Source organism: Harpia harpyja, chromosome 23 (assembly GCF_026419915.1).
Source record: "Harpia harpyja isolate bHarHar1 chromosome 23, bHarHar1 primary haplotype, whole genome shotgun sequence".
Classification (NCBI taxonomy): Eukaryota; Metazoa; Chordata; class Aves; order Accipitriformes; family Accipitridae; genus Harpia; species Harpia harpyja.
This window is the reverse complement of record NC_068962.1, coordinates 5,950,912-6,072,168: the sequence shown is the minus strand read 5'-3', so window position 1 is coordinate 6,072,168 and position 121,257 is coordinate 5,950,912. Positions and strand designations below refer to the sequence as shown.

At 38.0% G+C, this 121,257-nt stretch overlaps 2 protein-coding genes across 2 annotated transcripts; both read right to left on the bottom strand.

Annotated features, from left to right (window-relative positions):
* Positions 1-18,157: 18,157 nt before the first annotated feature.
* On the bottom strand, positions 18,158-51,425 carry KERA (keratocan). The gene is made up of 5 exons (XM_052774165.1): positions 51,151-51,425; positions 47,177-48,073; positions 40,751-40,901; positions 25,483-26,375; positions 18,158-20,128 (listed from the first exon to the last, which is right to left on the bottom strand). Exons 2-5 carry the CDS (start codon positions 48,051-48,053, stop codon positions 19,956-19,958), a joined length of 2,094 nt encoding a protein of 697 aa, XP_052630125.1. The 5' UTR covers positions 48,054-48,073; positions 51,151-51,425; the 3' UTR covers positions 18,158-19,955.
* Positions 51,426-69,116: 17,691 nt separating this feature from the next.
* Positions 69,117-109,325, bottom strand: DCN (decorin). The gene is made up of 8 exons (XM_052774596.1): positions 109,117-109,325; positions 104,805-105,037; positions 87,882-87,994; positions 77,673-77,886; positions 77,371-77,484; positions 76,065-76,158; positions 71,362-71,500; positions 69,117-70,623 (listed from the first exon to the last, which is right to left on the bottom strand). The coding sequence occupies exons 2-8, from the start codon at positions 105,007-105,009 to the stop codon at positions 70,429-70,431; spliced, it is 1,074 nt and encodes a 357-aa protein (XP_052630556.1). The 5' UTR covers positions 105,010-105,037; positions 109,117-109,325; the 3' UTR covers positions 69,117-70,428.
* Positions 109,326-121,257: the final 11,932 nt, after the last annotated feature.

The following is a 121,257-nucleotide window of genomic DNA, read 5'->3' as shown; positions in this document are numbered from 1 at the left end:
CAGTGGGTATAGAAAACATTGGTCTTAAACTTCAAAATTGCTATTTTTGGCAGATCCCTTATGTATTTAAACCTATGAAGGATTATTTCTAGAAAAAGCAAGTTTGTGTCGTTGCCCTAAAAGCCCTGTATGTAGTTTATTGTAGTTTATTTTTCAAATGGTAGGAGAGAATTCATAGTTGAAGTACTAAAATGTCATACATTGTGTCACTTTGGTTACAGATCTATATATATTATTCAATTTTTGAGATTTTTGGTCCTTTTTAAACGACTATAAGCTGTTATATATTTAGGTCAGGTTTCAGATTATTTGGTGGCACACATGTACCCTTTATTAATAAAATGCCCACAATGAATGCTTGTTTTCTTTGACTTTACTGCAGAGAATAGACTGTAACTCCATCTACAGACATTCTAAACTATTTGGAAAGACACCTATTATTGTGAACTTGTAAAAATTTTATTTTAGAATTTAAAATATGATCTTTCAACCAGTACCCTCTAACCTGCATATATGTACCTCAATCTAATCCAATTGGATAGTCTTTAGCTTTCTAAATAAAAGTGGTGTTTAGCGCTCCAAACTATTTCCACTGAATGTTCATGAAGAAATTTACTAAGGCACATAGCAAAGAGCTTTCCCTTTTTGCACCTGGATCCATCTTCTTTGACATCCTACTTCCCTCAGGCCTTTAACGCTAGAATCCTCCAACATTTTCCTGAATGTTATATACTGTACCAGAGAGTCTGCTTCATGTCCAATCAAATGTTTTTCTCAGCTTGTTCTTGGTATGTGACATTATTATTTACTGAATCATTTTTATTTATTTTCCAATTTTAAATATGTGGTCAGAATTCTATTGATAAAGAGAAGCCACGATGGGAAATCCCAGAATCACTGAAGTTAGCTACAATCAATTTCAGGGCTAAAATTCAGGCCAGTATTTTAGAGTGTTTCCTTCTGAGATACTGAACACGCCGACTCTTCTTTCTGTTTGTTTGTTTGTTCTAAAGGCATATTGAGAGGGTGGAGAGGTAGGAAGCTGCTTTGATAGATCCCTTGCCTGTCTCAGTATCACTTGTATTTCATGAATTGCTGGATTGTGGACCCTCGTTCACCCTAGGACCTTGGGAAAAGGAGTGCATCATATGAACCTCGCTGGGACTAGGGAACAAAGGCTGAAGAACAGAAAAACAAATGTCTCAGAGAGAAGGAGAAAGGAAGGAAATCATGTGTCTGCAGAAGGGATTAGCATTTCCATTTTGCTCATCAAAGTTAAACAAAGTACAAAAGAAGGATTTAGAGTGCTCCAACTGTTCCATCCCTTGTGCAAATCACCATAAATAGGAGGAAAAAGAGAGTGAAACAGAAAATGCGAGATAGCTACAATTGTTTTTACTAGTAAAGTCTTGTTTAGGTTTAATTATTTCTGTGTAAACAGTGAATGCAAGGAGGAAAAAAAAGCTTTTTAATGAGTCACAGAAATAACTAAAAACCCATTACATATGGATCAACTCAAGTGCCTTATTTCTTACCTCAGTTTGCCTGATTTTTGGTTCTCGATGGCGAATTCCCTTTCAATTCACATACCCTTAGATACTATTATTCTTTTCCTTTAAAGTTACTTTTATTGTCACCTCTTACTTCCATGGTTGATGTAAACTGTCAGATCTTGTAGTATAAAACTTTTTTCCTGTCATTCAAATATTAATTTTTGCTTTTTTGTTCTGCCTGTCCAGCTGCCTTTTTTTTTTTTAATCTTCCAGAAAAAAAAATAACATGCCGTTTAAAATTTGTCAGATGTATGCTGGATCTGGTTAATATTGATTACTAACAGTGTAATCTCAGAATATTTTAATGCAGTCTGGTCTACCAAACTATGATGCTTTTCTAAATGAGCACCCAGAGTATTGTTTTCTTGCATAAGTAAAGCCCATATCTATTTAGACTCTGATTCATCATTGCATTCAGTATACCTGGAATTTCTTAGTTGTTACGAATAAAGCATTAACTTTAGCAAGGACCATGCATATTTACAGTAAAATCAAACAACAAATCCATATTTACAACAGCAAGAATGGATGGTTCCCACTTTTCTTTTGGAAAGGATGGTTTAGAACCTGTATTATCTGCTTCTGAAATTATTAAACTTTGTTTCAAACTATGAGCATGATCCAAAAACTATTACTTTTAATCATCTTTAGCCAGGCTTGCTTGCATGACTGTCCTGTAAAATTCAAAGATTCTCCTTAAATACATTTCCAATTTTACCTCTCTAACATTTGTTTGTATAATCAGCCCATAAGTTAAATCCATCACAGCATGCTGTTCACTCTTTCTGTATAAGTTTTCAAGCAGATGAAAAGCTTGTCAGATTATTACTATATATTATATACAAATAAACCGTATGGTTAGCTTAGAAAAGCACTTGGAAAATCAGAGAACTCTAATTATTCAAACTCTGCTAAAACAGGTCTGAAATAGCTTTATAATAAATTATATTCCTTGCACCACTTCTTTTTATTTGATTCAAAAGTCTCAAGAGAATGTATTTTTCTCAGGATATTTACTAATTTTGGTTTGGCCACAACTGGCACGTAATACTGAAATATAATCTAAATTGAGGTTGGTGCTTAAGATAACATTTTTCCTTATTCCATGTAAACATGCATAGGAGACATGGAGAGATGTATTTTCTGAAGATTTTGATGAAGAAATCATAACGGGTCAGGTTTTTTCTACCTTGTTACTAATGCTTTCAAACTTTTGAAATTAATTGGGTGACAACAAATGTGCATTTTGTGCTTCACTGGTCTATCAGCTATGTGCACGCAGACAGATATATGCAGGTTATACTGTAGCTCGTTAATGAAGGCAGTCTCAGGAATTCCCACTGAGGCCGAAAACAGGAGTCAGAGCTTCAGACTCACATACTTGGGTTATATTCCACTCACATTAGACAGACTGCCATTCTTCTAAAACCAAATTTACAGTTTGCTGTTTAAGAGGTATAATTTGCATCAGTTTTGAGAAGGAGTTGGGAAAGAAATCTCTGTTCTTTCTTTAATCATAGTTGAACATAAGATAGCACTGCTGAGTATGCAAGCATGTGGTGTCACAGAATGGTTTTTATTAACATCCAGAGCTATTGTCTGCTGTTCCAGCCCAGCCTGTGGACTGGTGGTGTTAGACCCTTTCAGGAAAAAGCAGTTCCTGGCCCCAGAGATGGAAAACTTCAGAGTGTTTTTGCTTAGCTAAACAAGTACAGTTCAGAGCTGGGTTATCATATTTATCACTAAAAGATCTATGATGTTTTGCTTGGGATGGAAAAATAAACCAGAAACAAGGTCCAATAAGACAAGGATTTGGAATTCACTAGAGCACAGGCTTTGTATCATATATTGTATGTTGACATACCCATTTATTCAAAAGAAATAGTGAAGACTATTACTCTATATTTATTTCATGGATAGAGACTGTAAAAGATTATATGTGGCATAATGAGGGCCATAATGTCCTGAACATCCTGAGTAAATTTGAAATTGAGGTCATGAATTAAAGTTGTTTTTCTCATTGGCATAAATTTTACCCAGTTTCCTATGATGTTTGAATATGAAATTGTATGTGTGTTCTTAGGTGTACATTTTGTACTGCATATATTACAGTGGTTTATGCCCTCTGAATGTGCTTCTAAAATGTTAAAAAAATGCTTATAAAGAGGATAGCATGATTGTTTGCATTTGAATGCCTTCATTTAATCCTACAGTTGTAACATAAAAATGACCCCTGTTTTTCTTGAATTTGTTTCAAAATGCATGAAAATTAATTACTTGTAGTATCTTAAATTTTACAACGTCAGTAAAACTCGCTAGAAAATAATTCTCACCTACAGTGATCCAAAGAAGTTATAATTATTCCAACCTGCAGAACATAATCTGGGAATTATTAGTGCAGTGTATAAACCAGTCATTATCATACTTTGCTTAGGCACCAGTGTGTCAGACATGCAGTTGGCATTCATGTTCTCATAGTGCAAGGGCCATCTTTCAGTGGCATTTATGCATTGTCTCCTTTTGATTGTTTCTTCTAGCAAGTTAGTGACTCTGAGGGCATTGATCTCAAGGGAAGATCTCCTGGCATTAACCTACGTTGCTCTGGTCTGGTGTTTGGGAAATATATTCATTCCCTTAATCTCTTATGGAATCAAGGATTGAATGTGACTGTCTTCCCCTGGAAGAAAAAAACTAGAAAAATGTTCTTTATAAAGCTGGGATATGAACGGTAAAATAGTTCCCTTTTTTCCCCCCAACTATTTTTACAGGTGTTTTGAAACAAAAAAATTGGGTTTCATCTTAAAAGTTATTTTAATATTTTTTTAAAAAGTATTGTTATCCCATTGCAAAAACCAGAAATAAAATGTATATAGTATTGGAATATATTTCATAGGATTTCATAAAATATAAAACTTGTAACCCTACATTTAGGATTTTCAAAATATGCAGGTCTGCAAAGCAGATTCTTTTTCTAATTAATTTAATTAAATACATACACTGTAAAATAGAGCTGCAGGTGATAGCTGAAAGTGATTGTAGCAAAATAGATGTGTTTCTATATCCAGAGCTGAGCTGAACTTCAGCCGGATTGCTATTGCCAGTCCTCCTGACTGTCTACATTTTGTTTTCTTGCCATTACTCTAATAACATGGAAATAATTTTTTGAAATTACATATGTTTTCATAGAGTCAGTTGTTGGAGGGTTTTTAATAAAAGTCTTTTTTTTTTCCCGTAACACTCTCCATTCTATGGAAGTTTTCTTTTCTGTTAACGAGCAGTTTCTGACTTTGAAATATTTGATATAAAAAAAAAAAAAAGGCCATGGTCTACACTTGCTTCGCAGTGGCAGGAACAGCACCAAGAGTTTTAGATAAGCTGTAGAGGAGGGGAGCAGCTTCACCATGGTGGCCCACAGGATGACTCGTGGTAGCAGGGAGTGGGAAGAGGGGGAAGGGAGAAGGTACACCAACTTTACTAGCCCTCCTTACTACTCCAAGCAAAAGACAACATTCACAGCTTAGTTCATGTGCCAGAGGAAAGACCATCCTGCTTCACAGATGCATGCAGGTAGCTTGAGTGATACAATGGCTATATCCACACCAGCACTAGGTCATCTGATGGGGGGGTGACCAGGCTAAAACCGGGCTAAAAAGATGTATTTCCCAGTAGAGCTTCTGAGAGCGTATAGGTCCCGTTAGATGATCCAACCCCGACTACAACAGCGCTTTTCAGGCTTTCTCCAGCCTTTGGGTGCCTGGTTCCAGTTGATAGCAGCCAGTCAGCTCCGACTGGCACAGCTGAGAGGTACGGGAGGAACCGTGGCACTCGGCAGGGAGGGTGGGAGGTGGATGCTGCGCTCAGGGAACGCGGGGCAGAAGTGACTGAACTGGTGTCACGGAGCGAGACAGACAGAGCTGGTCTGTGCCATGGCTAACCACAGCCTGACTCCAGGACCTCTGACACTGTAAATAAGAGACACACCACCCTTCAGCCAATATTTCTGTTTATTTGTTTTGAATTTCTGCTTTAAACTGTTTCTTTTGTGAGTAGACTTAGGAACATGTCCTTTGAGACACTAATGCACAAAGAATGTGAGAATCTAGATTTTTCTCGCAGGCTTTAAGGAAAAATACTGATTTTCTTTAGCTGTTAGAATTACTATGTTGTTTTATCTGTTATCTATAAAATAATGTGACTGTAAACAGGAGTGAAATACAATGTTAGCCAGATCTCCATTTCTATCAGTTGAATATTTGGAAACATCTTTAAAAAAATATTAGCTTGTAGAAAATGTCAACCCAGATAGCAGTTCAGCAAAAGTGCAGAATGCTGTTAGCATGACAATAAAGGAAACTATTACTGGTTGAAGAGCAATATGTGAATTTCTCTACCATTTTACAGGTCAGACATTAGCCATATTTTTAAAGGCAAGTATCCAAGAAAAATACCTAAATTAATACTTTGTGATTAATTTTGGTTGAACTGAAGTATTAAAATGTTGCTTTTCAGTTTCTATTTGAAATGTATGTGGTGTTTTCCAAAAGTGTTTTTATAATTTATGCACACACACATACACACACACACACACAGAGACACAGACAGATCCTGGTAGCTTCACAGAACTTCAAGGTAGTGTAAGCAAATGGCCTTTAAAACATCCGATTTGCAGGACAGTCTTTTAGGGGGGTTTGTTTGTTTTGCTTCCTTGCCTGCACAACCTGTCACTCTTGCTGCTTAAAATTAAACTGCAGTCAGCATTTGCTCATCTTATCTCTGTGTTGCCATTAACAGAAATAGGTTCAGAGTTAGCTGATGAAAGACCTTTAATCTAGCACAGCCTATATAGCAAAAATACGGGTAAAATTCTTTGTTGAGTGAAAATTCGCTACTGTATGTCATCCAGAAGAGATAAACTAAAACTTAAGCACCAGATCTAAGCAAGTGTTGGGAAAATACACAAGGACTTGATGAGACATGGAAAGGAAAAGGAAAGTTTTAGGGTTCAAAGTAACTGCAGATGTAATGTGTCTCAGTGCTACTTCAAGTTTGCTAATGTCCCATTTTCACACAAAGCTGTGCTGGTGAATGTGTGAGGGAATCATTCAAGGGGAAGTTTCAGTTTGTGCAAGTTTCCTGAAGTCAGGAAACCCAAATTAATCCAGATTCATCCAGTTTTATACTGAGGGAATTACTCCAGCTCTGGTGCAGAGGAAAATTCTCCATCCAAGCACAAGAGCAACAGTGTTAAATTTCATTGTATAAATGGTGCTTTTTTCTGTTTCTGTCCTTTGATGAGCAATGTGGTGATTATAGTGCTGTTTGCCCAGATGCCCACAGTTATTTTGCTGATTCCTTTTGGTAGTCAGTTGGTCCACTGTAAGAAACCAGAAAAAAAAAATCTGCTGGCACCACGGCAAAAGGGCCTACATCAGCCACATATAGATTCGGGTGGGAACTTAAAAGTTTTCTAACTGTAAGAGCAATAGATTCTGGAGCAGTGATGGTGAAAATCCTTTGGTAGTTTTGGTGTGAAATCACAGAAATGTATGAACTGGATTGTGTGATAACAAGTAACTGAGATTTTTGCTCCAAAAATGAACAAGTCCTACATGAAGATCAGAAGCTTGATTTTCATCAGCTGGGGAAAGGGAGTAAGTGGAAATGTTCAGCTATAGCCTGATGTGGTCAAAATGATAGGCATGGAAGACGATTTGAAACTGTACATTTTTAATGTATGAAGTGTGTCTGAATGATCACATGTGAGGAGAAAAAAGGAAAAAAATAGGAATTGCTGTACTGGAGACCAGAAGTAAGAGATTTTAATAACGGAGCTTTATAAAAATACTGACAAAAGCCATGCATAGGAATAATAGTTCAGGCATAGGAAACAGTATAGCGTGTAGTGACAAAATTCAGACCACAGCAGGAAGAAGGAGGGGTCCAAAAGAAGAGTGGGGGAGAAATTAATAGCAGCAAGGAAGACACATAGATAGAATAGTGGAGAATTACAGAAGAAAAAGAGTAAGCTCCGTGTTTTCCCATTCCAAATTCTAGTTTCTTTAATATAGCCTGCAGCAGGAGATTGGGGAACCCTCACCACAGATGTTAAAGATCAAGTAATGTGAATAAATCAACTTGTCTAAGGAAAATGAGCAGTGGGAGATCAGCAGGGCATGGAATAGAGTGAGGGAAGGACTAAGACCTACTGACGAATGACCTGAGATGTAAGAGGGATACCCAGGAATGGATGTTGCTGCTAAACCCATAAGTAAGATGCTGAGCCACCAGTTGCTCACATGATCATTTTTTGGAAGGAAAATAGAAACATCAGTGTATCTCTGTTATGCAGACATGTAAGTGTGCATCTCATTTGTAATCTCTAGTATTCACAGATTATGTCTTCTCCTTAATGAGGTCTGAGGGACGCAGCCTCATCTGGTGAAAATCATCAGATTTTCACATCAGAGTGCAGATTAAATGAAAGTTGAGCCCTGAAAATTTTATGGTGGTTTAATGATAGCTAATACACAACCACGATATGCCAAAACTAAATATAAATTAAAGAACAGTGCACTGTGACTTGTAAAACTCCATTACTGAACTAAAGCCATCTCTGAGGTAAATCATTTGGAGCCCATGGTGAGCTTGGTCTGCTGGAGAAAGTCCTAGCTTTCATTTACACCTCTGAAACACCATTAACAAAGGCAGATTTTGGCCCATATGCTACTTTAAACAGAACTTGAGGGCAGTAAAAAAGCCAGACAGTTCTATCATTAAAAAGCATCCTGCTGAGGGGACCGGTCTGTTTTGGTTGCTACTGTATAGTGCCAATGACTGTCACTGTATCAGCTGCTAGAAAGAAAAGTTTGTTCCAGTAGGACTTTCTGCGATAGAGTTTGAAATGGTTTCATTTAAATAACTCTGGGTACTGTGTCTGCAACTTTAGATCATTGAATAAAGATAATAAAAGGGAGCAGAGGAAAACTCCATAATATATTGTCTGAGAAGAAGAATAACCAAAGGCAACAAAAACTTTCCCTTTGGCAGTTATTTTTTTCCTTTTACTCCATGAAACATGAGAACTTTTATTATATAAAACTGTGCTTTCTTGTGAATTTTTCCTTTAGGCTTGCCAATGAGAGATGATGATTTAATTCTTTCCAGATATTCAGTTGATTTAATATAATTTCTTTCATGTGGAACAGAATGGGATAAATGGGCACAGGTCCTAGAATATCTATTCTTTTTCACAAATCCTTAAGGGTACATTTCATGGAATCACAACATATTTTTGGCATTCAATTCTTGCACTAATTATATGGTGTTTGATTATAAGGCTGTTTATTGAAGATCATATGGCGTTTGTCCTGTGTGCTCTGCCCTGGATTTTTTCTTTGTTTTAATGGACAGAGATGTATGCTTAAATTGAAAATACCTTTTAAAACAGACATATTTGAATAACAAACCCCCTTGCCCAGGTTCTCTAGACACAGCTGTTACTATTGCAAACCCAGAAGCTTTCATGTGCCTCATTCTCATTTCATTTCTCTTGGATTATTTCCGGAATAGCTTGAAGCATTGATTATGGTTAAAAGCTTCATTTTTTGTCTAACTAAAACCAGTTTCATGAAAGTCTTCATTTCATAATATATTTTATTCACTCTTGTGACTCTTCCTCTACCCTGTGTCTTATGTGTATGCAGTATGTTTCTTTTGTGTGCTATACATATATTTAATTGGAAAACAACATACTGAAACGAGCAGACGTATCACTCAATCATGTGCTATTGACACAAAGAACAACCCTACCACTGTGGGATTCTGGCAAGAAGATGTGTAGATGTGGAGAGGGAATGCATGATCCAGAACAACATTTTTTTTCCTTAACTAGATTATGTTTTGAAATAAATATGCTGTTGTGTTAAGGTTGAGCCAAAAAGCAATACTGTGGGTAGAGGGGTTTGATACGAGAGCTACTGAGTCCTTTCTTCTCAGCTTTCCCCCCTGTTTGTCACTGAAATTCAGCCCTCAAAGTTAGTCTCTTTTAGCAGTGTTCTAGATATTGTTAAAGCAGAAAAGGACTTAGTGAAATTCATGCATTTTCCTTTCACCCCTTTCTTTTCTCTTCATTTTTTAATAGGAGCCCATAAGGTCACCCTCACTGTCTGGGAATGACTCTTGCACTGACTTCATAGTCCAGGGTGAGGGAACAGCTGAATTTTGTTGCTATTGCTGTCATGGCCATTTCAAAACAGTGCTGCTGTTTTCACTGTCAATTTGTTGGCCAGAATGCATTTGGGACCAAAGTAACCCAATCTATCCATGTAATAAACAATTCACTCTTAGATTCCTGGAACCCCAAAGGATGTAAGATCAGATGTTTATTTGCCATTAAAAAAAAAAAAAGCCTGAAAAAAAGGTAACCTGTTCTCCAGTGAAAAAATTCCTGCGAGTTGGATTTCTGATATTCTGCAATCTGAATTTAAATTTGAATTTGGTTCATATTAATCAAGATTAAGTATCCAGTTGTCTACTTGTCATGAATAAGATGAATTTACAAAGCCGTCCAATTTACAAGAGTTGAGATGTCAAAGATTTTATGATTAATCAGTGTTGGGACTGTACTTAGAACTTCTTTAAACATTCTTTCTATAACCATCCAATGTTGACTTTTATCCTTCAGCATGGACACTCTTTTTTTCTGGTATTCCTAGAAAAAATTAGGACTTTTTCATTGCGTGGTGTTAAGTGGAAGCTAATAAGAAGCAAAACTTTGCTTTTGAGCTTGTAGTACATCTAAGCCATGATTCAGCACCTGAAAGTATTTAAGGGGCCGTAGCAGTTCTGAAAAAAACAACAACTTAGCGTGCCACTGAAAATTAGTAGACCATGGATCTTATATCAGCCAGTGTCTGAAACATTAGCTGATAAAACTAAGCACATGGAGAAGCATATGGTTTACAGGATAAAGGTTAAGCCTGAGAACACTGCAGAGTTGATTTGCCAGCTGACATTGCCTCTTCATGTGGTTTCCAACAAATCTTTAACGAAATTCATGGTTGTGGTGTATTACCATATTCCTTCTGGAATTCATTCTAAAAGGCAACTCCACATCAGCATGAAACAGTGCACAGAATACAGTAATGCATGATCTGAAGAAAGCTCATGGGTGTTATTTTCACATCGGCACAGTTTCTTTGTGTTTGGACAGGGCTCAAATATTGGATTACGTATTAATCACAGCGCTTTAGACAGCATTACAAATATTAAACACTTACTATTAGCTGTTGCTGTCCTGCCAGTTCCCAAAAGAAGTAACGCTAGACTAGGCTGAGACATTATAAGTCTCAGGTTTTAGAAAAGACCACAGCACTGCTACAAGAGGGCATTGTGGACCAGTAGTTTCCAAGCTTCCAGGCTTTCTGTTTTCCTCCCAAAAAGCATCTGAGCTCTTTGTGTCTCCTTTCCCCTCCTTCTACTCTCAAGCTTCCTTCTTCTCTAAATTAGTCCTATTTTCCTTCTTCCTCTTTTATCCCCCCATCTCAAATTCCTTCTCTTCTTTTCCCTCCCTAGTCTTCTCTTTCACATCTCTCATCCTCTCTCTTCTAGTATTTGACTGCCTTTGTCTCCTTCCTTATCAAGTTGTGCTTACCTTAGTGACATGACAAATACACTTGTTTTGTTACTTGGCCAGATACTGGCCGCAACAAAAGCCTTTTCATATATCTGGGAGTACTGGGTAAAATTGATACCAACTACAGCTGAAGCTCCTGCACAGATTTTTGAGATCTCTAAGAATTCTCCCTAAACAGGCAGTTTTTCCACAATTACAATACTGTAAAAGGGCATTTTTTTCAAGTGAAAAAGACCCTCATTGTGGCAAGAACTAATACACCTTTCTAAGTAAAGAATACCATCCACAGCCACTTCGGCTGTAATCTGTTAACTGATTTTGTTCATACAACTGGGCTTTATCCCATCACTTCCCTTTCCACACTGTATCTGCTCACGGTTCAGGAACAACTAACAACATAACTCCATGATCTTGTGATGCAGAGGGGGAAGCACCACCAAATCCTGGTCAAGGGCTGAATGAGCTAGCTAATTTGCAGTGCTTTCAGGTTTTTTTTATCTGTAGGAAGCACGGGGCTTCAGCATGTCCCACTCACCTTTAGACAAGCTGGAAGGCTTTGGTCTGAGGGCTTACTCCATTCCCAGCAAGCAAGTAGACTGCAGTCACCAGCTTAGGAGATACCCAGTTCTTCAGGCATTTTGTTGAATTTGAAAATAGTCTTAAAATGTGTGCCTCTACACACACAGAGCAGGGACAATTTAGAAATTTTAAGTGTTTTCACTTCAATGGGATGCAAATATTCAGTACAAAATGTGTCTTCTAGCAGATCAATATGAAAAGATTTATCTAAAACATTTCAAATTTTCTGCTAATGATAAGATATGCTTGTTGAAAGTTTATTATCTTTTAAATAAGGCGCATGAATTCATCAGAACTGTTATGGAAATGGTTTCTGAAATGATGAAAAAGTTAATGAAAACTGTGGGAGTATTTAACATATTCTCCCTGAAAACAGTATCAGCTTTCAAAAGAAAGATGCTTTTTTTTAAAAACAAAGGATATGTTTACATGAGCCTTCAGCAGCACTTATAACTGCTGGGTTGTGCCTGAACTGCTATGTTTAAAGAGTTTCTGGAGACTTGGAAGAGCTGACCAACGACTGCTTAGAACTGATCACAATGGTCAGTATGGAAAAGAAATAATGTCACAAACCCATCCACGTCACCAAACTACTGTTTACCTCTGAGAAGGTAAACAAGAAGAGACAAATCATTACCCATTATCAGAAAACTCTGCAAATGTTAAGTCAGTCAGTGCAATCAAAAAAGCCAGTTTTGGGGGACAGAAAAGTTTCCATTTCTGCATTTACAGCTTTCCACTGTTTCTTCTCTCTGAAGTCCCTCTGGTTTTATGCCTTAACAGCAAACTGCCCAAGCTTCATGCATAGGTTTCCAAAGACGTCTCTCCCATCTGCGCTGATGAATTGAGCTGGCATGACTCAAGAGGCAGGTGCAGCAGATCATCACATGGACTCAGTGACAAATGGCACTGAACCAGGTGAGGCTGAGGTAGTGATGATGTTAAAATTCTGTTCCTGAAGTCACTGATTATAGAGAATTTCAGCTTTGGTTAAAAAACAGTGACATTTTTAGTCCAGTTGCACACAGATAAAGTACAATTTTATAAACCCTATGAATGCTTAAAATCCAGAAGTTCATTAAGAAGAATCCCCTATTTTTAGGTTGCCTTTTTTTCCCCACCTTTTGTTTAGACATCCCAATCTAGGAGGCCTGGCTCATGTCTCCAGTCACCAGGGGCTGCCGTGAAAATTTCCCCAGCCAAACCAGGATCCTTCCTTCCCTTGGCCCTCATTCAACCTCCAGACTCCCTTGTGGGAAAGAAAGTGCAAGAACTGGGCTGTCTTTTCTCCAGGTAGTTTATGGACATTATGATACTTCAATCTATGTGGATGGCTGCTTGAAGGAAACATGACAAGGAGTAAGGCAATTACTTTAGAAGTATATTTGTCCTCCAGAGTACATGCAGCTCCCACCTAAAGGGGACTGTTTGCTGACATTTATATAGACGAGGCTGTGGACTTGTCTCCTGATTTCTTCTTGACACATTTGAGGTTAAGGTCTGCTGTAAAATAAAATGTATTTCAGGGAACAGTCCTGTATGACTGCTGACAGAAAGCATGGCTGATATACCAAGGATTTAGGGTTTTTTTTCTAAATTTGATAGAATTTTTATAGGGGTCTAATGTGCCAAACAGAATGCATCAGGTGGGCTTTTGGACTTCAGTCAGTAATATGATCCTCCAAGGCTGAAACAAATTTTTCATCATTGTTGATCCTTGGCCAGACAGAGCTAATTGTTACTTCTCTCTGTTTCTCACCTATACAAGTATTAGCACGTACTTGTAAGTCTGACAGTTTGCCCCAATTACATCTTCAACTCTGTCTGTCTTGTGCTGATTTTCTGCTCTGCATGTTTGTGATAAAACAGACTTCATTGAGTTGTTGAAGCCCTTTCTTGCCTTGATTCCTACCACTCGATTCAACCTCTTCATAAGCCTGAGCTGCTGGGCACCTACTTCAGCTCCTCAGACACAAGGCCCACAGTTTGCCATTCCTCCATCAGCCCAGCAGCAATGGGACTTATCCTGCTCCATCCTTCATAGTACCAACATTGGGAAAAATCCCAGTATCGTGGTAGTATTAAACTGCCAGGAATAAGCCCCATGAGAACTTCAGGAGGTAGGCAGTGGATGTCTACATATGAGGAAAGCAGGCACTACAGAAAGCCTTGAATCCCTGGGAGCGCTGTGTTTCCCGCACAGGCACAAACTGCGACAATTGCGGTTGAAACAGCAGGAAAAAGGGGGCCTGTACACAGAGCTCGCAAAAGGAAGAAAATACAGGCACAAGTTTTCTTAATGCTTTGAGGAGAATAAGAAGCATGCATAATATTGCAGCTGAAATCGTTCTCAATGTTCTTCCATACCTGATAAGTCTGTTACACGATCCCAGATAGAATGCAAATGTAAAAAAAGAAAAACAGAGGAAAAAAAGGAAAGCATGGAAATCTTGGCTCAAGAACAGAAAATTGGCTTTTCTGTTTGTTTGTTTGATGGTCAGATGAATATAAAAATATTTATGTTTATTTGACTAAGAATTAAATATTTTCATCTTCTTATTGGAATGGAAAATAAACTTCACACCATGTTTATATGTTGTATTTTAAATTGAATGTTAAAGAACTTACATCAAACCAAAACAAACACATAAATGACTAGCTTTTTAAAAGATCCAAACCACAATGACCTTCAGAGAAAATCTTCACCAACAGCTTTAACTTCCCCATTTGGCCAGTAATTCAGAGGCAGGGAATTTGGGGGGCCTGTGCCTGGCACCTTTCTCAGAGAAGACATTTTAGGTGTAACTCCTGCCTATTCTGCTGCTAAGCAGTGTTGAGAAGGGTTGTTATCAGTCTTTTTTGTTTGAAACAGTTCCAGTCATTAAAAGAAACAAATCTTAGGATTCACAGAACAGTGAACCTCTAGTCTGGTGCTCAAAACACCCTCTTCAGAGAAAAAAAATCTATACTCCAATTCACTCTGCTTCTGATTCAGACAAGGATTTGAGCCTAGATCCTATAATACCATGAAGGCTATCCTCACTGCCACGATAGAGAATCAGTGATAATTTCAAGTCCTGAAACAAAGCAGAGCATCACAAGGAGATTACCCTCCTTGAAATAGGCTTCCTAGTAGTAGGAGTATGATTTCAGACAAATTCCAGTGTTTCATTAGCTGGAGCAGAGCATATCATGCTACATGGATGTCTTAGCAACAGGGTTATTAAATAAGAAGCATGAGTACTGTTTTAATTTTTATTTTTTCTTTCCCATGGCTGAAACTATTTGCATATTTTTTCTGAATTCACTGATAATTCATAAAAACTGTTATGGAGCATTTTAATTAATAAATGATTTACTGAAAAAGCCTAGCTTCACTGAGAGCTGCTGATTCCACATGTAACTTTTATTGCCCCAGCCCATAATTAGGAACAGCTTTTGTTTGTGGAAGATGTGAATCCAGTTTCTTCACTAATTTTCCTACAAAAAAGGCTGGGGGTGGGGAGGAGAAGCCTTGGAAAAGAGATTTCCAGCTATACCCTATCTACATGACAGCGTCAGCCTGGGTCCCTGCATGTGCGTAGGCGGAGGTGTGAATGCTGTGAGCAACAGGGCAGGCTGTTCTGCTGCGGGACGTGTGCGGCAGTCAGGACGGTGCTTCCCCTGGAGAAACCCAGCTGTGGCTGAACCGCCAGGAAACAGATGAAATCAGAACAGCCATTAGCACAACGTGCAGAAACATGCGTAAGCTAAAAAACACTGAAGAAACAAAAGTAAATCAAGCTGATTGATAGGCAGATAGGTTGGTCAAATGTATATGCTAAAGAAATCAAGACAAAAGCAGTAAGAAGAGTACCCAGGCTGTTGGCAACAGTGCAAGGGGTGTGAGAAATAACTGTATTGGGAAAGGTTTCAAATTCATTACAGTATAGATTTGTTTGAACTAGCACTGACAGAGCAAGCACAGGACTCAGAAGCAATATTACCTCTACTAATGGAGAAGCAGGTAAATTAGCTAAGGCAGAACATGACGCAAACGATGCATATTACTTCCTACACTTGACCTGAAGTGGTTAGTACTACTCCTAAGTATCGTTACACAGACAGTGTGGTGCCTTGTAGAGCTACCCTTTATGTTTAAACGGGTAAGCAATTCTGGGGAAAAAAATGCAATTATGGAGGAGACTTTCAGTCAAGAGGAGGAAGTCTACTTGCTGGCTTCCACATTGTCAAAGATTCTCTGCCACACAAGGCAGAAGTGGGATATTAGCTGTTTAACAACCAACACAGCAGTTTAGGTGTTACAGTAATCTGATTCCAGATAGATGACAAAACTAGCTGCAATATAATATCAGCAAATAGTTTTTCTAGGCTGGAAAAATGTCGGCAAGTATTTGTGGCAAACATTGGAAACCATTTGGGTGCAGCAAGGGTGGATGAAAATCCCTTCAGTGACACAGGATATGTGTTGGAGTTAGTAATTACAAACATGCAAATTGGCTTTCTAGTTGTCTTCCAAATTTTTACCTCTTAGTCTTTGTGTTTCTTCCTTCAAGTGTCATACAAGCTGCTGTGGTCACAGGCATCTCTGCAGGTGATTGTTGTGGTGGTGTTTTTCATTAAAAAATTTGAAGAAGAAAGTGGTAGCAAACTGTTTGGAATATTGAGAAAGAAACAGAAAATTCCAGGGAAGAGTATGGAGCAGGGAGATTCATGCATATGGCTGAATTTTCAACTATGCTGGCAGCATCTATAAAGGACTTTTCTTCCTACAGAGCCAGCTGCATTATAAAACCACACAGTCTTTTGATAGATCCAGCATCCAGCCTCCAATCAAGCTGGCAGACGTGTCAGAAATGTCTGGCTATTTCTCAGTTCTTGAGCCTCTCACTTTGTTTTAACAGTTTTCTTTCCAGAGCAACTGTCTGTACCCTGGGCTGAGGTGATAGCACATCTGTGTTAACAGCCATAATTTCAAAATTAACTCATACATAATAAGCATTTCTGGCAAAGCACTTGGTGTTTGTGGTTTGGTTAGTGATTGACCACAACTGCAGTGTGCTTAAGGTGACCTGCTTTGTTCTCAGCTTCTCATACTTGTAAATGTCTTTGTTTCTGTACATGATATTCTATTCAAAACTGTTTGTGATGTGCTCTGACAATTAAGTGAAACAAATGTCAGCTTTATGAAGGCAGCTGTGGGTTCAGACAGGACAGCTGAGCTGTCTGCTCCTCCCTCCTTGCAGTGGAAAAGACTGCAATTTTTTCTGAACCAGGAAATATCAGTGGGGAGTCTTAGATCAATCTTGGATTAGGAAGAATTAACATCAGACTTTCAAGCACAGTGATGCTTTTTACATTGTTTTAGGGACTCTCTTCATAGGCAAAAGGACATTGTGTTTTACATTTTCCTTTATAGTCTTCTGGCATAAGGAATGGATTGAATGAGGTGTGGCTGAAAGCCTACATTGTTTAGTTCCACATAATAATGTAACTGAGGCCTGCTATTGTCATCTAAGGGGAAATTTCACCAACTTCCCAGAATGTTTAAGCACATTAAGACTGTTGCAAATAGAGACATGCATGCAGTAAAGCAGCTCAAACCCCAACCAGAGCTGACTTCTCTTGTGAAGGTCACTGCAGTAACAGAACTTTTTTCAATCATCTACTTCATACTGCTGGTTCTAGGAGAGGGAATCAAGATGGGACAAATTAGCCTAAATGAGGATACTTAGGATTTTCCTTTTATTAAACAATTCCCAGATGTGGAGTCAGCGGGTGGCATCAAAGGTGTGGAACACAGAGCACTTGGTGGCAGCAGCCAATAAAAGTTTGCCCAAGGATGTATCATGAATTTTTATCTTCACTCAGATTAACTGGGATTTGACAGGGACAAGTCTTGAGGATCAATCTGCATGTGTCCAAAAATTGTTCCATAAGATAGTACTGACTTTTGAAGAACTAATTTATAAGGCTTTCCACCCTCCACTGGATTGGAAAAATCAATTAATATCAGGCCAGCTGGTGGAAAATAACTGCTAAAAGTGTTTTCATCAGATTACGTGCCCCTGATTTCATCACATAATGCCCCTATCAAGAAAACTGAGTACACTGATGCTCCACTGTCCCTATATGATTTTATATATCATCCCTTCTCATATATAAGCTTGACATCTCTTTGGGGAAGGGTTAGTCTTTTCTGTTTTAATATGTATATAATGCCTGAAAGGGTCATAATTTTTGGCTGGAACTTCGAGATGCTTTGCTGTATGATCAGTTAGGACTGTAAATAATGTTGGTAATATACATATACACCTGTGAATATTCACTTTGGAGTATGTATATTTGTTCTTTGTTTAAAATAGAAATTAATTTCCCAGTACAAGCACAAAATTATTGTTATAATTTAATTAGTAGTATTGTCACATAATTTTTTTTTTTTCAAAAAAATAAATTATTATGCTATTATTGAGTAAAGAACATAGGTAAACATGCATACATATTGTAGAGACTTTTAAAATCTGTATTTTTTCATATAGGCTGAACACAGAGGTACAGAAAATATTTTGCTAGAAGGGCAGGAGTTTCTCAGCAATCACATAAAAAGAACTGCAAAAATAAATGTTTTTGTGGTGGGATTTTGAATGGGTTATTTCTATGCTGGGTTTCTATACTGGGTTATTTCCACAAGTGCATTGGAGCAGAATAAGGCCTGATTTTCAGATAAAAAGAGATTGAATGTTAGAAATTGCAGTTCTCAACCCTTTTTAAAATCTACTTTTAAGAAAATGCTTCATCTTCAAAGAAAAAAATTATTCTGCATGCATAGTCTTTAAATGTTTGTTACTAAGACCAGTCTTAAAATGTTAGAAATAGATGCAAGCTATCAAAGAGCAACTAATTGCTTCTATCTACAAATACAAGAAGACTAAAATAATATGACTGATGGATAGTCTGTTGTGCTGGCTATCAGAAATAAAAATGTCATCCTCTCCCAGTGAATAGTTGAGTCTAATATTCAAGTTGTGTATTGAAATCCCAATACTATCTTATAAAAATAGAAAAAAAGCAACCAGATTTCATAAAAAGATGCCTGCTGATATCTCCCTTGTTAGTGAATTGTGAATGTGCTGTATTCTAAATATCTGGACTTCTCTAAAATCCAGTGTTACTATGTGTGTGTATATGAGTCAGCAGATAGCTAAATACTGCTCTAGTTGATTGTATTTGCTTAAACCAATAAAATTCCTATGCAAATATTTGGCTAGTTCAGTAAATAATTGGGAAGGGATGTATTTCTTAATTTCTTAATTTTCTCTTTATCACTATTATATTAACTAGCTATTCCAATTTTTGTGAAGTACCTAGTGTGTGAAATACTGTTCCATTACTGTTCTTGGTTTTATCTGTATAGAAACTAAAATAAACCAAATATTCAATTACTATCCCAAAGCTACAGAAAGAAATGGTGTCAAAACTAGAAATGGAATACTGAGGAATGAAACAGCAGAAAATTGGCACTTTGATAGACCAAGATTTCATCTCATGTTCCCTTGTCCCTGGATTTGAGTTGGATCAGTGTATTCCAATTCTGAAATCATACACTGAATGAATCCATACAACAGTATATATTCAGTATATTGCTTTGGTTTCTAAGCCTCATATACGCCATGCCTTAAAAGTATCAGTCTTCAAAGGATGACAGCAATTTATGAGTTATTTACATGTTAAGTGGTTGTTCACGATTAGTCACTATCTTAAAAAAGATAGTGGCAGTTCTGATGTTTAACCAACTGCACCCAAATTCATTGTGTTAGTTACTATGTAACAACATAAGGAAATATAATTTGTCTGTAGCAATGATGTTAACAGGATAGACATTGTAGCATTTGACAAGAGAGAGAGTAGCCAAAAATTTGCTTTGGAATATTTGGAATCTTACACAGCTGATTTTCAATATATTCGCATTAGGAATTCTTAGGTAAAGTGTTAAGCACATGTTTCATGTCCATCCAAAATCTCTTCTGAAAGAAGAACAATCTTTTCAGACATAAAAAAAATGCAAGAAAAGAAAAAATTAAAGTCAAAATAAAGCTGTTACTTCTTGATTTATGAGTTAGAACAAGTTTCATTCCAGCAAAACTTGTGTCTTAGCACTCTCACAGTACAAGAGTGACACTGCAATATCTTTATATAACAACAGCTTGAAGTAATCGGAAACATATCATGATGTCCAATGGGATTGGAGGTTGAATTTCATTTCCATCCAGGCGAAGGTATCGGAGGCGAGGGGTGTTGCCATAAAAACCATAGTCTTCTGCTATGGCAATTGAGACTGGGCATATTTGAGTACCATTGACACCTGAAAATGTAGATCAACATGTTAGGTAATTTCCATGGGAAAGGTTCATGAAGATAAAATTCATTTAGAAAACAAAACAGGCTTCCACTGATACTTGCATGGGAGACACTCCTATTAGAGTTGGAAAATGCTGATTTAACAATTAACTGCTTTTTTGATCAAGCAAAAAAGCATCTTAACATAATGTAATCTAAATCGGTGAATCGTGTATTTAATGTGCTGCAGTTATGAATAAAGGCCACTAGATGCATAGTTTTACCTTGGACAGAGAGGAAACCAATTTAGACAACTACTGGGTAACTATTCATTGAGAAATAGCACTCTGCCCTCAGAGAGAGAAGAACAAAGTTAATGCTGAGGGGTTTTGAACATCTTACTTCAATGACAGTACATTAATTTTAGCTGATAATATTCCCCAATGAGGATCTTACATTCAAAATGATAACAGTATTGAATCAGAGGAGCTTTTCGTATAGTGCCTGTAACTTTTAACATCTGTACTTTCCTGTTCTCTCAAATTCTTCAGTACAGTTGGTTTTAATTGCAAGAATAAAACTTGTGAAATGGGATATTTTTCTTCCTAATCTGAAAGCCAACGAGTCCTTAAAATTCTTTATAAATCACATGTAACTTGTTTCAGTTCAGCTAAAATTTAAAATTATGGCTTAAATCATTACTCATTTTCATAAGAGTTGAATAGATTGGGTTCTTCACATTGTCTCCCCTAAGTTACCTTTGCACTGTCACTGGGCTAAAATGCTTTCCATATTTTGTCTTCAGTTGTTGAATAGTGTGGCTGCCACTGCCCTACTTCAGCCTCAAAATGGCCTTATTCTAGAAAACATTGAAGTGGTGTTTGTTTATCAAGGATGTCAAATTCCTTTGATAAAATTATGGTATTTACTGATTGGTCTGACTGCTTGAGGATCTTGTTGGCCCCAGACCACCTGCAAAAAGTGGATGAATGGAGAATGTGTGTGTAACAGATTTTTTTTAGCATAGTTTTTTTAGCAGCCCAGAAATAGGAAAAGAAAAGCTTTCTACCAAAATTTTTCTCCCTTATATTTAGCACACATCTTTTGATTACAATCCCCCAAACTGGCTAAATGCTATGATGAAAAAAAAACCATTATTTTTTTTCCCAAAAGAAAAAAACCCACCCTATTTTGAAGAACTGCCCAGATGTTTGCAACATCTTGGAAATGGACTTTATGTTTGTCATGGAAACTAGATAAATACATCCAATTGGCCAAGGCCTAAAACTTCTGTCATATCCATTATTTCAAAATGTCTTTGCTTATATTGTGAAACTTGATTAATGTTTGTAGAGCATTTGATATTCTTGGAAGAAACAAGCTACAACTTATTTTTATGTGTGAAGCTACAAAGCAGGAAGCTTGAGAGCAAGTTTTCGTTATGAAAGCAGTTATTAAAAGTTTTACAAGTGAATCAACACTATGTAGCAGAAAATATCTGCCTTTTCAGGTCAGCACTATTGTCCTTAGGAGACAGGATGGCTTCAAGTGTGTTCTAAATCTCTGTGTTCTCTGACCTAGAAACTATCCCACTGCACTAGTTTTCACTGGGTTAATTACTCCAGTCTGAAAGTGAGGCAGCAGTTATCTAATCATAGACCACCTATGAAGAAGTTATTTCCTGATGATGTGTGGTATGAAGTGGTTTGGGTTTTTATAGTTCTCTTCCCATGAACAGTAAATCCTACCCAAACTTTCAGAGGAGTAAAAGCCTCTCTCTCTCCTCTTCTCTTGCAATCCTGTTCATGGGTATATTGCTGAATTTTGTTCAAGCAGGAGGGGCAGGGCAGTCCATCTATATGGGTACAATTCACCCTACCTAAACTGATCCTTGTAGAGGGTAAGTGTCAGTCTAAGTAAACCATTTAGACTCTGTTTATAAACTCTGGAGAGAGATTAATACTTCCAAAAGGTGATTCACAGCTCCTTAAGATGAGATGATTTTCCCTCTGCAATGGTGTATCTCTTTCCATTAACTGAGTAGGTGGTCAGTATGACTAACCCAAACTAGATACAAAAATCTAGGATGGTTAATTCAAATAAGATGAATTCCACCTGTTGTAAACAGTATTGTTAAGTGGTGTAATATTTTAAAATGAGATTCTGGAGCTGCTGTAGGAGAAAACTGCAGAAGAGCTTCTCATTAATGGCTAATATTGTATGTCTGCTGAAGAACCGCCGAAGATCCTGTTTCTTGTCCAGTAAAACTCATAATTTAGAAACATTCAAAAAGTAAGTTGATCTAGAAGATAGATGTGTTCTGACATACACAATTGTGAGGGTATTTCTGTTCTATTCTTGTAACCTCTAGCTGCACTCACAGTACTCGAACTTGAATGGTTGCACTCCCTTTCTCCTTTTCACATAATATTTAACAGCAGCAGCCATGGATCACCCTGCAAATCTGTACCTTTCTGGACTTTTCCAGCAAAGAAGCCAGTACCAGCTATAGCACAGAGGTCTGACAGTAAGTCAGGATCTGTAACTTCAACCATTTCTTTCCAAATATCCTATAATGGATTCTGATAGACTGGCATTGCTACTTGGCCCAAGGACTTCTCCCTTTCTCTACATAGGGAATAATATTAGCTCAGAGGAGCTATCACAATCTCCTGGTGTTCCTTTAGGGGAACTTACTGTTTGCTCCCTTTTATCGCTCCTTTGATAGCACTGTAATACCACCTGCTTACCCTTGCTCCCTCGCAACATCATCCTTTCATGCCTTGTCCTCTTTTTGCTTCCTCTAACACTCCCTTTTCCATCATTTGACATCTCCCCAGAGCCTTGCATGTGTATCTCATAAATAAATATGTAACCGTGTGTTTTAAAATGCCACGGAACAAGTGTGGTGCGTATCTGTTGTAGCCATAATTAGTTTTGGTTTTATGTTGACTTAGCTTCAAGTATGTTTTTTCCTCTGTGCATTGAGATCCTTGGGGAAGGGACCACAGGTGAAATCCTGGTTCCACTGAGACCAGTGATGAGGCTATCATTGATTTCACTGGGCTTCAGGATATTGCCTTATATCTTCATAAATTGTCGCTGGAGAAATAAGGCTTTGGACCATTTTGATATCTGAGCTCTTGCAATGCCAACAGTGTAACTATGAACCACCAAGAGAAGATAAAGCAGCAATTGGCAGGTGTGCAGGGGTATCTGAGAATTAATATTATAAAAAGGGCTTGTACTGCACACGTGAAAGTAAACTATCAGGAGGACTCTTTTGTGGAGAAACCAGATCCAGGTTTTTACAGTTATTTTTCTTTCAAATCTTTTACATTTTTTATCTTAAAGTAATGACTGATCATCAACTTTCTGGGTTTAAGAAGACAAAAACAATCTGCAGAACTAATGCCATATCTTATTACTCCCGCCCGATGGAATTACATTCCTTGTTTACAATCCTAAAGGCCCTTTGAGATATCGTCTATGAAAGCAGTGTCTCATAAAGACTATGTCGTTATCCCTTACCTCTTGAACAACTATGCTATGTGGTAGAATGTGCCTTACATAATACCCGCATTCCACTTAAGGTGTCAGGTTGCGTATTTAAATATATTTTTGACTACTTTATATGTACTTACTAAAAAGAAAAACTTTTTTTTTTAATTAAAAGCAGTGTTGTGCTTAAGTTAGTAATGAATTTTGAAAAGTGGTAAAGGCAACAAGGAATAAGGGCTTGTAGAAAACTATTGTGATTTAGGCTCATGGGCATCCATGTGTCATTGGAAAATGTGACTTGAGTTTGCATATACTACACAGGTTGATTTTCGTGCGTTTAACCTTTTTTAAACTTATTTAGGAAAGGAAGATAGTTTGGCAGCTCTTTAAATACTACCTAGACACAAAACACTTCTTAAACTGGACAGGTTACATTCCATTGATTTCAATTTAGTGTCCACTTAAAGTGACAGGATTCTGTTCCTGAGGCCCTGCAGTGAAGCAATTAAAATAAATCCCTTTGTAACCAGGGGGCAATGAAATAAGTTCAGTAACAACATATGTCATAAGCCCTAACTCTAATTAACTGTTAGACTTCTCACAGGCCACTTAAATATGTGCCAGTTATACAAAATTGATTTCTTTTTACAAGGTTTCATACATTTGTTTTGTAAAATGCAGTGAATTAACCTGAACTATTGATAGGTATCTTCCTTTGATATGTCCTTGTTTCATACAGAAGCCAAACCATTATTTTTAGTGTATTTGTGAACTACAGTGACACAAAACAGGAGTATAGAAGCATTTATTCAATTAAATCACCATGACAGGAAGACAAATGTAGAGACTTAGTTACCTTCTGTGCAGTGATAAATAGAAAGTCATCACTTTGATTTTGGCTTTTGGCATGAAACGAAGGATTTAAGGTCTGTAGGACGTACTGAGCAGATACTTTACCCAGTGTCCCTAATCACCACGTCCCTGCTGTACCTGGATGAACCTGGAAGCAGTGCTAGAAGCAGAACTATGACATGACAATGGGCTTCTTTTGCCTTGGGTACAAAACCTTGTCTCATTCATACAAAGTGGAAAATGTTAGCAGACATTTGAGGAGATAAACCGTAATAGGACAAGGCTTCTGTAAAGTCAGTGAGAAGATTTTTCTTGAAGACTAAACCCAAGTGTCAGCATTTTGTGCACAGTAAACAAAAGATGGGAAGGATATTCAAGACTGAAATATTCAATATCCACATTCTCATTAGTCGTATTTGAATTAGATTGTGTTGACTACAGCCAACATTTTATTCTGTTTTAAGGGCGCCTCGCCTTAAGCTCCTACTACATAATTTGGGTGGGCAGAGAGATACTCAGAAGAAGTGAGCATACAGAAATTCTGTTAGTTTAGGGAAGTCCCTAAGGTGCTCAGGGACTTTGAAAAGCTAACAGTCATACAGATGCGGTTTGAATATCGTAACTTGGTGCACCCACTTTTTTATTGTCGTTTCTTGGTTATTTACTCCTAGCCTTTCTGTGGGAAGCTTAATTTGTTCCTACAAAATGGTTACTGGCATAGATATAGTGAAATATGAATGCACAAATTCTCCGTAATCCACTCATACTTCTGATCTGCTTGCAAAGTGTTTTTTCTGTATGCATATGAACATTTTTCACATGTGGTATTACTTCCATGCACATATTTGGTTGTCATATTTTAGACGTGACTTGAAAACTGGCCTGTGGGAGGTCCTCTTGCTCATCTCCCTATAATCTACAGCACATTTTTAATCTCTTTATTTCAAAGAGCATTTTTTGTAGTTAAGTAGACATTTTAAAATAATTATGTCTTGCTAGGATCCCCCACTGACGATACACACTTACTTTTGATTCTGTTGTGATCAAGGTGAAGGTGCTCAAGGTGAGCATTGAACGGTGGAATTTTAGTGAGCTGGTTGTGAGACAGCTGTAGATCTAGAATGGATGAAACATTAAACCCATTTGGGGGAATACCGTCGTCAGATAATTTATTGTAGTTCAGCCTGAGGAAAGTCACTTTGGGTATTGTACTGAAGTAGTTTTCTGGTATCACTTCAATGGAGTTGTTGTCCAAAAATAGCTGCAGGGTGTTAGCTGGAATGCTTGAAGGCATTTTCTTGAGTGAATTTTTTGCTATGTTGAGTTGCATAAGATTGTTGAGTCCTTGGAAGGTGTCACTTTGAAGAGCGCTGTCCAACAAACTGTTATGGTGCAGATCTAACATAGTAAGGTTTTCCAAATTGCTGAAGACTCCTTCTGGGATTCTGGAGATTTTGTTTCTAGCCAGTCTTAGCTGTTCCAGGCCCACTGGTAATGGGGCAGGCACCTCTTCCAATTCGTTATCTTCAAGGAATAAGTAAAGCAACCTTTTCAGCTTGCTCAGCACACCACTTTCAATTCCACTGTTGGTGATCTTATTCTTGTTCAGATTTATCCATCTCAGATGAGTGGCATTCACAAAAGGCTTCTCTGAAACTGTTTCAATTAGATTGTTTTGAAGATAGAGGTACCAAATTCTTGCTGGGATTACAGGTATTTCTGTAAGTCCCTTGTTATCGCAGTATAATGCATTGGGGAAACTAGGAGGACAAAAGCACTCTCGTGGACACTCGGAAGTGTAGTGAGACCAATGCTCAGGATCCAGCTCATCATAAACTTGTCTTACAGTTCGAGTCCACACAGAATTGACCAAGAATAAGAGCAAAAGGCTTGTATAGACTTTTAGAGTCATTGTTTGCCTTGGAAGGGGAGAAAAACAATTAGCTGCCTCTCAACAGAACTCTCTAACAGCATATTAGATTAACAAAGCAGTATTACATAGAAAATAATATTTCCTCTATAAATAGCCAAATTCTGTCCTCTGGCATGTTAAGGAAAAACTGAACGGTAATATAAGAGGTATAAAGAATTCAGTGCTATATGTTGAAGAACATTTTCCTGATTCATCTCAGACTCCACATTGGCTACCAGTTTAACTGATGTTCGTGTAAGTGTCATTTCAAAGAACCTGAAAACACAGATCGTTTTTCTGACATTAAATCAGTGCTTATAAATTTGTTTAAGTTTTCCTGTACAGAGCTATAAACTACTTTATGTAATGTACCCTCTTCAGTAAAACTATCAATACCATGATGATATAAATACTATTGTAGTTAGTGTTCCTCCTTTTAAAATTAATCATACCCTATTTTCTGTTTTTCCTGTCTCTTAAATTACAATGGCATCTGGATCAGATTTTCCAGGGTCTTTTCTCATCACAGAAAAGTGAAAGATCAAAGAATGTTTTAACAGCTGTTTGTTGGGCATGTTCTTAAAAACCTTGGAGAGAATATGTTTGAGTAATCCATTCCCCTCCCTCATTCACTCTCTCATATCCAAAGTAATGACTTTCCTTCTCTAAAGCAAACAGCCAAAACAAATGCCTGATCTAAATGACACAAAAAATAAGTCCTAACCAAATTATATCATATACACTCATGCATCTTGTATCTATTTTACCTACTTAATATTTGCTTTGTTTAGCCTCTTCCACCATTAAACGATGAACAAAATCATCAATGATAATTTACTCCTAAAGGAAAGATTTGTGTAGCACAAAAACAGTGCTTCACAAACTCTTTATCTTGCTTGCTTTCTGATAAAGATTAGCAAGCATTTTGCAATGCAGAGGCAAGAGACTGATAGCTGTAATTTCTGGTCAAATTTAGGAGGTTAGTTTTGGCAAAAACAGTGTTTAAATAAAAAGTAAATTCTCTCATAGAGTTAAAGTACCAGTAAGGTTAAGAACTCAGTTGAGTTGCTGCATATGATATGTAGTCATTTAATAGTTTTCAACATTGTTATTAGCAGTAACAAGTGCAGTATCCTACAAATCTTCCAGTCTCAGAAACTGCTATCTGGAAGCATTCCAAGAAAGGACAAATAAAATATTTCTAACGAATAACATCTCTAATTTACACAGTGAAATGGCACCTTCTCACTCTGTAAGTATTCATAACCTTAATAACACTTTTTAAAAGAAATATAAAGTAATTTACCTTGTTAGTCAAGTTCCTGGAGCTATCAGAAGCCAGTTAGAAATCACTGTAAATTCACAGCCTTTGGCTGCTAACCACTGTGTTTTCTTCCTGTCCTCCCAAGAATTAATAGCATATAAAACTTGACGTACATGCTGGTATTCCCAGATGTGTTACCATACACACCTTATTAGCTATTGTTTCTAATTTGACATTGCTTCAGAGTTTGGGCTTACCTCAGCTTTCTTGGATCTTCTTCTCTTTCTATTGGTCACTGTTGTTAGACTGTAATAGCTTGAGTCAGGCTACAAGCCGTGTTCTATGAATACAGCCTAATATATACGCATCAGTGGCTACAGCTTTTAACCCCTAAAATAACTAAGGCACCTCAGCACCTAGGCAGGAAAAGACAGGAAATCCTGACTTTAATATCAAGCAGCCACATTGCTGAAGGCATTTGATTTCTACATTTTAGCAGATGAGAGGAACTGGTCTAGATGAAACAGGTAACACAAAATGTACCTTTATTCAAAATTTTTGTCAGAAGATACTTTACACGCAAAGCTCACTTACATCATAATTCATTCTCATAATACCTGAACTGGCCATAAAGAATTAAAAACAGTGACATCTGTTTCTACGGAAATGTTTTATTTGATTTTTATCAAATGCAGATGCTGCCATGCCATTTAAAGACATAAGTCTTGATTAGGAGAAGAAGATAGCAAAAGCATTTGCTAAGAATTTTTTAATAACATATTTTCATTTCTTTAAAGATTAAACCATACCTTCTCCTTTTTGTTCAGAGAGATATTTCCATAAATTTCTACAAAGTTATCCTACTCTCCAGTGCCTCCTGCAGTGAGGTCTGCTTTTAATTATCAAGGCACCAATTAATTATCTTGTTTTATCATTGATCTAAAGTAAACTCTTCCCAGCCAGCCAACTTGCTATCCAGGGCATAGACACATATTTCTTGCATTAAGTATTTTGGAGGATTTTTGTTTTCTTTTTTAGTTCAAACTTAAAGTAAAAACTTAATATGAGGAAAACTCCACATTCAAAGCCAGAACAATGGCGTAAGTATTTTAAGGAAAAAGCTAATGAAAATACTGAAAACATAAAATATATCCTGGTAGCTTTTATGAGTTTATATTAGTTTTAAAGTTTATTTATATAATTATTTTAATTCAGTTTAATCTAATTTATTTTAACAATAAAACCTCTAACAACTTATTTCATAATGTTTAATGCTTTGCTTCCTAAACTAAGAAGGTCTCAAAAGAAGTTTAGAAGTAGAGTAGACAAACAGATAAGTAATCAAAAATAGGAAAGCAACCCTTAAGTACACAGGCAGCTTCCACTGACTTAAGCAAGGCTAATGTTAAACATGTCATAAATTTTTTTTCAGAAGTGTATGTTTATACTACCTTGTTTTTTGTTTAGGGAAAAATACATCCTTACTACCAGTAATTTTTACATTGCTTAAGTATGTGCTTGAAAATAAAACAAGTGCTTAAGTGTTTCACTCTGCTAGAACTCCAGACTCTTCAACATCTCTTAGAGATTGTTAGGGCTTTCTTATAAGGCAGTTATAACGTTGATTCCTTCATGCATGCTAAGCTGAATCTTTCAAAAGTTTAAATTAGATGAAAATAATTTACATCTATACCTAAAAATAAAGGCTCTAGCTTTAAGCAAGATGTACTAATCATAAGCACAGAAATTAGATGTAAATTATTAACCTTTTCATTACGGGTGTCACTTTGAACATCTAGGCCTTAAAACATTTCCTTTGACCTCCCGCAGCAGACGTGGTACCACACGTTAATGATGAGGAGGCTTGTCAGCTGGAGTCCACGGAAGGGAAGTGGTGCGAGGCAGAGGCACCGCTGTGTGAAGGTTAAAATAGTTCTGTGTTCAGCTGTGAGTGATTTAAAGAGGCTTAAAGAATGAGCCGAGACCTTCACGAATGTTGTGCTGAAGGGTTTAAAATAGCGAGTCCTGGTGGCAGATATCTGGTGTGACACACTTACTTAAATGCAAGTCGCCAGATGTTGCACATTTAACAAAAAAAGATTGATTTATCTTATGCTTCATGGGGGTCTGAATTTACCCTTTAACCTGCTAATCACGTACAGATGTTCATTAAGTTGTCACAGAAATCACTGGCAGAGGGACTTGCTGGTTATCTGGTGACAGGCAGTGTGACTATTTGTATGAACTGCTGCTCAACAAGGGAGAGGCACATCACAGTCTGCCCTTTGTGGATTTGGAGGCCAGGTATTTGATCCTTAGCAAATACATACGCTGACACCCCATTCAGAGAAGCAGTTCTTCACTAGGAGAAGAAAACAGCAAAAACATATGCTGAGACTTTCTCAGTAACGTGAATTTTCATTCCTTCTGATGCAAACAAAGAGAAAAAAAAAAAAAAACAAACCAAGAAATGTCCTCAAAATCAGGGAGAAGGGGTGTGATGACTGTAATGTGTATTCTCACATGCACTCAAAAATTTTGGAAAGATCTCTTCAGGAACAAGTGATTGCTGGGATGTCCAAGCAGGTTTTGCAGAAAGGCCTGCTTTCCATGAAACCTTCAAGATTGCACACATACTGTCTGTCATGCGTTTGTTTTGTTCAGTCCTTCATCATCTGGTGTTACTATTTATTGTTTAAAGGGTGCAACATATGGTGAGAAAGTTTTACAGACTAATAAAAGACCACAGCCAAGATTTAAAAAAATGACTAATGGTTTGGGAGACTTTTTGTTTTGAGTATCCAACTTGAGACACTTTCCAGGGCCTTATTTTCAGTAAGAGGGGGCTAAGAATTTTGTGTTAAGGAGGTCATTTTTAACTTGCGAAGCTGAGCAGTCAGAGGCAAATATCAGTGAAACACAAACTGTTCCTGAGATCATGAACAATCTCCCAAAAAGTAACAGTATGCAAGGTATTTGCATGACAATAAAAGGAAGAGGAAAAATTACTACACTAAAAATACTATGAATGCCCACTCTGAATTTTGGAGACCTTTTAAAAGATACTTTTGGGGGTATTCTAGTTTGAGGAAGGTGTCTCCAGTTATTACAGGATTTTTTGCTCCATATGTTTCCTGGCAATCCACATTGTTAATCAATGTAATAAGAGAATGTGTATTAAAAAAAAAAAAATTCGAAATGTGAGGAGCACCAACAACCACAGAGGGTAGTAACAACTCCTTGAGCAGAGTGATGTACATGCTTGAGACTAGAACAGCCCACAAGCTTGAGAAAGACTAGAAGGGCTAAAAAGATAGATTGGAAAGACCCATCGGGAGGAGATATGGACAACTGGGAGTGCTGTAAGAGCTGTTGTTCTGTTTCAGCATCGAAGTTGCTGATGGTGAAAAAATGCATTGCTTTCTTTCAGTAATGGCTGCCATATGTCTCTGATTTAATATGAAGCAAGGTCTGTTAAACATCAAGCATGTGTATAGTTCATCACCAGCAAACCCAGGAGTGTACTGCAAGCAGAGCTAATTCACCAGCCCTGTGGATTGCTCCATTTAGCAAAGGCTGCAATCCAGTGTGCTTAATTTGGGTACTACTTTACTAAAATGCTAGGTGTCTTGCTCCAAAGGACAATCAGTTATCTGAAACATGCTCTTAAATTCCCTTCATGAGGACTAGAGAAAAGGTGATGCTTCAAAACCTGAAGAAGAGAGTAAGTCCAGTCTATGTACCCTTCACCATATACTTTTCTGGTAGCTCCAGACAGCTATGCAAACCACTTAAGGCAGGTGCTTACATTTACTCAGGGTTCAGTCTGCCTCTTTTACTTCTGAAGATTGGCATGTACCAGTGATCGATCTCTCTTTTTTGCATTGCTGCTTGAAATGGAGAGTAGGAATCTCTGAGTTTTACTCAGAGGCAGAAAGACAAAACTTCTATTTCCAAACAGTTCCCTGAACACCAGACAGTGATATATCCCAATTAATAATATCTGCTACTCCTTTTAAAAAGGAGCCACAAAAGGCTGGCAAGACCAAAGACTCTAAAATAAAGCAGATGAGTGAGCCCTTCAGGCTAGCCCAAGGGACAGTGCAGGCAGATCAAAGGGGCCGGCACAGATGTTCCAGACCCTGCTCCTACAGATGCATTTTACTCTATGATGTCATTCCTGGTGAAAACACCAAAACCAGAACAGACTTAGGAGCAGGAACTCTGCACCTCTCCTAGAAGCCTAAAATTGCCTGCCTAGACCTCTCAGTGGGAGAGATTGCATCTCTTATTTAAATAGGTATTTCTGTGCATATGCAGGCAGCTAAAGTATAGAGAATTTACCATGGGAGCTTTCGGGTTTGGTTAGGAGGAACCCTGGAAAATAGTTGAGCTGGCTTAATTTGTGAGATGTAAATGTCACCTGATCCCTTGTTTATATAGGGTTTAGTATGATGGGATCCTATTCTAAAAGTCCAGAAACAAAATTCTAGCAGTTTACTTTCTGCACACCTTCACTCCCTTGTAAAAAACCACAGTGAGAACTGAGTAGTTCAGCTTAAAGAGGTCCTTGCAGAGCAACACATTTCGGAGCAGAATAACTATGGAAAAGGGCTCAGCTTTTATAGGAAATATAGTGCTCTCCTGAATATGCTTCATTAAGGAATTTTTTGGCTGTCTGTTCCCTTTTTCTTTCTATTTTGAGCTTTTTACCACACTGACACCATAAAGGTTCCATGACCCAATGCCAAGATCTGGTATTTATCTTGGATAGCTAGGTTTAGTTTACCTACTATGTAAATGTGGCTGTCAATCTCTTACCTTAATTTGTTATCATGGTTTCAACAATTTTGACACTGAAACAAATCTATCCTATGCAGGGACCCAATTTTTAAAATGCTAGATGTACAACCATATGTGCTAAATGTATCATAAATTAAATATCTAACATGCATTTATCAATTACACACTTGGGCCTGCATGTGGCTATTTAGATGATTAATATTTTCCAGGCAACTAATGGTAAATTAAAAGATGAGTTAGTCATCCGATGCCCATTCTGTAAATCTGCAGTTTTGAAAAGTAAACTATCACGGATTAAATATTCTAAGATAGTATAAAGATCGTGAAAACAGGCTGTGAGGTGTTAGTGTTACTTTTGTTCTCTTACTTTGCTCTGTTGTTAAAGAAGTCCAAAAATATTTGAACTCATCTTCATTTTAGATTCTTACAATAGGATAATGAATTCCAAGAAGCTTAGACTTATAGAAAGACCTGTCTTCTAAAATAAATGACAAGGATTTCTTAAAAGAGTACTCCCACAACTTAATGAAAACAATATTTTAGTCCCCTTATAATAAAGCTCTGCTATAGTGATTCTGCCAGATGAGAAATTCAAGGTTCAGGTGCTTTTTTAATATTTAAAAAGAAAAGCCAAATGGCATAAGCTATATGAAAACCCAGCCCTTATTTTATTTTCCATTAATTGTAGTATTTTTTGGTCTAATTTTTAATGCAGATACTCTTGGGAAAAACTGAAATTAAACATTAAAATATGGGGTTTTTTTTTTCTTAAACTGTCATGTTGGTCATAATTTTTGAGAGTTGGCATTTCCCAAAGCACTCAAGTTTTCTTCCAGAGCCCTGACTTGAAGCTAGAATCTCACTCACCATGAATACTCCAGTCACTAATTATCCTTTCAGATGGAACATGTTGAAACTAAGTCTTTATACTACAGATGATATTCCTCAACACCCAGCACTTTGGTGCCAACTGACACCACCTTTTTCTTTGAAGACAGCCTGGAACCCAGCTCCAGGGAGAATTCATACATCCTTCCCTATCCAAGCACCGTGCAGCACTCCAGAGGCCCTAAACCATCAGGGTTGCGTTCCAGTCTTAGATGATTCCGCTCATCTCGGTGGCTGCTGTGAATCCCAGCATTAAATGCCTAGTTCTTTTCTGCATTCTGTGTATTATATACAGCTCATCTCAGGGCTGTGGTTTTTATTAAGAACAACATACCTGTCATCCTTTGGAGTCTACGGTGGGAATGAAAATACTTCAGGGGATGACTTTTCTTACCCAAACTTAGGAACCTGAATAAAAACATCTCATTTTTACACATGGAATCACAAATTCTTCTTGAAATCAATGCAACGTTGCACATAATTTTGAGTACTTATTAGTCTTACTGTTTACTTTTTTGGCAGCAAAATGGTTGTAATGATGAAGTCTAAATGTGAAGTTCAGGAAACATTTGTTTATCTAGTTTGAAAACCAGTCTACAGAGTAAGATGGATGGCAGATGCACATGATGAGATACTGGAAAGTTGATGAAAACAGGAATTTTGAAAGACAACACTTGGCCTTGTTTATCTTGAGGACAGCTTATTATTAAATTGATTTATAAGGTATGAAATTCCCAAAGACTTCCAGTACTTCTGTCTGAACTCTTATGCTTGTTTCAATAAAAACATTATCTTCAATAGAAATATATTTTTACAGATATTATTCAATATATTCCGACGTGTCTTTGTAATTTTTGGAATATGTGCTCTAGTCAGGTTGACCAGATAACACCATCGTCTTGCACGCTTTACCTCACACTAGGAGACAAGGGATAAAGACAAAAATGCTCTTTTGCACAGCGTAGCTGCCCGTATAGTTAAATCTAACAGCCATCTCTTTGTAGGTCCAAAGGCTACATGTTAACTCGGTCACCTCCATAGCCACAAACCCTTGTACTAACTGAGCAATACAAGAAATGATCAAGCTGCAGTGGGAAAGATAACAGGGGCAGCAACCTCCATACTAGCGTGGAACTCCTGGCATGGAAGCTCTCCAGGTCAGTGATACAGTAGTATCTTTCTCTGCTGAGTGCTGGTGCATCAACCCCAGCAAGGAGTCCATCTATCTCTTAAGAAAATGCATATTACCTGCCTTGCAGGCAGTGCAGCTATGTCACGGTGGACTTAGCAAGCAGCTCCTCAAGAGATATGAGATGTGTGAGATTTTGCATGTCTGGTGAAGGATAGAAGCCTAAAGTCAGCAAATTCTGTATTATTAAGCAGCTAGATATGTTTTCTGGCAAAGAAATGTGCTACAATTCACATTGATATCCCAGACGTAGTTTGCTTTCTCTCACCAACGTTCATGCCTGTCCCTTGGGAAACAAAAAAACCCCACTGATTCTGAGAAAATATTTGGGTGATTTTTCCCACCTCCGCTGCTGAGATACTATAGTAGGGATCTCTCTGCAACTATGAAAACATGGTCTATATGCTTATCAGAATGATCTTATGGTGGTTTAACTGTTACAACCAGATCTGACAGAAGGTATAGGCAGCACTTATAAACCATTTTAAACAATGTGGGATTTTTTTCATGAACATTTAAAAATACTTTTAAACACCTTATAACAATAGATTTAGACACTGTTGTTCGAAATGTCACTGAAGACTGCTTTCTTGGAGGGAATAAAAAACTCCATGATCCTTTATATCTTCCCTTGTGAGGTGGGTTTGATTTGTGCTCTTTTGCCAGAACAGTAGTACTTCTTCCAAAATAAAGCTTTCATCTTGTTCACAAGTCAGATGCATTTGACCAAATCCCTGTGCTTCAACACTGTCATCTGGACTGTAAATAACATTTCTCCTTTCATGTATTTGCCTCATTTCTTCACTGCCTTCTAATTAAGACTTTTTTTTTTGCTTTTCTTTAACAATTTCAGAATAAAAAAGCATGCTGTACCAGAAAGGTACTGCATAAGGGGGATTATACTTAAATAATAATTATTCAGGTAATCAAGACTTGTTATATATTATATATATGTGTTTTCTGATCTGCAGATTAAGATTTCAAATTCTGAAAAGGAAGATAACTCCCCCCCCAGACATGTAGATGGAGATACATGTACAAAGAGTTATGGTTTATAACACCAAAGAGTGGCAATACATAATTTTTTACATATGCTACCGCCCCCTGAAATCCTCAGCTCCTGATTATATACCTATACCTTCATATACATTGGGGGGGGATATAGATGCCGACAAAAAAATAAAAGCTAGAACCTTAAGGGTCCACAAAAGCTATCAAACTGACGACAACTTAAAGTGTCCAAACTGAAATCTTCAGGGCAAAGCATTTACGCGATTCAGTGAGCACAGCCTTGAGGGATTCAGTCTCAGCCTTGAGCGATTCAGTGTCACCTCTGAACTCGTTCGAGCTGGGCGCTTAAGGCAGGTCACCTCTCAGAGAGGACTGGTGGGATCCTTCTTGTGATTCCAACATGTGGAGATATGGGCACAATTATTTCCTGTCTAGCCCACAACCACAGCTTTATCTCAGAAGCTGCAGAGTATAGTGTGACTAAAAGTGCTTCAGCTTCTTCTTTTAAGGCTGTTTTGCTTTGCATAATGAAGCGATCATTTGTCCAGGCACTTGAAATAGGCACCACTCCTACATTCAAGGTGAGTGTCCAGAAGTACAGAGTGAGCACTCCTTTTCTTTCTCTGAGCTAACTGATGTTGAACTGTTCACACTAGAAAATATTTAAGAGATATTTATCCATGAAAGCTATATAGCCTACCAATTAAGTTATTTTCTTACGGACTAAGTGTCTTTTATCCAATATCTAAATCTGCAAAAAAGTTCAGAATCAAAATGTCCTCCATGAGCACTCTGTCCACTGGGCTGGTAGCTCATAGACGGTTTCCCTTATTTTGTGTAGCCATCTAAGCATGTTTGCCAGTGCTGTACCACATGGGAGAGTGAGATGAGATGGATCTCTGACTTCACTACCAGCACTCAGTAGCTCACAAGTGTCGAAATGGGAGCAGCTTTGCATAAGCCAGCTGCAGATATCTGGGCATTGAAGGAAAGTTTCCACAGTTTTTACCTATGGAATCTAATGTTAGCTGAGTTATGATTTTGTGAGTATCATGGGAGTCTGAGTTATGGACTAGAACCTGAAGAAATAAATTTTCCATGTGAATTTAATACAAAACTCTTCAGCTGTAGAGTTGGCTATTAAAATTGGATATTGTCCCCCGTTGGTAACGAGTATTCTTAGAACCACAGATTCACAGAAATTATAAAGAAGTTTGAAGGAACATCTGAAGGTCATTTAGTTCAACCTCCTTCTAAAAATAAGGCTAACTTCAAAGCCAGATCAGTTCCTCAGGGTACTGCCCATGCAAGTTCTGAAAATCTCCAGGCACGGAGAGTCCACAGTCTCCTTTGGCAATCTGTGTCAGTGCTTTACATGCTCAGTGTGAAGAATTTGTATGTCCAGCCTGAATTTCTCTGTTTGGAACTTTTTCTTTGCCTTCTTGTCCTTTCATTGTGCACCCCTGAATCTGGCCCCTTTTTCTGTAGTGCTCTTTTAGGCAGTGGAAGCCTGCAATAAATCATGGATCTGAGGCATCTGGTATATGCGGAGAGGCTAAGGCAAGTGACTTGGCATAGCCTGGAAAGGAGAAGGCTGAGGAAAGTTCTCTTTGCAGCCTTCCATCTTAGTTGCTCTCCACTGAACTCCATTTTGCTTTATAACCTCAGTTTCTACCACCTTCAGTCTATGCTTGTTGCAGCTGTACATATAACAATTCAGACTGCCTTTCTTAATGATGTTTTGCCTTCTTGTTCCCAGTTTTCAAAACTGGTTTATGCTAAATAACTACCTATTTATTCCCTTTCAGTAAAACTGAAGGTTTGCGAGTAGGGATGGGACCCTGCCAGGTTCTTTGCACTAGAAGGACAGCTGTAATCAACCCCTGCTCACTCCTTTCTTGAACCATTTGACAATGCTGGACTCTGTAAAACAGTAGAGGGCATGTAGGATTTATGCTTCCAGTGAATGTGAGTCACTGCCTGTTCCTTCCAGGGAACTTCTGTAATTTAATCTAATATGAAAAATGCCTTTTAAATCAGACAATACTTGTTTATTTGAAAAGTGACTCTATCTTTCTGAATGGCTGTGCAACATACTTGCAGACCAGTTCCTGAAATTTCATGCGTAGTTTTTTGTCTGTTGATATTGTATATTGTCATTGCAATACTGCTTTTCATGACATTAGTAGCAAACTTTCCTTTTTATGTCTGTTTTCAAATTCATGTCTTTCCAAAAGATCTTGATTTTTGTAAATTCTTCCGTATGAAGCTTCACATGAAAGTGTCATGACAAATTTACCCATTTTAACCTGAAAGAAGGAGGGACGCATATTGGAAGTGAATTGTATAGCTATACTATAGGCTGCATATTATGTGGCCCTAAACAGACTTTAGTTCAGGCTGATATACCCACTCCACTGTCTCTATGCTACTGCAGCTGTGTTATTATCTCTTCATGTCTACCTACTTCTAAGTAACATGTTTGCACTTGTATAGATAAGTATTTTATAATATGATCAGGTTAGGTGGGAACAGGGATGCATGCATCATGTTTTTCAGTATCCAGAATGCTGAGGGCTTTATAACCAAGATCCATCACCTTCCCTTCCAGGAAGGGCAGAAATTGCAAGTTACGGTGATTCAGTTGCCAAGGCTCTGGTAAGTAGGGTTAAGTATTCCCAAACACCTACATTTCTGCCTAGTGCCTAGAAAACAACTCATCTGGCTTTCCTAAACTGAGAACTAAGGTACATCACTATTGTGGCTATTTGTTTCTGTAAGATATGTAGAATTTGGGAACTTAAACAGTCTTTGTAGTGATTTAGACCAATTCATTAATGCAGAAGCAGAAACCTGTGCTTCTGGGTCTCACAATATGAAAGGAAAGAGGTACAGTGTCTCATTTCTCCTTTAGCAGAAGGACCTCATGTTCTAGTTTTTTCACAGACAGTGTGAATAGCAAGCTGTACACTGTTATCTCTCCCCAGCTAACTGGGAATTTCTGAACCACAGGAAAGAGGTGTTCAAGATAAAAATGTACTGCCAAATGCCATTTTCTCTTAGTTGTCCAAGTGCTCGTTGCAAGGTGAAGGTTCCCTAGTTTCCGAGGGAGGTCATTGGTACTGTTCGCTATTTTGACAGAGGACTTCCTTCTACTGTATTCCTTGAACAGAACTTCAAAATGCCTTGTGAACATCTGTAGATGCTTTATTTCCAACATACAGGTATGAAGAAAATACCCTCATCAACAGGTTTTAATCTATCCTGAGGTGGACTGTTCTCAGTCTCGACTGTTCACATTGTTTCATTTTGCATAAAGATAACTAGTTTGCTGAAACAAACTGAAAAGAAGAATACACTTCTGTCCTGTTTGCTAGATCACAGCTATGTGGTGACACATGTCAGCACCAGTTTGTGCTCTAGAGGTCTTAGAGTTTAATGTATTTCCCTGTGAAGGGGGCAGTTAGGTTAAAATCTCTCTGGTAATGATTGAATGCTGTTTCCCATATCTTTTTCTGTTCTTTGGGGGGTTTTGCATGGAATTCTTTCTTCTTCTCCTATGTTATAATGCCTAGGTGCTATTCCACAGTGATTCCCACTCTGATGTGTTCAGAAAGCCCCAGCTTTAGATTTTATTCTTCTATGAAAATTCTAGCTTACTTGTAAGAAAGGTTACTTCCAATCCTTCCTGTAAGTGGATAAAAAAAGCAATAACACTTACAAATTCCAAAATGACAAAAATGAGGAGGGAAATACTTCTATTGTCTCCTGCATCTCTCCTTTTGTTTTAGTCCCAGGTTTCTTTGTGAATTGTGTATTGATTCTGAACATCTGGAATTGGCAATGTACCAACTAAATGGTTTGGTATGTTGTTTGGGGGTTGGTTGTTTTTTTTTTTCAGAAGTGATAGTTTCTGCTTTTGCTATAGAAACTATCAGAGTTTCTGTGTGAGTGTTTAATAGCCTAGTAGTTGAAAGGAAAATAGTACCTGTCGGATGATCTATGTTTGCAGGCAAGCAATTTGTGCTGCTCCGTTACCAACACATTTATTTTAGTGTGTGTTCCAGGATGCTGACAATATTTGGACTATTCATTCCCAGATAAAAGGCAGTACCAGTTCTCTATCATGAGTAGCTAAGGCTGCATTTTAATCATTGCCTGTGGCTTCTGAGAGATTTCATTGTTCTTTTGACAATACCAAGAAATTAATTTCACTATTTCATAGTGCTGTGACTCCCATACTGCAAACTCCATAAAGCATCAACTTAATGGCCAACACAAGTGCAGTGGAGTATGTTAAATTATATGTTTACAAACATATTGAAACTTGAAAGTAGAGAAAACAGTTTATTTAACCTTACAATAAATTTTAATAATAATAGAATAGCTTAGATATCTTGTCTTAACCTGAATTTTTTTTTCAATTTATAAAAGACTGAAACATAGTTGACAATGATATGGACACAAAAATACTATTTGCTATGTTTTATTTTCTACAATCTGGTTAAAAGTAGCATGCAAGTAATTGAATAAAAATACTTGTATATATGACTTATTTTGAAATAACAATTATACCAGCAATGGATAAAAGTCTTACCATGAAAGTTTAAATGAAAATACGACAAAAAGAAGAGTAAACAATTTTTTAACCTGAAAAATGTTTGTTTCCCTGTTAGCTTTCACATATTCCTTTAATTTAATAATGTCATGGGCTCTGAAAACATTTTCATACATTTTAAATTGTTCTTAGATTGTTAAATCATTTTTTCCTTTGTAATTGATAACAATATGAAAAAGGCATGAATAATTAAGAAAGTTGGATTGGTTGGAGAGGAATCTTGTATTTACACAGGCTAGCCCATACTGGTCAGCACTCTGATGAAACCCACCTGACATCCATGTAAGTCTGGTACCAGCTGGCATGTATTGCATGCATGGACATAGATTTCTACAAAGTCGAATGCTTTTCATCAACTTACCTAGCCAGATGAAGGCACATTGTGCGCCACATTTGGTCATTCTTGTGCTTTCTAAATACAACCATTTGTAAAAATATGCACACATTTCCTTAAGGTTGCCAAGTGCATGCTAAATATTAACAAACAGAATGGATAATAGGCAGATCGACACTTTTTTAAAGGCATATCCTAATTTTAAAGAGCTATCATGGTGTAATTCCTGAAGTTACTGCCCCTAGAAGCGAACTGGATGCTCCCAGGTATCTCACTCCAGTGAAACCTCAGCAGCCACCCGAAGGCAGTTGTACATCTCCTGTGGCAGATCAGCCCGAGTAAGATTGTTTCCATCCAGGCGCAAATGTGTGATCTTGGAATAGGTCATTGGCCCAACAACCTTACAGAAGCTGCTCAATGGGAACTCTGAAACAAAGGGAACATGAATAAGAGAAAGCATGAATAGTTAGGACAAATAGGACAAAACCATTATTTTTCTGCTTTTTTAGTTTTAATTTGAAATTGTGACCTTAAATTTATTTTACTATTTTTCCATGTCGTGCATGTCCACTGATGTAATTCCCCATAAATTTACTGGAACTGGAGGGGCTTGTGTTACGAGAGGTTCTTTCCATTAGTTGTGAGAGGTTCAGAATTTCAAGAATGAGTTTTTCAAGAGCTATGTGCTCCCAGTACCTATTTGATTTTTAAGACTTCAGATGTTATATAGAGGTCTAATCTGGCATTTAGAAAAAAAGGAAAAAAAAGAATCTCCAGTAAAACTGGAGATGCAGAGAGAGGAATCAGTTATGCTGGGTACATTACGATGGAAGGGTAAAACAGTGCTACATAAGATATTGAAGGAAGCAAAAAGCTTCTGGAGAAATTGAAACCATGGTACAGCTTTACCCTTAAGAACAGGCAGTCCAATGGGTGTCTGTGTCAAATATTGGTTTGGATGTGCCATTTTGATTTACGAGTTTCAAAATGAAATTTGGGGCTGGGGTTGGGAAGGAGTTTTACATTTAAATTGTATAGTTGAACATTTCCAGAACAGCAGGATTAGAACGTGAGTATAAATGTAAAATATATTTATAAAAATATTTCTATTTATTTTAATTTATATATCATGATATATATAGCCTCTCTTCAGTTGCAGTATTATTTGGTAACACCAGACAGGTCTTGAATGGAGAACTATGTCTTGTATCTTGTAAGCAGTATTAACCGTAAGCTAGAAATTCCATGAAGCAGAGAAATTCTGTGCTCAGTATACGTAAGCACACACATATACATATTATACAGATCTGTCATGCAGAGAAGATCTATCTTCAAGAGAGAATGTATGTGAATAAACCTGGTGTCCCCTGCATACCACATTGTGGTATTCTGTGAAGATGGTCCTTCATTCTCACCTGTTTCCTTTGAGTCACAGAGGATTAGTCAACTGAAAAGCTCCAACACTACTAAAGAAGCAGTCTGTGAGGCTTGTTCTTCTTCAGGCCATTGACATCAATTGAATTCACACAGAAAATATTTTAAAGGGACTCCTTCAATGAACCCATTCACCAGTATGCAGACAAATTCCATATCTTTAGTTGCTTTTAGGTGCAAAGAACTAGCACTCATAATTTCTGAGAAATCAAGGTAGTCATGGACTTTTGAAAACACCACTGTATATATCTTTTCTGCATGACTATTTAATTCATCTAAGAAAATGTGATGACCTACATTATGTTGTAGTACTAAGGGAAGTGGGGGAGTTATCTTTCATATCTCCACTTTAACTTCAGTTGGATTCTTTCAGAACTGGCATTACAATAACCTGCTATCATTGATAAGACACGGCTTGTCTAAACTAAGTATAGATGTACATCCATCTGTTCAGGCAGCTTTTTAAAGCATGAGAGCTCAGGTAATTTTTTGGACAAAGAAATATGATGTTGGAGAATGGGTAAAGATTTTTGTATCTTTCACAAAATAAGTTGTCTTGAATAGGGATTAAGGAAATGTATTTCAAATGTTAGATCTTGATCACCGATTTGATTAAAGCAAATCAAAACAATTTCCCAGATTTAGTATATTGTACAACCTTGTTTTGGAAGGGTGAGAGATAAAATGCATCCTTAATGGCACATTTATTGGGCAGTCCATATTGCAATATAGTACAATTTTAAGACTGCAGACCAATTCTGTTACTCTTCCGATTCAGAAAGTACCAGCTGAAGTGAACTGATGATTCCTGTGAGTTAGGTTCATATAATCTCAGAAATGTTTATAAGATTAGATCTGTGTGGAATTTTGCTGAATGAAAACATAAGTTCCTGAGACTTTGAACTCATTTGTTGGCCTACAGGCTATACCATTAACTATTTAGGTCCAGTTTTCTGTGGATAGTTTGGGTGTAATTTGTAAACATTAAAATAAACATGAATTCCAATACAAGTTTTTTTTCCAGTTTCTTGTCATTCAGGAATGACGTGGTAAGTATAGTTCTGTTGAAGGCAGACATTTAAAAACTTTCTAAATTTACTTATTTGTTTTTTCTATATTGTTACTTTTAAGCATAAATACTAAATTTGGATGCAAAACAAGGGATGCTTATAGAAGTTGGGTAGATGCTCAACTACTGAAAGGATGTAGACTTCATGCATGTAAACCACAAAATTTATCTGTGTTGCCAAAACACTCATCTGTGCTGATTATTTATGAGACTGAAACCCCTTTGGAAGTGGGTGCAAATCTAGTCCTCACAGAACTCAAAGGAACTGTGCCATGGACTTCAATGGTGCACACTGTTTGCATTTGGGTATTAACTTTTTATACAGTTCATATAATTTTCAGTTGTTAGAAGCATATTAAAAATATTTGTTGTCTAATTGCAGTCTCCACTAGTGAAAAATAAGGTAAGTGGGTCTCGTGAATGCACTTGATGTGCTGTTACCTATATGATCTGTATGGGAACTGCAATCAGGGAGACCAGAGCACTGTTGCAAAAAATATGTCAGTAGCTTACTTCCTTCTTTATTACACTTATTAATGTTGCAGGTGTTAAAATATCTTCCTGAATTTATAATATACAGGTTCAGAGGCAGTGTACCTGGAATTTTGCCACTACTGTGGCATTCATATTCTCCCAGCACAGAATTCCTGCATGACCCAGACACAGAGAGAATAAGAAGGATTGGATGAAAATTGGATTTTCATCTGAACAATTATTTTCTCACTAAAAGTGTCTGTCGCCATAAGAAATTCTGATATTCTAACAAACTACCTGAATATTTGAAATATCTGGGAAAAAAAAAACCAAACAGGAACAGGCATCTCCTCTCCTCTCCTCTCCCTGTAAAGCAAAATGGGAGCATAGAAACACTTATTTTTTAGACAGAATTAATTTTTTACTATATGCTAGGTGAGAGTATATTCCTTGTACATCAGGAGTGTAAGCAGCCTTTAACTAAGGGGAAGATTAACGTGCAAAGATTCCTTGTTCAGGTGTGCAATACAGTGGGCAATCCTAATGGGATCTGAAGTCCCGTAGTCATCCCTGGTGGTCTGTGGTCCCACAGTAATTGTATGATGTGAGTCATTTCTGCACAGGCCATTGTAAAAAAATCCTTTGGAGATTGGTGGAGTGAGCCAGATAAAAGACCATAAAGCACCTCCACAAATAACTCTGTTTAGAATAAGTACAATTATGGTACAGGTACTGATCCAGCCGATGGACTGGAGCAGATTATGTGGCCCCTTAACTGTCTTCTGGAACATCTTCACATTCCCCCTTGTTATACTCCATTCGCATGGTATCTTCTTCCTTGGGTTTCATGTGGAAGCAGTAACTCTCTCCTTAATCCTTTACAAGTACAAATGAAAGATGGAGAAGTCTACCTATACATACATACATACATACATATACATATATATATATATATATAATCCTAAGAGCATCTTAAAGCATGGTAGCAAACCACTGCTCTTATTAAACAGAAAATTCCACCCTTAAATTACTACTAATAAGAAATATTAAAAAAAAAATGTTGTTTCAATTTAGAAGTTACAGTTTAGGTTTGAGATATGGAGAAAGCAAAGGCTTTTATAAACCTTCCATGGTCCTGTGCTACCTTGGAGATCCAACTAGCATCAAGTACAGTAGATGGAATATACAGCTGATACCTAACTTACATTCAATATTATGGATGTGCTTCAATTTCTTAGTTAGACATAGGAGTTAGAGAGGAGTTACTCTGAATTTGTCTTCATTCCAGTTTGCTATCCGCTTTGCTCACTGCTCCTCACATCACAGATGAAGACGGAACACACTGAAGTGAAGCCAATTCTGCTACAATTTTTTGTATGTGTATATTCATCAATTCTTGTTCAAAAAGCTCAGAGTCACTTAAATGAGGGTATTTCTCAAACAGGTAATTTTTTATGTATGGTAATGCATAATGATAGTAGCAAGCCCAGGATGAAACTCATGGATAATAATTTAGAGAAATATTTCCTTTCTTTGTGGTAATATCAAAAGGGTTGGACCCAGATTACTCTTTCTTAGACAAATGTAAACTTTAATTGCCAGCCTAAAGGTACCTGTGAAAAAGGGAGACAGTAACAAATTAAGAACTCTGGAGAAATATATTTATGTTAGGTTTCAGTATAAGTGAAAACTTTAAGCTATGTAAGCATAACCTGAAAGATTATACCTTTTGTACATTTTAGGATAAATTGTCATTACCCCGAATACAGAAGTCTCTCTCTCTCTCACAGTATATGTGTACCATAGGCCATGGTATGGAAGGGAAGCTCCCTTGTTTACAGTCATCCTTACACAAATCTCTAGCAAATTGTAATATTTTATTAAAAAAAGAAATTGGTCATTTGTTTGAGGTTTAAATACTCAAAGGTCAATCAACTCAATTTTTAGAAAGACTAAGCCCTCACAGCTGTAGGCCAGGTGTAATGAATAATGAACTGCAAAGGCTTTGATCACCATGTGTCTGGTACTCCATTAAACTGAAATGCTTACTGTTAACTAAATTTTGTCCCACATTGTCAGTTAGCATCTTAGGGAACACCATATTATGCCTGTGAAATCAGATAGTCAAGAAAATTTATTATTGAAGTCTGCTAGATTTTATGGTTAAGCAAAAAACAGTAAATCAGAATTCTCTTTCATCAGTCCATAGGGTAGCGATGACAGTGCAGCAGTAGCCGGTGCACACCCACTCCTCACACCATCCCCCTCTGCTGCTGACCGGTACTCTGGAAATACAGCTTTCATTGCAAAATTAAATTGTTGTCACAGCCCTTGACTCGGAAGTCCTTGGAAATGTGAATGGAAAGCAAACTCAGTACCTGGGTATCTTGCAGAAGGCTCAGAACAACCACTCTAAGCAGGGAAAATTGCCTCATATATCTCATGATAAATTAAACATCATCATTGTTAGCTCTTTTAGGAGAGGAAGAGTATCTGACAGAGCTCTACAGGTGGCTGTATGTGGTGCCTCAGGTGGGTAGCATTAACTCATTGTCTTCCCTCATCAAAACAAGGAACTGAGATGTAATAGGAAAAACAAAATCATAACATTGAGGAAAACGTGAAGGACAGTAAATACAAAACATTTCAAAAGGTCTTGCCCTCTGTCTGGTAAGATCTGCACTAAAACATTTGGCTTTAAAGGCTATATCTGTATGGAGTTAGCTATGTATGGAATAACTAACAGTGATATCCTAAACCCCTGATGGATACAAGCAGGCAAACAGAAGAGAGGGTTTTATGGTTTATGCCAGCTAGCAAGATGATGTAAGTCCTCCTGCAGAAACACTGTTATATTTGACAGAACTGCCTCTCCATCAGGGACCACCACCTGACAATGGTGCAGCTGGAAAGCTTCTGACGTGATGGTGAGGCCTCTCCAGCTCTCCAACACCTCTTTGCCACCCCAGGATTAGGACAGCCTCGTAAAAGCCCTGTCTCACTAGAAACCTCCATGATCTCATGCAAGGTGTGACATTTATTGACTTCAGAAGGAACATTTTTTCAAATCACGATTGAATGGAGGCAAGCTTGCCACATGATCATACGATGTGGGAAATGGGAATGAAAAGAAAAAACAACAGAGGCAGCTCTTTGGATTTCAAGGTGGGTTTGGAGGGATACTGCATGAGAGAAGGGAGGAAAGAGAAAAATTAGTCACTGTGCCTTGTGCCTAATACCTGGTGAATTTGTTTTCTTCTCCCTCTCTCCTCCCTCCAGCACTTTCACTACCAGCCTCCTGAAAGGTTACACATACCATAGTCAGATCCTCAGCTGATATCTGTCTCTTTTTGCTGACTTATGAATTCTGAACATCTTCCATACTGATCAAAGTTTTCCCACTGTTTTTTCTTCAGTTGTATAAGGCAACTCCATTGGTTTCTATGGAGGTATTCCAATTTGCATGAGATGAGAATTTAACCAATAACACCCCCATTAGTATGAAAACAGAAATTTCTCTCTTTAAGGTTAATTTGAGTAGCTATCAGATAAATGTCTACCTTTTAACATTAGTGTGGACAACAGTCAGAGAAATGTCAGTGTACTACCAGTCTAACTAGTACCGTTTCTTCAGACTGGCTGATCTACCCTGCCACATATTTGCATTGACCATCAGTGTCTAGACTGAGGTAAATATTAATGAAAGTACACAAATTTAACTCACTGTTAATTTTGTTGACTTGGAGGTAGAAGTTTTCAAGGTTCTCACTGACGGTTGGAATGCTCTTCAGCTGATTGAAGGAGAGATCCAACTCAACCAGTGATGTGATATTGAAGACATTGCCTGGTATTCCAGAATCTGTTAATTTATTGTGGGATAAACGTAAATATTGCAGGGTTTTAAAACCTTGGAAATACTCATCGGGAACATTGGAGATCTGGTTGTTATCAAAATACAGCATGAGTAAGGAGTGAGGCAGTCCTGTCGGTAGCTTTGTAAGTCGATTGAAGCTTAAGTCAAGATACAAAAGTGAATTCAGGCCTTTAAAAGCCCCAGAAATAGAATCTGCTTTCAGCTGGTTGTTCTGGAGGTGGATGACAGTCAGATTCACCAGCCCCTCAAGTGCACTGGGATTGACTTTTGTGATCTTGTTGTGACTTAATTGCAGGTCATCCAGAGTTTTAGGGAGTGGTCCAACAGCTTCAGTCAAATTGTTGTAGTTAATGTGAAGTTTCTTCAGATTCTTTAGTTTAGAGAAGACTCTTCCCTTAATTTTTGAATTTTCCAAATGGTTGTGATCTAGGATCAGCCACTGTAGGTCTGTTACATTATCAAACGTGTTCTCTTCAATGCCGTCAATCATATTGTTTCGAAGATAAAGGTATTTTATTCCACTTGGTACAATCGGAATGGTTTTCAGTTTAAGATTGTCACAATACATGGCAGTAGGGTAGCTTAAAGGACAATTACATTCTGGGGCGCAGACTGCTGCTGATGGCCCAAAAGGATCATAACCATAATCATCTGCAGGACCATAGTCATATTGGCAAAAAATGCCACTAATCAATAACAGAAAGACAGGTAGGGAGTTTAAAGTCATCTTTGTAATGTGTCTTGTCCCTGTATGGTGAAAGGGAATAAAAAAGTTATAACTTCAATTTTTTCTCTCTTTCAGTGACATTTAAAATTTTACCATGTAAAGATTATAATTAAAAACTAATTAATTTAGGCTTCTTGCTTAAAGCTATTAATTAAGAAAAAATATATTAGTTTGTTAGTATTGTATTGTTACTACTATAAACTTACAGTCCCTGTCTTGTTATAATCTGCCTTTGCATTGCAAAACTGCAGGCCATTCTGCTGTTGTAAGTAAAACATTTGTTATATCTTCCTGCATTCATTCATTAAGTCACAAGAAGGATGATAAAGTCCAAGTTCTTTAAACTTGGCACAGAAGAGTTTTCAGTTCTGCTGAAAGCCATGTTCAGAGGCAGTTCTGCCATTTAAATTCCATCAAGCATTCTTGATATACTGAATTGCCTCATATCTAAATAAGATGTGGCAATTTGATTTAAGTTTGAAAGAGCCAAGAAAGTTACAAACTGAGGGTAATGATCTGCTGTATAGTGATTGTTAAGATGCCTGTAGCTTGAAATACCTTCTTCTCATAGATCGTGTCCAGCAAAGCATGGTCCACTAAGTTTCATATTCACCTAAAGAACAAACTAGTAGAAATATATAGCATATTCTCCTGGACCTGTCTAACAACCAGCACTGCATATGTGTGCAGGAGTATACTCTATCTAATATAGATATACAGTAGATCTGAAATGACTGAATTTCAGATAGTCCAAATGTTCTTGTAAATTCTATATATAACAGTAAATGTGTTGATTACATTGTATGACCATTCTAAATCAATAGAACAAAAAAGCACTAGCTTCACATAGTTGGTCTTCCAGTTCACATACAGCAAAAGGACATTCAGCGTCCTTGGGGATGTTCTGCTGTGATCTAATATGAGTGGTCTCACCTTACTTTTTAAGGGCATATTTTTCTCATCAGATACTCCACAAGATGCTAATCTGTGAAGATCAGTATCTTGCTTTTATTTCTTACTGCCTAGACAGATGTTGTGTTGGCAAAGTGGGTCTAGCATCACTGAAGTCAGTGAGCTTACTTTGATTTTCACCAATAAAAGACAAGGCTTAGTGTACTCAACTACTCTTCAGACAGTAAGATGATTAAGAAAATCCTTAGAACCTTCTGTTCTCAAGTAATTTCAGAAAGTATGTGAAGTCTGTAAACAGACCACCAGACATTCATCTCAGATCTGGGCGATCTTCCAGCAGAGTAAGTTAATCTTGCTATTGGCATCGTTTAGTGTAACACAGAGTACATAGTATTAAAATGCAGGGCCGTAGTTAGAAAGTCTGCCCTAATGCTAAATAATCTTAACTAAATTACCTCTAGGCAAGGCCTATTGATCTCATGCAGTACAGCACAAATTTTTTAAAAAAAATGTTCTCATGTTATCTCAAGTCAATCACCCACAAAGTCCCCCTGCTAGATATTAAGCTGCTGGTCCCTGAATAAGGACAATTGCATATCTCTTCCATGGTTTTGGTCCCATCACATTTACCTAATTACAAACCATAGGATAGAGCAATCATTGAAATATGATTTATCAGTGTAATTTCCTTTGTCTGTTCTTCATTACTGCATGATAACATGCAAACTCAACCTTCAGTCCCCTGCTGGTATAAATAAGTACAGCTCCTCTGAAAGCCAAGACACTACAGTGACAATTCAGCTCAAAATCTGGTCCTATTTAGGTACTAAACATTAAGGATGGGGGACTAACTGCTTCTGTATTCAAAGTATTCGAGAGTGTAATGAACTTCTGGGACTACATTCTTTGGCCTTATAGTGACATTTTTACACATCTGCATCATTTTATAGTCTTACTGATAAAGTAGCATAAACATCCTATTTGAAATTCAAATTCTATTGTTCTTCTAGTTTCAAATTGTATTCGTAATGCTAAATTTTATTACTGATATCATAGGCTGACGGTTCTTTTAAACAGTATACAATGTTTAACTGCTCTGCAGAACCCTGGAAGTAATTTAAAAAGTTAGATAGCAAGTGTTTTGAATTATTTTATTAACAACATTTTAAAATGTAGGTGACAATTCTGTAGTGCAAGGGCATATGAGCATCTGTGTGACAAAATAGCACAGTAAACTACATATGTAGTGGAGTTAACTTGTTGTATTAATGGATTTCTCATCCATGTATCTAAATGTTTCTGTCAGAAGTGTAAGAGGTAAATAGATGGTGTACACATGCTTGTTTGTTGCACTGAACTATATGAATCCAAAAGATAAAATCAGAATACATTCTTAGACGTTTATCTTATAACATAAGCATGCTTGAACTAATTGCCTGTGTTTGTTCTAACCGGTTGTGTTGTAAAATAACTGTGAAAATATTTGTGAAGTTGCACAGGCAACTTGCCAAAACATACTAAATGGCAAATCAGTGATTTTGGAAAATTGCTTACTACAGTAGAGCAGACAAACTATTCAAACTATTTTGGAGCTAGTCTATACTACCTTAATTCTAAAGTTGTTGTGAAACAAAATAAATATAATCTTATCCAGTCAGTCTTAAACTAAATATACCTTAATTCTGCAGCATAACATCTTACACAGTTTGCAAAAGATTTAATTTTAAAAAGTTTCAAAGGTATATTTAAAATGTGCTTTAAAATTAACTAAAAATTTCAAAATACTTATAATTTCCCTCTCATTGTTTACTTCATTATTTAAATATCAGGATACCTTGTCTTTTTGTAAAATGAAGCAAGGTGATTGAACAAATGGAGTCTGGGGAGCTCTTACTAATAGATTATGAATGAATAAGTAAGCAGTGAGTAGTCTTACAAATTTCTTTGTACTGTACATCAACTCTTCTTTTGAAGTAGAACAAAACAGGCTGCAAAAAAGTGCAACACTGATGCACAAAATATGTGAGGTTGTTTTAAGGAAACTGAGAAAGCGAATCCACTAAGCAACTGTTGATTTGTGTTCAATTTACAAATTGGCAAACTTATCCTGACATGTTTTCATGTTCCCATTACAGCTACATTTAAAGAGCTGAACATTACCGTTAAAACATGCAGCAGCACTTACCTTACTGCCTTGAAGCTGCTTTCCTTAATTCCCAGAGCAGATGCAATAAGGGACTGTATCGACCAATATATGCTGTAAACAGTGTCAGGAGGTAAAAGTCTGCCAGATCCTCTGTGTTACAAGAGAAAAAAAAAAAAAAAAAGCCCTAGTCACGCTGTTCTCTGAAGCTGCTATGTCATCATGGTGATCCTGTGGTGTGGCATGTACAAAAATGCAGCTCTCTCTAATGAAGTGCAGGTGGATACCATATTTTGTACAAGGACAACCCATCTGTTATTCCTGTGGGATGAGAGAATGATCAGTGTTTCACAAACCTGAGAAAGTTTAGACCAATAGCATAGCCTTATACAAGGAATTTTTGTATTTTAGAGGGAAAACATTTTAGATTGTAAAACAAATTACAAACAGACTTTTGTTTTCCAACTTATTTTATACTGCTAGACATGAGCTAACAAATAGCACTCAGACCTCAATGCTGCTGTGCTTCTTCAGCCAAATGACTCATTCATTTTTCTGCCTTTTTCTTTAACTATCTTATGTCCACAGTAAAATATCATTAATAAAAGTTTTAGCTTAAGGATCAGAACCCAAGATGCAGGAATATCTTTTAATTATAACCTTTTCCACAACATTAAATGCCGAGTTCAAAGTTTCTTCTGCAAAGCATTGGAATTTATTTGGTCTGGAGATTTTCTTTGGTGATTGAATGTATGTTTGTTTAATAAAAACACATCCCAGGAACGGTTTTTCAGCAGTTAGTGTAAACCCACTTTATACATTTGCGCATTTTTGCACTTAGAGCTTTATTCTGCTTTTCAGAATCTGGAACTACTCAGCTTTACGTTGTCTGTTTCTTATTCCATGGAAGTAGTTCAAGAATGCATCTTAAGGCTTGGATGAGATGTTATTTTCACCAGGCAATGCCAAAAAATAACAGACTAAGACAGTAACTGTTTAAAGTGGGTCTTAATGTTTCCATAAGAACCTTCCCTTATCTCTAAATGGTGGATGTCTTCCCTTTTTGTGGGACGCAAGCTTTTTCTTCTAAAGTTGGATGGGGACAAATGTGAAATGTGCCTATAGAAAGCATGCACAAGCCATTTTAAAGTACCTTGTGTGTTTAATTGTATTTGACTCTTGTGGGTACAGATCACGGGGGTTTTGTCTGTTATCAACTGGCTATCTCTATGAAAAGTCATGGTAGAGGATGTGGCTGGGCTGGAGAACCCTAGCAGCTTCCTGAAGAAGAGGAGCCTGGATGTGGGCTTCCCCCAAATCTGCTGCCGATCTGGGCCTCCCTGTCAGTGCAGGTTCCTGGGAGCAGAAAGAAGCCTGGCATAATTCAGTGCCCTTCACAGAGAACAGGAGGGACACCAAACAATTACAGACCTCTGTGCTTCTGCAATAGCACAATTAGCAGACGAAGTTGCTCAAGGCAGAGTGCCAAGTGCCAGGGCAGCCCATAGGGAGGGCATGTTACTCTTGTGATGTTCTGACATCACGCCTGTCCTCCTGGTGTGGGAGAACCATTTACACTTTAGGAAACATGCTGATGACAGACCATAACTACACAGCTATTTGAGTGATGCAAATATGTGAACGTGAAGCAGTGGGATTACGATAGTGAATTCAGTGAAGTTGGTGAAGGAGTGTGCGTGGTATCAGAACTAGAAATGTAGACGTGGACAAAGCTGCGGTTGTTCTGTGTGTGGACAAAAGGAGACCAGGCGGAGTTTCTCATGCACAGTATGATACTTATCTGACAATTACTTCATTAGTTTCAGCTGACCAAGGAAAACCTAAACTGTAACCTTGACTGCAAATGGGACAACAAGCAGGAGCATTCAGCAAAAGATAAATTGGAGTAAAGAAAAGAGTTTTAATACAGAAAAAAGATGCCCGTTAAGGCAATATTGAGGTTTGCTCTGTTGAAGAAGGTACGGCAAGCTGAGCAATGGAGCATAATGTTTGTAAAGAGAATTTTAAAAATCACAGGAAAGGCACTAGTTGTGTTTTCTCTGGTTAAAGATTTGTTTTGAAGGACAAGCTCAAGATTATAATAAATTAATACATATTTTGATCTTGCAGTAAGAGATGTAGTTTTACATTTGCAGTACAAATAGAATTGTACATTGGCTGCAAATACAGCATAGCGCAGGCTTAATATGATTTTGGCACAGTTATATTTATGCACCAATTGTTTATTACATTGAGTTCTGTAGGTCCAGTATACATCTTTTTCTCATTCTCTTAACAGAAATACAAAGCATGCATATCTTTATAACTTGTAGAAAAATCTTATTAAACAAACGTGATGATATTTTGCAATTAACATATGGTAAAAGCTTGGGTCACATAGAGTTCAGCTGAAACTTTTTCATTCATATAGCTGCTGTCTTGCTGACTGTTTTAAATTAGCTATATAGATTGCACAGTCAAGATGAAGAATCACACATCTTCCAAGGATAAGATATAAACCAATAGATTTTCCCATTTCTTTAATAAGATTTTTGCCATCTCTCCACTCTGTTATTTGACACTGTCTCTTCAGCATCATTTTATATGCTTTCCTAATCTTACTGTTCTGACTCATGGAACACTCACCTCATAAAACTCTGTTTGGGAGAGCAGGTAGGGACTAAAGCCCAGCAAATGGAGGTATGGCTTCTTCTGCCATGAAGGGTGGGAAAGGGGGTGGGTGATTTCTTCTTTCTGGCCCTATTTTGGTTTGGTTTGGTTTGGTTTTTTGTGTGTGTGTGTGGGGTAGCTCTCAGAAGTCATTAAATGACATGTGAACATAGTCTAGCTAATTTCCAAGGAATCACAAAATAATGTGTAAATTCACCTATGACATCTAAGTTGAAAACCAGTTATGAATATGCTTCATGCTTGATAATGTCAGGACATACTGATATTTCACCTTGACAGCAACTGTGTTCCTAATTAAGCCATCTCAGTTTGTTTTCTCCAAAATTAATTTTCTTCTTATTCCTTATTTATTCATTTTTCTTTGATGGGAAGTGTGATCAAAACCTATTCTCATCTAGTTTTCTTCAGCTTGTGATACATGAACAGAAATATTCTTTTTATTTGATTCCAAGCTCCTTTCCTGTTCATAGTTTCATGGCTGGAGATGGCCAAGTAGCCTGGTAGATTGTAGTGGAAGTATCTGAAAGCAGAGCTCACTGCAAGTATATCGCTTTGCAGTGGGTGAGATCTAGCCTTCAAATATTGTCGAGTTACGTGTCACTGTTTTCTCTCTTCACTCCTCAGTGGTATCCTTGCTGCCTTTTCTCTCGTGTAAAATTATCTTCGTTATAACTTCTACACACTTCTGCATAAATGGAGCCCACCCTCCCCCCAATCTATTTGCTTTTATTCCCCTTTTTCCCAAAAGACTCAAGTTACTAAAACCTAATAGTTTATCTAAACCAATAGTTATCTAAACCAACTGCTTCCTTTTAGTCTTAAACCTGTGTACACATCTGGTAGACAGATGTGTACCCTAAGAACCAAGAGATTTGGGTACCCAAAATTAAGAGTAGGATAACTGGGTCACAGGAGCATATAGCCCCAGAAAAAGTGCTCGTGGAACTTTTCACATTGCCACATAAAATGAGTAGCGAGTTTTTTCACTGTTCACTTTAAATTAAATATTACTCTCAAGATGAAATGAAGGCTAGTTCGTTTTAATTGGCTACTTGCAGCAGAAGGTAAAGAAATCTCCATTAAGGGAAAAGGCCATTCCAAGGGCACAATACAGCAAGCCACTTAATTATAAAGAGGTAGTATAGTGTTTATACGTGATGTTTTCCGTATCTCCAAATAGTGAATATATAGCCTGTTAGCCTATATGTAGTGAATAAACAAAAATATGATATTGACTCAAATCTCCAGTAATAATTAGTTAAATGTTTTTATGAAGTCCTGCAGCTTTTTGAAAATATTACTTAAGGCTGACTCATATCAAATGAGTTCCACTAAAAACAATTCAGTTCCAGATTCTGAACGCTGTAGGTGCTTATTATTTTTTCATCTGAAAACTTCCATTCCTCCAAATTGAAATTTTATTTGTTCAGCCTCTACACTGCACTTACATGTTAAATGGAAAGTGTTAGAGCACATACTATAAGCATTACAAAATTTGTGGTGATCCAAATCCTTTTTTTCCTTTCTCCTAAAAAGGAAATAACAGCTTTGGAAATTTACAAAAATGGTAATAGTGGTACAACCTATTAGCAGACCGCAACAGATATTTTAGTTGAGCATGAATCTTTGTTTTTGTCATTCTGAAAAACTGCTCACTGTTTTGCTTCAAACTTGACAGTGTCTATATTCTAGTACAGTCAGCCTCCTCTCCATTGCTTTTCAGACTGTTTTTGTACTAGACTGCGCTTACTTTGATTCAAGTTGTCAATGGCAAAATTCCTTTGAGTTGATTCAAAGCTTGATCAAACCGTTTTTATGATAAGAACTGCACAAATGAAGGCAAGATGCTGTTCTTAAAAGAGATTCCTGTATATATATACTGTACTTTGTGTTATGGCATTTAAAATGCGCTGATCTACGTATAAAAGAAAGTCAGGTGTCCCTGGAACATGAAACAATTGAAATGATTCCTAATGTAAAGAATGTAAGAGAATCTCAAGGAGTTGTTGAATTTGTGCAAAAGTTGTGGTTACAGGTAAAAATCACAGTAGCAGCTCTGTGTTTTAAACAGTACAGTTAATTTATAGGAAAAGAAAGAGGTGGACATGGCAAACTTAGCTAGCTCACTGCCTATTGTTTGTGTGTATTAACACTGTATCAATGTAGACCTCCTTTGAAAATCATTGGGTGCTAAAAATCTTCCCCCAATCTAAGCATTAGCAATGTCTGTCTGCTGTCAGATCACTACTGTTTAAGGTCAGAAGGGATGTTGCATCATCTACCCTGACCTGCTGTATAACACAAACCATTAAACTTCATCCTGTTACTGCTGTACTGAATACAACAAAACACCTTTGCCTGCTGATGCTCCAGACAACATATAACCATGTTCTAAGACATGAAAAGTTTGGGAGTTTTCTAGTTTGGTGCAAAAATCTGTCGGGTTTTGCCCAGGCGGATTTCAGGATCTCGCAGGTTATGACGGGCACTCAGCACTTTCCCGTCTGCGGGCAGAGGGTTACATCTTGGGGTAGCAGCTGATATAATTTAGACTGCCAATTGAGCAAGGCTTATTTATCACAGTTTTCATCCTTGTGTCTGCTACTGTGTACTTGCAGGCAGCACCCAGAAGCAGAGAGCTGGTTCCCAGGCTGCTAGGAAGGAGGATCTGCTCACTTAACGCAGACCCAGGGCATTCCCTCTCAGTACATTAGTCGTCTTCTGTTTCTCCTTGAAGCACAAGCACCAGAAAACTTTAGGCTTACGAACTCGGTGGGGTTGCCAGCTGGGACAGGAACAGTAGCTTGCAGCTCGCAGGGTGTATGGTGAGGTCCTGGGCAGTTGGCCGCTTCTGTTTGTGCTGGGACGGTCTGCTCTACGAGACCTCGGTGAGAGTGGGAACTGCTGCCTCCTGCAAAGCTGATTTACTGCATCATGCTTTTTCTCCATGAGACGCTGTCTCCCAGTGAGTTCCTATAACTGCAACCCTTCGCCTAAAGTAATACAGCAGTGTGGTGCTATATGGTTTAGTTTTAAGTAGCCCTGCAAGGAGCAGGGAGTTGGACTTGATGATGCTTATGGGTCCTTTCCAACTCGAGGTATTCCTTGATTCTTCTCTGTAGAAAGGAGCAGTCTGGTGTGCAACCACATCCCCCTTAGCTGTGAACATGATGTCCAGAGACCCAGCACATAGCATTTGGCCTTCTGCCAGCCGATGTGACCCTCTGCTGGAACTTGGTGATAAATTGTCTTCGCCATGAAGACAGGACAGTTTGGGAGCCACTTAATGTGCAGTTTTTTAAAGTACCGCTCGTTGTCATTCTTAAAATGAAACGCCTTGGAAAAATCTACTGCTACTACAGAAGACCTTGCTCTCCACCAAGTTTACAACCTCATGAGGAAGTAAAAGCTTGCTAGATAATATCTATTATATCATTAGTTATCTATTAGTATCTATTAGTATCTATTCTGACATTTGTTGTCACTTTATTCATTACCAACTGAAGGCTGTATCAGATTTTTACATTATTTTTGCTGGGACTGATGTCAGGTCAATAGCCTTGAGGTATAGTATTTACCTATTTGTAGTCCATGAACAGTAACAATGCACTGGTGTTCTGGTATTCCCAGACTCATGAAAATGGACTGTAAATGAACCAAAGATCTCTTACATGGCTTTCTAAGACATTTAAGCACAAATCATTATGACAAGCCAATTTAAAAGTATTTATCACTAACAAATATTATTTAGTTTTTTCCCTTTAGAAAGAACATGATAGTCCTCATATGATAAAAGTACATCAGCCTGATGAAAGTACCTCAGTCGTCTACTCTCCAAATGCAGAGAAACAATGTTTACTGATATTTTTTTACGTATTTAATTTCTACCCATTGTCTTGTGTCTGTTTAGTTGTGGTTCTATAACATTACTAGAATTTATTATCCTCGTCATAAACTTCAGCTTCTTCAACTATCTTCAGCCGTGCTACCTGTGGTTCTGTCACTGATATCGTCAGTGGAACTCAGTTTTATTTTTGCCTTATTAGTAGTATGTACAGAGGCACTATTATATATACTTTGTATTTCCTCATTCTTCATGTCTCATACTTTTTATTTTTTTTTCACTTCTAATTGCATTTCATTTTTCTACTGAAACAAGCAAGTTATGGCTAAGATTGGCCTTTTTTGCTTGTCAAATCAGGGGAGGAAAGGTATTTGAGGACAATCTTTTTAAGTCTAGATATTCTTATTTTTCTTCTAATTTTTTCCACAAAGACAAATTTGCTCATCCTTTTCCTGTTTGGGGACATTGAGCTCCTCTGAAATACTGGCTAGAAATATGCTTTTGACCATATTAAATGGTCAGCTTTGGTAACCACCAGATTCCAATCCAGTGATTAACTTGCCTTTATTCATCATAAGGAGGTCCAGAGTGGATTTACCTCATGTTGTACTCAATACCTTTTGTCTTAGGAATTGTGCAGTGTTGAGAAACTCTACTAATGCTTTATTACAGGCTGCATGGCACTGCTAGCAACATCTTACAAAATAAAATTTCCCATTAAAGAAGCTATTTATTCCATAAGTTACTCCATTTTATACCTCATTAAGATTACCTCCACTTCCCTGTGAGATGCAGACCACCTTTTTTATAAATGGTCTCAGATGCTGTGTCTTACACTTTGGTCCTCAGAGACAGCAAACATAGGTGTCTACATGTGTGCTAGGAGTCCAGGCATTCCTCCTGGTCAGTGGGAGTCTAGTAAATAGAGTTATGGAGCCTGGGGAGTGATTCAGCTCTCTAACACAGACACCATAACAGTATTCAGTTACCTAAGTTAGGCATCTAGCATTGGCTGAGATGCTCTAACGTATCCAGCTCATCTGTATAGGTTATGAAAAAGGACTTAAAGACCTGTCCCCTTTCCAAGTGGCAGCTGATGCCAAAGCACAGTACTCCACAGTGCCTGATACACAGCATCTGCATTCAGGCAACTGCCTGTTGTCAAGCGGCTTCAGTCGGCTGGTGATGCAAAGGCATCTCCTGCTGTCTGCCATGCCCTGGGCTGCACAGCACATCCAAGCTGGGCTGGCTGCTACGACGCAGGATCTTGAGGAGACCTGTCCTGTCCTGAAGAAGTGGCAGGGGGCCAGGCACATCTAAGCAATCCAGAATGACATTAGACACTTATGTTTTGGTACCTGAATTGTGCCCTTGGAGCTCCAGTCCAGGAGATAGCCAGTCTCCTAAGTGAGGTAATATCCTCACTTTGTGTAAACTGTCTGAACGGTATTTTCTGCAACAATTTTCTCTGTAGACTTCTCTTAGCTTAGTGAGTATTCAACACAATGCCTGCAAAGAAATGTCACAGAAATAGAGCCAAGCAAAATGAGATGTACAAGCCTGGAGACAGTCATGATCTATTCCCCCACAGGTATTTTCCATTTTCTTACCACCTCTGAAAAACATAATAATAATAAACCCAAAATAGGGAATGTTTTGAAAGGTCAAATAAAAATTTAGATGACAGTCGTCTGCTTCCATTAGACATCACCTGACTCCTCATTTAACAGTTTTCTTTTGTTTTAGTCAAGCAAAGCTTTTCTACAGATTTCATATATAATTATGTAAGTTATACACATCAGAAAGGACCAAAATAATTTAAGAGATTTTGTATCACAAGCTTTCATAGGCTTATTTTGAGTTGACACAAGAGGGCCTAAGGTCTAATTTGCTCTCCAGCCAACCCAAGAAGGGACAAGCTGTACCAACGTTTCCCTCATCCTGTGTTGATTAAGGAGAATACACCACTTTCCGTGTATTCTTGTTTGCCTCCCATAGATTTTAGACTTCTGTCTACTTAGCCTGACTCTTTCTTCTTTACCTCTTTGTATTTTGGGGACTTCAGTAAGCACTTAGCAATTGTATTTGGATAATTATGTATCTGTATATTTATACACATGTATGTTTGTTTGCTAAATGGCAAACTGATTTGGACCAAAAACTGGAAACAACATCTATCCCTTTAGTTTCCCAGTAGTCTTTTTCATGTTTTCTTAATATTTAAAATTACTTTTGCTTATATAGATATGTTATGCTACAAAACAGGATAACATTTTCAAAGGTGCTGAACCTTTTCAGAATAGTGCTATGAAGCTAACCTAGAGGGAATTTCTTTCCTTCTCTCTTCAAATGCTGGGTTGTAATTTCTTTTGGATTGTAGGTATGGAAAGTAAAACATTGCAATCAAATATTCTAACTCCTCCAACCTCTCAGTCAGATCAGAACTCCATGTTATCAGCTGTTCAAAGATTTAACAAGAATGAGATATAAACTTTGCCATGAAGGACTGAAGAAAGCGTTACAGCTGACTGAGAAGAAAACATAGGAAAGCATTCAGATAGAAAGCAGGTAACAGCATTGTCAATATTTGGGTAGAGAAATGCAAAATATTAATGTTACCATACTTAAAATTATTGTATACAAGCAAACGGCTGACTTACCTCCCCTTTAGGCTCTACCTACACTAGTAAATCACATAGTGACCCTGACACTGGCAAGTCATTTTTTAAGTATTAATTTTTTAGAATGGTCATTTCCATTATTCTAGCCTGAACTGAACAACTCCTAGCCATGGTCTGGGACTTACCACTCTCAACAGAGAGTTTAAATGAAGCCACCCCGTTTCATGGGGTAAGGTAACCTTACAGTGGAGGTGGGGCTAAGTCATGGTAGTTGAGACCATGCAAAATGGCCTGATTTCATTTAATAATACAGATGCATCTTTACACTCTGGAATATAACCTGGGCCATCAACAAGAAAATAGACATTCAGGTCCTAAGGTCTGCTGACTTTAGCTGAGCCGGAATTTGAATTTTATCAAATTATATTTTCATTGTTTTCACCATTTTCTCAAAATATATGTGTGTTTGCATGTGTGTGTGTGCATGTCACTCTTGCTTTAGACTTTGAAGAAGATACATGGATTATTTTTAATTTTCAAAAGAGAAACAAATATGTTCCAGAAATAAGATCTGATTCCAAGATTTAGCAGAGCAATAATTTTTAAGTGGAAAAGCTGGTTTTGCATAGAACTGCTGACACGAACTTAGCTATAGCAGTACCGGTGAGCGACACTATAATTTAGGTCATGTTCCTATCCCATAGATAACTTCAATAATATGGCTAGCCAGTTGCGGTATAACAAAATCCATTGCTCCTATTCCTATCTCATGAAAGCAGAATGAGACCTTCTTGTTTCCAGAGCTGAGCATCACACATTTGTAATAACTTTGCTCATGAATGGAAGGGTTTTACACTGTGTTTCAGCAGTTAAATCTTTGCATTTATTATGGAACTTTTAGCACAAAAATAATTGAATAACCCTGAGAGTACCTGGTGTCAGAAAACAATATAAACAGGGCAATCATATTAGAAAGACCCACACCTTCAGTAAAAGAGGTTTGGTGAGGCTTTCCTGCTTTGCTCCTACCCTACTGAGGTTTATTCTTCCCTCTTTTTGGCACTTGAGTAAGAGGGGTTTCTGAGGCATGCAAATGTTGATGAATGAGCAAGGCTGGTTCTGAGCACACGTGTGAGCCTGCGTCCTCATGTCCCCTACATCCAGACCCATCAGATGTTTGTGTTGGCTCAGACTGGTGACTTTTCTAGGGAACCCACATGAGGGTTATTCTTTCAAGCATGTGGAGAATAGATGTGTAGGTGATAGCCCACGACATTTTGATTCAAAGCACGGTGAAGGGAAGAAGGTGTTTGCTTTACCAGTGAGCATGATATCCTTCTTCTGAAAGCCACCACTAATGACTTGTCACATATTCACATGTCAAAACGTTTTCAGAAATGTGCCTTCCAAGGTCTTGGAAAACAGCATTTGGGCTCCTAATTCACTCAGGTGATGTTGAACATTTTACCCCATGCCTATGTGCTTCTCAGCCTAGTAAAGGTCATCTTGTCTACGTCTGAACTGCCTGTTAATCTTGGAGCCGAGAGCGTCCTCAGGTAAGAACTCATTTATTTCCTGCATTTCAAGCCTGCAAACAAAGCTCTATATGTGACAACACACCACGTTCCGAGCCCTGAGCACTCTAGCAGGCTTTGATTACCCTGACCAGCCTCATCCACGTTCTCCAGCCACACTGCCTCTGCCTCCACCCATTGGCCCAGCAGCTTTATTTAAGCTGAACCCCCAGCCCTAGCTGTGTTGCAGGTATGTTGTGGTTATGCTATGCCTGGTTTTGTACCTGGCATTATCTTATTGACTTGATACCTGAGCTTGACCTTGGATCTGCACTCCTCAGTGCCTCCTCCATCTCTCACTGGATGGTTGGCCAGCCCCTGTTGCAGTCACCAAACCAGCTCTGCTCTTCTTCATTAGGTGCTGTGGGACCATGCACCTTGCTCATGAGATTGCTGCCCTGCCTTGTGTAACCACTGGCTCCCAGCTTGCCTTCCCTTGTATAGCTGCCCTCTCTTGCTGAACCCCGACAATAAGCTCAGGGAAAGGACAAGGACCTGAGCTTAAATGTAGCTCCAGGGGCAATGAGTGGTAGGTGTCTAGGTAGGCAGAGGCTCTGGAAGAGTATGGTCATGGCAGCAAGAGCCTCCTGGTGTACTCAGGGCCCTGGTACTGCATAGGGAATCACAGACCTTTAAAAATCATCTAGTGCAATCCCCCTGCTGTGAACAGAGACATCTTTCACTAGATCAGGTTGCTCAAAGCCCCATCCAACCTGATCTTGAACACTTCCAGGGATGGGTCATCCACAACTTCTCTGAGCAACCTGTTCCAGTGCCTCACCACCTTTGATGTAAAGAACGTTTTCATTATATCCAACCTAATTCTACCCTCTTTCATTTTAAATCCATTGCCCCTTGTCCTGTCACTACAGGCCCTGGTAAAAAGTCTTTCTCCATCTTTCTTATAAGCTTCCTTTATATATTGAAAGGCTGCAATAAGGTCTCCCTGGAGCCTTCTCTTCTCCAGGCTGAACAACCCAAGTTCTCTCAGACTTTCATCGTAGGAGAGGTGCTCCAGCTCTCTGACCATTTTCATGGCTTTCCTCTGGACCCACTCTAACAGGTCCATGTCTGTCTTGTGCTGGGGATCCCAGAACGGGATGCATAACTCCAGGTGAGGTTCTCACAAGAGCTGAGTAGGGGGCGAGAATCACCCCTCTTGATCTGCTGGCCACGGTCCTATTTATGCAGCTCAGGATATGATTGGCTTTCTGGGTTGCAAGCGCACATTGCCAGCTCATATCCAATTTTTCATCCACTAGTACCCCAAAGTCCTCCTCTGCAGGGCTGATCTCAATCCATTCATCACCCAGTCTGTACTGATATTGGAATTGCCTTGACCTTCGTGAGGTTCACATATGTTCATGTACTACCACACGTGCTCTCATACCAGCCCAGAAGCTGTCCGTGAGGTAGCCAAGTGGCTAGAAAGCTTTTATCTCCTCTCTCTCACTTGAACTGAGGGAGGGTGGGAGGCATCCTCAGCTTCCTGCTCTGTAGGGCAGAGCTTTGGTAAATGGGACGTGTCTCCTCCAATTGATAGTCCTGCTGTCTTTGTCTTTTTCAGCTCTGCAGAATAATCTAAAATCATTGCGCAGTTGTATTTTTCCATAGTGTGAGCACATTCCCGCTGACTAAGATGTAGGGAACAAAACAATCCTGTGGGTCAGAATTCTGACAAGGAAGTTCAAAGGGAATATTACCATTTCACAGTAATTTAGTCCTTTGACAGCAGTAAGGAGCCTAACTGCTTAACTTTTTTCCATAACAATCCAATTATCTGCATCTGTTGAACAGAATTTCACACAATCTTCTCTATCTCCCTGTAACCTACACATGTAGTGGCTCTTACTAGATATCAAAAATGATTGGCATGTCTTTAAAGAACTTGGTGCTGGAAATGAGCAGCAAGGGATAGAAGAGAAAAAAATACCCAAAAGGTTAATCTTTTTGTTTAATTTTGGTGATGGCACGATGAAATATTAAGTCGCCTGAGGTTTAGGATCTCTCAATCGCTCTCTGTTAGCCAACACTTCAAAGACAGTGCCTTGTTTCAAGACTTCATTGCAACATAGCCACTTTCTCCTTCCACATTAGAATGATGTGTATGGACAAACCTCTGAAGGATTATTCTCAGAAGTGAATAAGCCTTTTGAAGCATTTCAGTTGTCTGGAGTTTCTAACATAGCCAAGCAATATTTAGAATGATTCTGTCTTTCATGTCAAGATTATTTTATGCATTTTGAAATTCCCTTTTTTTTTTTTCTGCACTCTGGAATTTGGTTTATTCTCTGTAATCTTTTGATTCCTGCTAAGATTCAATACCTTGAAATTAGAAGATGAAAGGATTCATCAGCAGAATACTACATGATTAGCTTAATTGGTTCTGAGTTTTCCTGTTGAAAGGGCTTTCTAACATGCATTTAGTAGCAGACACATGGTCCCTATTTTCCATGCCTTTATATTGGGATTTGAACACTTTAAAAAAATTACTGTGCGGAGAAGCACTAGCCTAATTCATCTCAATTAAAGTCTTCATCTGGAAGCAATAATGTAAGTAACTCATCCAAACCTGAAGTTTGCAAAACTAGTAGCAAAATCCTTAAGGCTTTTTCATTCAAATGTAATATGTAGTTTAATATATTATTTGAAAATGAATAGAAGGTGTAAGTATGATTTATCATAAAATATATACTTCAATGCTGTTGAGTCAATAACATAAAGAGCTGAAAAAAGCCCCAACCTGGAATTTTGCTTGATTTCATGTTAGATATGAAAATAGAAAGTTTTGTATACTGTAACCATTTCTACAGAATAAAGCAGTACATATTCTACTGTCCATTCTGCCAAATGCTAGGAGCAACAAAAACTACTGATTAATATTTGTGCATACGAGCAAAATATCATGCCATTTATCACCAGAAATCATAATTTGCAAGTATTTGTCTTCTCTCCATCTGGGTGTGAGCCAAAGACAGTACCTAGGACAATTGGATGAAACTTCTTCTGGATGGAGGTAGTTTAGACAGTTTTTTGCTTGTTTGTTTAAAGACTGCCTTTTGTATTTAGACAGTGGATGGCATCTTTTGTTTAATTTCCCTTCAAAATTGAGCACCCATCTCTAGCTTTCAGTTCCTCTGACTGAAAACTTTGGAACTATTCTTGTGGGGAAATACTTGCAGATGCAAGGCCTACAATATTTGTTATTTTCCAAAAACTTCTTCACTGTGTTGCCTGCTGCAGCTGATTCAGAAACACAACTATCACTGTGTCTCATTACACTGCAGATTCTCTGATTTTGTTATTAGTTCCCTTTATTTCTTTTTTTTTAATACTAATTTATAATCTAAAAAGAGGTGTACATACATCTATATGAATGATTAAAACGATACCATTTTTCATAGTTTTGTCCATTCTTTCTCCCACAGATTTAAGTCCCAGTTTAAGCAGGCAGTAACAGAGCATTAACATTCTTCTGGTCTGCTGATTTAAGACACCCACATAGAGGTAATCTCCAAAGCTTTCAAGCGGCATAACGTACACACTGAGTAAGAGAACAGCCTGACAAAGCAGTTTTGAAGAAACCACATCTTTGTATCTCAGAAAGGGAAGTGTGGAGTTTAACAGGCAGGGCGAGCAGCCCTCCGTAGTGCCTGCATCCAGACTGGTCCTCAGGCACTTGTGGGACACTAACCAACAGCCCTGAGCTTCCAGAGCAGGAAGCAGGGCAGGAGACCAAAGCCTGGTTTATGTCACTTTATGTATCCATTGCTGAGTCTAGCTGCTTGAGTGTTTGTGTTGAGTTTAATTCAAACACTAAAACAGTTTTTGTGCCTTTTCAGGAGATGCACAGAGACTTTGTTCTATTGCAGCTGGAGCTGCTAGAGCACTGTTAGGGTAATGGTTTATGCTAAAATTTATCCACTATTTTTAGTTCCACTTTTTCAGTTTGGAGATGATGCACTTAATATTGACCATCTCACAGCCCACGCTTCTCCTTCAGTGCTGTGCAAGCTTGTCACTAACAAGCTCCTTAATTTCTTTTTATTGAATAAACTACTTCCAACTAAATTAGTACTGACTAAACCCCTTTGGTGGTTTAAAAACCCAACCACCTAGCAGTAGCTTGGAAATGACCATGGAAAATAAGACCACCTCTTCTGACAAAAAATTACAGAGATGTAGGCCAGTCCCTGTAGCAAAATTGACTTCAGAGCAATGTGTACATTTAGAGAGGATGAGCAAAAGCACATCCATGTGCAAAGCAAGAATATTTGACTGTGGACGTACAAATAGGCTATTGATTTCACAGCTATGCACTCTGACTTAAAAAAAAAAGAAAAAAGAAAATCAAAACAGCAGAATAAGTATGTGAATTTGTGTAGCCTCTTTTCATAAAGCCTTATAAATATCTTTCCTCCTGGTTTTCACCATTAACAGTAACTTTGTTACTGTCCCTCAGTGACACTAGATGGCACTTCAGAGTAGTGGTGGGATCAGAAAGTCTTTTGTAATCTTTTCTAGTTATTTTGCATATGATATTATAGATGCATGAAATTCATGCTTGCATCGAACAAAAGCAATTTCTCAGCTTTCTGTTAATTTGTATGTATGACTGCGAGGTAGATAATACTATCTGTGTTAAAAAAGTAACAAACATAAGCAGAAAGAGGTTATAACAGCGTGGTTCACTAGTAGGTCAAAAAAAACAGGTTATGGGCCAAAAAGCTGTTGCCAGACATTGAGTTTAGAGGATTTGAAAAGTGTTTTGTGGAGGCAACTAAAAAAAATCTATAGGTCTGGAAATCAGAGCAATGCGTTGATGTCAGGGATTTAAGAGTTGATCCCTTCCTGGAAATGAAATTAGATTTTATGTCATTTATACATCAGCAATCAAATATATGATGACTGTCCATAATCTGGTGCACTTTAGGAGAAACCTTTCAGCTCCCTTCTGGCCTTGAAAGACAAGCATATATGAAGGAGCTAATTGATTTGTAGTCAAGTTTTGAAAAATAACATTCTTTAGCAATGTATGGTTTTGCTAACAACAAATGTGTATGTACTTTTGGAAAGCCTAAGCCTGAGGGATATCATTAATTAAAAAAAAAAGGAAAAAAAAAGTGGGAAGGATACTACTAAAGCAAAAGTTTACAGTATTGCCATGAAACTGCAGTAAAAACTTAAAGGAACATTGCTGCTTCAGTACATCAATTTCATTTCCAACTTGTTTAGTCAATTCAGTAGAAAACAGAAGGGACTATTTTCTTTAGTTAAAAACCTCTTACAGGGATTTTAATTAACACTTTAGTAAGATTCATGACTGGGGGAAAAAAGATACATCTAGATATCAAAAAGTAGCAGAAAATATTGGCCATAATTCTGAAAAGCTCTTTAAATAAGAAAAAGGGAAGTCCAAACATTTACTCAAGCATGTTCCTAAGTAGTGTGATGAATCATAGACATTATTAATTTAAGATGGCAGAAAATGCATGGTTGTCTCTAATTGTATTATTCTGTCTTCTTTATCATAAAAAGATATAATTTTGCAAATATTGTTAGAAAACTGGTTTTAAAAGCAAAGGCAAGCAAGTGTTATTATTTTAGTTTGGATTTTTTATAATTTTATATTCAGTGGAAGAAATAAGAAGCCTCAGTATGTCAGTTAAATTCCTCCATCATTCTTGCAGCTGAGGATCTGTCACTACACCTTCTTATTCTCATATCTCTTGTTTCCACCAGCCTGAATTTTCCGATTACTAGGCTATGTTTAGTTCCAGGATCCCTAGGAGGGTCTATTCCCACACCCCAGAGATGCTCACAGCCTTGCCTGCAGTGACCCCTCTGTGGCCCAGGGGTGCAGGAGGGGACGCGATGCCTTAGGCTGCACCAGGAAACAAGGGGTTTATTCCTTTATGTGTTTGAGTCCTACAGTTGTGACTGTTTACCATCTTCATACTTTATGGAGGGATCGGAGACGCACTGTTGGGCCTAAAAGCTTTCTACTCTAGTTCTCTTATTTCTTTCTGCCCAACTGTTTATGGTTTGTTTGGGTTTGTTGTGTTTTTCTTTCTTTCTTTCCTTTCTTTTTTTTTTTTCCTTTTTAAGTGGAAGAGCCATCTGTTCTGTATTTATATGAAAAGCAGTTTTAAAAGTATTAGGCTTCCCGCTGCTTTGAAGTCTTTGCAGATGCTGTGTGTGGATAGGGTCCCGTCAGTCAGATATTGTAGGTATGGCTGCCCAATTTGTGGAAAACCTGTGTTTATCATTTGAATTTGTCATGATCTTGCTGAGGTCACATGTTATAGGATTTGCTTATTCTGTTTTATTGAGCAGGACTGGGAATCAGGAAAGTCCTGTTATCTTTGCAGCCCTTGGTTGTTAGTGGGGAATGTGTTTTATGAGGAATAGCTTGTGCTTTAGCACAAAGGGCAGCAAGTTTGATATGGGACATACCATGGGTATTACAGAGGAGTACCAGGCTCAGCTGTTTTCTTCTGGACTTAAAGTTGTTTCTGATCTGAAAGAAAAGCCATAGTATGGAGAGATTTTAAAGCCATGGAGGGAGAAATGGGAAGTTTGTGTATATGTTTATATGCAGTTTTATGTAGCCAGTAATTGTTATTATTTATTGCATAAATCTCTTCCTGTAAGTTGTATCTGTATCTGCTAATTTGAACCGTGTACATACAAACCCTGTGGAGTTGGTCGAGCTAAGACAATGCCTTTGTTCTCTATTGAAGTGCCAGTGCTCAGCTTTCTGCATGAAGTCTCTCTCTGAATAATAGCATATATCCAACCAAGAACCAAAAGGAAAAAATCTACCTGCTGGTTTTCTGGAGGGTTTTCCTTCCAGTGACTGAAGGATATCATGTACTGTTAGTTTTATTTAAAAATAACACTCAGAAAATGTGAAACCCAGAAGAAAAAGCTGATTCAAATGGGCAAAATCATTGGCTACCATATGAAGAAGATAGCTAACAAGAGTGCAAACCCAATTTTTCTGTGTAATAGCTTTAGTAATTCATAATAGTTTCTAATTATTTACTACTTGAATAAATGACAGCTATAAAGAGAATATATTCATTTTCTAGAAAAAATGCCTGTGAGTGTTAGGCATGAAAAAGTTTCTTGAGGCAAGAGAATTTGACACAGCTTGCTCTTACTTTAGCTATCACCATGCCAAAGATGTTTAGTTTTCAAGACTTGATCATAATTAAAGTTCTAACACACTATGTTATGCTATCAAACCAGAAAATAAAGACAAACACTTTGGAGTTTGCCTGTATTACATTATTCTTTAATATAAATGACATATAAGTTTTACAAATTAGAGAGATTGACCTTGGAGTATTAAGAGGCTGCAGAAGATTCTTTTAAGGTGACATTTTTATTGAGTATATGTTTAGCTTTGTAGATTGACAGTAGAAATGTGCAGCCTACCTTTGATGTGCTTGCTACCTACTGGTATGGGTTGAAGAATCCCAGTTTGCAGAGGGCTTCAAATCACTCTAAGAAGATAATTCTATGAATGATGTCCCAGCAATGTCCAGCTAGGCCTTGCAGTTATTTCACTTCATATTTTGCTATACGTATGATTTTGCTTATAATCTAAATTCCACAAATTCATCAGACGGGGAGCCTGCATATCTCTACTTGACAATTAAAAACATTGTTTAAAAAACAAAAACAGTAAAGGATGCTGACAAATGTACAATGCAGAGCAAGTGAACAGTGAACTGCTATTATTTTTGGTTTAGATATATACATGGATTGATACCAATGACTAAACCCTAATACCATACTCTGCAAGGCAGTCTCACTGAAGTCATTAAAACTGCTCTTGTGACTAAGGTGAGAGGGATTTGCCCTAGAGAAATTTAGTCATTGAGCTCCAGACATAGGTTACAAGTTTTGTACTGCAGTCTACTCATTATTTTGTTCAATAGGATTATGTTAGGCTAATCCTGAATAGCATTGCTCTAGAAGAATGGCAAACTTTAAAGAACTATGTGTACAATATGAATTTATTTTATTTTTCCCAAAATAATGACATTAGCAACAACTTTATTTGCCTCTGCTAAATAGATACATTCAGAATTAGCTTACTGTTATAGTGGATATTTTTAAACCTCCAGGGCTTGAAATAAATTTAAAGGAGGTGACTCTCACCTTCTCAAGGCTCAAGATGATTTGAGAGTCTTTTTTCCCTCTACTATTTTTCTGTGTATGTGTGGCTATAAAAATAACCTCAATCACTATCTTTTTTTTTTTTTATATCATAGCTTGACAAATATTTACTCCGAATCTCATATACAGTGGAATCTGAAAACCTGTAGCATTCAGCAAACTGAAAAATACCACAGAAAGCATGCTGGAAAAGAAGGCTGAAATAAGTCAGTTTAAAGCACAGTTGGCAATTCTTTTTGATGGTATGCTTGATCTTGTACATCTGTAATGATTCATTTATTCTACATCAATGGATCATCTCCACTTTAAAGTGAAGTTTCTGGTATTTGACATTAATTGTTAGCAACAATTTTGTGAACAGGCCTATTACGAAACACAACCGAACCCCATCTTTAGACATCTATTTGTAATTTCCAATCTGTACTGCAGAGCGTTCATGGATACATCGGAAAGCAGAGGGCTGGATCTCCCAGTACTGCACAGGGTTGCTGAAGAGACTCACACCGGAATAGCTAGCCTTTTTGGTGTTGTAGCCAAGAGGGCAAAAGTCGTTGATACCAACTGAAGCAATTTTGTTGTTATGAAGATAGACCACCTGAAAAGCATGGAAGTACAGAAGTGAGAAATACAGCTACCGTGGCAAATAAGATAAATGATTTTATGTCAAATACTAGGTGCGTGTTGTGCAATGTTATACAGAGTAACAATATATCCTTTTTTCCAAACGGATGCTTGATTCTGCTTACCTTTTGAAATACCTAGAGTATACCCAATTAGAAATAATTTCTACAGAATGAGCAGAAACTGTGCAAGGCAATCTAATAACATTACTATCATTTGATCATACTGTAACCAAAACAGGAGTCAAAGATGTGGAATTATTAATACAGTGCTGAGGTTCAGAAGCATGTGCTCTATATAAAGAATGTATTTGGTGCTAATTGGTTTCTCTCTAGCTCTAATGCTTTCACTCTCATGAGTGCAGCTGTACAGGACTCACAGCCAAAGTAAACACTAACCATGATTTAAAATAGCTAATGAATATTACCTTGCTCCAGAGTCACCATTTCTGATGAATTTTCCCAAGCTACATGCAAGTGGTGATTTACATTGGGGAGTCTTCATTCTTTGGGAGGTTTCTTTCCCGTAAAATCTTAGTCCAAGTGAAGACAGATTTTAACTGGTTCCAAGAGGCCATGTTTCTAGCTACCCAGCCACACAGACCTCAAAAATGCAGCTGATGTGAAATGCATATTGCATCTCTTTGCAATATGCGCAAATACTACTGGAATCTTTCAACTATTGCTCTCTGAGGCAGTATGATAAACTTTACCTGGATATATTTGTGTTCACCCAGCCCACCAGGTACTCTGACAAGTTCATTGTTGTTCAAATGGAGCTCTCTCAGGTGAGGTACATTGTTAAGAGAGCCATTTTCAACTGAAGAAATACTGTTGAAGCTGAGACCCAATCTGAAAAAAAAACAAATTAAAAAATATGTTAAACTTGCCCACATAACCATCTTTCTTGGGTTAATTACTTCTCCACACTAGTGTTGTAGAACAGACCGGTCTAATTTTCAGAATTATGCATGAGGTGCAGAGTCACCATGGAGAACTAGTTTAGATAAACATATTTAAATAACTTTGACATCTGATGTGAACTATCATAATTATCATGATATCATTCAACTTGTGCCTATCGTACTGCATACTTTCATGAACTATATGACTAATCCCACTGTAAATATGTACTGTGTATCGCCATAGGCACCAGTCTTTCTTTAAAAGCTGATTAAGTTTCTTACATGACTGTAGGAGCACTGGCTGTAACTTTCTTTGTCAAACTACATAACCCAAGGTGACCAGAACTGTTAAGTTTAAATCTTCACCACATCCTCCTAAGATACTTATGTAGTTAGAGCTGTGTTACAGACTGGAAACGGGAGCTGAGTCATACATAATGATCTGCTAAGCAGGACACAGAAATGGGACGTACGCATTTCTCCTAGGTTCCTGTGCAGAGCTTTCATCACAAAATCATCCTTCCTGCTTTATACATCCACATTCTGCGTTTACTAGCTCAACCTATGTCCAATTTGGAAAATCTGGTCCTAGCTGTGTATTTCTGTGTTAATGCTATTTTGGTTTGCAATTACCAAACCACAGAATTTTTTCAAGAGACTCTCATAGGTTACAATGCTCTGTGTTGCAGTGAGGAATTCAGTGGTAATTCTGCAGGAGTTATCATCATCAGGAGTGTTGTCCTTTGAGAAAATTATTTGTATAAAGGCTAAACCTACTTCATCTAGTTTGCCTTATATTTTTTCTTTAAGCAATCTTTTTTAATTTTGAGGGAAAAATGCTCTGAGGTTTATTAATAACTGAATCAATTAAAGAATTTAATATAGGTGTCCTGGTTTCAGCTGGGATAGAGTTAATTGTCTTCCATTTGCTATGGATGAGTACTTTTAAAGAAAGTCTTATTCACAGTAATCTACTACCTGTAATTCTCTGTAGTTTATGCCAACTTCAAAAGTAAGAATCTGGACCTAGCATAAAATCACAGAACTAAAAATTCTTGTTTGATCTTTATAGCAGAGATGTTTCCAGAAATAATGCTGTTCAAGAATAGAAGCACATTTTATACTTCTCCTTTTAATAATAAACAAAGATGTTGCTAACCGGTGTTATATATAATACAAATAGTCATATCATAGTTATTTAAACATTGCAATGTTGTCAAACTATTAAATGACAAAGGAGAGGTTAATGAGATCTCCCACTGACATCAACAGGGATTTATTTCACTCAGAAATCAGTTCACAGTATCCCATATCTTTGCCAGAATTTGATCAGGAAGAATTTTCATTCAAAAGGTATTAGAACAAAATTCCTTTTGAGCAGAGTACATTAAGATTTAGCAAAGTGTGGGGGATTTGATACTACAGAGCAATTTGGTCTGAAGTTCTACAGAATGTCTTCAAAGGACTTCAGTGATGGGTGCTCATAGTGAATGTCTTTAAAAGGATTGGGGAAAAAAAACCCAAAACCTTTTGGCAGAAGGCTATAAATTCTTGGTTGACACATATCTAAATATATGCTTGCTACATATGCAGGTCTACAATTTGATGTGTCAAACCTGGGGAGACTAGCATGAAAAAGAGCAGGTCTGGCTTTCATATTGGTCTGTTGAAGTAAAAGTAACCCCTTTACACACCATAGGGATGGACAAGATCCAACTCTGCATTAGCTCATGCGGGGAGAGTCTTTCAGGGAAAGAGTGAAATTGGAGGAGTCTGTAGAAAAGTGGATCTAACTCCCACAAGCAGTGAAATTATATGTAATTACATCTCATCTAAATGTGTTACTAACAAACTCTCAGTAACTCGGGGCTATGTTTACAAATGAAGTAAGTCAATATTAGTGTGTAAAATACAGGGTGATTAAGAACGTTAGGAAGGAATATGGTCTTCATCTCTCTTTTTCCCATGGGAAAAAAAAAAAGGGAAGAAGTTGAAAAATCACTTGCTTAATATATTGCCATATTACTTCCTTTTATATTAGCGAATAGGTAACATTTTTCCATCATTTTAGCTGATCTAGTCACAGTGTTCTAAATCATTGAAGAGCATCATCAAAAACATATCTAAAAATTGAAGAAATTCTCAAATATTTTTTCACCTTCTTTTGTCTCCAACTTCCCTGCTGGCCCATTTCCACTTTGTTTTTAACAAACTTCATGCTGCTCAACATCATTGTTATTCTGGGCTTGATGCAACTTCCACTGTATGGAGCTAGATCTTTTCAGTAAACTTTAATGGGATATAGACATTAGTAACATCAGTTGTGTAATGCATATATCCTCCTGTGGAACTCATTCCTGCACATAACCAGCAAAGTCTTTGTTCGGTTTACATTCATGAGATTATTTTTTTTCCACTTTTTTTTCCCCACTGCAGCACTATATGAAGACTTTTGAAAGACTTAAGAGTAATTTTACAGGGAAAACAAACAAACAAAAAGGACAAATATTGGCGGTCAGCTAGAACTCAAGAATTCAAAAGAGAATGAGCAGTAGATGTACACTGAGCTCTTGCGTGGAACATTTTACAATTCAAAACACCTTAACACAGTCAGAAAAATAACCTGTTTCTCAAAGTCTAACTGCGCTTTAGAACAGCTGTTGGGCTGTTGAGCATGAGTTGACACGATCCAGGAGGACAGTGGTCTGACCCCGTACGGATGTTCCTGAAGACTTAGATGTGTAAATAAAAGCTGGTTTGGGGTAGCTTGTTTCTGTGACATAAGGGGCACGCTGCTCCTTAGGTTTATGCCATATGCTGCCCTGGAGCTCTCCCATCGCTCCCTCCTTTCTTCATCAGTCTGCTCTGTTATGTCCAATGCGCTCCTTTTTCACCAATCTGTATTCTGCCTTACTTTTCAACTTTACAAAAGAGGATTTCTGACTATGCTTATGTTGCCTGCTTAAGCACAAGCCAGAGAGCAGTTTAAAACTTGGTGCCTACTCTGAGCAGCTCCACATTTCCACACCACCGTCAACAGAGTATCTTGTTTCTCCGTACAGTACAGCCACAACAGAAGCAGCCCAAGGTTAGATATTTTTAGCAGTTGACCAGCACTTGCTGCATAAAACTTTATGTCTTAAGAAGGACTTCCAACAACATTGTCCATGTGATGTTGACTGTAGTGTTTTCTGAGTGTGAATGTGAAAAAGCAGAAAAACTCTGTCATCTGCAGGACAGCTCGCCCACCTCCCGCTATCCCTCCTCCAGTAAATTACTTTCTACCTGAGTAGTTATGACCTTGTTTTGGTTTTGGAAGTTTTCTTTATCTTTTCTCTGGAGGATGTTATATTTTATACTAAGCCTCTATCATAAACAGTAACAGCTTCATAGTCCCTTAACCCATAATTATGGTATTTTTATTTTTTTATTAAAATCCAGGAGCAGACTCTTTTTACGCAGGGATGAATATGTGATCAAATATGAACATCAAACATGAGCTGAAATGTCTTATTTTACAAGCTCTAGAAAGCTGTCCTAAGCTTTATCACTTGGAATTGTCAGATTCAAAATATGTGTTAAGTTACTACATACTTCATTGCACTAAATTGCTGTCCAAGCTACTATAAACAGCAGTAAACTTAACTCCTGTTGCTCAGTAATCTTTCTTTGATTTCTGTTTTCTGCCTTCATTATGACAAGAAGAATTATTAAGATGAAGATCCAGGAATTAGATCAGTAATCTGATTAACAGTCTTTCAGATCAATTACACTTCTATTTTCATACAAAAGTTTTAAAGTATCATAGCATTAAAATACCTTGTAGTAAAGGCCCATTTTACTGTTTTAGCATGTTATCTAATGTGAACTAATTCACAAATAATTCTGTATGTCTATAACTCTTCTTTGGGAATTCTCCTTACATTTTCCTACAGTTAGAGAAACTTATTCAACAACATATTCACAGATTAGCAAGGTACAATCAGTCTGAAAAAATGACACTTTTTGGTTTATATTGTATGATTATTTTTTTGTCATGTTCTTGAACTCATTGCAGACTTGCCTTTCTTGAGAAACAAAAGAAACATTGGGGCAGGGAGTTTTGGTTCCCATATGCTTTTTTCCTCAGTTTCCAGGGCAAATTGCACGAGCAAGGCAGTGCCCAAGAAAACTGCATAAACTGAAGATCAAAATACAATGAAAGAAGCATGACATAAATAAAAAATCTAATTGCTCTTTTTATCTTTTTTTTTTTTTTTAAATCAAAGAAACATTTGTCCTGCGCATACATCACTCATAATTGGAAACAGCTGGAAAGTGTTGTTAGAAAAAAAAAAGTGTTTTGTTCCCTTAAGTCAGTACACAAGTCCTTAGAAGCTTTTCCTGCTAAGTTACGTACTTCTTCAATGGTGATAACATTCATGAAGCCCAGAATGATGTTTTCTAATTGTGTGTGTGGTGGTTAGAATTTCAACTAGTATTTTATGTGAAAAGAAGAAATTAATTCTTACTTTGCCAAGTTGGTGAGTCCAGACAGACCGTCAGCATCAATTTTGCTGATTTTGTTACCATCAAGGTGAAGCTCCGTAAGGGATGGGGGAAGGCCTGAAAGAAAGACCACCATCAAATTACTTTTGATAAAACTGGATTATTACCTTTTTTTAAAGGATTTGTGTTATACTGAGGCTCTTTTACAATAACAAAAAGATTTTTACTAGACATGGCCAAGAACAATTCACTGAATGAAACAAGGAACTTTCACAATCAGGGAAAGTGAAAACAGCTAGTAACAATTTATTTGACATGAAATAAGACCAAGCTCCTAAGGTCATCATAGAACAGTTAATTCTTAAAAAACAATTAAATGAAGTTCTTCTCAGATATGAATTCTAGCCTTCATGATTATGTGAATGGGACATATAAAATAATGTAAGAGAAAAAGTCTTCATTTTAGCCAGACTATCCACATGCATAAATCTACAAACATTTGACACCTAGATATTTAACAAACAACAGCAGCAGAAAATAAGATTATAAAGATCAGGTAAAATAATTTTAATGTTATTTTAGGTAAGGCACATACTAAAATTCTGCTTAGCAGGAAAAAAAAATTGGAACCAAATATTTTAACTATCTGAGGTCCCTCAAAGGGACATCCAAAACAGGAAATGTGGGAAGAAAGAAATAACAACTAGTATTAACTTTCAAAAAGTTTTCAGCTATTTCAAAACAGTCTGCTGGCTGATGTATGAATAAATTGAATATAATTTCCTTTGGATTGGAACCATTCTGTTTTGGTTTGTTTTGTTGTTGGTTTTTTTTTTTTAATAGGTTATATTGAAGTTGTTGTTATTTTGTAGCAATTTGCAATGAAGTACTTTTAAAAACAGCAAATGTTTCTGTTTTGTATAGGAATAGTATTTTTGGCTTCAAACCCACAGACTTGTGGAAGGCTGATTTTATGCTTGTAGAACTTCAGTTCATTCTACATGAGTTTACATCTGTGTAATGTTGATCAGGCTCACCAACCAGGGTTGGAGGGTGAAAACATTCCTCCACTTTCAGCTATGAGACAAGAAAAGCAAAGTAACATAAAATGCCTTACTTTTGACACTGCACCTCTTGTGGAGCTTCTCATAATAGAAAAACAAAAGTTTCTAAACCAGTAAAAGTCAACTGACCAAAAAATGAAGTAGTCACCTAACGGATACTCTCAGGACTGACTCAAAAGGCTTCCATAATCATTTCTTTCCAGCTGACTGGAAGTCACTATATTATACCTGTACAAATCTCTGAAATACTAATTGAATTTCTTACCTTTTGGGATGCTAGTAATGTTGGTGTCTGCGATACGGATGTAGGAGAGCCTCTTCATCCCCTGAAAAGCCCCGTTTTCAATGCCTGAACTCTTGATTGGATTGGTGCCTAGTTCTGCCAACAAAACATGGTCGTGAGCTGTGCTGCAGTGTAGGTACCTATATCCTTCAGGTCAAAGCTAATTTGGAGGAACAATTTATTGGAGCATTTCTTGGCTTTCTACATAAAATCACTGATTGAACTAAAAACAACATCTTGAAAAAACACTGAGTTGATTTTGTTATAATTTCTCATGCTCGTACCTAAGACAATCACTTGATTCAGTCCGTTAAAGACAGCTTTCCTCAACTTGGAGATCTCATTCTCATGAGCCCGTATCTCCTGAAGTGACTTCGGCATGTTTTCTGGGAGTTCCTTCAGGTTGTTCTTGGACAGGTAAAGTCTTTCCAGTTTCTTCAGAGGACCAAAAGCTAGCGGGCTTATTTTGCTGATTTTGTTGTTAACAAGGATCAATGCCTGTGGGGTAATAATGAAGGAGATCTCAAATGATCACTAGGGAAATTATTTTAGGAATGAAACATTTAAAAATGATTTTTTTTCTAGTGTCTTTTGACGGCCAATCTAGTGAGCTGAAGAAAATGCAATGCACTACTAAAACAAATTGATTAAGAACTTCTGAAACAGGAAGAGATAAGCAAGGCCTACATAACAAATACAAGTGTTATTTCATTGTTGAGGCATATGCAGCTTCTGTTAACATCCATAGTTTATACCCAAGGATAAGTACGACCCTTCCATTTGAAAGCTGTGAAGAATAAGACATTCACATAAAACTAACATTAACAGTTTTATTTGCTTTTTCTAATTTTGTTTATGCTGAGGATACTTTTATACCTTACCCATCATCACACAGCCACCCTAACCAGTTTTTCCTGAGCAGCAAATTCTGTGACTCAATGCAGTGAAAGCACAACCCAGCTTAATAAAAATATGCACGTCATTACCTCTTTCCTGTTAGTCTTACAGACTGCACTTATTAGATTTCTGTCTGAGAATAACCTCATTTTTGCAGAAATATAAGCTATTTTTTTACTGAGCATAACTTGGTATGGAAGGGGAGCAATGTGAAGCATCATACTCTAAGTCTTGCAGTTCGGGATCATGGACCATATTCATTCTGCCGGCCATGTAGGTGCCTAATCCAGTTCTCACAACAATTGTGATATCTAGGCTCAGGGTGACTCTAAGCAAATTAGCTCTCTGTACAGTCAGGGGAGAAAGGTCTCCATGAAAGCTCTGTTACCTGTAATAAGTGGTCTCCGTATGCCTCTGAAATTTTACATGACTGCTAACTCTTGTATTGATTAACCAACCGTGACATAAAAAAGGAGAAGAAAGTCCCATTACTGTCAGAACAGTAATGCAGCTAATGGAAAGGATTTCAGATAAGATAAATATCAGAATGAATCTTATCATTCCATCTGTTTGCTGTCTAGTTATCAGACTTACAGTGCTGTATATTTGTGCAGTGAATTAGGTAGAATGGGCTGTATAAATATAGATATAATGTCTACTTATATATATTACTAGAGAATAGCTATAGAGCATCTTTGTTCACTGACTCCATTATGTTATTTTCAGAAACAAAAGACAACAGCTGCTACTAAACCACGAATTTTTATATTGCATATACTATAGTTAACATTCAGTGCATTTTAATACACTTTTACTATTTCCAGAATTATACATTAGTCTGTTTCTTGGAGGAAAATTAGGCATTCAACTCTTTCCACAATCAGTGAAGTATTAAAACTGTGCCAAGAAGTACATCAGCATCTGTGACAGCACCTCTCCATCATGAAAACTGAAAGAGAGGTGAGAAGATAGTTTAAAATGGTATTTGATGTGTGTTTTTTCCCTAATGGATGCTTCTTGCAGATCATCCTGAGCAAAGTAAGCAGTGTGTTCTGTACATGGTTTCACTGAGTACACGTAAAGCTGAGCATATCTGGTTTTAATTTTGTATGCTAGCTAGCAAGAACACGTTTGCAAGAGGAGGCAGAAAAGGTCACTCACAGTTCAGCAGAGTATTTCCCTAACAATAAGCCTCTCCCAAAATAAATATATTGGTCAGTGGAACCCATGGCCCCAACCCTCTTTTATTTGAGCCTGAGCTATAAGAACTGCCATGAGAACACATGGGGTACATACGGGTGTAGTTTCCTGAGTCACCATTGCCAGAATTGTGTTACAGATGTAGATTTTGCCCATAGTGTAATACAGCTACCTGCACAATATTAGGACATGGGAAACAATCCAGTTATTACGAGGGGTACAGCTTGAATTATGCAGATGAGTCTCCTTCATTGTTTTTATCATAGTTACTTTTTTTTTTTCTTAATTTTACCATGGATTTCTTTTGCATAGAACTCTAAGTCAACATTCAATGAGTTTAGACTCATTTTATCAGCACTTGAAATTTTTACCCTGCATCCTGCTTTGTACTGCTTGGTCATTTATTTCAGCTGAAAGTCTGCCTTATCTTTTCTTCTTTTTTTTATTTGATTTGTTTTACCTTTGTTGTCTTTTAGATAAAAAATATTTGGGCTATGATTATCACAGCTGATGATCTAATGTGAAATATTTCTTGCTGGAAATAGATACGTATACATTCAGCTAGGCACTGCAGTGTAAATATTCTCTGAGTAGTTGATGTTAAGATTGTTACAGCCCTTCAGAGCAGAACTGAGAGTCCTGACCAAAACCAGAAATTACCTAGGTATCTAGGATTAATCTGTTCTGCTTTGCCAATGCTTTCTCCTGAATATGATGATGTTACCTTGGGGAAACAAACAGAATTGTTGTTTTACTCAAACATTCAGTAAATCTCTCACTTAGAAATGATGGTATCTATCAAAGGTATGTTTAAAAATACTGATTTCACAGTGGGAACATATGTATGGTGGTATAAGGTGGGAAGGTATCACAAACCTGTAGTTTTCAACTTTTTGTACCAGAATATCATTTCCCACTTACACCCTGCTCTGCAAGTCCCCGCTCCTGGTATTTTAAACCTGCATTATTTTTCCACACTGTTGTGCAGCTGTAAAGAAGAAAAAAATAAACCCACACATCAGAATTTGCAAAAGAAGTTTTACTGTCTCCCAGAGCAACAGCAAATGATGAGGATAACACACCAGCATAGCACCTGGCAAGCCATACCCCTGGGTTCCTTTCCCACTTCACAATAACTCTATTATATGCAAGACTTAAAGAACTAAGTTATTAGCCTTGGAGCAATGCTGTTTACTTTCCTCAGAATGTGCCCTGTATGGTTTGCATGTAACAAAAGTTAAACCAAACCAAAATAAAACAAAATGAAAAACTCAGGGGAATTTAGAGGTCAGTGAAAACAGGAACTAGAGGAGAAAAACCTAGGGAAAACATCTGCAGGCAGTGCTATTGAGGAAGGGATGTTAGGCAAAAACATGCCACATGGACTAGCTATCCTGAATAAAGCCCAGATGGCATGACAGGGCATTCTATTCATCTTGTTAAAGGACATATAAAAAGTTTGTACAGGGCAAGAAATACTTGGAGGGAAAAATAAAGGTCAACCTGAAAGTGCTGAAAGTGCTGGAGACCTTGGCCACAGATAGCACTTGCGATGCTGCTAGTATGAAATGAATAGGCAGAAATCTCAATGCCTAGAACAGAGCCACAGGAATTGATACTTTTACTCAAAAATGCACCTTCTTCCACACCTCCATTTTTAGTGGAAGGAAAAAGATATTTTAAATAATTGTACTTCCCCCCCTACTCCCCCCCCCCCCCCCAAAAAAAAATAAAGAAAAGAGTTGAAGCACATCACCGATTCACAATACAAAAGGCTGAGGACACGAATGTACAGCTTTCAGCATGACCTGGTATGGGTGCAAAGATATTTAGCCATAGGTAAGAAAAGAGGCAAGAAAGAAAGAGAAAACAAAGAGGCACAAATACATCAAGTATTACAGACGTCACTTAGTCAGGCTTAGAGGGTTCATAGCAATTTCCTGTGGAGAAGAGAAAAATTAGCTTCCATCCTCATTTTCCTGAGGTAAAGACTTTTTCCTTTGTCATATACAGCATGCGAGCTTTGCACAGTAAATATTGACTCTGTCATAATATCATGCTGTGGTAATACCTACAGACAACCTTATCATGACCAGCAGTTTAAGTGGTGTTCAGAGAGGAAAAAAAAAATCCAAGCTTTGCTCCAAAGATGGCTTACTTTTTTACTGAAACACCTCTGGTATTAGTGTAGTCAGGAAAAAAAAAAAAAAATCACTGTATGACAGGAATAGATGCTGGCTCCATTGAGGTCAGTGGGAGTCTGGCCATTTAGCTCCCTCTGGCCTGGTTTCTACTTCAAATATTTATTCCCAAAACAAAAAGGAGGATTCACAATTCAGGAAAATTTTGGAACACTTGTTGGCAGGCTTTTGTTAAAATACACCTTACAAACTGCAGACAGAGCATGTGGCAATCATGTAGAAACTAGCATGGGTTGTTCTTCTTGGAGTTAACCAAAACTTACAATTTTTGTCCTGTCTGGGGGTGCGGAGCAGGAGATTGTATTTTTTGGTGTAATTTCATTATGTGAGAATCTCAGGGGATTGTTCTGAGGGGTTTTCATCCCTACTTCTGTTCTTCTTAGTTTAGAATAGTTTGAAGCAAGAACCTTGCCAAAATCAGAAGTGAACTGTAAAATGATCAGCAAATTGTTATCAGCCGTAATAAGTGGTGATACATCTGTTTTGCCAGCTGGGGATGGTACTCTTACCTAACATCAAATCTTTAATGATGCATGCGTCCTTCAGGGTTTAAACTGAAAAGTCAATCCGCTGACCCGATGGAATTTCTTTAATTTCCTGGGTTATGTATTACATTATTACCTGCTTTTTATTACAGTTCTGCTAGGAACAGTAATGCCTTAAGAATTGTAAGCTCAGGAGTCAGGCATCCAAATAAAAATAATAAAAAATTTTGTCCTTTTTGTTTGCCTTATGTTTTCAGTTGTTAAGTCATACTCATAACCTGGACATATAGTCAAACTTTTCTGCAAAATTATTAGGAGTGGATGTACACTTAGGAAAAAAAAAACCAAACAACAAAGAACACAAAAAATATAAAACAGAACTTGACTTTCTTCTCTAATTGTGTTATACCAGGAGATAGAATTCTACAAAAGAAGTATTCATGTTAAAATTCATTTAAAAAATCATAAACATTGGTAACTTGAAGGAACTAAGAGCCCCTGAATCCAAGGAGGTCTCTGAACAGAATTCCAGATGTTATGTCTCCTGAAGGGCCCATGATCAGCAGTTAAAGCAGGAAAAGGATAAAGGTATAAAAAAACCATGATGGTGCAATTATTCTTTATTTGTTGTTACTTAAATTCTTTGGTGGGATTTGGTAGTAACCCTGCCAAACCTAGGATCAAGTGGACATAGCTCAGAAAGGCAAGGAAAAAGGGATGACATAGAAACAATAAGGAAGAGATGAATGAACTGTGAGGGAAAGAGATGGCAAGGCATTGAAACAACAGCCTGTCAATACAAACGAAAGGCGACCGTGGAAAGCAGTTTGATCATATCCACAGTACCTTGCTGAATAATCTCACAAAGCCAAGGAGCCTGCTGCAGATCTAGTTTTGCGGTGTTTGAGCTCTCCCTGATAAGTCTTGTGTAACATGACTTGCACAGATGACCAGGGAGCAGCTGGCTCTACATTTTCCTGCTCCAACAAAAAATAATCCTAATGCTCTGGAGGTCTAGAGAATCTTTCAACCCTGTCCTTGTCTACTGAGGCAAGCATTTTGGTCATTCATTTTATCACAATTTACTTGCTTCTTTTATTGTTGTATTCTATAGAATTTCCTTTTTTCATTAGCTTAGTATGCTGACTCTCTCCAGAATTTTAAGGACCTCAAAGTATTTTCTTCTGTTGTTTTCCTCACGTGAAAAGATCTTTACCCTCTTCACATTAAAAATGTTTTGCATGCATGTGGTGTGTTACACACTTGTTTCAGTCGCAAATTTCATTGTGTGTTAAGCACAATGCAAAGGAGAGTCTGAGGAAATGACAACTCTCTAAGGGAGTGTTGCATTTCAGAAAGATTATCTTCTTTTTTTTTTTTCTCAGAATATTTGTTAGAAACCTACAGCTGCACCAAGTGGGGAAAAAAAAAATGAAAACAGTTATCTCTCAATCCTGTTAAGAATGTCTGCCATTGGTGGTAGTGGGAATTGGGTTCAGAGGTAGAAACTGGACAGAGATACCTGTCTTTGGCTTTTTACAGCATGCTGGTGGTTACTGATTCTTCATTCTGTGATATTCAGAGCATTATGTTTACTTAACTTCCCTTTTAATTATGCCTGGGAAAAGGGAACTGAAGCTGTAATGAGTCATCTGACAATTGTGTTCTTTCATTAATATTTTTTTGATCTGTTGGGAGCTTTTCTGTATCCCTGGAAGATGTTCTTAGACTTTTCTTCACTTAATCTGGGCTCTCGTCCCTCCATAGAGAGCCTTCTTTTGATAAAAAAAAGAGTGCATGAAACTTTTCTAATGCAATACATTATTTTTCCACTTGATATTACTACAAAGGGTTTTTCAGTTTATTTGCCCATATATTTAGTGTTGATAATCCCTTAGTGTGGATATGGTCATAACCTTAAGTCCCAAGTTTAAATCTTTTATCTCTTTTGTGCAGGTCTTTTCTTTCGGTATAAATACAACTGGTTTTAGCACTGTTGTAGGCACAACCATGGCTTTGCATAGTTCTGCCAGCTTAGATTAAGCAATGTTCCATTTGATTTCAGGCCAATAGCGCATTCGTCTTCTTTTGCTGTACTAACACCGTGCCACTGAAAAATTCCTGTTGGAAAAGCATGCCGTCACTATTCTGTTGTTTGTGCTGTTCTTATAGTGATCTAATACACAGTAGTTTCTTTTACCTCTTTTTCCAAGTGCCAGGTGTTATGCTGGTTTGCTTTGGCTTTGCCACACAGCATGCAACTCCATGTGCTGTTTTTGTAGACTCCTCCTTCACTCTGCATGAGAGCTTACTCATGTAGTATTTTGGATTCTTTATTGTGTCCATGGGGTCAAAGTACTGTACTCTATCCAGAAGTGTCAGTCTGCCTGGAAAATTCTGACAGTTTCATAGAAGATTTTTTTCCTGGCTTTTCCAGGAGAGTGTCTCTGATTGTTTTGCCACAGGTCTAAGTCATAAGCAAGTTTTTTTACATAATATCAGACGGTTTTCTGAAACTGCAAAACTCGGTCATTGGCCCTAAAAAAAGACTGTCTTCAATTTTTTCCCTATTCTCCCAAGTCCTCTGGTAAAAAATAGATCTTATCTTTCGTTTTTAAATAGTGTGAAGTCTCACTGAGTTTTTATAGTACAACAGTAATACTTTAGCCATTTTTTCCTGGATAAATTTAAAACTATAAAAATATCAAGTGCACCAAAACTGTTGACTCTGGTGTTTTCTGGAAGGCAGCTTTTATTTGCAGATAAATGTTCCCTTAGCTGCATCCTTTTCTAATTGCTTGCCATATTTCCACAGCTGCAAAGTTTAACTGCTCTTTTACCTACTCAGGAAAATTTTCTGATACAAAGGATATTTTTGTAGGTACTAATTTCTCTTTCATTTATATTTCCGTGTACTGTGCACTCAGAGCATAAGCAGTTACATTTGTGCTGAAAGAGAAGCCACAGGCAGGTTATAGGTAGATCCTTTCTTTTCTCCTTACTTCATCTGGTTTTTAGTACAAGTCGAACTTTAGGTTCAACCAGGCTTGTTCATGAAAATCTCTTCTAAAACTTTTACACTTATGGTTAGTGATGTCTATAGGAATTAGGAAAGAATTTTAAAAGAATATTCAAAAGGAATAAACTGAATATACTGTTCATTTTTTTCAAGATCTATTACAACTGGGATTTGAGGAATTGTTCCTGTAAGTGATCATTTCATGCAAGAGGTTAACTACAGTTGCTGATCATTTTAGATTTTGGAACAATAATACTGATAATTTATGTAAATCTTCCTGCTTTAGTAGAGTATAAGAAGGTTTAGTAAAGTCTAAGAAGTCTAGAAACTTTTGAACATCACACTGTCAAGTGTAACGCTAACACAAGCCATGTTTATCAGGGAATATGATACAAAAGCGTATACAAGATATATATATATATGTATGTCTCGCACGCACACATATCTCCTTAAAACAAAAGTGACAATGGAGCTCTGTCAACAACGAAGTTTTTGAGTTATCTAAAAACAATATTTCCCTTTCACTATGACTCTGAAGAGTATTTAATTGCAAGGTGGGGAATGGGAATCATTCCCATATATTACACAAGAAGAAGAATGATGCCTGCTGAGAGTAAAGATGGTGCCTAGTTACATAAATGTATTGCATGGCTAAATATTATTTTGGGGAGGAGATGAGAAGATCTTTTTTTGTTCTTGAGTAAATCCAGGAAAACTGCATTGTTTTGAAGGTTATTTGTTAAAACTCATGATACTGTTGTCACTCTTCTGTATGATTTCCACTGGTCCCTAAGCATGTATTGGGTACTTCTGGGAGTAAGACAAAGAAATAATCTCTTCCCTGAAGAGTTACCTATTTAATCCACTATTAAATTATATCTGCTGTAATAAAAGAAAGAAAAAAAATCCATAGAGTTAAAGTCAATGAGATGACATAGTTCACAACAGCTTAACTCACAGCGGGATGTATAAGAGACCTGAGCTGAGCGCCAAGTAGGCAGAAGTCACTGGGGAGAGTGTTTTTCATCTGCAATACCATGCTCTGACTCATTTGATGCAGTGTCATGAAGAAGGATTGTGAAAAGATTGACTTCACTGACAAGACTTTTCTCTTTTGTAGCACCTTGCAGACGATCTTCACTGAAAACACAGGACTTCTCTCCAAGGTGGAAGAAAACCAAAACAAGTGGGCAGGAATTAGGGTGTCGAATCTGTTCAGTAGCCAAGCAGAGGAATTGAAAAAAAAATTCTGGGGCACAAGTCACTTCATTCTAAAACCAAGTCAGATGAAATGTAAGGTAGAAGTACCTACTTCTCTTTGTTGACTGTAGAGGTTATCTATGTAACTAGCTCAAGTATAGACACCTATACTAAAATTAGATGAGATGAACCTCATCATGATTTACTCATGCAGCTCCCTCCACTATGGACAGACTGGCATTGCACCTATTCCTACAAATTTTTAAAACCTTTTCTTCTTGATGGTGCATTAAAACAAAAATTTAAGAGGGAATTTGGACATAATTAAGGAGATAAATGTTTATAGGATTATTTTTTTTTTCCCAAGTTTGAGTGGCTGAATGCAGATTCAATGTTTGAAACAATGCTTGTTTGGGTGATGGCATTGGCATTATGAACAGATAAAAAGTGGGAGCTGGCTTCTTGGTTGTGAATGAAAACAATAGAACAGAAAGGGGCTGTGAAGAGCCAGGAAAGGAAAGCCAAGTAGTTTATATTGGTTCTAATCAAAAAGGATCAACTGGAACAATACAGAGAATAAATTGAGTTGGTGAAAGGCTAGAAAAAAAATCTTTTCAGAAATATGCTTGAGTTGGGCTATTACTTTGAAAGGCAGAGAAGTAATAGCCTTTTTCTGATCTGGAGAGAAAGAGATATTTCAACAAAATTGAGGCAAGACCGTGAGGTATGAATTTTAAGATGTTGATAAAAAGTATAGAAATAAGGGAGGAGGACCTCAGACAGAGAAACAAAAATCTGGAAACTGAGGAAGGTAGTTGTCTGATGGAAACTTGGAAAAGAAGAGGTGAACCAGAAGAAAAGGGCAGTCACAGAAACCAGGGAAGGAAAATATTTCAGCAAAGAGGAAAACAGACAGCAATGTTGGAAAAGACTGGCAGGTAAAGGAGGATGAAGGTGGAGTTTTGCTAGGAGAAGGTTATTGCAAAAACACAATTTCATTGTAGTGCAGGGGGCAGAAGATTGATTTGAAAAGGTTCTTGAACTAAAATTGGTACAGAAAAACTGCTGACAAACATGGTCTATACAAATCTCTGTGAGCTCAGAGGTGGGAAGGGAAGGAATACAGAAATAAGTGAGTGGGTTGGCAGGGTTGAGATAGGTCTACTTTTTAAATAGAAATAATCAAGTCACTGTGCCAAAGGGACTGAAAACATAAATAAATAAGTGAGAGAAGTTTTGGTGGCGATCAGGATACTGAATGGACAGGAGACAGGTATGAAGAGCTGAAAAGAGATGAGAAACTTCTGTGGTATGAGAAGAGTTTGCAGGAGAGGAATGGGAAAGGAAATAAATAGGCTGGGCTGGTGGAGGAAGATCATAGAGTATTTCATCAGTTTTCTCTAAAAACCTGAGTACCGGGCCAAAACCACATTTTCTCCACTTTTTTTTTTTTTTTTTTTTTGGCAAATGCTAGTTCATTTATACACTTACATGAAGATTCTTCAAGTTCTTGAAATCTCCTTCTTTAATTTCAGTGATTTTGTTGTTCTGTAAGTCCAGCAGAGTTGTGTCAGGAGGAAGGTCTTTTGGCACTTTTTCCAGACCTAGGGACAGTGAAAAGAATAAACAATTGACTTTGAAAGAAACTTCAAATAGGGGTCAGTACTTTTCTTAGCAGTATTTACCTTTCAGTAAACACCATTTCTAGAACTCATTTCCTGAAGAAGCTTATGAATACTTATCTGAAAGTATTTCTGTCTCCAGCCAGTCAAAGGGAGTTTTATTTTTCTATGTCAAATCAAAATTTATTTATTCACATTTCCATTATGCCCTTTTCTGGGTATATATCTGAGTTATAGCTCGAGCAAAGGATTGAGTTTGGGAAAATTATTTCTAACATGTTTAATCCCACTCAATTGTGTGAATAAGAATTGCTTTCAGAAAGAGGTATGGTATTTATTAATTTCACTGTATGTTAGCTTTTGTGGACAGAGAACATTTCCTGCTATTTAAAAGGTAGGCTTTTTTGAAAGTACGATAGTTAATTATAATCATTTCCAGAAAAAATACTGTTTGTTTGACAGTAACTGAATAACTTGCAGTAAAGTCCACCTTAAAAAAAATCCAATCCACCTCCCCCCTTTTCTTTCATCTGAAACTATGTCCAAGTTTTCTGGAGAACAAATCTCTTGGTTTCACTACAACTGCCAAAAGAACATCAGACAGTTTAAATTAAAGACTCTCTTTGGGACTATTTTCTGAATAGCTGATATGTAAGTCCGATGAAGTCATGGAAATGAAATTATTTAGTGTTAAATAACACTTGCTTTACCCAGCTTTCCTTTCATACTGTGACTTGGAATAGAGCAAATCTTTTATAGTCATTCTGATTTACCACAAAATTAAAATGTTCTTTCCTAACTAGTCTTTTTTTTTTTTTTTAACAGAATGTGAAATGCTAAATTAATGGTTGGTAGGCAAAAATTTATAGATACTAATGAAGTCTCTATATGGACATCTAACAGAAGTGGACTTCTCTGGATAGAACAGTCTTTCTACCACTAAAGTTTTTAACAAGTATTTCTAAAGCTGTATTTGAACTCTCCTGGGAAAGTTCTCTCAGCAAGTATCACCAGTGTCTCCCCAGTATGATGGCGGACTGCGTGATATTGTTCTCAGATGAAAGATATATACCTATACATTATCTTTTTAAACCTGTATATTTTAATTTCAAGCATGGCATTGCAAACACAGTGAGATATGCTTGCCCAGAGATAAGATATGCTTTGCCCACAAAGGCTGTGGAGTCTCCATCCTTGGAGGTATTCAAAAGTTGACTGGACACAGCCCTAAGCAACCTGATCTAGCTGAACTTGCTTTAGCAGGGGGTGGACTAGACAATCTCAAGAGGTGACCTCCAAACTCAGCAATTCTGTGATTCTGTGATGTTTAACATTCATCACAAACGTGTTTTCGCACCTAGAATGTAGGGTTCTCTGTCAAAATCCAATGTTAAGCAAAACACCTTCTCTTTCAATCCTTTTTAGAATATATATAGATATATGTATATGTAGAGTAAAAAAATGGTTGGCTCTTATTTGGAAGGATGAAAAGTATATGTTTGGTACAATATCTAATCCTTTTAACTAGTTACTACTATAAAACTTTACCATAAACTCTAGAGAGGCCACAGCGATGTGTACTGGAGCTTTTTACTACAATTAGCGATGCACTATGAATTCATTAGAGATTTGGCCATATTCTTAAACATATCTGCATGCAGATGAGGTCTCCAATTCATCTGTAGATGCCTGGTCTGAATCTTCCGGTGTTGAGCATCTCACAGATCCCACGGGTACCTGTTACTCCTGTTAGGTGCTTAGCAAATTCTGGAAACAAGATTGCTTTTTTAGTTATCTATATATGGGTGCAGGAGGCCTAAGCTTTTGAACTGTTTGCTTCTTTTAATCTCACTTTTGAATTGATAATATTAGTCTGTATAGACCATGTTCTGTTGTCCTACCATTATAAAAGTTTGGTTTCTGAATTTAAAACACATCTTAGCCACTCTTTCAAATTTATTTTCCCACCCATAAGTTCTCTAACATTAGCTAAAAAATTATTAAAATATTTGGATGTGATATTTATTAAAACTGAGTACAATATAGATTAACCTGGCTGAATTTTAATCACATCAGCATCCAAACACTTTAAAAAGCACAATCATCCAGCCTGGGATGAATTAGTAAAAGCTTCTACCGTACATAACATGATAAGAGCCAAAGATCACATCTCATCCTGTTTACCTGACTGATATTCAGTGCCTGAATATATGATACAAATTAAGATTCTTCATATTACTAAAATAACCTTTCTTCATTTGGTCGTGGACTTCATTTTTACTGAAGGCAGTTGCAAAACCTTCATTACTTTCAGAAGTGCAAGACTAGAGTTCCAAATATATAAAAATGTGATACCATATAATTTGTATGTTGGTTGTCTTTGGACAGTTTCTGTCCTCAGCAGACAGGAATGATGTCAGCAACTAAAAATTCTTTCCCAAAAAGCACTACTTTTTCAAGACCATAACTTTGTTATAAGAAGTTCTTACAGTCTAGCAACTTCTATAGCATTTTTCACATATAAATATAAAAAAAGGTTTAATTACTTGTATTCAGAGTAATATTACTATGTTCTGGTTGTCAGTACATTTGTATTAGCAGAGTGGTATCTGTAAATAAGTGCTTATGGCAGAAACTCGGGCACATGAGAGCTATACAGCTGTCCTTTATGTGATGCCCTTAGAATATACTTTGTAGGAACACTTAGATTGCCACTGAAAGGATAATTTGCCAGAGACTAAACTTCAAACTAAATTTCCAACTGTACATATCAAGCTTGACATGTGAGCTTCTAAAAGCTCAAGTGCTATCCCTGAATAAGGTAGAACTGATAATTTCTCAGAGCAATGAGGTTAAACTTTAAATGTTTCATATTATAGCGATAAGACAGATTGAATAATCAGATATCCATTTGTGAAATATGATTTATAAAAGCTTCCTCTCTTGTACTAGAAACTAGAAGGATGTACAATACAGTAACAAATGTTAAACTTGTTTTATTACCTATTGTCGTGGTTTAACCCCAGCCAGCAACTAAACACCACGCAGCCGCTCACTCACTCCCCCCCCACCCAGTGGGATGGGGGAGAAAATTGGGAAAAGAAGCAAAACCCGTGGGTTGAGATAAGAACGGTTTAATAGAACAGAAAAGAAGAAACTAATAATGATAATGATAACACTAATAAAATGACAACAGCAATAATGAAAGGATTGGAATGTACAAATGATACGCAGTGCAATTGCTCACCACCCGCCGACCGACACCCAGCCAGTCCCCCGAGCGGCGAATCCCTGCCCCCCACTTCCCCGTTTCTATACTGGATGGGACGTCCCATGGTATGGAATACCCCGTTGGCCAGTTTGGGTCAGGTGCCCTGGCTGTGTCCTGTGCCAACTCCTTGTGCCCCTCCAGCTTTCTCACTGGCTGGGCATGAGAAGCTGAAAAATCCTTGACATTAGTCTAAACACTACTGAGCAACAACTGAAAACATCAGTGTTATCAACATTCTTCGCTCTGAACTCAAAACATAGCACTGTACCAGCTACTAGGAAGACAGTTAACTCTATCCCAGCTGAAACCAGGACACCTATCTCATGTATATTCTGTATGCATTTCCTGAAGCTGTTTTAAAAAATGTTTCAGAAAACAGCTATATAAATTATATTTGATTTTTTTCTTCACCTGTATGAGTTTTGAAGAGCAAAGCATAGAGGAGTACAGGATGCACCCCGGGTGCTGGAGAGACATTGCAATATCATTAAGCAGTTTAGGACATCCTCCAGCTGAAAGCTACATTAACTGGAGCTCTCCAGTGGAGGAAGAGTTTATAAACGGGTGGATCTGGACACTGCCTTGTAAAATCAGCAGCTAAGTAATTCAGGACTGAACTGTGTTTGAGGTGTGGACTGGATCCAAGTATTTCACCACTTGTCACATCTACATTGGCTTCAATAGCCATGCTTCGCCTTGCAGGTCCAGGTCTCTCTATAGGTAGATGTATCTCCAGTTAGATACATGTCAGAGGGGCATCGGTGTAGTGCAAACTAGTCCCTGTGCTGGAGAATCCCCACCTGGAGAGCAAACTTCAAACCTTTCTGGTCAGGACAGGTCACTAGACAGCCAGTTCTGATGAATGGGGCAGCCTGAACTAATATGACAGCATGGCAGGATTTGAACTGAATCAAGAAAATCGTAATCCTGCTAGAAGCTGAAATGGCTCTTGGCTCCTGGAACAGAATTTCCGTGTCTGGGAGACCGAGAAGTTTAAAGGGGAACTGTGGGCTGTCCTTACTACTCATTTCTGAGAAACTCAAGTGATGCCCCTACACTTCTGAAGCCCAGTTGTACAGTATGACTGCATGTCCTCCTACAAATGCCTTCCAGTGAAATTTATGTAATACCAACTGAAAGGGGAACTGGTGTTGGAAAGTGCCAATTGAGTCACCTTTCAATCATTTTAGGAACAGTTTACGCAAGTATTCCAGCTCTTGGCTGTGATTTTTTATACCTTAAAGCTTGCTTCTTAAAAAGCCATAGGAAAATCTCTCATAGTAGTCTGACTTTTTATGTGAATAATCAGTGCTACACAGTTTGGTATTCAGTTCCCTGGAAATATTTCAGGCCTCTGGTTCCTAAGATTAACTTATAACTGATTAAAAATTTAGATTCTTCTTCCTTTCCCACCGTATGTTAAATTGAAAATACATATGTCTTTATTTATTTTGGTTGAATAAAACTAAGTCAGTTATTGTTTAAGTTGGTAAATACATTTTTTAAAATTCTACTTTTTCACAAATAAGTAGAAATGGTACAGCTCTACCCTTCCAAAATCCTTGTTTACACTGAAATTCAGAGCCTAAAGATTCTGGAAATATAAGGGAACTAATAAATCAGTCCATGTATCCTTAGTCATAAAGACCATTTCAATTTGCAGTAAAATATTTCTTTGGGAGAAATCATGATTTCTTTATAGAAGCTGAACAGCCATCATTTCCTGCAGCACAGGTCAGATCTGTATTATTCTCTGCAGATTTCTATAAGTAGAAATTTTCTTCTGTTCTACATTATCAACCTGTAGCACTCAACTGTTCCCACCAGTGTACATGTATGTGTGTAAAAATGCATGCATATGAAAACACGTGAAGAACAGAATATGCCATAGAACTACAAAGTGAAAAAAAAAAAAAGTGTCTAAGTAAGCTTGAAATATTTCCTTTTGTTAGTCAGGATCAGCTGAACTTTTATTATCCCTGGCAGAAGTTTTCCTATCTTGGTCTTACACTAGTCACTACACCACAGATTTTTGGAATAACAAACACAATTAAAATCCCTGAAATCCAGCAGAGCTGGATCATCAGCAGATTTCTTTCACGCAGACAACAGGGGCCCAAGGTCACTTTTGGGAGCACAGAAAGGCTCATCTGCAGTCACCTAGAAGATGTTCAGTGGGGAGAGGGTAACAGGACCAGGAATCCCTCCTTAGTGGGAGGATGGAGAAGAAGGTAACTTTGCAGAAATCAGGCTTGTCTCTGTGGGATCCTGTCAATGTGGGGTGTAGTTTTTTTCTCATAAGTTCTTAAGCAAATTACAGTGTCTGGCTGTTTAGCTGGGATTGCCTCACCTCCTGGAGAGGACAGAAGGCTGATGGGTCTGCAGATTTTATGAGACCAGAAATTAGGCAGAGAAGAGCCAAGACTGGTATCATTCAGCCCTTATGCAGTCCCTGAGAGAGCAGCAATCAGTACCTAGCCATCTCCTGTGTATCACTGCACCAGCCCAACTAGCATATGCTGCCATTAAGCCAGCCAAACAGGTGTAGGAGATGTAGCAAGGATTTGGGAATAGTCTGAGGACTAAGGGACGTTAGGGGGTTTGGTATACAAGACAGGCTTTATTACTCTGCAGCTGAGGGAATAACCTGCTGTGATCAAGTGGCCGTGGAATTGTTTCACCCACAAAAGGCGAAGGGTGGCTTCTGAAGCATCCTCACTAAGAAGGGGTTTCAGTCCACTGCTCCAGTTTCTCAGAAGTGAGAGCCACAAGTTAGTCTGCAACTTGGCCCAGAGCCATGTTTCTGCTGAAGCCATACGACTATGCAGAAAAGGAATGCAAGATTTATGGGGCCAGCAAGGGAAGCTAAGCAAATGGGAGTCTGAGTCTGTAGCCCAGAGACGAGGACACTTCCCTGAGAATTGCATCCTTGCAACACTGAGACCACATAGTCAAAATAACAAATATGTGAACAGTACCAATTATAAACAACTTTAACAACACAACAGAGCTTGTGTTTTGATTTTTTTGTTTGGTTTTGGGGGGTGTTTTCATTTTTTTTTTTCCTCCACCTATCCATTTTACAACAAGCAGGGATGGGGTTTTTTCCTCTGAATAATCCTTCCCTTCCCCAGCTGGAGAGAAGGGGCCAAAAGGCAGAGAGACATCTGAACGCTGTAGCTCAGATACATGTGTTATTACATTGCAACACTCACGATTATTATCACAGGGGCCATAAAATGGGGCTCTTTTCAAGACTCCTTCAGTTTCCACAAACAGCTGCTGCCAGCTGAGGAATTTGGGCTGAGCTACATGTAATTCCCAGCCGTGATTCTCTCCCGGCAGAGGCAGCCTCTCCAGCAGCTGCCTGTGCACGCTGCTGTGTGCTCTCCCCTGCTCATCCCACCGACGGGCAGCAGCCCTCCCCGGGGGTCAATACCCTTCGTAATGCCCCGAGTGGACTCTGGGGCAAAGGAGGCGAACAGCAAGCTTACGGGGTCAGGATACTCGGTCACGGAAAATCACAGGACTCAAGAATTGCTCTCTGGAAGGATGGCAAGGACCTTAACATAGCTTTGAATGTTTGGACTTAGACAAGGTCACTGATGCTTTCCCAGGCTATCTGCTTCAGTATTTACTGGAAATTTGTTTTCTATTGTGTGGGATTTGCAAATAGGGGTAGTTTCATTATTTGCATCCTACGATCCATAAAATAAGAAACAATTGTCTTTCTCTACAGAGAAGTATCCACAGACTCCTCTCTCCCATTTTCCAAGTAAAAGTTTGTTCTCCACCTTCCCCTCGCTTGCTGTGAAATCAGCAGTAATAATTTTTTTCTGAGAGATATAAAAAAGCAGTGTCCATTGGAATGCAGGAGACTCTTAAAATACATCTTCTTACAGGTGATTCACAACCATTTGTCAGGCTTTTTTTCTGCTTTTCAGTCTGTAAGACTCATTTTCCATTAAGATCCATTTTGGACTTATTTTTATCACAGATTATTATTTTTGTATACCGCTGACCCTTGCCATAGGAAGGAAGAAGAAAAAGAACTCCATCCCCTGCTGAGGCAGCCTCTTACAAAGGTAGACCTACTGATAAGTTAGTACACTGCATTTTTTTCCAAACATTTACAACATTGCTTCCCAGAACAAAGGGAGGAACACGGAAAAATAGAAACAAATTCACACATTATGATCAAATGCATAATTCTCCATTATGATACTACTAATAATTATAAAGGCCCTAGCAAAGGTTTAAAAATGAATGCATTGCTTTAACTGCTCTTTTCCATCTCCACCCACTCCATGTAGTGAACACATATTTCAAAGTATAACGGATATTGCAAGCTACAGATGTTATGAATTATTTTTCAGTGCTAGTCACATTTTTGGTACAGATAGATTCAGCCTCCTGGCTCCAAAAGCTAATACCTAAGAGTAATGATATATTCTTGAAACTAAAAATCAAGCAACTACTATTTCTGTGTTTTTTCTAACTGACTTTTAATTTCAAATGTCTGGAAGGTATATGCCTTCTCAGGAAGCACTGAAGTATTTTAGAAAGGCAGAAAAATATTCTGAAATAATCATGAGACTTCAGGGATAATCATGAGACTTCAGGGATTAACATATTAAGTTAAAAAAAAATCAAATATTATGAGTTTTCTGAACTCCTAGAATTGCCAGCTTTACGTTTCCCACTGTCATGGTTACAGACGTAAAACATCCCATCAGGGAACAGCAACTGTCCTGTGTGATTCATGCAATCTGCCAGCACCATGTGCATAATGGCTTTAGTCAAAGTGAATGCAATGCAGATGTACTATCTACGAGTATTCATGCATTAAGGTGAAACATTTATTTCTTACAAGCATTTTACAGTAGTCAGAAGAGAGCATTTCAGTGACTCAGAAAAGTGAGCATTATCTAACAGATTACATTTTGAATGATCCTTTGGAGTAATATAATTTAATGTTTGCCTGGTTCGCAGTTTAAGCAGCAGGCAACAGATGAGAATTTAAGGATAGCTCCCTCAATCTTTACTTTGGGATTTACCAGAATTAGCACTAACATAATGTTGTAGCCATAAGGAGTCATTTGGGGGGGATCTTCTCTGGTTTCAAGTAAACTTACCCCTTCCTGTTCTGACCACACGGTCATTGCACAGCCCTAGTTTTATTATGACCTGAGGGCAGAGATATGTTCCTGGTTATTTCTGGTACTTCTAAGCATAACATGGCCAATTTTTATAAATGTTGTAGGATAGTTTTCAATCTACTTTCATGTAAGCAAACAATGGGAGGAGCTGCTGTGACTGTGTCTGGACATAGTGAATAACATTTAAATAAATGTTGGGAGAGAATTTCCTGACTGAATCGGGGAGCCTGCAGACCTGCTAGTTCCCTTTTTCTACTAGATGATGTTGTATATATATCCTTGTAACTCAGATATTTTTGATTAGTTACTTATTTATTTTGTTAGTCATTTAGTGATAGACCTTTCCCTGGTCAGCTGTCACTGTAACAGTCATCTCCAGCCCAGAGGATGTAAACTCTCTGCCACAGAGTGAAAGAATAAAGAAAAGAAAATAAATTTTGCCCCCTAACCCTGAAAACAGTAAGATTTTCATTCAATTCTTAAGTTCCTTCTTCCTTTTTCCTTTCCTGAATCTGAAACTTTCTATACATCTCCTTTTTTAATCATTTCTGTTATAGCTTCCCTTGAAAAAGCAAGATTTTCCCTTTCATGTTCGTACTATCCCTTCTTTTCCTTTTGTTTTCTGGGCTGCTGCTAGTATACAAACTTTATTAGCACTGTTCACCTTTCCTTTCCCATTCTTACTTCCCAGTGGTAAAGGACCGGTACAATCTTCCCAATCTGAAAGTGTGGAAATCAAAGCCGAAGACCTAATTGAACTTACAGAAAGAAATAGCATCAGAGCTACATGATAACAAAACTTTTTAGTCCTGTTTGGCAACTCACACCTTTGCTCCTATGCCTCTGAGGTAGAGATATTCAGCAAAGAGTTTGGTTATTGAACCACTACAAGCACTCTTCTTCCATGTCACCCTAAAACAGGAATTCATTGAGAGCCTGTTTGGTTTCTGAGGCCCACACTGGAGCAGTAGAAGGGAAAACATGCACTCCAGCATAGAAACTGAGGTCGTCCTAGGCTTTCACATTTTCAGTGGTGCAGGAGGTGCAAGCAGAAACTGGTTCTGGGATGACCTATTGCACATTTCTATTGTGCTGATGATGTATTACAGAACCAGACTGTAGCCCCGTTTACACTTGCACATGTTTTAAATTCTGTAGCATTTCTATAAATATTCTGTCCATTTGTTGTTTTGCCATTAAATCCCTAAAGTTGCATGAAATTAAGTGGGCGGAAAATGTTTCTTGTTTTCACTGCTTTTTTAAATGTGAGTATTTATTGCATTCCTTTTCTTATTGAAATTAAAACTGCAAGCATCCTCTCTTTAACAGATTTTTGTAGCAACTCAAAGCACTCCAAACAGATCCCAGGAAACAAACACAAAGCTAGTATGGGATGCTCTCCTGGGTGCCCTCTCACTTAAGAGCATGCATGCAGAGAGCACACAAATTCTTTAAATACTGCTTTTTACCTTTTTCATTCCCTATTGACTGCCTAAGAAGTTTGCAGTAGAGTTGCCTGTATAGCAAATGTAACCCTGCTAACAACAGGGTCATTTGTACAGAGCTGTTCAAGTCCCATAATTGGTCCCATAAGTTGAAAACTGCAACTCAGTACCCTACACCCCTCCAAAAAACCCCACGCGGGCATGGTCCTTGGTCTGAAGGTCCCTTTGTGTCTGTGTTCATTGTTTCCATCTCTTTCCTTGCAGAGAAGCCAATGAGCAAGTTCTACTCCATCTATTTACTTTGCTTTCATAGTATAAAGGACAATAATGTTCTGTGTGAATGAGCCGTTCAATATAATCCAACTGAAGAGACCTAGAATTCCAGCATTTGTCAATATTCTTTGTCAGGGCAGGCATGTAAAGCAGGAGAAATAAGTTTAAAAAAAAATTGTGATGCATTTTGAAGAATATATTCTTAGATTTGAAATTTTGGAAAAGATAAAAGTATATTCAGAAAAATACTTTTTTTTCTGTAACCATATTATCATTTTTTGGCCCACTTCCTCTTAATCACATGACAGATCCAGGACGTGGGTAAAGCAAAATACAGACCAGTGAGTCCAGAGTTGATAACGAGGGAACACTCTCAAATCTGGGTTAGAGAGAGGTGTTTTGAACATCTGCTTAAAACTGGAATCTTTTCTAAATACCATCGTAACCGGACACTGTGAGCAGAATTTCCCTGAGTAGCTGGAGGTTAATATTGGTGGTTCTTTACTGTTATCTTTGATAGCTTCACATAGGACCCAAATTCCTAGGTATCCTTCCTGGTGGCAGTGGGTTCTCAGGGAACATTGGGAAGGAGCCTTTGGTCTCTTTAGCTCTTCCTAAGACTTGGCTGGGAACCTTTCACAGTTGAACAGCACAGGCTTTATGTTGTGAAAACATGGATGGTTTTTAAATAGTTATATGTCTTACCAAGTAATACACCCTCTAAAGGTGTTAAGAACATAATACACATACTATAGATGTCCATAACACTAGTAGGTGTCAGCAGTGATTATTTAAGTTTTAAGCACTGTAATCACCTGCTATGACTTATAACAATTGGCTCACATTTTACTAGCTATCTGTTAGCTATTTATTTGTGCATTGGGAAATTTTAGAAATGAGCCCTTGTCACAGTGCAAACCAGAAAACAGTCACTTCTTGTATCACTTGGACTTGGCAGTCAGGATTTCTATTCCTGCCACTAGGCTTTCTTAAATGGCATTTCCTTGTCTGAAGAAAGCAAACAAATCTAAAAAAAAAAAAGGAAAGAAAAAAAAGAAAAACAAACAAACAAACAAACAAAAAGAAAACATACAGAGTTGGTAACTGTTACCTTGGAGTAAGCAGCTAATAAAGAAGGGATGTATTTAGAGTGGATTAATTTTCGCCTAGAATCATGTTTATCAACTGGAACTGGAACTGGAGCACTACAAAAAGGCCTGTCTTTTACTGTTACACTGGCAAAAACTAATGACTTTTTGTTGATATAAAGCAGTCTGCATCCAGGCAAAAATATTTTTTTTCTTGACAACTTTTCAAGAGTGTTTTCTAATTATTGGGTTCTTGACTTAATAATTTTTCAGGATGTATTGAGTACAGGGCTTTAATTCATGCTTTCTTTAACTTCCAAGGCATCCCCAAAAAATTTATCTAAGCTGAATATATACAAAAATTTTAATAACCCATGGCAAATTTATTACAAAATAATGCTGGTAACCTGAGTTTATTTTTTCCATGTTTTAATTCCATCATACATACATTAATCTGAAAGGAAGTTGTATAGCCTCGAGGGGTCATTGAGGCCCTGTGTTGGCAGTTTAATTCTCCAAGAGTGAGGTATCCTTTCTGTCACAGACATCCACCTTAGACTGGATGAACTTCCCCATGGGGCAGCTGCCTAACTCTCCCCATGGCTGTGAAAGGAGCCCAGATGACTCTTAGACAGCTAACATCACCTGAGGTGACTCCTATATTACAGATAATACCTGTAATATTTCATATAGATCCTGCAGTCTGATCTCCAACATGTTAGAGTATTACAGTTCACCCAGATAGCATATGAAAAGCCCAATGACTTTTGTCTGATGACAGTGTAAGTTACGTTTGGCTAAAGAGTGTTGTCCAAAAAGGCATTTAGTCTTCAGTTTTAAGGCCATGGTATTGTGATGCAGGAGCTACTCTCAGTATAAGAGACAATATACTTTCCAGATTTCATGGTTCCATTTTTATTGATAATATTTTTGTTAAATGATCCAGTTCCTTGAAGTCAGGGGATTTCATGAGAGCCTCGGCTTCTATTAAACGTAAAAGGAATAAGTCTCTAGTCCTTATTGTTAGAAGGAAAAAGATGCATAGAACATGCAATAACTTGTCCTAAAGGCTCAGCAATTACAATGTAAATTAACAAAAACTTTTTTATTTAAAAATTAAATTTGTTAATGTCTGACCGTTTAAGGATTCATGCTTTCTCTTATTACATCTTTAGAAACCTGCAAGGTTTTGAGCTAAACATTTAGCTTTAAAAATTACGTTTTTGAAATGTTGGTAAACATTCAAATAGTGGCAGGGATTCTAAAGCTAAGTACACAATAGTAAGTAATCCTATCTGTTTTCTTGAACTCATAAAATGACTGAGACTGATCACTAATGAGGTGCGTATTATTTTTGTTTAAAAAGATATTATGCTGACAATAGAAGTTCAAATCCAGGTATATCCCAAAGGAGATAATTTCCTTTATGGTGGGAGATGAGGTTCCCAAAAGGAGTCATGATCAGAAAATGGGTGTTCAGATCTTTCTGGAAGATTTTATACAGTGAGATAAATCATCTTTTGTCAACAAATAGATTAGCTGTTGTCACATTACCATGGTTCAGGTGTTGAAGAGCCATCAGTTAATACAGTTTAGATACTGTATGTGTTTAGATAAACTGCCTCATGTTACCAGATCCCTGGAATAGTCTTTTACATATCTGTGAGCTTTTCACCCACTGACCTCAAAGTGCTTTTCAAACACACACTCCGACACCCATGCCGAGCTTTAATATACCCTTCTTTACAGCTGGAGAAACCCTGCATTTCTGAGCTGTGAGTGAAATTCCAGTTTAAGCTGTAACACTGCTTGAACCTTGATTACTGACATCCATCTCTCGCACACCTTTTGGAGACCACAAAGCCTCCATGGATGCTCATGGCAAGAGGGCTGGAGGGACACCCCTACGTCCTGTGAAGTCTCCAAGGAAGGCGATCTCATTGCATCCCGCAGAACACGGACACCGCTCACTTCGTAAGGGGCTGCCAGACATTTCTGAAGGTGAAATAAAGCTCTGACGACCACCTCTGAACGCGCTTATGGAGCATTCTGCATCCGCTGCAGGGCTGAGTAATCACACGTGTCCTCCTGCCTACCAGGGCGCTCTGGGAGGAACCTTTTCTTGAGACTCCCTTTGGGAGGATGAGACTTTAAGCGGAATGATTAATCCTTGCTAGGGATTTTACGAGGCATGTTTGCCTGGCCAGCGGACTGCACATCTTCCCTGTATTTATTATTTTAAAACACGAAGAGCTGCCTCTGACCAGCTATATCAGCTACTCCCCACCTGTAGTGCGTGCTAATAAGGAAGGTGTTTGTGATTTCTATGGAAAGTCTGGCTATAGCATAGTAATGCCTTATACTGAGGCATGATTAAAAAGTGGTGGCTCCCTGTGGCTCCCTTTTAGTAACAGGAGGCAGATTCAGAAAGGCAGCGCTTTTATAATGATACTGCGGTGGCTTTCCTTGATGAGAACCTTGAGCCGGTTGCACAAAGGTAATACATCTCATATAAGGTAGGCATATGGGGCTCTGCTCTCGATCTGTCAGTAAGAGCAGCTCGGAGAGAATTCTTCTTCGGGGTGTGAGAAGACGGCGTTCTCCTTCCTGCTAACTCAGCTCTTGGCTTGGAGGCAAAATAAATTAATTTGGAGGTATGTTCTTAGGAAGATGTGACTGAAGCTTAAAAGTACAGGAATGCAAAAATTCAGCTGACAAGAGTGTAATTGGACCACTGGGCATTTTTTTTACTGTTTTGATTGAATTTGGGTTTTATTTTTTTTTTATTATTCCCATCCAGTGCTCATGAGACAAGGGGCCAACCTGATCTTTGGACCCTGGTTGTGATAGTTCTCCTGTGGTTTATTCACTAACTCTGTGTCAGATAGCTGTTTTTTTTCCTTACGAAGCCAGAGTTTACAAATAGCAAATGCCCCTTTGGGCACAAAAAAGAAGCATTCTGAGGAAGAGGACGCCTCTCCCTAAGAAGCCCTCCTTCCATGGCAGAGAGCGAGTGGCAGAAAGATCCCGATCCAGATTTCAGCTTTCCTTTGTGGGACTTAATTTAGTAAGCTCTTAATATATCCCTGGGACGAGTCTTGTTATTGCCTGCAGTTTTTCTTCAGTTAGCGCCCATGGGACTAGATGACTAAATTTGATAATTTGGAGGGAGGGAGGTAGCTAATTTGGTTGGGTCGGAAACGCCCGGAGCCGAACGGCGAGGCGGGCGAGGAGCGGTGGTTAGCGGGGAGGTGGAACGGTCGTCGCTGGTTTCATGGTTCCTGCGTGCACGTTGCCTTCCCCATCGCCGTGCCCCGAGCGCCCGTCGTCCCACAGCCCAGCGGCGCGCTAGGTCGTCCTGGCACGACCTCCATAGTTTGCAACAAAATTTCGAGCTCTCGGGGCCAACTCCACAACAAAATTTCGAGCTCTCGGGGCCAACTCCACAACAAAATTTCGAGCTCTCGGGGCCAACTCCCGGCTTCCCTCAAGTCAGTAGGCAAATCTGACCGAGTCCGAGTCCGAGCCACAGGGAAACGGGCTCGAGGCCAGAAGAAGCGAGCGGACGGCAGGTTTGCCTGCGAGCACGCAGCCGGCCTGGCCCCACTCGCCGCAGCGGCCATGGGACCTGCGGCCTGGTGGGCCTCCGACTCGGGCCTTGACCGACACGCGACGAGGATGGATGAAACTTCATGCCAGCGCTGGGGAACTCTGAGGGATTATTACTTCCTTGAGCTCTGCCAGGGGAATATTATTCATTTTCCAGGGCTGCGTATTTTAAGCCTGGGGAGTTCTCTCTCCCTCCGGGCCCAGAGGCTGGATGTTATCAGCCCAGCTGCTTCCAAATCTTTTCGGTGCAGTATCTGCAGCATGCGGGCTTAAACCCAGCTCAGAATGTATCTCCTTATCACCCCTCTCCAAATTACCTGGGAAACACAGACCTGGGGCCTTAATTGCTGTATTTCTGAGTCTCCTGGTCAGGATGGGACTCTATTAACCCAGGAGCAACTGTAGTGCAACCCTTTGGAAACCACGTGTGTGTGGAGGAGAACTGAACGAACATGGGAGCAAGTGCAGCAACAAAGGGTCCCTGTGTGAATATCTCTACTTTTTTACCCAGTGAAAGCTCCTTACGTTCTGCAGAATTGAAGCAGACTGGGGACAAGTTCCCAAAATAACTTGAATTCCATCAGCATTAGCCAGTGTAACAACAATAAAACCTAAGACCTTCATGGCATGTGGGGCAACCTCCTCCCCACTTCCCACCCCATGTTTGCTATTATATGGCACCGAAATGGTAAAAAAAAAAAGAAAATATCTTTCAACAGGGACAGTACTGTGAAAGCTTTATGAATGCATGGCTACGTTAGTCCGTGCTCATTTGTGCAACTTGGCTTGCATTGTTCACTGGGCCTTTGCCAAACATATCTGTTGCGTAATTATGTGGCTTGCTTTAATAAATTCACAGAAGTTTCTAGGGATGTAACTAATGTTCCCCCCCTCCTTTCCGTAATTACACGACACTCACCACAATGAGACCCAGGTCCTAATTGGTGGATTTGTGCCATGATTTACAGTAATTATCAAAGCCAATGTTATACCATAGGAAAAGAGAAACACCCAGCTATACATTTAAACAGCTGAAAGAATACTTTTAAAAAAAAAAACAAAACAACTCTGTAAAATCATAAGAGAAGTTATTTGTCTGTCCACTGAATAAATTGCCTAATTTCCTTGTGAGCAAAACCAACTTTAATTGATTTTCTGCACTGCACACTGGCTTAGACTGAATAATACTGGCTTAAACCAAGAGCAGTCTCACTGAAGTCAACTTCATTACTTAAGATTTCTGCATGGGAAAGTCAAATACAGCGATGGCAGGCATGGCTTCACATCCTGCTGGTCTGACTGTGCAGACAAGCCCTTGTACGTGAGGGAGTAAGGGGAGTTTGTGAGAAAGGTTCTCATGGTTTCAGCTTGAACAGTGTCTAAGAAAGATATTTAATAAGGAGCTCCAAAATGTGTTCATTGTTTTGGAGTGTTTCCAAGCTCTTTCCTCCAAAGAGCTGGTTCCAGCATATATGATTCAGGGTTGGTTATTCCATGCTCATGTATTCCAATGGAAATGGGATGATTTCTATGTTGAGGTACTAGACAGTATGATTAAGGGTGTTGGAGCTTGGACCATGCAATTTAGAACCTTTTAAAATGTTTCCATCCCCACATCTGACCTCACTGAATTTATTTAATATACATTTGAAGGAATAGCCTTGAAAAGTTACTTTCTCTGCAACAGAAATCTGTGGTCTTTCAAAGAACAAATGAAATGTACATACACAAAATACACATTAAAAAATCAAACATTCTTCGTGGTCACAACAAATGTCCGTCTTGTCAGGGCTTTATGGCCTACTCCATATAGTACATTCTAGTTAACAGCAGCTGTAGCATATTTCTTTGACAAAAAAACCCGTTGCGGAGCAGCCTCACCATCTCAGCTGCAAACCCGTGGCTAGAATGTAAGTATATACCCTATGAAGATACTCTTGGGCTTACCTAGGTCAGAGCACTGCACCACGCGAAGATGGCATTGGCAGCGGAAGGGGCACACTGGTCCAAATCCAGATATGACGGGATCGTCCGTTGGAGCCATATCGGCCGACCCTTCATCCTCCAGCATAAAGTCAAAGAGGCCCTGCTGGTGGAACGGCTTGGCCAAGCATGCTGGCAGCAGCAGGACGAAGAGAAGAGCCAGCCTCATGGTTTAGTTCATCGACTCCGGGCAGAACCTAGGGATCAAAGCAGGAGATTTACAACAAAAGTATCAGTTTCCCATAGCTGCACAGTTCCTGCTGAAGGAGGTCCAGCATATCCACCAATTGCATAACTGTTCCTTTCCATAAATGAAAATGAATTGTGAAAATAGGACAGTTATGTGATAGGAGTCTGGTAACTGCTTGTCAATAGCAGTTGTTTTTTTTTTAACAGAGCAGTTTAAAGGCAACTGTAAACACATCTGTTTGCATATTTAGAGTAATATTTATTAGGAACAGGCAGCACTGTCAACTTTGTTATGCAAAACAGTCAAAACAATAAGCCACATTTTCCATGTGTCTGTTTTCTGCCAAAATAACAGTCTATTTGATTTCATTAGCATTTGTTTCATAGCAATGAGTTTGTCCCCTGGGGATGAACCTGAGGTTCCCAAACTGACTGTAATGCAGTATTTCATGTCTTGAGAAATATTTTTTTAAAGTGCCAGCTTGCTGTGTGTTTTAAATTATAGCCTAGTAAAACTGACTGAGAAAGAGTAGGATCTAGTGACAGGGTGGAGAGAGAGGGGAAGATCTTTAGTTGTTTAAATGAGCTATACTTCTTTCCTGGTTTAAACACCACAATAAAATGGAATACAATGTTGTGTTATACTGGACGTTCTTGGCTTTCTTTCCAAAGTTTTGGCTAGGGATTTTTACGATATAAACAATGCACCCTGAAAATCCTCTGCTTTGCACTGCATAAGCATTTGAATTGATGCTTGTGGTACTGTCAGCACACTTTGTAATGGGACTTCAGGGCCTCATTCTGCAGACTTTCATGCTCAGGAGTAACTTTACACAAATACGTATTGCCATAGATATTAACAAGGAAAACTGCTTAAATACGTGTTCTCAGGACCTAGGCCTAAATGCATTTCAACACACCGTACGTTGTGCTACCTGTGTTGTTGTGTGCTAAGGAGAAATTACAAAACAGCTGTTTGCAGGTTTTGTATCATGGCTGTATGGATTAGCTAATTTTCTGAAAATTAATTTCTTTTACTATTTATATTATATGAGGAAGTTTATCTTTTACAAACCTTCATGGATCTAAAAACAACCCACAAAAAAATATAAAGAAACCTGCCTTCAAGTTGCCAAGTGACAGAAAGGCAAACTTGTCATTTATTTAGGAGATTTTTCTTAAAATGGATGGCATAGTCCTGAATACAGATGTTCTTTGTAACGAAAGCAAAAATGTCCACTTGCTTCTTCAGGTCAATAACTTCCAAAATGTCTTGTCTGGGCGCTAGCTGGGATTAATTTTTTCTAGTAGAAATTATCTAACAGTTAGGGGCGTGGTATAGCATTTCTCAGCTCCATATTGACTAATGGAAAGATAAAACAACTGGGGGAGAGGCAGAGGAGGAGGACTGTCTCCCTCTCTACATTGACATATGGAACCTACCAGGTAGATGGCTAACACGGGCAGCTGATGTTAGGTGAGAGTGCTATACTGAGGCCTCTCTTTCTCGAATACCACATCCAGGTACTCTAACAGGAGTGGTTAGTATAAAAAAAAGCTAAATAAATAAAAAACTCAGGCCTGGAATTAGATACAATCTGTATGGTGCCTGGGTTCAGTTTCCTTTATTAATGTCTACCTACACATGCCAATAATGCAAGCCTGCAGAAACCTTTAGGGCTCAGTCGTGAGAGGATGATAGGATTTTTTACCTTATAAAATAGGCTAGTGTTTTAAAATCATTTCTGTCATCTCCCTAACAGGAAGACAGGTATCTAACATCTTCAGATGTCCCGAAGACTTCAAAGTGACTTCACATGGAGTAAACCACCGTTTCTGTTGCCTCTCTAAGAGACCTAGCTGGTTTCTTCATTGGACCCAAAGGTATTTCCTATTCCTGGAGCTGACATATTACCTACTGCATGCACTGAGGGGTTTCGCAGACCCCACGAGGCTCAGAGCGTTTTAGCATGGCCTGTTAGCCCAACTCGGTGCTGTGCAAACTTGTGCCATGTAGCAGGGGCAGGCTGTGTCCCTGTGTGGGCCATCCTCCTGCGCTCCCTCCTGCCCTGGCCCCCCCCGACACTGGGGCTGTGTCCCTTCCCCAGCAACACCCCCATGATGCATGCAGAGTACACACGGACACGTAAGGATGTCACAGCAAAGTGGTGTTAATACCCAGTGGTGAGGTCTTACCAGGGTTTAATCTAAACCAAGATTTGTGAAATAATCATTATTACGTATGAATTATTGTAAAATAACAATGCAATTTATTAATAGTCTGCAATGGGAAGACAAATTTGCTAAATCATCACCATTCATTGTAATAAGCTGCCTTGTGAAAATGATCAATAAAACATTACCCCAGTACAAAGTATTTTTCAGAATGTACGTTAACATCAACACTGGGAATGCTGCACACCAATCCTGGCATGGCACTGGCAGTCAGTACTTTTTAAAGAGCTTCCCCAGCTCTTTTTTACATATTCGTATATTTTAAAAATATTTTTAAATATTTAAAACTGCTTGTATTCCCCCCCAGGGTCACTGCTGAAGCACCGTCCATCCCAAGAATGCACAATCAGGATCTTATCCTGGAGTTAAATTACCACCCCTCAAAACAAACCCCTCAAAACAATGCAAAGGCACTTTGGAAGTGTCTTCACACTTTACTTCTTTTTCACACTAATATTGATGACTTCACTTATCTGAGTTAAACCCTGTAGCAGGCCTTTTCCTTTGGTCCCTGTTTTGTCAAAACTATAATAAAATCAGTAAGAGTTGTGTATAAAGGAAAACTGTAGGACGACAAAGGATATCAAGGATATAATCTGAGGACACAGCAGAGAAAATAGCAGACACAAGCTACATATTAATCAGGAAATAGGAATAGATATGTGTCTGTGTATCTTTATTCATATACATATTCATACTGAAGGCACACATATCTGTTCCTATTGTTTGCATGTGTAAATGAACATAAACAGTTAGAGAAAAAAATATACACAAAACTGTACTAGTAAGAAATGTTTACATTTCACTTACCAAAAGAAACAGAGAGGGGGAAAAAACCTGAATTCTTAAAGGTCTGTGACAAAATATTTATGTCTGCAGGACATAACTGTTTAAATTTGCTTTAATTATGTGTTTACAGTGAGGAAGACTTTTCCACAAACAGAGGAAACTATACCATAGACTTGGCCACATTTCAGTTTAAAATACCACTGGAAATATGCTTCATCAGTTCACGTCACCACTGTATTGGTGGTCTTCTTGTCAGTTTACCTTAATATTAAGTTTTAAATATTTGTTCACTTACTGTCAGAAACCTCTCAAAACGCCACAAAAGACAAGTTAAACAATATGTGCAGTTTCAAAAAAAATCTCCTACATTATATGTTTTACCCATTTTGTGTAATAAAGTCTAGATGTGCAAACATAGGAGCTGGAAGTTTTACAGAGATTAAAACTCTGTTAACAGGAGTTTCAACTCCAGGCATTTTCTTTTCTACTATTTAATTCATAGGAACCTTCTTTAAATGTGAGTCCCTTGTTTGTACACTGTAACGTAGCACTTTCTAACATTACAAAGGCATACACTGAGCCCGTTTAACTAACTACTGCGGGTTTTTTGCTCTGAAATTGAAATTATATTCATTAATGTTTGGAAAAGATATGAAGAAATCCGAATGAAAAAGAAATCACAGAGTGCAGTTTAAAACAGAAATGTAAGAACTCACGCATTTTCTACACTCACTACATCACCGATTCTAAACACTGGATTGCAAACAGAGAATATACTGCTGCAAAAGTTTACAGTAAGGAAAAAGAAAGGACTATAGCAGTGCTTACACAAATCAAAACAAGAGACAGAACAGTCAAATAAACAGTAGGAAATCTGCACAGTCCTTGAGAATGCATTCTCATGTTCCCAAGAAACAAAAGTGCTGGATACAAAACTTAACATTGCTAAACATTTAGTAGGATTTTTTCCTTGCTTCTCTTAAAATTCAACTAGTTCTTGCCGTAGACTTGCCTGAAGTTTTATTAGTGCAGCATAGTTCAGGAGAATTACTGAAAACCGTACCTTTTAATCCAGGGATTTGCAACAGGAGCTCTCAAAGCTGAGATGTAATTAAACTAAATATTCAACCCAGGCAAAAGGCTTTGCAGGTGTGGAAAGGAGGAGGGGGTAAGTTCAGCTCAGTGACTGTCACTTGGTGGAAAACCCTCCTGCTTCTATTCCATAGCACAGTTAAAAAATAAGGTTTCTCTCAATGAACACAATCCAGGCTGACACCCACATTAGATCATATGGTAATGATATGTCTCCTGTATTGTAGCCAGAAACTTTATCAGCTCTTTTGCTTTCTTTTCCTCCTTTTTCTTTTTCATTTGCTTTATTTCTTTTTCATCTGTTTAGAATCCCAAACTACTTGTACACTATAAGACAGATGCTTAGCTGTAATTCATCTTACTTATTTTATTTATGTCCCTACAACATATATTTAGGAAAGTTTTCTTGGTTTTAACTATGTTTTTTTTTTTCTGACTCATTACTGAGAAGACTGTTTGGCTGTTCCTCTTGTTTATAGTATTTGTAATTCAAGGAAATAATATAAAATTAATCTTGGAGTTAGTCAAAGTGGAGATTAATATCAGAAGAAAGGGGTAGCTTTAGGTAAAACTATTTAAACAGATATCAACCTGCCTTTGCTTATGCTATAATCATTGTCATACCAAGTAGTATATAGTGTAATATACTATTATCCTGTCTAATAATAGAGTTTTTATGTATTTCTTCAAACTACAGCATGTTTTTTGATATATATGAAAATCATGTTTTCATTAGTAGAACGATTCTAACATTTGTGGTTAGAACTGCTTTATATAAACTTTGCTTTTTTTTACTGCTTTCTCACCAGGACAGCAAAGCAGAGGGGAAATTAGCTTTAACTGTTTTTTGGGGGTGGGTTCTTTTGGTTTTTTGGTTTTTTTAAGAAGCAGTGGAGATTTTCTAAAGCATGAAAGGAAAAATGTATCTGACTCATTGTTCAGATTTATATTTTATTTTAGTAATTTCTGTTTTGACGCAAATATCAGTGGAAGCTAAAATGCAGTTACTCTATTCCTGCGCAATTTTTGAAGTCTAGCAAACTGAAAGGAGAGCAAATACAATAATTACTATTTATTTAGTAATCCAAACACATTGTGAACATGTGTAGCTTCCCTGTGCTGTTAGCTGTCCTATCTAAATACTGGAGGCTTGTGTCTCTGTGTTTTGACTTGTATCCTTTTATTTCTGCCCCTAGGCTAAGACCAGGTGCAAATCTGAAATTAAAGCCTGTAAAATGTGACATGATGTTTAGAATGTGACATGGATTTTTTAGAAACACAATAAACTCTCGAAATTTTAGCTATTCTCTTCATTAATTTCAAGAAGAGCCATTAAAACAGCTCTTATAATTGTTCTCCTTTGGTGGAAGAAAACATGGTAGAATAATTGCTGGGTTTGGTCAGTGTAGCACAAAGGTGTAATCAGACATCTTGCATTACAGCTTCTTTATATAGTTCACTCTAAAAGTCAAGGATCATTTATTCGCCCCTAGTCCTTGAGCTGACTTCTTTCCCCTGCCTCTCCACTGGGTTCAAGACTGCTAATGATTTTTGTTATGACATTTTTCTACATATGATTAGTGGTGTTCCAAGCTTTCATGCTTACAACAAAGCCTTATCTTTGTCCAGAAGTGTCACCATGAGGCTTGCTGAAATCTTGGCTGCATCTTAGTAATGTCAGTTATTTGAACCTTGGTCACCGGCTGCATCTGGTGTTTAAAAACATTTCAGAGCAAGATTTTGATGAGGAACAGGTCAGGGTAAACTTGTTGTCAGTTTGCTTCACAAAAGCCATTCATATCCTTTCCCAGTAAAATCGTAATACATTTGTTCTGATATCTGTTAGCGGGTTGAAAGGTGCTATAATTTAATAGCTCAGTCATCTCTTTGGAGGCACAGGAGGGCATGGAGGGCCACCTCTTCTTCTTTGTCTTAGGCATTAGGGCGAGTCAAACAAAACCACGATCAAGGTGGGAACAGGTGGAGCACTGGGTGCCTGCTGGGTGTACTGGGCTCCCACTCTGCCTGCAGAGGACCTGCTCTTCTCTGTCGTAAAGTCCAGCCAAAGAAGCTCAGAGGGGAAAAGATGTTACCACCCTTAGGAATTATGAAAACACTTGCACTGCCTGTCAATACCCAGAGGTCGAAGGGGTATGTGTCAGGTGTCTAAGCCCTCCTGAAATGCAAAGTGGAGTATATGGAGGACCGAGCAACTGAATGGGAGAGGACTTGGGTCATTGAATATTGGTGCAGTACACTGTTCATTGTTTTGTGTCATTTGTGTGCTTTTATGGGAATGTGGGATCCTTTCTGATACAAGTATTCCTTTAACCCCACTCTTTGCCCCCTGCTATGTCACTCAGAAGATAAACAACTTTTTTAAAAAAACAACCCAACAACAATATTAAGTCATTATGTAATTTTAAGGCCCGTGACCGCACACAGGGCCTAGCATCGATAAGCTCTCCTTCCCAGTCTGACCTACTTTGACTACAGCTCAGTCAATATAAAAAAATCATGTTTAGAAAAACTTGGTTTCTATATGATTTTATTACTCCAATTTAACAAACTTATAGGGCTACATGCTGCTCCAAATACTGATTTCCAGAAAGTTACAGGCAACTGCATGTTAATGTTATTTATATAACAGTCTTTTTATTAAATTTTGATGGATAGCATCTGCTTCGTTTGCTCACAGCTCATTTTGTGGACCTTTCAAAGGGCAGTGGTGGGAGAGAAGACAGGAAGCCTGCCTGCTGTTGACTGCTTTGCCTGGGTCCGGTGGAAATCTCTGCAGGAAGGAGCTGAGCGGCTGCCCAGTAAGGAGCAAAATACCCTGGGGGAAGAGCTCCTGGGGCTGGGCTGGGCGAGAGGCACGTCCAGCAGGCACCCAGCGCTGCCAGCACAGGTTGCAGACTCCTCAGAAGAACGGGGAGCAGACATAATCTGCCCCTGGGGGTGGAAAGAAAGGCTTTTTTTGGGGGGGGGAGCCTGGGAAAAAAAAAAAAAAGCGTAGCGTTTATTGCCATCCAGAATGTTACTGGAATAAAACCAAAGCAGGAGGACAGGATCTGTCCTGCAGAAACATGGTGGCCTGGAGTTTCAGGTTCTTCCTCATTCTAAGTTTCCACTACAGAAAAAGGCATTTTTTTCTTGAGCTGCCTTCTAATAGATCCCAGCTTTGATGATCAAAGACTGGTTAGCGTTGTTGTGGTTGTTGTGGTAAGGAAGAGAGGCAGGCAAATCCGCCTCAAAGTCCTCACGAACCAGCTAGGTAAGTGCCAGTCCCCATCAGGAAGGGATGAAACCAGATCCCCTGTTTGGCTGCCTCTCGGGGGCCCTTTCCACCTCCTGGGCTTTACTGGCTCCCTAGCACGGCATCCTCCACATTCTCTAATACACTGCTGCCTGTCTCTCCTCTCCTTTCTACACTATGCATAATAATTTCTTCCAATCACCTGTAGTAAGCTGTTCTTTACCATAGCAATGGAGTTCCTTTACTAAAAATGTGAGTAAATATTGACCCGAGCTTAGTAAACATTGATCCAGGTAAATATTGACCCAGGCACAGCCGGACAAGCTAGCTAAAGAGACAGAAGTGTAATTTCTGGATATTCTGAGTATCAAAGTTTCCTTCAGTGCTCTGTGACCTCAGAAAAGATAGTCCTCAACTTCTTGACATTTCTACAGATCAAAAGGGCCAATGTATCAGAATTGGGACATGTGCTACCAGTAGCATTATTTTTCAGCAGCTGTGAAAGCGCGTCTTGTATAACTGTTTGAACAAAATGCAACCAAACTTCCAAAGAGAGAGCCTTATCTCTGGAGTAATAGTTTCTTCCATCACTGTCTGTCTGCCCTTCTCTCCCCTTCCCACTCTGCAAGAACACGTACTGCGTACCCCTCACGTCATCTCCCTGCGCTCTTCTGAAGGGAGTCCGTGGGATCTACAGGTCACTCTAGGACACAAATTCAAATTGTCCTCAGCGGAAGTATCCGACATGTGATCATGTCCTTTCCTTTGGTCTCTTCTTTGGAGAGGCTAATCTGTTCCTGTCCTCGGCATTGGCTTTCCTTTCCGTTGGCATTTCTATTCTCTCCTGAATCAAACCGTTTTGTCCAGGTGCATCCAGCAGCTGCAGGAGCTAACCACCTATCAGTGTAGCCTTACTACTCACTATGATTTCAAATGCTCTGAACTTAACTTCCACCTTTGAGGAGGAAGCCTGTCCTAACTATTGCTCACAGTTTTGTAGTGTAGACGTACATTTTGAGATCACTGTTATCTCTCTTGCTCAAAAATGCAGCAAATAGGTAAAACTAGACTTTGTATGAGTCTTTGCAGCTCCTAGCCATCCTAGAAACAAAGAGTGAGAGAAAAGTAAAAGTGATCATGGACCAAAGACCCCAGAACCTCACTTTGACTTTACCTCTTCACCTTTAAATAATGGTGAAGAAAACATATGCAAAAATATTTGCTGTCATATACACTGATATACGTCTGTATTAGTACTCTGGTGCTCCATTTGCTGTGTTTCAGTGACAGATAGCATTGCGTTTTGTTCCTGCCTGGCTTCTGTATGAGTGTCAGCAGCCTCCTGCCCTCCAGAAAATCTCTTACATGAAGGAAAGAGTGAAAGAACGTCACTCTGGGAGTGCAGGCCATGAAAGAGGGAGTGATGACCGGTGAGGAGAGAGGATTAGTTTAGGTAAGAGGAGATGAAATTTCAAGTGAGCAGCTGTTTCATCAGATTTTGGCCTTTCTTTCTATTTTGCAGTGTCTTGAGTTGGAGTCCAACCATTTTCAAAGTTCAGATGAAAAATCCAAACCTTAATTCTCATTTTGATGGCCCTTAGGTCATGCTCTGGACAAGCCTCATCATCCCAGCTGGATTACACAATGCCCTAGAAAAAGATGACAGTAATTCATGCAAATGTTGGAACTATACTCCTTGCATGTCCTCTGTTAGTCAGGGGTTATGAACCAGCATTCAAAATGAGACACATCCTGTGCAGTTCTGAACAGCCTCTTCCCAGATTATGAAAAACATGTGAATAGCCAGGTCATCCTTGACTTCCAATTTAGTCATCACAGAGAGCAAACTTTTTCAGGGGGAGCTACTGACTGTATTACTGAGGAAAGTCCTGGAAAAAGGAGTGGAATAGAAAAAAAGGACCTTTACAGCAGTGTTTGTATCTGTGTCTCTGTATTAAAATGCTCATTTTTGTATGTTGGCAATCTGCTGAGGAAATAAATAATTTCTAACTTCTGCTAAACATATGAAATGGTGACTTTGAAGATATAAGCAATGACATCACAAAACTTACCAGTTTTGTTTGGATTCTGTGACCTCACTATAGAGAAGAGCTGTTGAGAATCCTAAGGTGGATGATGATGAGTTACATGGGAACCAACCCTGTCTAAACAGGGTGTGCCCTGTGGCGTTCAAGTGAAAAGGATGTGCTTTTCATAACTCTTGAACCTTTAAAGTAACTCACTGCATTTGAGTCAATTTAGAAACATAGTAAAGAAAAGTAATGATGTGGGAGCAGAGTCCAAATAGCATAGACGATATCCGGCATTCAGGATGGAGAAGTGATCATGAGAACACTACACACTGTACTCAATTTTTACCTGATTTGAAGACATGGAAAAGTAGAATACAAGCCTCTTCAAAAAGGCTGAAATGGAAGTTCATAAAAAGGGGCAGTAGGAAGCTTTTAAATTCATTTTCACGCTATCATGGCTTAGAATTTAAAAAAAAAAAATTTTGAATATTTTAAAAATCTTTTTCTATCAATATAGAATCAGATTTCTTCCAAGATCACTTGGAATTAGGGTCATCAGCCATTAAATACTTCCAGGTTACAGTATTGTTCAGGGAACAGTCTTCAAAATATCCATTGCATGTCATTAAGCTTCTGAAGAGTCATTCACTTTAACTTGCTATTAACCAGATATGGGCTTTCTTTTGACTACTATTTAAAGCATATTCTACTTTTATTCTTATAAATAAGCTCTTCAAAAGATTGCTCTGACCAAGTAATTGCACTGATGTTCCTCAACCGTAATTTTCCATAGTCATCCTGGATAAAACAGTGAGGTTTTCTAAACAAAACAGAGTTTAATTCTACATGTAAAAACTTTTCATGTGATGGCAATTCCTTCAGCTATTGAATTACAGTGGAATGTTTATTGGTAATCAGAAAAAATGAAGGCTATACTTTTTCTACATTATTCATTGTTTTATTTCCTTCTTTACAAACATGTTTTTCAGTTACTTCTTTGTTCCATACCGTGTTCCTGGAGCAACCTTCTGTTCCAAATAGACCAGCTACATTTTAATTTAGAGGATAACACGCATATCCATTGTGTTTCAATGGAATAAAAGCTAATTTAGTATTTGATTATAAATTATTCTTGGTTTGCATTTATTTCTCTCACTTTTGGGTTTTTGGTTGTTTTTTTTTTTTTTAGATCTGCGTACGTAATAGATGAATTTATGAGCATGACACACCCCCAGGAGACATAAATCATACCATCTTATTGAAATTGCAGCATCCTGTGATTTATGCCATTTCAAAGTTTAGCCACTGAATTTCTTGACTCATCTTCATCTATCTTAATATACCAGGAACCCAAACCCTTAGATCTAAGTCAAAAGTTTGGAAAAGTGACTAACTGTTTTCCAAAATATCTCTAATAGATCTGATTTTCAAAGAGTCTTTCAAAAAGCAGATTTTGAAAATCAGGTATTGCATAATGCACTGGAGGATGGACACAGAAAACAGCCAGGCACCCACACCAACTAACCGCTTTTGAAAATCTCAGTATATTAAACTAGTTTGACTCTACCAACTAAATTTAAGGATAGAGTTATTTTGCCTTACGTGTAAAAATTAAATAGGATGTTTCAAAATGAATGTATCAGCTTTTTATAACAAGATGGGAAGCTTGCCTCTGAAGAAGCCACACATATGCTTGCAAGCAAAAATCTATTCAGAGACTGCTCTTCATTTATAAAACCAAAACCACTGCAAATTGGATCTTGAGACTTGGACAGGTTGGAACAGTCATTTGTCATGTTGTTAAAGGTTTTCCACTGTGTTCCTGCCCCTTGTGTCTCTTCCAAATTGTTTAAATCACCTCTGCAAAAGGAATTACCTCTCTTTCAGGTAGAATTAGAAAATTCAGCTCTGAGGAGGAGTTCACACTGTATGTAACTTGTTCACACAGCCTGCAATGCCATTTTTGTGTCAATTTAAAATGAGAAATATTTGGCAAAAGAAGCAATGGAATTAAGTCACAAAAATAAGCAATTATTTTTCAAATTATAGGATAGAAAAGGGAAAAACAAGTTTTAAAAATACATCCAAGAAACTTTTAATCATTTAGAGGACTTTGTAGAATCTTTCGGGCCTCACAAAAGCCTTACTTTTGTGGCTTTATTGTTTGGTTTTTTTCACCTATCCAACTATGGCTATAACTTAGGTTATATTTTAGCCTAAAGGACACCAGCTATTTAGTCTGAAGTGCCTAATAATCATAATCTATTTGTCAAGTGCACATCCAGGACAGAAACCTATATGGTTTCATTTGGCAACATCACTTCTCCTTCCAGGTCCCAAAGATATTGCATTCCCTCAGCTCCAACAAAATAAACCTCTTGACTATGGGTTACAGCAGGCTTGCAGGGGCAAATTAGGGTTACTTAGGGTTAAGATTACTTTAATACATTTTTATTTTGTTCTGTGGCTTTGAAGTGCTAAATTTGAAGTCACCTGAAGTCAGTGGGTTCTCTTATACCCTTTGTTATAAACGTTACGAGAACGTGCAGGAGGTGGCATTGCCGGGCTGAGAGGCTCAGTGGCCCCACCAGTCTGATGAGCTCAAATATTCAACTATAACGACAACAAAATGTGTCGCTCTGGGCGTAGATCTCTATTTCATCCCTTGCCACCACTTTACATAGCCTCATTTCTCGGTATGTTTCGACTCCACAAACATTACTGGCCAACCATTTTATACGCATTTAGTACAGTTATGGAGCTCCCACCATCTACTGAATTTCTCCCTCATTTCCTGTAAGTCTCCCCACAACCTCTCAGATTTTGTGTTCATTGAGGCAGTTTGGTGCTCTCTTCCAAAGCAAGCAGCTTCTTCGTATAGTTGCTTTTTTGAATAGTGAATTGATAATTGATTACTGTATGTTTCAGATTAAAGGAGAACAAAATTGGTGGCAATAAAAAAGTATAAAATGTATGAAATGCAACTGCCAAATATGCTGGAGACAGCAACGTGTTTTTTTGTAGTTTTTAAAAGTATTCTTTGAATCTTCAAAGAAGGTTCAGCCTGTCTGAGAGTATTATTTTTTTATGATTTCTCTTATAAGATTATACCTCAGGATATTTTATTTTTAAAAAATGAAACCATAATATGACTGTCTGTTTATAATAAAAGATCGGTGGCTGCAGAAGACGAAAATTCACATTCTTGTATTTCAGGTCTAACGTTTTTAAAAATAATGTCAGATATCTTTCATCAAGGAAAAACAGAGTCAAATTACTGCTTTATAGTGAAAGTTTGTACAATATTTATTGTAGCTTGAATTGGTTTCCTTACCAGTCTTAGAATTGCTTGGCCTGTTCTGAAAAAAATGTGAATTTTGCCTTTTACGTATGCCCGTTTTTCACCAAAACAAATGTTTAAGTGTGTATTTTCATCTTGTCCAGTTAAAAAGTGATGTGAACTTAAGGATTTGCCATTTTGTACTCTAACGGAGAAGGAATTGCTGCTTGATACTGAGGAGAGATAAGCCTTGTGCTGGGTGCTTAGTGGGACTATAAAAAATATTGTGATGACCCTATGACTGCTATGACTATAAACTCTTGAGTCAGGGCAGCTGGCAATTATACAGCAAATTAGTACAAATTGTGACTTAATTAAATACGACATTTCTTGACATCCAGAGTACTTTACCCTCTTTTTTTCCTAGTTTCATTTTGTTTGTATAAAGCTGGTGAACAGAAGTGACTGATGTGACATATGCAATAGCTTTACCAATCTCTGACCTACAGTGTGCCCTTTGCCCAGACTTCCCAGGCTTATCTTAAGCGTAAAAGCTTGATTTTGGTTTAGATCCACCACTTCTTACTGAATTTTGGATTTCTCTGTCAGCTTTTCTGAAGTCCAAGAGGTAGTCCAAGACCTATCACCTCATGATTACATAAGGCACAGAAAACTGTGCATCAGTTTCTTACTTCTTCCAGTCTGTTTGCTTTTGGAGAACAGTATACTCAATATAGGCAGTAACTGGACACAAGGATATTCTCTATCACCATGAGAAATGGCTTTATATCCACATGTATTTTTATTTAGAATCTTAATAATTAAATTATTTTATCAGAATATCCTTTTGCTTGTCTTTATAACCATCCAGCTCTTTGAAGAGTAAAAGACCCCAAATCATGAGACAGGAAATCTGATTGTCTGACTTGTGTGTATGAAAAAGTCCAAAAGTACTTAACAGGAAACAAAATTGGTTTTGTATAGTATTTTTAAAACAGCCAACACAATCAAATGGAAAATTAATGGAAAAATTATATTCTTACTATAGAGCTCTGTTCTACATCCTGTTTCATGTAAAAATTCTGTTGAAAGAATCTCATTCATTATTTGGTTCTCTTGGGTTTTGAGTCATTTCTGTAAAAGCACATTTATTTTATTCCTATTTAACTCAATAAGATTTTTCAATAAGAGTGACTGTAAGCTGGAGTCCCACATCTCTCTTATTTAAATGTACATTAGTCATTAACCAGCTATATATTACATAATAAATATGACCTAGTGTTTACAAGGTTGCCAAACATAATGGAGTGGTTTCCTTCAGTGTTCATTAATTTCCAGAAAAAAAGTATATTTTATCTAAGGTAAGCTAACACAATTAATTTGACACGAGTGTCATGGTTGTGGGTCTGTAAAAACTGTAGACACAAGTGTGACAAACACTCTTTTGATGCTGGTATGCTTTTGAGCTGATAACCCAGCAGCACTTTATAGTGTATAAACTGCATGCTACGTCTGCGAAGCAGGAGCTCCAGCACGCGTTTTCTCACCAGCGGTATTCCACCGCAAGCTTATGACAAAGTGCAGCATGAAAATCACACTAACGATAGCAATGTAGGATGTGCTGTGAGGCAGCGTCAAGTAAAACACTTCTCAGGGATGCTGATTCGCCCCCGCGGCTGTTTCTGTTCCCTGTGCCCAGGCAGATCGAGGAGAGCTCCACTCCCCAGCACCGGATCCTGTTTCTAATAACCCTCCTGATGGTTATTAAAGCTTTCCCGATATCAACCATGAGTCTCTGCTGCAAATTAAGCCAGTTACTCTTTGTTCTAGTTCTTCTGGGACAACTCATCACAGTCTTCTTCACAGCAACCTTTTGCACAGTTGGAGTGTCCTCATTTCCTTCCTAAGACTTCTCTGAACAACTGCTGATCCTCCAACCATTTCTCGTTATACTTTTTTTCCCGCTCTTCTGATGATTCATTTATTCTCCCACAGATTCTCTTAATCTTAAAATAGGGTGCCTCACACTTTATATGAGTTTCACCAGAGCCTAGAAGAGTGGAGCAATCATCCTCTGTGCCTTGTCTGCTACACTTGAAAGTCTTGTGTTTTATCTCTCTGGAGGTACTGACAGTAACAAATCTTCAAAAGGATTGACTCTTGGTCTAGTTACCTTTTCCTTGACAATGACTAAAGCTCTTCTTATTTTTAGCCTTAACGAATTGAAAGGAAAACCCAGGTTTGGATGAACAGCCCTTTTTTTGATGGAATCTTTGTCACCATATTATGTTCTCTTACATGTCTTCAAAATATATGAAAAAGCAAACCTTTACCTTCGTATCTGGTACAAACACACCACACCACCTACCATGTGAAAATTACAAATTTTCTCTGATTACTTCATCACATCTTGTAGCTTCGTTTCCCCTTTTGTGGAATAATGATGACACCGACTTTCTCTGAAAAGTAGTCTTGAGCTTGCCAAGGATTTCTACATCTTAGTGGCATTATAATCAAACTTTAAAGAACTGTGAGGTGGATTATTTGAATGCTTGGCCTTCCCTCACAGCCTTTAACTACCTGACTTACAGTAATGGAACAAGACAACATCCAGTGGGTAATTCTCCTACTTCAGAATCCAACAAAATAGTTCACAAATGAAAAAGAATGGCTTCTCTAAAAACAAAGATGACTACATATTCTGAAACAAGAAGAAAGAGTTGATGTGCCATCTTCCTACTGAAACAGTGTAAAAAGTGACTGTCTTGAATTCCTGGCTTTTCTGTAGACTTCAGGATTGGCTCAATCAACAAATGTGAGTTCAGCCATTAAAAGGCTAATGTCTAAATGCCCTTTTCAGGGTTGACAGTGAATATCAGTGCCAAAGCTCCGAGAACTGTCCTAAAGCTAGGGGTAGTAACATTTTATTTCGGTTGCTTTTGTCTTTTTTTGTGTAGTGATCGTGTGGGCACATCAATCAACACAAGGAGAACCCGGCAAAAGCAGCTCTGATCAGATTGGAGGCAAACTCCATCGTGTCTTGGAGGCAGAGTAAGAGATCAGCAGCAAAAATATACATATAATCTAGATGTAATTTCTGAACACTGTTCTGCATTTAGCAGAGAATGAATGAAATTGGACATCTATTTCAAATGTCTGGAGTAGTAGACCTTTCTGAGACTGTGCAAAAAAAAAGCTGTGCACAAAAATTACTGTTTTCCTTGAGGGATTGCAGACTTAGATTTCTTCAGTTTGTCTGGTGTAAATATTGAAGATTAAAATTTAATATAAGGCTATCTTGAACCTACTATAACCAGGTTTACAGCAGTCATTTAAATTGGACTGATTTATTTCTTTTTACCCTTGCAGAGATCATCTGTAAATATTTCATGGGAAGTACATATTATTTCAGAGAAATCTTGTGGTTTGTTTAATTTGCTCCAAAAAAAAGATTCCTATCTTTTCATATGTGTCTGAAGTAAGAAGTTATGGAGTAAATTTGCAATGCCATTGAGCCTGGGTTTTCCTCTTCACTGGTACAAT

Excerpts from the sequence above, each read along its gene's own strand:
- KERA (XM_052774165.1), bottom strand. The coding sequence starts at position 48,053 with ATGACTTTAAACTCCCTACCTGTCTTTCTGTTATTGATTAGTGGCATT. Across the intron at positions 26,376-40,750 it reads GCTGCTGAGGTTTCACTGGA|GCAAACAATGACTCTAAAAG; the intron begins GTGAGATACCTG and ends TCCCCTTCCAAG. Across the intron at positions 20,129-25,482 it reads TGATCACAACAGAATCAAAA|GTGTCAATGGTACTCAAATA; the intron begins GTAAGTGTGTAT and ends CTACATTTTCAG.
- DCN (XM_052774596.1), bottom strand. The coding sequence starts at position 105,009 with ATGAGGCTGGCTCTTCTCTTCGTCCTGCTGCTGCCAGCATGCTTGGCC. Across the intron at positions 87,995-104,804 it reads GGTGCAGTGCTCTGACCTAG|GTCTGGAAAAAGTGCCAAAA; the intron begins GTAAGCCCAAGA and ends CACTGTCCCTAG. Across the intron at positions 77,485-77,672 it reads GAATCAAGTGATTGTCTTAG|AACTAGGCACCAATCCAATC; the intron begins GTACGAGCATGA and ends TTTTGTTGGCAG.